Genomic DNA, 104,913 nt, shown 5'->3' with positions numbered 1-104,913 from the left:
TGGCTATTTTTTTCCTTATTGTAAGAATGGCAGAGTGGATTTGTTTCTTTCAGTCCCTAGGTTGTTCTTTCATTTCCTTTTAATAATAAATGCAGAAATTAAGAGGATGCAAGTGAAGAGGATACAGTGAAAAACTCTGTGCAGGGCTGAAATGCTTGCAGGTGATGCAGCTCAAATTGAAAAATACTAACAAGGAGATAATAACAAAATAGCAAATCTTATAACTTCAAACACACAGATAATATCCCAAGAAAAAAGTTTCTGTATTTCATATCCAGCTATTTGCTAAATAACTTAATAATAACCAGAACAACAACAACAAAAAAGTTACTTGACTTACACTCTCTGTTGTGATTAATTATAGAAAATACTGGGAAAAATTTGCTCCCTGTCAGTCTAGGGAGCAGCCCCAGTCAAAACCAAGCAGATTCCCAGTCAGTTCTGGCTTATGTACCATAGCTTGAGCTCAGGTTAAAGCTGGGTGCAACAGTGCTTATAAATTTACAATCTGCTGGTCACATAGGAGGTAGTGGCCCCTGCTCCACAGCTAGCCTGCCTTTGCTAGCAGGTTTCCAAACAGCATCCAGCACAGAATGGTCTATGGGTCAGCAGTTTGCTCCCTCGAGGGGCATCCTTGCAATTCATCACACTGTATTTTGGACAACTTTTCCTGTCTCCAAACAGTCAAATGATTCAACCACATGTCTTGTGAGGATCAGGAGAGAAATATGCCCAGGAAAAACAAAAGCCGCTTATGTTCAGGTCAGCCTGCAGCGTGTGGCTGCTAACCAGAAAGTAACTCCTTATGCTGTGCTATTAGGAGTACCATTAAAAAATTCATCTTAAACCAGAGTCCTAGTGACAAAGCTCATGCTGCCTCATGTAGAGTATCAAAACTCCCAATAAAAATTGAAGAGCCTATTCCAATTCTCAGAGCTACTCTCCCTATGTTAGATTTAGAAACTAAAATCTACATCCTCTCTTACAAGAATTATATTTAATAGGGAGATCAGGAAAACCTTAAGGTACCCACTGAGTAAAAATATCAGAGTAAAACAAAATAATTCTCCTTTGCAGAAATAATGGAAGTCTAAAACAAAAATATTCACTGATTCAGCTATAATACTCCACATGATTTTTTTTAGTGTTGTTTGTATAAAACGGCTAACAAATTACCACCTGATAGCTGTCAGCAGACCAAGCATTAGTATAAAGGTGTGAAGTATCTAATTTACCTTGTGGAGCACCTCTGAAGGCTTTAGTTGTGAAAACAGCTGAAAAATGTCCATGTTTTCAGATTTCATTGAACTGGCTGATGGGGGAGATTGAGCAGATGTGCTGTTTAATCTTCCTTTTTTAGTATTACATAGTGTAATATGGGCTAACTCAGCTGGTTCTCTGCTGATTTTTCCAAGTTTCTGGAATGGGGAAGGACACCAAAGTTTGGAGTTTCTTGTTTTGTTTTGTTCTGATTTTGTTTTATCTCCTCAATTTACTGTTCTCTGTGTGCATCTGGCAAAACATTGGAAGGACAAGATCTTTGAAAAAAATTAATGTCTACTTCAGTCTAAATATAAAGCTTATATATCCTTCATATCTATGTAATGATTCTCTCCAGAGACTTGCAAGGAAACAAAACAAAATAAAACAGAAGTAGCAAGGAGTGGAAGAGACCTTGAGAGGTCTGTAAGACCAACTTCCTGCTCCAAAGCAGGGTCAGAAATGAGATCAGAGGCATTCTCAAGGTTCTATCCAGCTAAGGTTTGGAAATCTCCAAGGATAGAGGTGGTTTCCCCTCCTCGTGCTGTACGTGTTGGGGAAAAAAGCTTATGCTTACCTCCAGCCTTGCTGGCCTGGCTCAGCTTGCTCCATGCCAGGGCACAGAACTGCCCCTGGCTCCAGTGCAGCCCCTGAGCACATTGACAGCTCTGTTCCCATTTGGGGTCATCTGCAGGTGACCAGTATTTGCAGTGAGTGATTTTTCTTTTTAAAACTATTTATTGTGACACAATCAAGACTAAGGAATGTCTTCAGAAATGTGAAATGAAAGGGAAAAAAAATTAAAAAGAAATCAACTGCCTTAAATAAGTAATTCAGAACTAACTGTCTGTTGACAACTGCGGCAGTAGACATCTGAAACTTCGTATGCTTTGGACAGAATCTAGGTAGATATTATTAAAAAAAAAAAAACAAACAAACAAACAAAAAAAAACCAGGAGACCATGCCTCTGACTTATAAATACATGCAAATAATCTAAAAGCAGCTGGGACATGTTGAATTTGTATATGCTGCAGAAATGGCCTCAAGAACTTTGTGAAATTCTGGACATTTTCTTCCTTCTCCCACACAAGAAAATCTGCTGCAAGATGGAGTTTCTAGTTTAAATCCATCATTCTTAACAAGCCTTTCTCACAGTCTGAGAGATGTCATGAGAGGAAGTATAAAAGCTACTCAGAACTTCAGGAGGGGAAAAAAGCAGAAACAGACAGGTATGGGCAGAAAGGGATCACTAAGAAACCTCATGTCCGGCTTCCTGTACAAGGCTGGGTTACCTTCAGCACCAGGTCAGGTTGATGAGGGCTTTATTCTGCCTGATTTTGAAAGCTCCTCAGGAGGAAAATTCCTCTTTCTTTCTTGGCACTGTGCTCCACTACTTCACCATCCTCAAGGCAAATTATTTTGCCTTTGTGTCTAGCCAGAATCTGCTTTACTGAAACTTTTTACAGTTACCTCTGCTGTACACTGCTGAAAAAGACAAGTTATGGTACTGTCTTCTTAATAATCTGCCTTTAGGATTAGCAGAGAAGATGGTAATCACTACCCCTCATACTCTGACTCTGTACAACTCTCATGCTACCTGAGAGTCAGGATGTATTCAAGGGAAAACTCAGCCCAAAGTCTGGATAGCAATGTGCAACCTTGGCTCCAAATACCTCTCTACATTTCTGCTTAGTACCAACCCTTCAGAGGGATAGAAAAAATGCCCATATGTCAAAGCAAAGCTGTACCTTGCTGTGAACAAATGCAAATCACACCTCTTTGGTCTCCTGTGTCAGTATCCCACTGTGCATGAGAGGCAGCACACCTGCAAGCAGGGAGAGCTCAGTGCTGGGTATATCACTTTAAACTTCAGAAAGGGTTTGTTCCTGGGACAGGATTGCAGCACGTGGCATTTGTTAGCTTTGTATGTCTGTTGTCAGCTAAAGGGACTCTGATTTCTGAGTAGCAAGAAGGACAGAAATTCATACATTGACATGCACTGATTTACACTGATTTGGAGTTTTCCTCAAAGTCTCAAGCAGAAACAACATCAAGAGACCTTTGTTTTCATTATCCCTTATATTTATGGCAGGCTTAGGAGTCAGTAGCTATCTGCTGTTGTTTATCAGCAGCTGAATGTCTGAGACCTCAGATATTTGCTTCTGCAATGTGTTATCTCTCCTATGCCATGACCCCCTGGGAAGATGTCCCATCTGTCACTGTTAGCCCCAGGCATGGAATCACATATCTTTTTAATAGCTTTAACCTTCCAGGTGTGGACATCCACTCAGCCTCTCTGATGTCTGTCTAAGGCCATGTCCTGTTCAGAAATGACAACTCAAACATGTACAAGTGGTGATCGATCCACTTGTAGATGGTCCTTCCCCATAGTAATCTGCTGGGCCCTGTGTCACAGACTGCCTGATTTCTGGATCACTGAACAATGGGGGTGGGAGGAGACAGCTCTCATGGAGAGATTTGGCGCTGTGGGTGTGGAATTTCTATATTGTCACCAAGGAAATTGCAGAGATTTTCAAATCACAGATAACTTTAAACACAAGCTTGACGTTCATTTTTCTGCTCCCTCAACAGGCAGGAAGAGGGGGTAGCTGAATGCAAGATTTTTACAAGCATAGTCAGCAATCTGCTAACAAGCCCAGCTCCTGCCTATGTGTGTACTGCCAGCCTGGTATTTTAGCTTTTTTCCCAGGTAAAAATATCACCTTTCAAATCCCACAGACTCCTTCAGCCCTTTTGCTACAGGAGCTTGGTTAATGAATTCTCTATGGACTTGTAAACATTTCTGCACCTCATTACTTGCTGCTTCTGGATAGAAATCTGCTTGGAACTTCATTAACAAAGATTATCATTGTGAACCATGACTAATTTGTCCCCAACCACTTCCAGCTTTCATGGTCATGTTTAGGTTTAAAAATAAATGCCAGCTGTCCCTCTTTGCTAGTGCTTGTGTAAAGTACAGTGGCAGCCTGATAAGATTATTGCTGGACTGATCACATGGTTGTGTCAGAGGTTCCAAAAGGGACTTAGAGATTAGAGAAGAATTTCTTGAAAGCTTTACAGGAAATAGGAAATAACAAGTTTGCCCTTATGCTGCCATGCCATCATGCTGGCCGAAATTAACTTTATACATTTGTAAAAAGGAGGGTCCAACAGTAAACAATTACTGATTCACCTGAAACAAGACAGAAGAAGCTGTGATTTGTTGGAGCTTGCAATAGTCGTTCTTAAGTTTCAGTTTGCAGTCATTATTATCCAAACCAATTTAGAAAATGAAAACAAAGCTGTTTTGCCTCCCCACCTGCAATGCCACACCCTTGGTCTTTGTTTTTTGCTGTTATTATTTAAAAGTGCTACCTACATGGCTGCATACAGAAGGTTAGGCCAAGCAGATTGTACAATGCTGGTTTAGGCACTGTTCTTTACTGCCTGTAATTCAAGGACCAATAAGTTTCGGTAGAAGGGTGACGGCTTAAGTTTTAGCTTTTATATTTTTCAGATCCTGTGCTGCACTAGTGTATAACTCTGAACTCCATATAGTGTGTTAGTAAGCTCTCTTCACTGTTGGGTCAGACAAACCAATCCTTCCAGGCCTGAGAACCAAGGTCACGGTCACTGTCTCAGGCCCTGAAAAGTATGAACAAAAGTGAATTGGGAGGGTGCAAACTGGGGGTATATGATTTCATTACCTGAAGCTGTAACTGGACAATTGACATATGATATGCAAAGATACCAAACTTTAATCTGTCTGGAAAACTCATGACGACCGCCCATATCTTGGATGTAGCCCCTCTTGTTGGCTTTTATGCTGCCCAAGGTGTATCAGTTGAAGGCCTTTAATAAATACCTACCTTATTCTTTTGGCTCTGTCTAGCTTCTGTTCTAGGTAGCAAGTCCAAGGCATCAAGGGATGCCCCACACTGTCTGCAGTAGACCAACTAATTCAGTTCTTCCTTCTTAAAGTCACCCTGACCAGGCAGACTGATACCAATAGGAAATAACAATCTCTGTTTTAAGATGCCCATGAACACATACTTCTAGTAAGTCTTGAGAAAAGCCCAAATGCTAGAAAAGATCTTCATATTCAGCTGATAACTCCAAAGAGAAGCATGAGGCTTGAGTGCATTCCTTACTGGCACCCATGGGAAGGGACACTTCCACTCCTGACGTAGGTGGTAGCGTGGCACTATGAAATCAAGCCTAGTGTTACTTGTAGCAACTTAGCAACTTGGTAGGAACAACTGTGATAAAGAAGAACCTTGAACTCTGAAGGAGGAAGCAATGAAAATGGAAAATTTGCGGGTTTGTTTTCAGGATATAGACAACTTCTGAATGTGTTTGTTTGTGCTGAAAGAACATGAAGCCACTGGGCATGGTTATAATTCATTGTCCTCCTACATTTATGATTAAAAAAATGAATATACTATAACTCTCATGCTGACCCAAGGCTGACTAATTATTTGCATTTTTCCACTGCAGCCAAGATAAATGTGGAGATCAGGGAACAATGCCCCTAAAGATATATTTCTTATGCCATTGACTGTTTTGTTATTTTTCAAATATTTCAGTGATTTCAGAGCGAAAAACAAAAACTTTGCATTTGCTGGGCATTGCTATTGGTTTGTTTTGTTTGGTTTTTTTTTGTTTGTTTGTTTTGGTGGGGCTTTCTTTTAGGCAATGTTGATACTTTGCACTTTCAGATACTTTGCATCATCGGACAACTGATTTCCTGACTTGACCACAGAAGAATGGTAATATGAGTTGACATGATTGAAACAAGATTCAGAAAAGTTTCTGTAGAGAATGGTAACACTGGAAAAAATATTTGCTATTTGGAGAACGGATTCATGGTTTCTCTCTCTCTATCCTTATCTGCCATCTCCTTCTGTTTTTAACTGATGTTGAGATGACCATATGGATTCACTGACAGCCTTGGTGTACATAGGGTTTACTGCAAGAAACTTGAACACCTCTGTCAATAATCTGTGATGCTTAATCTGAACTTTCTGATGTTTGCTGAGGTAGTTTTCCCAATTGCAAACATGACTAAAATAATAAAAATTGTTTTATCCAACTATTTCAATACGAACTACAAAAAGAAATCTAAATCCTTCTCTTAAAGTCTTCCTCTGAGATGGCCACTGGAAGACTTTCACCCTTCCAATGTACCCTTCACACATTTTCAAGGTGCAAAACTCATGCTGGGTATCAAGGCCTCCTGGTGCTGGATGGATACAGCAGAGCAACCCGTTCCTCTTGTTCCTTTCTTACAAACTCCAGCTACCACGTGCCACCCCCCAGCTCCTATATCTGCCCAAGCAAACTTGCCAGCCATCAAATGGGTTCTGTTATCAGATAACGAATCTGTAGCTCTGTAACATAAGCAGAGCCTCTCAAGTTTCGAGGGGGTCTCAGACTGCTTTTGTTCTCTCTTAAATTGCTCTTCATCGAGCTTTCCTACCCTTTTTTCCCCACTCTCATTTGATTGTTTCATTTGTTCACTTTCTCTGGAGTGAGCCTTTCTGCTGCAGTGCTGGAGTCTGCTGCTGAAAGTGAATATGATGCTCAAGCATGAGCAAATGATGAGCTGGCTTAGACTTCTGCAGCTGATATAATTGCAAACTTTTCTCCACTCTACCATATTACTCCCTCTTCACATAAAAAATAGTTAAAGGAAAATTTTTTTCAGACCACTTCTTTCTATCTCCCTTTCTCTGTGTCAGATCTCTTCTCTGCATTTCTTCTTCCTCTGAGATATCTCCTTTTCTGTGAGAGCATCTGGAAGGAGTTGTTTCCCCTTAGACCTTAGCATTTAGCTCTTGGTATTCTCAGAGACTGGCAGGCATCTCAGGAGAGGCTGTCACTTCTCAGAAAGGAAAGACCAGTCCCTCCAGTCCAAGTGTGCTCAAAGGCTTTGCTTCTCTGGCAAGCACGTGAGGCTTGGGGCTTCCACCTTGGTGGAGTGGGGCAGACTGTTTTCATGTACATATGCCATGTACATGAAAACAGTTTTCATGTTGGAGGCTTGTGAGGGACTTGAGCATCTCTTGAAACAGCAGTCTGGAGACAGGACAAGTGGAGACTGTTGGCTTGCACTGTGAAAACATGGGCAGTGCAGGCAAAGAGGCTCTGTGCACATGCCCTAGGAACCATATTACATACACATATGTACATAAAACAATAATAAAAGAAGTGATAGCAGGCAGTCAGAATAAGCCATGAAAACCAGCTCTTCATGAAGCCAAGGCAGGCTCTGCCTTTGTTATAGGTGTAAGCAGGATGAGCAAATCTTAAAAGCAGACAGATGAGCACCAAAATCACTTCTGCCATTCATTCTGCTTTCACTTGCATGGTAGGATTGAAAGTGTATTTTGGTATCTGTGGCAAAAAAAAAAAAAAAAAAAAAAATTGTGGTTACATTCTGAATATTTTCTGGTTTTACTACCTACTACTACTACAGTTTTACCCAGCTAAACCTTGCTTGTTAATCAAAGTTTTTACTAGCTTACACATCATTCTTGTTAAGTAGGTCAAAATCAATTTTCTTTCTTTCTTTCTTTCTTTCTTTCTTTCTTTCTTTCTTTCTTTCTTTCTTTCTTTCTTTCTTTCTTTCTTTCTTTCTTTCTTTCTTTCTTTCTTTCTTTCTTTCTTTCTTTCTTTCTTTCTTTCTTTCTTTCTTTCTTTCTTTCTTTCTTTCTTTCTTTCTTTCTTTCTTTCTTTCTTTCTTTCTCTTTCTTTCCTCTTTTCTTTTCTTCTTTTCTTTTCTTTTCTTTTCTTTTCTTTTCTTTTCTTTTCTTTTCTTTTCTTTTCTTTTCTTTTCTTTTCTTTTCTTTTCTTTTCTTTTCTTTTCTTTTCTTTTCTTTTCTTTTCTTTTCTTTTCTTTTTTTTCTTTTTTTTCTTGTTTAGGAGAGAACTCCTGGGGAATTGCTAGCTATTCATAAGGTTCCTTTCTCAGCTGCTCTGTGCTCCTTTCTGCCCATCCCCACCAGGGCAATTGCAGGCTGCTTGGATCCTCCAGCTCCTGTGGCACACACCGACACCTCTGACTCCAGTAATTGCAGTTGAGCTGAAAGATATGCACTGGGGGCAGCCACAAAAGCTCAGATTTTGGAAGTCATTACACTCAATCACCTTTCCCTTGCAACCAGTCCCTGAACCTGCTGGAAGGCTGTTTGTTCCTTTTTACCCAGAGAGTTAGCCACTTCCCGTGGATGAACAGTAGGAGACCTCAGACCTGTTATGTCTGTACCTGGACACTGGGCCAGGTAGATTGTGACACAGAAAGATTAAAAGCTCAGTTATCCCTAGTGCCTGGATTCATCTGTATGACAGCCCTCAGCTGATCCCAAGTTGCAGCTGAATGCAGGGGCTTTAGGTAGACACCTCCCCTCCACACTTCCTCCCCATAGGTCCTACAACCTCCCCAGCTACCTCTGGTGGCCAGAGCCCATGTGCTGTGCTACAATACAGAAAACTACCCACCTGTAGTGTCCTCCAGGGATACTTAGTAGGAAGAAATCAAACAGCTGCTCTGACAAGACCAGCTCTGGGGGAGGGATGCCTGTTTAGAAACATTCAGAAGCTTGCTTTTTCTTGAGTGGAGGACAATCACTTTTATTCTGGTAGTCTTAACTATTCCCCTGCTTTTCAAACAGAACATTTTGAGTCACTGGGAATACACCTTCTTTCAGTCTCTGTTTTGGGCTAACCTGACAGATGACATGCATTAAAGATCCAGTGATTTCAGTGAATATAGGATGGTCTGGGACTTCTCCCATTTTGAGCATTTTGAAATCCAAGAACCACAGAATGAGATATGGTTTCAGAACAAATTTTTTACAGGTCACAAGAGTGATGCATGCACAGTCAGTCATCTGCATGGGCTTCTGTCTGGGACAAGCAAGGGCAAGGAGATACAGATGGAAAAAAAGCCCTGGAAATGAGCTCGCTGTGATGGGGGCAAACTAGAGTGCCAACATATACTGCCAGTGCTCCCTGGCATCTTTTACCTATCATCCTTTACTAGGAGTCTCAGTGTCAGCTTGTGCCAATGACAGATACTGAACAATGGCCACTGAGTTCTGCTGTAATTATCTTTAAACCCATAATCTTGCCACTGAAACAGCATGTGTGGTGTTTGAATAGCCCTGCTATCCCTTAAAGAACAGCCTGGTACAATTCTTACATAAGTTGTAATTTTGCCCTCCTTCCAAGTTCTTGATTTCAAGTAACAGAACCCAGGTGGCAGCAGGACAGAAGTCTCTCTGGCTTCATAATAAATAGCAAGTTGAATCAGTGAAGCCTGTTTTGCCTTACTAATCTGCCTAGTGATTGGGCTAGTCTCTGAATGCTGTGATGACTAAAACAGGCCAAACACATTTTTTAGTGGAGAATGGTTGAGGAGAAAGACACTATTAAAGTGTATGTTTCAATGGAAAAGGTAAGAACTGATGTTACTTGGGATCATAGCCCCTTGGTCAAATGCAGTAAACACTGTCAAAATATGTTCAAAATAACAGAGTAATCAATGGATCTTTACCATTGTGTTCATTCAATGTTGGACAGTAAAATGAAAACTCTTCTTTTTCTTTCCCTTTCTCCTCATGAGATCCCAAAGGAATTATTTTCCTTTTCATGCTCTTATTTGGAGATTTGCTCACTGGTGTGAACCTCCTGCTGTGTCTAGAGACATTAGCAACACACATACCCCATACCACTCTCCATGAAAATCTGGTTGTTTTTTTGACATCTAACTGTAATAAAACTACATGCAGGATGATATTTCCCTCTGGGCTGGACTTCTCCCTAGTGCACTTAAGAAAACTGTGAGGAGTTGCTGAGCTACCTAGCCTGAGGACCCAGACTTCAGATCTTCATAAGAAAAAGCCAGTTTTGCCTTGAGGTAGAGATCTTCGAGGTGTTCTGGCTTCCAGAGAGGAAAGAATAGAATCAGTGCATGAATCAATCCTGACTTCACTTACTGTTGATGCAGCCTGAGAAGATCCAAATCAGACTATCTTCATTACGATTCTCAATCACTTCCTTCCACCTCCGCAGCACTACTTGGAAGTTTCTTTCTGCTAAAAAAATTGTTCCAGTTGTAAAGGCCTTTCTAACATACATCAAGAATGGAAAGAACCTGCATCTGAAAGTAGTTAATTCCTTAAGTAGTCAAAGCATTTCTTTAATGCAGTTTGGAATATGGCCTCCTTTTGAAAAAATCTTATCGAAGACGCAGCCAAAAGGTGCTGAATTGCAAATGTTCTCAAGAGATAAAAAGAAAAAGATAATCAGAAAAACTAATGTACAAGCACATAAATATTGATCTTTGTGCCAGTGTGCTTACATTAAATCAGTGGTTTGTGCAAAAGAAATGTAAAAAGCATATAGACATTCAGGTTCCACCATGCCATTTCTTTTGCTTTCGTTCTGTAGTGTAGCAGCTAGGGAGATAGTTGGGGTTTAGTGTCTGTGCATGACACTGTTGCAAGGGGCTGATAACTGTAGCTGCTTGTGAGGGAAGATTAGCTGGCAAAAACGGGAAGTGTATTCTGGGCTTTCCCCAGAGAGGTAGTCTCTACCTTCTTTGTTTTTTTCATTTACTTCCTTTTTCTCAATCCAAATAAAATATCTTTCAGATGGAGGGTCTTACCCGTTGGCTTGCTATGGTTTCTGGGCACCAGAGGAATTGTAGGTGTTTTGTGGTTTTGGGCTCCTTCCATGTGCTTCAGTGGTTTTGATTGCTGTGCTCTGTTTTGGCCCACGCACACCTGAGATGGTGTTACCTTGGCAGAGCAGCAGCCCTGTGGCAAGTGGAATGGGGGCTCTGCATTCAGCTGTTAACCTGGCCCCTCTTCTGGCCACATGGCATCGAACCTGCCACCTGTGAATGGAAACGTGAAACTGCTGAACGCCGCATGACTGCAGCACGGCTGCTGCCACAATCCTTCCTTCCAACAGGAAAAACAGAGTAGTGATAGATCTGAAGTATGCAGCTTGGACATCATCCTGACCATATTTGCGTCCCATCCAAATTTTCTTATGTTTTTTATCTGTTTGACATCTGATGAATGATGTGGAGATAGGTCACAGAGCACAAAATATCCTCACTGAGATCAGCTGGGGCATGGAAAAACAGACCCTGTCCAATTCTTGAACTCAGTGGTTCTTCCTGCCCTTGAGGATGAATAGTTCACATGTGGGTGGGTTTGCAGAACTGGAAGCCACCCTTCCAGGCAGGGAATCTCTGCACAGCCTGTCTTCATTTCTGTCTTAAACCCAGATCTCCTCTAGCTGCTGTCTGCAGAGAATGCATATGTAGTATAAAGCCAAACTGGTAATTTTTGATGCTGGTTAGAGCTGCAGAAAACACAGGACTTCTACAGATTGCCTGAGTGCATGTAGTGCAAGTGGAGAACAAGTCCATGCTTTGGCTTTCCCTTCCCAAATGCATTGCAAGACAAGCTCTTATCTTGGCCCAGGTGGGCAAGTGCTTATGATTTCAATAGGCTTTGTGGCCTGAGGTAATCCAGGTAATGCAACTAATCCAAGTAAACCTTGGGTTGCAGGAAGCATTTTCAACTTCTTAATGTCACAACAAATCCCAGTCAAAGTGCTGTGTGTTCTGTGACCTGCACAGGTGGAAAGTCCAAATGGTGTGAGAGCAGCAAACTTGAAATAGTAGTCTATATTCAGAGCAGGGCTTGTTAGTAACATCTCTGATGAAGGTAATAGGGTCATCTGGAGTTCTCTGGCCATTGCCAAGTGTCCCATGGGGTCTGACACTCGTTGTCATGTTGGGCCAAGCTATGATTTAGTCAATGCAAATCAGTATTGCCCCATCAATGAAGTGGAGATAAATGACCTGAGTCAGAAGGATAGTCAGGTTTGGAGGCAAAGATCTTGTGCTTTTCCCATAAACCAAAGGTTTGTCCAGCAGTGGACCAGCTCCCAGAAGACAGATGAGCAAGTCAAACCTGAATCTTAAGGCGCCCTTCATGTTTCAGCCTTTGCTCAATTTCCTCTCCAGGTGGTACACTGCACACACTGCTGCACAAAGTGAATGTATGTTACATGACACGTTCCAGTACAGAGATTTCTTTGAAAAAGGCAGATCAAAGCATCACACAGCAATTCAAGGAGATCTCCCTAGCACAGCTGTACTGTTCCTTCTCTCCTTGATAACTGAGCATAAACAGTTTCTGGTGTGAACCTGATGGTATCCTATTCCCAGGAGCACTGCAACCCAGTATCACACAAACACTTTTTGTGTAGTCTGTGCTAAACCAGAGCTGGACTGCACACAGGTATTGTGTGCAGATTTCCTGCTCTGTCAGATGCTCTTGTTCCCCAGATACTTACTAACAACTGCCCTTGCTCATGCTGTCAGAGTGGATCTGGATTTTCCAGAGCCCTGTCCACTTTCAGATATCACCTGATGAATTTCATAGCATGCTTAAGGTAGTGACACAGCAAAGGGTGTCAGGAGCCAGGCACGTGTCAGGCTTGTGCTCACTGAGCAGCAGTCAGGATAATGTATTTAATTGTTGCTGTTTATTTGCTTTTTCCCTGTTAAAAATTTTAAGAGCAGATGAATGATCTGGGTGGACTTCCAGACATGTCCACAGTCTGTCCCTTAGGCTCTTAGAAGTGCTCTTGTAAGTGCTACAGGAAACATAGGAAGTAAAATGTGCATTTGAAACTATCTGAAAGAGAAGAGGAAACTTTCCAAGGTGGTTCACAAATCTGCAGAGCCCCTTCCCCAGCTGGGTCTGTTGTTTCCAGAAAAATCAGGTTTGCAGGCCTCCATGGGTCACTTGGAATTGCTGCTCTGTTACAGCTGCCTGTGGCAGTAGCCACATCCAAAAATTAGTTTCCCAGCCCAGCAGAGAGGACCTCAGTGTTGAGACCTGGCTTGATCTAGGCTGGATGGGAATCCCTGATCTGGAAATGACAGGCCCATTCCCAGTTCTCTGAGCTGTGTGTCCCCCTCGAGTCCCTTAATCATCCAGCTGTGAGCTACCCCCTTAGAGTACAGCCCCATGGGAGTAAGAGGCCTGTGTTCTTGAAGTACTTTGCATTTGCCTTCATGCATCACTCTCTTTCAGCAATGAGCCAGCTGCAGAGAAGAAAACCCCAAACCTTTTTCTTTCATCACATTTATGTTTATTTCTGAAATTTTTAATTGTTTGAATTCAAGAGGATCACTAAGTTACTCGCACATTAATGCAGCTCTCATAAACTCCATTGTCTAATGCAGCTCTCATAAACTCCATTGTCCTTTGTAGGCTTCAAAACCTGAAATATTTAGTGTTAAAAGAAAAAGAAAAATAACTGCGACTAAGGTCTAAGGGCCAGAGTATCCTTTGTTTGTTTAAACTGTTCAGGCTTGCTAGTTGACAAGATGAATTGAGCCCACAGGTTGCATTCCAGATATTCTCACAAACACTTGCTGTATTTGGTGGGTCACTGCCATTATCCATCAACCCAAGCTTCAAAATTGCAAGCACATGATCCTCGAAGCAGTAGCTTTCCAGGGTAATTGGGTGGAAAACATTGCAAGCAAACGCCTGGGTGCTGAACTACTTTTCTCTGCTGGTGGAAGGTACCTGCTCTAGATGCAAGCATCTGAGTGAAATGTGTCTGTGTCCCTGGGTACTAGTGGGCTGGTAGAGGAAGCAGGCAGGACATCTCCCTATTGTGATCACTCTGCAGAAAGTCTTTGGAGGAACAGAAAAGCAGTAACAAAGCAACTAAAAGAAGCAGCCAAGTGAGAAAAGTGTTTAGGGAGGAAACCAGAGAAGCAAAGCAGTGACTGGAAAACTGTGGCCAGCACATGCTGGTGCTCACAACATCCTAAGTAAAGCTACTGACTCTGTTCCAAATGTTGGCTTTCAACAGCAAAATGAAAGATGTGTTTATTGGCACATTTAAATATAAGAGATCTCATGGTAATAGCAGCTGGCTTAGTAGAGTAATTTATGGGAACAATGTTGAGCCTGTGGTTAGCTGTTTTGCTGAACAGAGAACAGTCCTAACCTCTCTCTCTGCACAGAGATTGCTGTTTCTCCTAATGAGGTCTCAGCCACAGCAGCATAGCCAATTTGGAGATGACGGTTTGGTCCCTTCCTGTGATACATATTAATTTTGTAGCTAAAGTGGATTCCTTCTCTCTGCCGGGACAGCAGCTGCAACATGCAATAACACACATGTAACATGCATTAGCAGCTGCAAGTGTGAAAGAACACAAATCAAGGACCAAAAATTCTCTTGGTCACCCCTCTGCTTTCCTCAGCTTAACATAATTTGGCATAAAGTATTTGAAAAACTGTGTAAGGTAACCTGCTTACATAGACTAAATTTAGAAGGGGCAAGATCTGGAGTTTCCCTGAATTTGCATGCAACAGACAAAAGAAGTGAGTCGTGCTGAAAACCTGTTGATTAGAATGGTTCAGGAGGGAAAGATAAATTTTTTTGTTTTGTTTTTCAGCACTGAGAATGAAAATTGTTGTCTACTGTTTACAGGGTCTGGATTTATACAGCTAAAGCTGTTCTGACAGTGACACACGAGATACAGTAATATCTCTGGCAAAAGGCAAGCTGTGTGGAAATCTATAAGGCTTTTTTCACAGAGCTGGGATCCACCTGAAACTGACCTGCCTGAAGTGGGTCTAACCAATTGCAAAGTCATTGCCCTTGACAGACCTTGGTCTTTAACTGACCCCTGCATTGCAGGAGGATATCCTGATGGCTTGCAGGGACAGGGAAAAGGTGCGCTCTGTGAGAAATGTGTGCAGAGAAGGCAGAGGAAGGACGGCTGCTTTGCTGCGAGTAGGCATGGCCACCAGGGATGTGTCAGGTAGGCAGAGGGGCTGTTTGGAGCAAGCGTGCTCAGGGACCACACCGGGCACGTGCCCCCACCACGTGTATCCATGCTTGCTGGGTACCTCCTCAAGGACACAGCTATGGACAAGGCTGTATATGTTCTTTTGGTTCCCTACAACACTTTGCATACAGGCAAGAAAGAGCAATAACGATGTGTACCACATCTCTGCCTGAGAAAACAGCTGTGCTGCATAAATGCTCGAGCTAAACAGATGCTGGAGAGACAGAGGACTGTTCTCTCTACCTGGCAGCCTTGGGGCCTCTTACTGTGTGCTAGAGAACCTCTGGGGTCAGACTGGCATAGTTTTGCCTGTGTCATATTTGCTCTCCCATTAAACATTTGGTAGGGATAACTGTTGCACTCTGAAGACTTACCACCTCTGTTTCACACAACAGAGTCTGGACTGGTGTCCTCAGAAGGAAAATTAAAATATGTGGGCTAGTCCATGCCCTGTGGCAGAGAGGGTATCCTACCTCTCTGAAGATGAGGATACATGTGTGCTCTGAGATGCTGCATCCTCACTTCCACCTCTGTCACCCGAAAACTGTCCTCTTTATTGCCTTAGTCCTAGGACCATCAGTGAGGGGCAAGGCAGGGGTGCCAGGGAGTGCTGTCTTCCCAGTGGCAGTACAAAGGGACCTGAGGGACCTGGCATTGCTTCTACCACACCTTCCCCTTTTTCCTCCTTCCCAGGTTAGCAATTTCAGCCTTCCACACTACCCAGACTCTGCTCCCTGTTGTGCCCATCCAGGAAGTGGTGCAGAAGAGAAGTGATGGGGAAGAAGCCAGGGAACTCCAAAAAGCACAGAAATATTACATTAAATAGTTTGAGTAATCCTAAAGGGTTATTACACATTTTCTCCCAAGCCTTCGTGTTCTTTCAACTTCCCTCCTCACCAGGCTAAATCATGTGTTTTATGCTTGTATTTATGAAGAAAAAGCCTGTTCTTTTGCTCCCAACAGTCTTCAAGAACAACATAATACAAAAAAAAATCTCTTGGGGCTCATGTTTGTGAAAGGAGGTGTGTGTGGGAAGCAATCAAAGAAAATAAATGCAAAAGGAGAAAGAGGAGGAAATAGGCAAATGTGTGCTAAACTCTGTGGTGTATTCTCTTGGTTCACTCACGGTCCCTTTCTTTTTTCTTTTTCTGTCCCTTGCAATTTCAAAAATCTCTTCACAGTAATGAACTGAGGCTCAGTCAAGAGAAGGGGCCTTGTACAAACCAGTAAACCATTTTAGAAAGACCAGGTCGTTTCTGTCAACAAAATAATTCACATTTATTGGGCTAGCAAAATCTCAAACTTTTGGCCTTATAATCAGAAACATCTGACCTTATAAATAGGAAGTTAAAATCTGGCACATAACAATACTGAGAAAATACTGAGAAAAACCATATAGGTAGGAAAATCAGATATATTACAGGCAGAAACATTTTCTTGCCTGAGTTATTGCCAATAATCTGTGTTATTGACTTCTAAATATTTAGCCTGTTTAGACTGGTTGCTATAAAACATGTGTGCCTTAAAAGATGAGAGGACATTAGCTACCCCAAAGATTTTCTGCTGCAATCAGAAACCTGGTGCAAGCTAACCTCTGATTGAATAAGTCAGGAAAATGGCACTGTTGCTAAGCTTGTAAGCCTCTCCATCTTTTTGTCACCATTTCTGTTTCCTTTGAGTCATGCCCACAATTCACATGAAGCATCTTGTGAATCACAGCAATAAAAATATATAAACAAGAAGAAGAATACCGACAGAGCACATCCAGGTTTGTTATGGAAAATGGTCTGTTCTTCTAAAGGCAGAAGGCCTTTAAAATCTCTATGGATACACCAGAATACACCAGTGTATTCTGGTGTATCCATATACACTGTTTGACCCCTCAGCAAGAAATCTCTGCTCATGTGGCTGTGCCTGCCACGCACAGTGCACAGTGGGCTGAGGGGATGGGGTTGGCAGATGACAGACACAACCAGCGCCGTCATGGGTGCACCCTGACAGCTCACCCAGAACTCACTGCTCACTGGCTCTCAACCCCAAAATAATATCCTTCCGGAGCTTGGTTTTCAAAACACCAGCCACGGTCTCTCTACAGCCCAAATATGTATCTGAAAGACTATGTCATGTAATGTCATGTATCTGATGACTATGTCATCCCCTTGTGGGGATGTGGCATTGCTCCTGTGCATTTGTGAAATTCTACTTTACTGTTCAGCACTGGCAAAGGCAGCCTAACAACCACCCCATGGAGGTTCAGCCCACAGGGCTCTCCATACATGGGAACACATCTAATTTTCTAATTTCCTGCACTGAGGTGGTGTCTACGTACCACATCAGAGTTATTTAAGCAAGCCTCCTTGTATGTTTGAAAATCAGATAGTTTAATTAAATAAGATTTGCCATTTTATATATATAGAATTGATTACTGACTATTATTGCCTATTTCCCACCCCCACTGCCCCTCTATGGATGTTTTTCATCAAAGACATGAACAACTTAGTACCCCACAAACAACCTATCTGGCAGACAGGTGGTGTTAGTTTTTCAGCAGCCATCTGTCGGTTAAGTCCCATGCCTCACTTTGAAAAGCTGATGCACACAGTTGAGGCACCCTAGGAAATCAGTACTTCTAAATGGTGAGTATCACTGATGTGCCCAGTACACATGGCAAATCTGGAGTGGCAGGGCCCAAGGCTGTGCTCCTTGGTGTAAAGTATGAAGTCCCCAGGTTGGTGGCAACCTCAGGAGTGGACCAGGTGAAGTAGATGATGCTGCAGAGCTGTGAATACACATCTGTGTAAATAACCCCATGTAACTCCTTGCTGCCACCATCAAGCCAGGATGATCATTTCACCATGCTCCCCAGGGATCGGTTCCATTCTCATCCTGGAATAGTCAGGTCAATGTCAGGTGGCTTTGAGCAAGCTGGGAAAGATCATCCTTCCTCTCTCCCCCTGAAAGCTTTGATCTTTTAGGGACACTGACAAGGAGAAAGTGACAGAGCTTTCCCTCTTGAGATCTGCCTGTTTATCTCATACATCCTATCCCAAGACAGGCAGCCAACAGCAGAGCTGATCCAGAGGACAGGCTCTTGCTGGCACTTCATCAGCAACTCAGCTTTGCCTTTTTTTTACACAATTCTGAACACACATTCACTGAGATCCTTGTTGAAATTATTATTTGCCAGTGGAATACAACCATGACCATTTTGTCTTTTTCTGAAAAATATGGGCTGGGAGAGATTCATTTTTCCACGCACATTAATTGATTGTATACCAGCTTGCCCCTAAAAACACTGCTGGTAGCAAAGGGGGAAGAGGGGTAAGTGGTCTCCCATGTTTCTTTTCTCCAGCATCACTGAATGTGCGAGGACAAACAGTGGGTCGCAAGTTCAACGTAGTTAACACTGTGAAATTGCTAGGCATGCGAGTGCTGCATACTCTGATGTTATGTCAGCAAGCATTGATATTTCAGGCTGGCTGGACAGGCATTTTTAGTTTAGCTGCTTCTTTAAGATAAATTTTAAGCATTCTCATAGGTTTTGTGCTCATACAGAAAGCAGCTCTGAAAAGGGTTGGTACTCTGTAGAAGTAGCTAGAAGTTGGTGTTTCTGTGAAATGCCATGGAAGGGTAAAATAGCAGACCTTGAGCTGTTTATTAAAAACAAAAACCTCATTAAAAAAAAAAAAAAAGCCTGTTTGTTCTCTTTAGCTATCCATTGGACATCTCTTATGAACATGACATTTATGTATTTTTAAAAAGTCATTGAACAATGAGGCTAAAAAAAACTCTGCAAGTAATTGTTTTCTGAACACACCCATGAGGTTATTTCTCCCAACAACCTCATTTACAGTGAGGTGTCAGTGAGCTGCCTGTCCCTGAATCTAAACCTCACCTTACAACTGATATCAGAGGAGAAGGATACAATGCTGTTGTTCAAAGGTTTTAGAAATTACAAATATTATTGAGCTGTTTTCCTTCCTCTGTCTCTCCCTCCCTCCATTGTTCTCAACTTGCAAGAACCTGTTAGGTGAAAACAACCAAAACAACCAAAAATTTTAAACACTGCTGACAGAGGAACTTCTCCCAGTCTCCCTTATTGCCACAGCACATATCAGAGAGCTGAATTAGTCACTGAGAGTCCTCGGTGACTAATCAAAGAATTGACAGAAGTAATCACAGCTGGAATATCAGGCTCGGATGGGTGCTTCCAGCTCAAACCTCCACTAAAATAAGAAAGTGTCTTTTTTCTTTTTCTTTTTCTTTTTCTTTTTCTTTTTCTTTTTCTTTTTCTTTTTTTCTTTTTCTCTTTTTCTTTTTTCTTTTTCTTTTTCTTTTTCTTTTTCTTTTTCTTTTTCTTTTTCTTTTTCTTTTTCTTTTTCTTTTTTTTCTTTTTCTTTTTCTTTTTCTTTTTCTTTTTCTTTTTCTTTTTCTTTTTCTTTTTCTTTTTCTTTTTCTTTTTTCCTTTTTCTCTTTTTCTTTTTTCTTTTTTCTTTTTTCTTTTTTCTTTTTTATTTTTTCTTTTTTCTTTTTTCTTTTTTCTTTTTTCTTTTTTCTTTTTTCTTTTTTCTTTTTTCTTTTTTTTTTTCTTTTTCTTCCTCCACCACTACCAAACACTCTGAATCAAAGATAGGCTTAATATCTCTGCCTGTCAGAGAAGACAAAATAAATTTGTCTTCTGTTTTGTTTCAAGTTTCTGATTTTCAAGCCACAGTAACAAAAAGTGTTACTGTACAATAGGATCACATGCTCTAGTACTTATTTTTCCAAATGGTAGCTGCTGATACGTACTATGTTTCAGGCATTACTTCATGCATGAAGTCAACACCAAAGTTTCTGTTGGCCAAAGTTTCTGTCTTCAGCTGTGGTTTTAGTTCATCAATATCACAGCACTGAGTAGGGAGCCCAGCAATAGGATTCTGTCATTTGTTCAAAAGGCACTTGGGGGGTTAAAAGGTGTTTCCATAAAAAGTATTTGAACAAAGACAAGTGCAGAGCACGAGGCAAACTCTTGGTGCCATTGTGCTAGCAAAGAAGCAGAGTGTGAGAGGAGGCATAGGCATTCAGGGAGCACTCCACCTCCCTTTCTAGGATGTGTTTTATGGAAGCAAGCCATACTCACACATACAAACCTTCTGGTATCTCAGCCGGGAAAGAAGGGCAGCACCTCAGATCTGACTAATGGAAGCAGAATCAAATCTCCATCTGACCTTCCATCTGACTAAATTACCCCAAGCTCTGACTCCTCCCAACCTGATCACCAGCTGAGCATGTGTTGGAAGGCTGTGCTTCACAGAAATAAGGGAGCAGGCCAGGGGTCTTCTTACTGGCATGGAAGTAGCTATGTAAGTGATGAAATGCCAGTGCTCACCTGACACTGTTCCAGTGTGGTAACTATTGCACAGCCCTGACACAATGCCTGCCAGGGTGCTGATGTTTTGGGATTACTTGGAAAAAGACACTTTAGCTATAGTACAAAGTTTATACAGAAAACTGCTTCAATACACCTGCCAGCTGGAAGTTGGGATGAATAGTTGTCCTGGTTTGGACACCACCTGATTTGGACACCACCAGGACAATAGCCTACAAGGTAAGCACATCATAATAATCTTGGTGACTTTGCTGGAAAAACCACAGAAGTCCACTTTAAGTAAGGGACAAAACTACAATATTTGTACAACAGGAAAGGTGGAGAAAGAGTGAAACAGAGACAAAAATTCCCTTACTTGAACAAGAGTTTCAGTGTAACTGTTCTTTCTTATGTCTTTTTTTTTTTTCTCTCTCTCCGTCCCTCTGATATATGATCTTCCTGCTTCAGCAGAACTACTACTGACTGACTTCAGCTGCTGCCTTTGAGATTATTTTAATCACTAGGTCTTTAGCCACTAGCCTGCCAAAACTGTTCCACGGCTTTCATCCTTTTGCAGACCACAAGGGCCACAGCAACACAAAGCACAAGCAGGAACAGCCCTATGGTCACTCAAACTTGCACTGGTGAAGGCATCCCACTGAAGAACCACTGCACAGCTGGAGCACACAGCTCTATCTGGCTCCTGGATACAAACAGCAGGATGGTCAGGGAGAAGTGGCAGACAAGACATAATGATATCCCTGGAGCCATTGAGAATGCTGCAACACCAGCAAATTTCTGCCTTGCTGCTTAAAATCTCTTCCACGCACTTCCTTCCTGAACCACAGTGCTCTTAAGCCTCCCGTACATAAAAACACAAAAGGCAAAGTCCAACCAAAATGAAAAAAATCTGAAAAAAAAATTAACTTCAGTGTTTCCCAGTACACATTAAGAAATATTTGCCAGACAAAATAACTAAACTAAAGCATGATGGGGCCTTCAGGATTAGTTTAGGCAACATTTTTAATCAAATGATTTTTACTGACATCCCTACTCAGGCCCCTGAATCTGGGTCTGACACTTTTCATAAGAACTGCCTGTACAAGCTCAGAATGCTGAGCTTGTGAAAGTGAGAGGTTTCTGTCTTGGCATAGGACAGAACAGGAGCTGGCAGGTTGATGGAGGCAGGGAGCCCTGCAATGAGCAGACCCGAGGGAAACAGGCAACAAACTCCCAGGAGATTCAGGGCTGAAGGACTGGCATTGAGATACCATGCTTTAACACGGAAGCTTGCTCATGTTACTGCTTCTCAGATGGTTGGTGTTTTGGTAAGGATTGGATAAGGTGTATGGAGAAGGATACATGGGTGTTGTCCCCAGGAGAAATGTTGTTGCACAGGCCAGACACACAATGACTTCAGACCTTGCTGCAGAGGAGCTGCAGGGGTGAGTGCAGAAGGCTGCTAAAAGACAGTCTGCAACCACCTTTACCATGGTCAGTTGCAGCCCTGCAAACAGCCAAAAACCCCTTTGCAACCATCTGCTTTTCTCCCTTACCATCCTGCTTCTCTGTCTCCACATCACTGCAGTGACATGAGCTTCCCATGTGTGGACAGATCAGGTGGCCAAATTTGTTCTTGCACAGGGAACAAACCCAAGACTCACTAAAAATCGTTGCTGACATCCAGGGTCAGGTATGAAAACACTGATGTTTCCTACAGCTGAGTGCTCTGTGCCTTCAAACCATGGCATGGGTGTTTCCTGCTGCTTAGCCTCCTGCAGTCCAACAACCAGGGGAAATCATCTAAGCACTAGTGGTCTCCCAGAAGAGCTGAAATTAAGTCAGCCTGGGGCCTCTACGTTACTGTGGGCTGTTTCAGATGGGTGATGCTGCTTGAGCTGTGCCACCAGTAACAGTCCTGATCTCTTGATACTGAGAGAGACTCTGAGGACCTCCAGTCTTCCTCATCTAACAGATATACCAGGGCTCACCTGGAAATTTGTGCAACATCATGGCTAATGCAGAGATAAAAAAGGATTAGCTTTTGCTGCTTTTCTTGGAGAGACCTTCAAGCTGCTGGAAGCAAAACTGAGTATTTCTTTATCTGCAGATACACCAAGAACTGAAGATGGGTGACAGCACCTTCCCTAGTTCTGCCAGGCTGCATCATCCCACACCCATGGTACTGAGCCCTGCATTGAGTCATTCCAGGGAGGTGTCAAGCCAGTCCAGATGTATGTGCAAAATTCTGGTGCTGAGAAAAAAATAGAGTGAGAAGGAAGAGATGTTGTCAAAGTGCAGCAATTCCTTTTTCCATTAAGTCAACTAGACTGATTAAGGTAAATCCTTTTCCAGGTAGGTATTTCCTGCACTGTGTAAAGAAGTAATTGCTCATCCACTGAGTTGCATCATTTAAGCAAAGGGAACATGTATCCACAAAGGGTGCTACTGAATTAATGGAAAAAGGCATCTCTACCAGGAGTTGTAGGCAAATTCACTATCCATGCTGAGAAGCTAATCATCTGGAGAAGAGAAGAAATAGGATTTGCACATATTTTCAGACTGTTTAAAAATGTTTCACCTGCTTAAAAGGCTGCTGAATTTCCTATTTTCAACACTCTGCTGTGTTGACTGTTGCAGCTCTCTGTATGTCGACTTACCATCATCTATTTTTGTATTAAAGAATTATTTTTTTCCCTCACAACCAAATAAGATGCTGAAAGCACCCACTGTGGGAAAAACAAAGAGCAAAGCAGTGTTTTTCCAGATGTCCTATTTCATGACATGTTGGAGCAATATTTACAGAAAGACAGCCCAGCCATGAAAACCCCCAAACACCTAATTTTTCCCATGTTTCTTCCCATCTTCTGACCCTCAGATGTGGGTGAACAAGGCTCAGAAAACTAGTGGGAGGAAAAAAAGCTCATACAAGTATAATGGGAGCATTAGGTCTCCAGAGCACCCCCCCAAAAGAAATCCACACGAGTTTCAGGGTCCCTGTTCATCTCCCCACAGCACCGCTGCTGGATCTGCAGCCAGTCGGAAAACAGATGGTGGCATACATCAGGAAGAGGGACAGGGCAAAATCAACAGAACTTGCTCAGTCCCCTGAGCCATCCAGGGCTGGTGCAGAGGTTGGGTCTTGTCTGTGTGGTGTGTTTGGGGCCAGACACTCCTGTGCCTTCAAGAGCCTGGTACTACCAAGCACAAAGGCAGGCACAAATATCACTTGTATGTCTTGCAGCCTGAGCACTACTCTCGCAGCCCCCCAGCCCTGTTTCCCAAACAAGATGCAGAATCAGGTTGAAGAGAAAAAGAAAGTGACATTAAGGGAGTGGATGGATGAAGGGGTTCTGTGTGAGGTAAGAAAGGCAGAAAGAGGTGTGGAATGCAAGAAGAGCAGGGGGAGCAGTGATTCACAGCAGTGTCCTAATTTGTATGGAGATCAGCAGACGGAAGGTGAAGGTCTGTGTGCATGCATTTAGCTGATGGAAACATGAGATAACGTGTTATTAACTGGGCCTGTAATAAAAGGAGATTGCACAATGTTGCTCTTGTCACAGGCAGAGTGTGCTCTCTGACATTCACAGCAGTCTGGCTTATATTCACTGATTTCACACAAATGTTGGCAATTAACATCTTTCATTCCTGTGCTCAATGTCAGAAGCAATAAGGAGTCTTAATCAGGTCTTAATGTGTTGATGACTTGCACAGGGTTTAGGTTCATAATACTCAGCCTCCTGGTATGGCTTTTCTTATTAAAAATAGCATTACTTTAGTAAGGAAAATACTATTAAAAGAGAGCCAAAAGTTTCTAAGCGTGGTCCTGGTGATAGAGCCATGAAGAAACAGACATATGCTGCCTTCAAACAGCATCACATAAAAAAATTTAGCATGGAAATAGTGGAAGAGAAAATCAGCAGAATTAGGGATGCTGCTGTTTGCCCTGAAGTGGGAAAAATTAATCAATAAGAACTGAGGGCTAGAGAGGCACAGGAGAAAATAAATATTTCTCCAGAGTAAAACAAGGTTATTCTTGATGCTGATACAGTGAAGTCTATCCAGCTGGGCAAAAAAACAGGGATTGTTGCACAAGGAAGAGGGGTCTCAAGAAAAGCCTGTAGGAGATCCCAGAGGTCCAGAGTAGCCTGACAAGAAAGTTTTATACCATACACAGCCATTGCAGTCATCTGTCTCTCTGCCTTCTACATGCTGTCCACACACCCTTGTCCAGAGTTACCACAGCAGCAGATTTGGCTGCATTTTCACAATGGCTCCCATTTAACATTCAAGATTCTATAAAAATAGCCAATGGATGGATCAAGTTCATCTCAGGGACTGCCTTGGATCAAGTGTAGTTGTAAGTTGAGAAGTGGAAGAATAGTTGTGTAAATGTGTTGTCTGAGCAAATGTGGGTTTTGGAGGATGACTTCCCATAGTCCAAAAGAGAGGCTATGTGTCCTTAGGTGCAGAAAATGCTCAGACCAACATGGTGTTGGTCTGATATGACAATAATTTCACTTTGTGATGATTTCATATCATAGCAAGTGAGGTATAATTCTGCCTTGTTCAGGCTGATCTGTTCTCTTATAATTTCACCAAGAATTTACTCATGCAAGCTTTATAAATATTAGCTATTTTAGTCTCACTTCATTTCAGAAGATATTTCTTCAGCTTTATGTAGATTGGATCCATGAGAAGTATTTGCCTTGGATGTGTGAGGATTTTTCCTCTTTGCATTTTGTCCTCAAATAAAAATTTCTCCCTCCTGAAACTTCAGAGGGTCATGGGCAAAGAGCAAATATGCTCATACAAAATTCATCACACCTACATTTCTTCTGGTGTTCTCTAAGGGTTTTGCCTATTAGCTGTAACCAGAAACTTCTGTCACTTGGTGTTTAGACCAGACTGTAAAACCTGCTGGGCGGAAGAAACACACACAGAAATACTGTGCTACTTGATCTGCTGGGCCATCTGATCTTCCAAGGCCAGCGTTAGGTAAATAATAAATAATAAATAATAAATAATAAAATAATAAATAGTAGATAATAAATGCAGGTGTCCACTTCTGCAAGGGCTGAGGATTCTTCTGTCTGTGGAAGCATCTTCATGAAAACATCACCCTGCTTTTCTGCTCCCTGCACAGGTGAAGAGTGAGAGCACAAAGCAGTCTTGCAAAAGGCAGATATTAGCAGCTGGCAAAGTGGAGAGAGTAAAGACTCTCTCAGCTCACCATAAACAGAGGAGGGTAAAGGTGTCTGTAGCTAAAAATAACTTGCCTGTAAAAAAGGCTGCAGACTTCAGTTGTTAACACATCAGGTGTTGATCTTTTGTCACAACTAGAGGAACTGGCAAACCTCAGGGTGCAAAAGGACAGTTGCTGAATGAGATGTTTGTAAGGATATGATGGCAGGGTCGACTAAATGGTTCAGTAATGATAGTAAAGTCCACAGCCACATGAGAGATCCAGAAGCATGCACTAGCAGCTGCCTGTCCATGACAAGTCCTCTTGCAGGACTGTTCTCACTGTTGCTTGTATGTGAGTATCCCTCCCCTACTGTAGAGGAGGATGCAGCCAGGGCTGTGACACGCAGCAAGCTTAGTCTCTCAAAGTAGGCACCATGCTGTGGGACAGAAGTTTCTGGGAGAAACAGAGGTTGTGGGAAAAGGTAACTTGCAAGTCCAAAGCTTTCTCCCTTGGGCATCTGTCCTCATTTCATCTAGGATAAAGTTAATTTTTTCCTTAATAGCTGGTGCAGTGCTCTATTTTGGATTCAGAGTGAAAATGATGTTGAAACACACTGATGTCTTGTCTGCTGTTAAGCTTATCCTAAATGAAGGACTGTTCAGTGTTTTGATCATGGACTGATCTACAATAGTGGATCTACTGGCAGTTGATGTGATATACCTTTCTCAGAAGAGGAAAAGCCTTTTTTGCACACATTAGCAGTGCTGATTTTTAGACCTTTAAACTAGATTGGAAGGGGAATGGGGAAAAAAATCAGTCTTACCAGTGATATGCAGCAGGATGGTGCACCAAATTTGAGGGACATAGTGCTGGTGAGATGCTTCAATCAGCTCCACAAGGTGACAGCTGCAATGAACCATACCTGAAAACCTTCTATACCAATACACATAGCATGAGGAACAAGGAAGAGGAAGCAGGAGCTTTGGCCCAGTCCCAGAGATATGCCATCACTGGGATAAGCAAAACCTGGTGGGATGAGTCCTGTAACCCCTGTGCCAGGATGGATAGTTGTAGACTCTTCAGCAGGAACAGGCTGGGCAGGTGCGGTGGAGATGGTATAGCACTGTAAGTAATGGAGGGGCTGGAATGTGTATGAAGTTTGCAGTTGGCAAACTCTCCATACCTGAGAGCCTCTGGGTAAGGATTAAGGGATACATAAATAATGCAGATGTCATCGGGGGAGCCTGTTACAGGCCACACAACCAGGAAGCCAGGACAATGACATGAGGAACCATTCTTTGAGAAACAAAGGGACACCTCCAAATCCTTATGGGGGACTTCAACTTGCTAGATGTTAACTGGAAATATCACACAGCTGGCACAATCAGGTCAGGAAGAGTGCTAAAACACCTGGAATATAACCTCAAGATACAGGTACCAGATTTGTTACTTATTAACACAGGAGATCTCATGAAGCAAAGTGGAGATGAGTGGCCGCCTTGGCCACAGCAATCACAGAACAATTGCTGTCAGGAGGAAAAGTGCCAGCAAAACCTCAGCTCTGGACATGAGGAGAACAAACTTCAGGCTGCCCAGGGCACAAGTGAGCAAAGTCCCCTGGGAAAATGCTTTTGCTGGTGCTCAGGTCCATCAGTGCTGGTCACTTTTCAAACATCACTGCCTAAGCGCATAGGAGAGGCAATTCCCAAACGCTGGAAGTCAAGCAGAAAAGGCAGAAGGCCAACTTGCCTGAACAGGGATCTTCTTGTGAAGCTATGGCAAAACCAGCAGGTGTACGGCCAATGGAAGCAAGATCAGGTGACATGGGAGCAATACAGAGATTTTTTTTTTTTTTTCTACTGTAAGACTAAAATTCATGAAACCGAAGCTCAATTGAAGTTATAGCTAGCCAATACTGGGGGGAACAACAAAAAGAGTTTTAAAAAATCTATTAATTGGAAAAGGGAGTGCAGAAATTACATCAGCCCATTACAGGATGAGGATGGTCACCTCATAAACCTGGACACAGACAAGACAGTTTAATGATTTCTTTGCTTTGGTCTTCAACACCAGTGACAGAATGTGGGAACTGCAGTGGCCTGAGCTGGAGTACCACGGCCAAGAGAATGATGAACTCCTAGCCAATCTTGAACTAGTGTGGGATTTGCTGCTCTGGCTGAATCCCTATAAGTTTATGGTGCCTGATGGAGTTCATCCAATAGTACTCAAAGAACTGTCTGATGTCATTGCAAGGCCTCTCTCAGTGATTTTTGAACAGCTTTGGAAACTCAGAGAGGTCTGAGCTGATTGGAATCTGGTGAACATTGTCCAAATTGTCAAGAAGGGCAAGAAGGATGACCCTGGAAACTACAAGCTTGTCAGTCTCACTTCAGTGTTTGGTAAAAGTACAGAAAGATTATTCTGGGAAGTATTGGAAGAACACCTGAAGAGCAACACAATCACTGGTCACAGCCAGCATGGCTTCATGAGGGGAAAGTCCTGCTTATAAAACCTGATTTCCTTTCATGACAAGATAACCCAACTAGCTGATCAAGGGAAGCCAGTTGGTGTAATCTTTCTGGATTTCAGTAAAGCTATTGATGCTGTCTCTTACAGGATCCTTCTGCACAAACTGTCCAGTACGTGGCTGGATAAACAAATTATGTGATGGGTGAGCAACTGGCTCAGAAGTCAGGCACAAAGGGTTACAGTGACTGGGGTGACCTCAGACTGGTGACCTGTCACTGGAGGGTTCCACAGGGCTCCATCCTCAGCCCTGTGCTCTTTGTCTTCATAAATGGCTTGGACTCAGGACTGGAAGTGATACTAAGTTCACAGATGAGACAAAATGGGGAGGAGCAGTTTATTCCCTCAAAGGCAGGAAGGCCCTGCAGAGATATCTTGACAAATGAGAGGACTGTTGTTTAGGTTTTCTTGTTTAATAAACAGTTTTTTCCACTTTTCTCCAGGGAAGTATTTTTCCCCGAACCGGCTGGGAGGAAGGGCCAATTGAATCTGCTTTCTAGAGGAACCCCTTTGCCCTAAATTTGCCCTGAACCAGGACAAATACATTTATTGGTGCCCAACGCGTGGCTTGAGAAAGTGGAAAAAGCTTTATTGATTGCATTTTGGTTGTGCTTGCTCTGTAGTGGGTTACAGCAGTCAGTAACCATGTTGCTTGAATTTGTAATGTCTCTTGGGCTGGAGGCCTTCATGTGGCTCTGGTCTCTAGGGTTCTTTGAGGTTTTAGTACTTTTTTGGTCACTAAGATTATTGTCCCTTACACGTAGTTTTTACAGTAGAGGAGCACGGATTAAAATAGCTATTGTGCTGGCCTTGGTAACAGTGATTTATAGGGCATTTACAAAGATACTGGAGTCTGTTCAAGATACGTATGGTTTATGGTTTCTTCATCCTACCCTGCATCCTAGTTCCAGTAGTATGTTTTGGGGGTTTATTAGTAATTGCACCCCGTTTGTTAGAGGAAGAGCAGGGGATGAGGTTTTCGAGCCTCTCCTTTCCATCTTCTCCTGTTACGTCACTTTTTGAGACTGTTCAGTTTCCCCTGGATGTTAAAGAGACCATCTTTCTGGTATTTAATCTGGTAAACTTCCTTTATACAGTCTGCAGCTTCTCTAGAGTGAGGGCTGAGATGTCCAGAGGAGCTGATGAGACCCCTGACCCAGGTGTGGAAACTCCTGAGTGGTGTGGAGAATGGGAAAATATGGGCCAAATCTTGAAGGAATTTTCTGACCCTGTAGAGTGGGATTTTCCACATGAACAAATTCAGAACCCAGCTGAGGTGGGGAAATACCTGAAAGAGAAGTGCCATGATGACTCTAAGGAGAAAAAGTTCATTGCAATAAGCTGGGCCCTGGCCTATGCTTATTGCACCCTGCTAGATACTGTAGGGCGGCAGATAGAGACAGGGGGCAGGGAGATAAACCAGCAGCTACCCCAGTCATTCAGGCTGCAGCCAGCACCCCAGCTACTCAGGTTGTAGCTAAACCAGACAGTAATCCTAAGCCACTGGCAGTCACTGTGGGAAAGAAGCACACAAGCAAAACCAATCGGCCAGTGATCGATGATGATGATCCAGGGGAAGGACCCTCAAAGCCAATTACTGACACAAAAACTGGAGTTAAAGCAACTGATACAAGATCAGAAGCCACTATTGAGTCCTATTCCCTGAAGGACCTTTGTGGCCTAAGAAAGGATTACACTCGAAGACCTGATGAATCTATAGTTAGTTGGTTAGTCCGTCTTTGGGATGCTGCAGTCAAGGCTACAATGGATGTGTTTTTGGACGGTAGTGAACTGAGGCATTTAGGATCCCTGCCACATAATCCGGTTATTGACCAAGGAATGATGAGGGGGGCTGACTCTCAGAGTCTCTGGGCACAGGTCCTGGGAAGTGAGGCACAAAGATATCTGTGTGCAGACGATCTCTATATGCAGCAAACCCAGTGGAAGACTATAGAACAAGGAATTCAACACTTGAGGGAAATGGCAGTGGCAGAGATTGTCTTCTCAGATGATGTAACCGCTATAAGTCCAGACTAGGTACCATGTACATCTGTGATATGGCGAAAACTTGTACAACTTGGGCTACAAGAATACGCTTCTGCTTTATCAATAATGAAGCAGGATGATAATGAGGAGACCATGCTTGATATGGCCAAGAACCTCCGAGCATATGCAGATGCTGTACGTGGCCCAACACATGCCAGAATCGCAGTGGTGGAAACACATCTGCAGAAATTAGAAGATAGGATGGAGGAGAAACACAAGAAACTCGGGGAGCAGATTAAAGAGGGTTTTCTCCAAATCTCAGCAGTACAGATCAGAGGTTCTGGTACCCAATGCAGACATTCCCCAGATGGGGAAAGAAGGTACACCTCACGAGCTGAGCTGTGGTTCTTCCTGCGTGATTGTGGAGAAAACATGAAGAGATGGGACGGAAAATCTACTGCTGCTCTGGCACAACAGGTGCGTGAATTGAAGGAAGGCAAAACTCTGAGAGGAAGTTTCACCAAAAAGGAAGCAGTTCCAGTGGCCCATAACCGAACTGCCATGTATGATGATGACGATGATATTTTCGATCCCCTTGAAGGAACCTCCAAGACATATGCCCCAGGAAAGAAGAATAACCAGGCTTAGAGGGGCCCTGCCTCTAGCCAGGTAGAGGCTAGGAAAAACAGTGTTTTTTGGACTGTGTGGATTTGTTGGCCTGGCACATCTGAACCACAAGAATATAAAGCTTTGGTTGACACTGGTGCACAGTGCACATTAATCCCATCAAGACGTGGGGGCAGAATCTGTTCCTATTGCTGGTGTGACAAGGGGATCACAGGATTTTAGTTTGGTGGAAGCTGAGGTGAGCCTGACTGGAAATGAGTGGAAGAAGCACTCTATTGTGACTGGCCTAGAGGCCCCATGCATTTTAGGCATAATCTTCCTCCGAAGTGGGTATTTCAAAGACCCAAAGGGACTCAGGTGGGCATTTGGAATAGCTGCTGTAGAGACAGAGGGCATCAAGCAATTGAACAGCTTATCTGGACTATCAGAAAACCCATCTGCAGTAGGACTCCTGAAGGTGGAAGAGCAACAAGTACGAATTGCCACCTCAACAGTGTACTGCCGGCAGTACCGAACGAATCGGGATGCTGTGATCCCCATCCACAGAATGATCCGTGAGCTGGAGAGCCAAGGGGTGGTCAGCAAAACCCACTCTCCCTTCAACAGCCCCATCTGGCCTGTGTGTAAATCTGAAGGAGAATGGAGATTGACTGCAGACTACCGTGCATTGAACGAAGTGACTCCACCGCTGAGCGCTGCTGTGCCGGACATGCTGGAACTCCAGTACAAGCAGCAGTCCAAGGCAGCAAAGTGGTATGACACTACTGACATTGCTAATGCATTTTTCTCCATTCCTCTGGCAGCAGAATGCAGGCCTCAGTTTGCTTTCACCTGGAGGGGTGTGCAATATACCTGGAACTGACTGACCCAGGGTGGAAGCACAGTCCCACCATCTGCAATGGACTGATCCAGACTGCATTAGAAAAGGGTGAGGCTCCAGAACATCTGCAGTACATTGATGACATCATTGTGTGGGGGAAGACAGCAGCAGAAGTGTTTGAGAAAGGAGAGAAAATCATCCAGATTCTCCTGAAAGCTGGCTTTGCCATCAAGAAGGGCAAAGTCAAGGGACCTGCCCGAGAGATCCAGTTCCTGGGAGTGAAGTGGCAAGATGGACGGCATCAGATTCCCACCGATGTCATAAACAAGACCACAGCAATGCCTCCTCCAGCCAATAAGAAGGAAACACAAGCTTTCCTAGGTGCCATAGGTTTTTGGAGAATGCATATTCCTGAGTACAGCCAGATTGTGAGCCCCCTCTACCTGGTCACCCGCAAGAAGAACACTTTCCACTGGGGCCCTGAACAGCAACAAGCCTTTGCCCAGATCAAGCAGGAGATTGCTCATGTAGTAGCCCTTGGCCCAGTCAGGACAGGACCAGACGGGAAGAACGTGCTTTACTCTGCAGTCGGGAGCCATGGTTTGTCCTGGAGCCTTTGGCAGAAGGTGCCTGGGGAGACTTGAGGCCGACCATTAGGACTTTGGAGTCGAAGTTACAGAGGGTCTGAAGCCAACTATACATCCAACAGAGAAGGAAATTTTAGCAGCCTATGAAGGAGTCCAGGCCGTCTCACAGGTGATTGGCACTGAAGCACAACTCCTCCTGGCACCCTGATTACCGGTGCTGGGGTGGATGTTCAAAGGAAAGGTTCCCTCTACCCACCATAACACCAGTGCTACATGGAGCAAGTGGATTGTTCTTATCACACAGCACGCCTGGATTGGAAAACTGAATCGCCCTGGGATTTTGGAGATAATTACAAACTGGCCGGAAGGTGAAAACTTTGGTCTCGCTGATGAAGAGGAACAAGAAGTGACACGTGCTGAAGAAGCGTCACCATATAACCAACCGCCAGCAGCAGAAACACGTTACGCTCTTTTCACTGATGGTTCTTGCCGTATTGTGGGAATGAAATGGAAGTGAAAAGCAGCTGTATGGAGCCCCACATGGCAGGTTGCCAAAGCTACCAAAGGAGAAGGTGGATCAAGTCAACTCATTGAACTCAAAGCCGTTCAACTGGCCCTGAACATTGCAGAAAGAGAGAAGTGGCCAAAGCTCTACCTCTGCACTGATTCATGGGTGGTAGCCAATGCTCTGTGAGGATGGCTGGAGAGGTGGAAAAAAGACTAATTGGCAGCATAGAGGAAAACCAATTTGGGCTGCTGATGAGTGGAAAGACATTGCTACCAGGGAAGAGAAACTACCTGTGAAAGTTCGCCATGTAGGTGCTCATGTCCCCAAGAGCAGAGCCAGTGAGGAGCACCAAAACAATGAGCAGGTAGATCAGGCTGCAAAGATAGGGGTGTCAAAGATAGACTTGGATTGGCAACACAAGGGGGAGTTATTCCTAGCACGATGGGCCCATGATGCCTCAGGCCATCAGGGCAGAGATGCCAGTTTTAAGTGGGCACGAGACCGAGGGGTGGATTTAACCGTGGACAGTATTTCTCAGGTTATCCATAACTGTGAGACGTGTGCTGCCATCAAGCAGGCCAAGCGAGTGAAGCCCCTATGATATGGTGGGCCGTGGTCCAAGTATAAGTATGGGCAGGCCTGGCAGATTGACTACATCACACTGCCACAGACATGCCAAAGCAAACGCTACGTGTTCACAATGATAGAAGCCACCACGGGATGGTTGGAAACCTACCCTGTGCCTCATGCTACGGCCCGTAACACCATTCTGGCCCTTGAAAAGCACGTCCTTTGGAGGCATGGTACCCCTGAGAGGATTGAGTCAACCAATGGGACTCATTTCAAGAACAATCTAATCAATACCTGGGCTAGGGAACATGGCATCGAGTGGGTGTACCATATTCCCTATCATCTACCACTTGCAGGCAAAGTGGAGAGGTACAGTGGACTGTTAAAGACCACCTTGAAAGCACTGGGTGGGGGATCTTTCAAAAATTGGGAGCAGCATCTGGCAAAAGCCACCTGGTTAGTTAACACCCGAGGCTCTACCCTGCCCAGTCTGAGCCTTTGCATATAGTAGATGGAGACAAAGTCCCAGTAGGACATATGACAGGTTTGTTAGGGACGACAGTGTGGATCAATTCTGCCTCAAGTACAGACAAACCCATTCAAGGGGTTGTCTTTGCTTAGGGACCAGGTGGCACATGATGGATAACGCAGAAAGATGGAAGAACACAATGTGTACCTCACGGAGATCTGATTGTTGGGTGAGAACTATGTGTAAATATCACTGTTTGCTGGATGTTACTACCATTGTCTTTGTATAGCAGTATATTGGATATGTTTGTAGAGTTAGAATATATATATTAGTTTTAGTAGTAAGCTGACAATATGGGGATAAGGGGTGGAATGTCCTAGGTTGACTGTATGATGCTCTTATCCCCTGTTGTCCGTTCTGTTTATGCTAAATAATAAGTTTTGCACCTTTAAGACTTGTTCCAGGAGTGAAGTGGGGGGAGAAGAAGCGTGGAGTTTGCTTTCAGAAACGGCACTCACTCCTCCACATTCCTCCTCCTGGACTCTGTTGTCTGCAGACAGACAGACAGTGAGACAGAGCTCTCTTTTGATTTTTAGTTAGTTTTAGCTAGCTGAGGCAAAGAAGTTCCCTGGACTGTGGGGATTTTTTCCTTTTCTTTGGACCTGCTCAAACCTGCTCTGGACTGAACACCCAGAATAGCACCGGCAGCTCGCACCTGTGGCCCAGTGGGCTGGGCCTGGGCTGCGGCATTTCCAGTGCTGGAGGGACTGATAAGAGACTGAGTGAGCCGAGCTGCAGCCTGGGCAGGGGGTTATTTTTCTGAGTTTGTCTCTCTTTTGGAGTGGCAATAAGTTTTATTGTTTAATATTGTTTAGGTTTTCTTGTTTAATAAACAGTTTTTTCCACTTTTCTCCAAGGTGGTATTTTTTCCGAACCAGCTGGGGGGAAGGGCCAATTGAATCTGCCTTCTAGAGGAACCCCTTTTGGGATTCTCTCCCAAATTTACCCTGAACCAGGACAACTTGGGCCCTGGCCCCACTGAGCAGTGACTTCCAGCCATCCTGGTCACCTAGCCCCACAGCACAGAGGCCTCTGAACAGCCCTTTTTTCAGCATTTACCAGCAGAGCGCAATGACTCCTAGACAGGAGATCTGGAAGCTGGTAGTCAAAGGGATCAATGGTGTTTGCAACCTGGGTTTGAGGGTTATAGCCCACTTCTTCCTCTTCTTGGGAAAGCACAGTGCCAGCTGCACTGCGGGCAGTGCTTCCCATGCCAGTGCTTTCTCCCACTAGTTTTGCCCATTCTGCAAGATCCACCCTCTGCATATTACACCTAACTCTCATGCTGGTCAGCCTCAGCCACCGGCCATCAGATTTCCAAGGTGTTTCCAGAACTGCAATTTTCTGCACTTTGTTTAGTCAAAATTATATCTAGACCTTTCCAGATACACTTTGATAACTCCTCAAGGCCAGAAAGTTTTCCTTTGGTGCTTTGTCTTTACTTGGACTTTTGAAGGGAGGTGAGGAAAATTGGAAATTTCAGGACTTCTAGAAAATAGCAGCTTTACCAACTCCACTCCAAAATAGATACACTTTTGTTTCTCTTTTAAAGTGAAAACATTTGTTAAATTACTTACTGCATTGATTTTTATGCATGCTCATTATTTCACAGGAAGAAATCTTGGGAAGAAAAACTGCAAGGAGGCTAAAGTATTTCCTCTCTTACAAACCTGCGAAAACACAACTGTGATTTGACACGCAGGATAAAAATACTAATATTCCATTTCTATACTAAGGGTTCTCAGGTCACCAATATTAACGATGGTTGCACCATTGGAAAACTGTACCAGCTAGAGTTTTTTCCATAGCCATTTCCCACAAGCAAGCTATGACACATGAATATATGAAAGCAGTTTGCAAAGATGTGCTGACGCATAAAAGACAGGCTGGCAGCCTGCCCCCATACAGCTCATTTGATGACACAGAGGCCTTACTGCAAACAAAAACTAGGCTGTTTGAAGGAGCTTAGTTTTGTCTGTCTGAAGTGGTCTTGTCCAGGGTAGGGCATCAAGAGAAAATGACCCTTCCGTCACCATTTGCAGCACAAACTCAAGGCCCGGTTTTCGCATGGTGACAGCTAAAACTGCCAACAATGTCACTATCGTGGTAGAGTGCAGAAGACATATGAGCAAGATGTTCCAAGGTCTGCTTGCAATGTGCCCGATAGTATTTCATTTTCTGATAGAAAATGATGAACAAAATCCACAGTACAACCACAGCCAGAGATATTATGGCTTGGCACATGACTTCTCTCAAGGAGTTTTTATAATGAAAGGCCCCTCTATCACACAGAATTGTTAGGCCTTGTTCGACTGGCCTGTCCCAGGTCATTGTTATGCACCAGTATGTAAGAGTTTCCTTTTGGGCTGCAATCTGAAGTTTTTTGCCTGATTTCATGCAGAAGTTTCCAGGATTTAGAAGTTTTCTTTTTTTTTTTTTTCCTCTTTCCTTTCTGCCTTTTTTTTTTTTTTTCCAGTGCATAAGTAGAAACATTTATTTGAAACAATTTATTTCCAAAATTATCTCAGCTTGAGGAATCATGCTGCAGGTAGCTTCCATGCCTGCATATTCCACACATTTACTACTTTTATTCCTTGCACAAAGCTTTAATTTATGACTCATCACACTGTAAAGCTGTGGTAGAACGAGGCCAAGGACAGTTTCAAAACAAATAGCACTAAAGATATGCCTATGCAGGCTGCTTCTTTTCTCAGGAAGTCTATCTTACTGCTTTTCTCTCTTATTTTTCTTTCTGTTCTATTCAGCAAGGTGAAATCAATCAGTGCTGCTGGTGAAACAAAAATTCAACAGGCAACAGTGATGATCAACCACAGACTTACACCAGTACACATCAGTCAGGCTTACTGCTTAGAGAAATATTTTACTTTATACTGGAATCACAAATCTAACCTCCCACTCCTTTATCAGGCCTTACAATGGAGGGGACCTGAGCTTAGCCATTTTGCCTTGCTTTGCAGCTCAAACAGTCTACTGTTACATTAGAAAGCTCTGATATTGAGCAAATATTAGCCTGTTTGTCCTGGCTGACTGTTGTGGGGGTTGTAAAACCTGTTGTTAGAACCTGCGCATGTGAGTTTACTGGTCCTTAACCCTCTTCTGATAATCAGCAGTTTCCTGGGATGCTGCCCTCCAGGTGCCAGTCCCATTGGTATCTTGGGAGAACATACATGGGAAATATTTGCTTCATACAGCTACACCTAAGATCCAGTCTGTGGTTAAACACTGTCTCTCCTGGTGCTGATAATTTGCTATTTTCTCTGGTATTTGCAAACAGTTTTCATGCTCCAAAATGCAAGTCTAAAATTGCTGAGGAAACTTGCAAACTGGTCAGCAGCTCCAGAGAAGTGTGAACCTTCTCTCCAGCATGAGGGATTACAAGTTCTTGTCATTTCTCTGGAGACATACTGAGCTTTAGAGGGACTGGACTTGCACAAAACAGATGCGTTATCTGGCAGTGGGTTGGATTAAGCTGCTAAGTATTGCTATTTCCTATCCAGATGGCGAGGGGATGAGTAATGTGTACACAACAAGAGCAGCTGGGCAGAGGAGGTTTTTCATGTGCTTCTCCTAAGTGGCAGCACTGACAAGTCTTGGATTACTGCTACAAGAATAACTGTTCAGTATGCTTCAGAAAGCCCCACATTCTGGAAACTGCATTACCTTCATCATTTGTGGGGACAAAAAAAAAAAAAAAAGAACAAGAAAAACAGACCTCTATGGTATTCAGCATGTGCCGATTGAATAACCAGCACTGCTGTGCAATGCCACAGCAGCATTTTCTGTGAGTAGAGGTTGCTGCTTTTTCCCACCTAACCTCACAGCAGAGACTTCCAAGACCATGAAAAAGTAAAGGGAGCTTTCATAAGAGTCACCAACAGATTCACTCCCCTTGGTGGGAGAGGCCCATTCACCAAGGTGTCTGGAGAGTGGGTACCTGTTTTTGGGAGCATGCTGCACCACAAATGGGACCCTGGGCAGTGCAGCACCACTGGTAGTTATGAAGGCTGCAGAGGTCCCTGTTTCATGTCCCCAGATGATCAGAGCTAGCCATAAGGTAGCTCTGCACACAGAATAAGGAACAGGGTACTCTCTGATGAAAGGATACTAGTTGCTCCCAACCTTTACCCCCAGGGTCCTGCCCTCTGCGTAAATACAAGACAGTTGGCTCTGTCTGAACTCCAGATTCAGCAAAATTTTTAGGCAACAACTCATCTCACAAGTGTTGCCCACACCTCTTGCAGGCTGCCCCATATATCCTGAGCTGATGCTTGGACCCTGCAGGGACATGCAGGATCTCATGACGCACCTCAGAGTGCTGGTGCTGCACAGGCTGTGGGGACCTGGTACTGAATTGGCACCTCTTGGGTAGCAAAGAGACTTCAGCAGCATCAGTTCCTTGGAGAAATGGAAGCCTAATTATACAACCTTGACACTGGTTCCAAAGGACACAACAGGGCTGGCAGCACCTCTTTTACCACCAGCACCAGCTGCACATGGTGATTGTGCCAACTCTGCCACTTCTGCCTCCTCCAGGATGAGAACACAGTAGCAAAATCCACTCCATGGACCACAGCAGAGTCTCAACCTGTGCAGTGCCATGAGGGAAAATTGATTATGTCAACTACTTGTTTTCAGTGGCCTCACTGATGGAGAGGGATGCTGCAAGGAGCCACTTAACTCTCCTTCCCTTTGCAGGAAGCACAGCAGCCCTGATCCAGCAGGGTTGAACAAGGACTCATAAGAATATCCTTCCAAATTACTTCCTCCCAGACCCAGGAAGGGGAAGAGGAACACACATTTTCAGGAGTTAGAAAACAGTCCCCATTTGCCCTCCTTGTCTTTCTCTAAATTTGCCTTAAAGCTTGTTCCCCCAGCTTCTGCCCACAGAGGCGTCCTGGCTGCCAAAGTAGGAAGCTTGCAGCTGTGTATAATGTTGTTCTGTCCATCCTGGCTCAGTTAGAAGTGGTCCAAAGAGCTGTACTCCCTCTAAGTGAAAGAGTTATTTACCCAGCAGAGGTCTAATCCTGGTGCTGAGTCAAGGCTGTCTGTTGGCATCAGAAGGAACCACACTCTGGGACAGCCATCTCCTAGCAAAGGAAGTTGGGAAGGATGAGTAACTCAAAATCAGCTGAAGGTGTCCTCAGACCTCCCTCTGGCCCAGTATAATTGGCACTGATTACAGCCAATTACTGATTACTGTAGCCATGAGTTCTCATTTTTAGATTGCTCAAGGTTTACATGTAGTTAGTTAACATGGAAGCAGGACACCTGAGGAATGGCTGTTTGCCCTGGGCTGCCCAAAATACACTATCACCTGCTCAGCAACTCCCTTGCCCCCAGAACTACAGTGACAATAGCTGTAACCACATGTCCCACAGGCTCCACTTCCCAAAAGTGGAGCAAAAGCACATACACAGCATCAGAGCTGTGCCCTTGGCTGAATAGGGAAAGGGCTGCTAATGAGTAAAACAGCATGCAGTGATACTAGAGCAAGCTTTCCAAAAAGCTTACATAATAAGAGTTGTTCATCCACCAGAGAAGCAATGCAAGAAATAAGCAAGAGAACAGTGCTACCTACAAAGTACATCTAAGTCCAAAAGCTAATTCAAAATCCCTTTCACAGGTGATCATGGCTAAATACACAGAATAAAAATAATATTAAAAACAGCCTAGAAGAACAGCTTAGTACATGGCATGAGTTAAAAGCACTCACCTTCAGTCTGCATTGGCTCAGATTATGGTTCTGAGATTGGAGATTAGGAGGAAGTTCATGGGTTGTGATCATGCACAGCAGGGGCTCTGGGTCTTCACAGTATTTACTTAGACACCAACGAAACCTCAAGGTCCTGAGCCTGGTCCCTGCTCTTGCAGGGTGCTGCCACCTCCACAGGTACACAGCAAATACCACAGCAAGGTTTTCTCACTGCTGTTTGTCCCAGGGATGACTGCATAAGTTACTTTATATGCATTACTTTGTCAGGACAGACACAAAATTTTGTGCTCTTTCCTGAACAGGGAACATTGCCTGAGAGAGCAAGTCTAAGGTACATACACGGGGTGATGTAAATCTAGAGGACACATTTGCAAAAGAAGACACCCTAGAAAGGCAAGTCTCGATAAGATATCAGTTAGGAAAAAAGCAGTAATAGCCAAAAAAGACTAATTCCAAGTAACATTGCTGCAAATACCACTACAGCCATTCAAACAAGACACAAAAAGAACACATCCACTGCCTTATAAACCATCATGTCAGTCAAACCAAAATATAGAGGGTGGAAGGTACTAGATTTTAAAATGGCAGCATTTTATACTTTTTCCCTCTCTTTCACACTGGAACAAATGAAGACAATGAGGAATCCAACCCTGTAGCTGTCAGATAAAAAATAAAGCTTCTCAGGAAAAGGATGCATCACCTGGTGGAAAAATTCAAAGCTAAAAACTGGTTTGTTTATATTTTTTAATATCTGGTACCCAATTGAAAGAATACTGTGTTTGAGCAAAAGGTCTTTTTAGCAAGTAGGAATACAAACACACCCAGACAGCACTCAGATAAGCATGGAAATCTACAATTTTTTCATTTACTAACATAAAAATGTTATATCTTTAATAGAAAATAAAAGGGAAGAAATTAATCAAGACCACATTTTCTTTTTTTTAATATATATTTACAAGCAAAAACTATGGTACAGCAATCACATCTTATGTTTATTTAAATTTATTTGAAATATATCCCGCTAAAGAATACAAACTAATTATTAATATGAAAGTAAATATATTTAATTTGAAAGTGTATATATTGCGTATCAATGGAATATGCAGAGGGTTAATGTTGCTTAGCTAGCTTAAAGCTAAAACTAATCCAATATGCAACTCAAATTTTCACAGCTTAATAGATTTTATGACTAAGCTGCTGCTTTAATGGCCAGTCATAAAATCTAAATCACTTAACCCAACATGCAAAGCCCAGCATGTGCACTGAAATCTGTGCTAAGCCATTAAAGATATTGCTGTTTGAGGGTGTGAGCCTACTGCAGCTTATACTGGTGTTGATCGCTGCAGTGACTTCCTTCTGCCAGCCACCAGACCCTTAACTGAGGTCTTCCAACTTTAAAGCAACAAATAAATACACAAACAGAAAAATCAACCCCAAAACTCCCAAACCTAACTCCTTCCCTTCCTTTAAACTGGATTTAGTTTGCTGAAACAGACTTGCAAAGGGTTTATCAGTCCCTGCAGCCAACACAATGGAGGGGCATTCAGTAACTACGTGACTCCATGGCCTGTGCCCAAATGTACCTGTGTCTGGATGGTGGCAGATGCTCAAATTTCTGCTGTGAAGGACGTGCTTCAAGGCTTACAATTTGCAGTGCCTTGTTAAGCTCAAGAGCCGATGGCCACAGGACAACCAGCATGTTCTCTCCACCTTTGCTCTTCTCCTTTGCTAGGAGGTACCAGTTCATACAGAAGCCAACCGTATTCATGTTGCTGATGTGCACCCTCCTGGAGGACTTGCATGTGGCACAAACCTGCTCCCCACCAGAGGACATGCAGAGGCAGCCATGTTCCTTGATGGTCACCATCCTGCTGACCACCAGTCTGTCCCACCTGACCACCAGTCAGTCTGTCCCTGACCTAAGTCACAAGAGTTGCACTTCACAGGGGCACAGGTGCTGGACACACTGCATCTCCTTGCACCATATTTCTGGGTGCCAGGAGAGCCAGGCAAAAACACAACACAGAAGACAAACCTTTGTTTTATTCTCCATCTTGTCTCCATCACTGATTCAAAGCATCTCCGGAGCATCCAGGACTCCATTCCAGCAGTCCCTGACCATATTTACTAGGTTTTCAGCAATGGGTTCAATGAGCACAGAGGCTGGAGGCAGCCTAAGCTCAGCAGAAAGCCATGCTACACCCACCACAATTGCTGCCCATTCCCACTGTTTACCATCCCCCTAGGTGGGACAGACTGACTGGTGGTCAGCAGGATGGTGACCATCAAGGAACATGGCTGCCTCTGCATGTCCTCTGGTGGGGAGCAGGTTTGTGCCACATGCAAGCCCTCCAGGAGGGTGCACATCAGCAACATGAACATGGTTGGCTTCTGTGTGAACTGGTACCTCCTAGCAAAGGAGAAGAGCAAAGGTGGAGAGAACCATGTCAGGCTCTGCACCAGGCCCAGAGAAGAGGAAATTCACCTCAATTGCATGGACATGTGGTTGGACAGGGAGCGGAAGCCTGTACCCATATGTGACTGGCAGGGAAGAAATGGGAAGGAAGAGCAGAGAGAGCAAACCTAGAGGTAGAGGAAACAGCAATAGGAAACCTAGAAGTAAGATACTGGCCTTGGAAACATTGGGCAGGTGAAGAGGAAACCAAGCACAGGGACTGGAGGCATTGGGCAAAGAGGAATGGTTATTGTGAAGGACAAGATGTTGATTCCCTCACCCAGACAAGATGACTCATATCCAATATGCAATGAAGGCACTCAGAGTCTGTGCCATATATACCAAGGATTAACAAAAATAATTTATTCTCTTTTTTCATCCAGCTATTTCAGGAATTAGTGATGCAGCCAGTAGTCACAGCCAGTGATTACCATCAGTAATCCATTTACATTGTTTCCATTTAAGACTGAGGAGGATATATTTTGCTTTTGGTTTAGACTAATACATTTTTTTCCATATTTATACATATTTATATGAAGTAAAATAATTTCAGGTTCATGCTCCCTTTTTACACCATGCTGATGTACTTGTGACAGCCAGGAGGTCATGCTGTCATCCAGAGGGACATGGTCTGGCTGGAGAAATGGCCCAACAGGAACAACATGAAGTTCAGCAAGGAGGAGTTTAAAATCCTGAACCCAAGAAGGGAACAGGTAGAGCCTGGGGGCTGACAATCTGGAAAGCAGCTTGGTAGAAAAGGATATGAAGGTCTGGGTGGACACCAAGTGGAACTTTAGCCAGCAGTGTGCCCTTTCCACAGAGAAGGCAAATGGTGTCTTGGGCTGCACAGAAAGGAATGATGACAGCTGGTTGGGGAATGGGATCCTTTGCACTACTCAGCACTGCTGAGGTCACAACTCAAGCAAATCCATAAGAATGCCACAAGCATAATGAAGGATTTGAAGAATCTGACATATGAGGAGAAGCTGAGAAAGCTAGGACTGCTCAGTGTGGAGAAGAGAAAGCTTGAGAACATCTTATCTGCATGTACAAATACCTGATGAGGGTGAAGGAGAAGGAGACAGGCTTTTTTCTCAGTGGTGCACAGTGCCAGGATGAGAGACAATGGGCACAAACTGAAACACAGATTGCTTTTGAAATTTCTGAAACACTTTTGCTGTGAGAGTGGATGCACAGGATGGCCAGAGAGTTTTTTGTCTGCATGCTCAAAACCCACCTGGACCCAGACCTGAGCAACCAGACCTTACACATCCAGTCTTGAATGGACTGAGGGGCAAAAAGTTCCTGTGCTGCAAAAATGCTTATAGTGTGCTGTTTGTTGCTATTTGAAGCAGCAGTGATTACCAATCTTCTACTGACAATCCAATACCCATTTTTACTGAGGAGATCCTTGTGGTAGCACAGACACTCTTTGGCTGGAAGCAGAAATTTCTTTGTCACACAGTTTTCTTAGAGTAGTGTCTTCTGATTTGTTGCCTGTGGACTTGTGGATATCTGTAAAGTACTTCTAAAGAACACAAGAGATCATAACTAAACAAAGTGAGCTCATCACAAAAAGACTTAAGCATACCATACAGGAAAAAATCCTTAAGGATCTATCAGCTGGGCATATAAAGGAATATGGACGTTTGTGTCAATCTGATCAAACTCAAGTGGGTAGTGATGCACCTTCCTCTCTGCAAAACAGGTTTTAGCTAAGTATGGAGAACAGCCCAGAAAATGGGATCAAGTTTTAGGAGATGTGTAACAAGGGCTGTTTTTTCACAGGAATACTACAGCAAGACTTTTCAAACAATGTCTTTTTCTCTAAATAAATGCTAAGCAAATACCATTTTCCCCCTCTTTTATTATCACCTTGACAGGAACCACTTCCCAAAAAGCAACTGCCAAGCATCAGTGTATCAGACTTACACCATCTGCACACTGTCATACATGGAGATAAGGCTCTCCAGCCTGGAACTTAGATGTCCTTTAGTGCTCTCTGATTTTCACACATTGCTAACAGCGGGGAGGAGATGGTAAAATTCCCTTGACAGGAGGAAACACATTTATCCACTAATTGCAGTATTGCGATGGGAGCAAATGGCTCTCACAGGTTCAGCAGACATCTGAAGTGGCTGCAGTGCAAACCAGATGAAAGCAGTAGAGCACTGATACAGGAGAGTTTCAGTCCCTTCAGACACTTTCCATCTCCCACCTAGAAAAACAAAGAAAACTATGTCCAGCCTATTTATGACAACATCAGCTTCCTGGGGACTGAGAAGCTCAAAACATTTCACAGCCTACAAGGGGAAAAATACCCCATGATGTTAGGAATTATAAATGAGACAAAGTCCATGGGGTTTTTTTTAGAGGGAAATCTACTGGATTTTGGAGGAGGAAACAATCTTTAATAAAAAGGGCTCCCTTATTCTCTTCAATATTTTCCTTTAGGATATAATCTGTGTTTAGGTTTGAAACAACAGCAGGAAATGCTACCTGCTCATGCAATGCAAAATAGCATAATTTTGTGGCTAGAAACCTGGCTTCTGTGATCCTGCAAAACAGCTATCACCACCCATTTGAAGGACTTCAAGGGCAATTTCCTCTGGATACCTGTGGCATTTTGACATTGAAAACCCAGTTGGGTACATGGCCTCCTGGCATAAGTCAACTGCTGGCCACAGGCTACTTTGCTGTGACCCCAGAAAAACCATCCTTGAGACAGACTGTGTGGGCAAGTGCAGTCCTTCCTGCTGTATAGATTTGGCTTATGACTTCATATGTTCATAAAGAATGAGTCCACTGTTCGACAGTAACGTACTGCCTGAGGCAGAATTGCACCAGATTCTCTGTTAATCACTGGACAGAGAGCTGGAAATGCCAAATTTTACTTCTGATGTTCATTTCAGCTATGTTTTTAAACTAAACAATCTCTTTAGTCATCACCTGCTGCATACAAAAGCAATCTGTTCGAAAGGCAAAGCACGAAAATATTATGCAGTTATATTCTGGCTGCAGAAAGATTGTTTTTATGTACACACATAAAAATATGAATGCCAAATATGACTGTTGACTCCTACCAGAGCTAGTGCATTCCTGACGCACTGTGATGAGCTCATTGTTTGTGTCAGTCTGCATACAGACAAGATATGCTCCACGTTCACATGCACTTATCACTGCAGGAGGATGTCTGAAACACACCATTTTAAACCTGAGATTTTAAGCTCTAGTAAGAGGGTTCCTAGTTCATATCACCAGTGTAGTACTCACAGAACTACATTCCTTCCAACATCTGCCTTCTCCCTACTAGACACACTATCTGCTTTTAGACATTTCAGTCCCACAGCATCAGCAGAGACCTTTCACGGTTCAGTCATCACCATACCATAAAGTTAACATTCTCATCTCAAATAAAGTCCGTGGCTGCAGACATTCCCAAACGTGGGGAAAGTCCAAACCTGCCTGCTCCAGCTGGAGCTCCCTTCCCATTCAGCCAATGGCCCAACAGTGACACGTTGTCCCTATCCTCCCTGCAAATCATCTGCAGGAAGGCAAGCTGAATGCCTCAATTCATGGGAAGCCAAAATAAGGCAGCCTTTGAGAGGTCTGTAATCCAGAGACAACAGGTGCAAGTTGTCATGTCTTGCAGAGTGAGCTGCAATCCCCACTGAAATGCTTTCCTCCTTTTCCAGCTATACAACATAACCCTTAAACAGGCTGAAAGCCCCTTAAAATTCATGGAAGCAGGCTTATTCTAGATATCTAGCCTTCAGGAATATCTCAGAGGTCTCCAGCCTCTCTCTGAGCAACAACTCTTAAAGAGTCTTTCTAAAATTTCGCCTCCTTTATTCTTCCTTGTTACTCAGTATGTTGCAAAGGTGGCCAGATTTGCCCATACTTCATTCTGGAGCATTAGTCACAAGCAAGTTTAACAATGCTTTCACCAGTTCCATTGCTGTTATTTCTCCTTCCCACATTTCTCTCCTTGGGAAAACTCTTTTTTAAAGACCCTCAGGAACAACAGTTGCCCCAAAAGGGAGGAGCAGAAGCCAATGAAACTGAACAGAAAGGAGGCAAATGACAAAAGTATATGCCTTGCCTTGCTCAGATTTGCGAGGCTGCCAGCTGAGGAAGCAGAGTTTCTGAATTTTTAGTGGAAGATGCAAAAGCCTAGATGGATAAAACATTGTTCAACCTTATAAGTAAAAAGTCCAGGAAGAAAATTACAGGTTTTGAGCTTTCCTCTGTCTGCTTACTGAGACGTGAAAAACTAGATAGTAGACCAGTGGCTCATGATTTATTTAACTTTGTGCTGCTGACCTTTTATACTAGCAAATTACTAATTTATCTGTGTGGTCCACTTACAGAAAGAACAGGTTTATCAAATTCAAGGCTTCTTACAAGGTTTTATTTTGGCATTAGTATATATATATATATATATATATATATATATATACACACAAAAATGTATGCACATATACCTTTATCTATGTAGCGTGTGTACATGCAATAGAAAAACAAAAATTATAGGTACAGATTCCCCCAAAGACTTCACAGTTTCTATTTTCTCATTTCTGTAGGGTTAGAGAGTCACGTTTGAATGTGTTACTGCATTTTACATGTCTACTCTACAGGCTTGCTGTTGTCTCATCACCTCTTCCAGTGTTTTGGTATCAGAGAAAAGGCAAAGTTATTGCCACCAAAAATAAGTTACTGTTCAACATGTAAAAATACACTCTTCCAGGCATCGGGCAAGCCTTAAAAGAAGAAAAGCTATTCACCAAACAGTAAAGGCAGGGGGAGAGCTAGAAGAGCTTTAAATTGGCTTGAGCTCACTTCCACCCTGTGAGCAGATCAAAGTTTAACACAGGCCCAGAGGATTCAAAGACAAAGTCAAGAATAATAATTCACTTAATGTCAAAGCCCAGTGAAGAGATTTCTTTTGACAGCTCCTGCTTTGTGCTCCCTGTGAATTTACTGGCTTCCTGCACAGGCACATGAGCCTGACCTCTCCCATTCACCCACAAACTGGCAACCTATAAAATGGCTGTTAACTCCAGCCGGCACATGGGCTTTTGGCTGAGGCCCTTCCTTCCTGTCTGGAACTGGGAAAAAGTGTTGGGGGATGTTGGGAGAATGTATGGAGGGATGAGACAGAAAAAAACAGCAATCCATAAACTTCCAGTACAGGGCTCCCTGGTCTGCATTTCTTAATTGAGCATCTGCAGTCACACCAACAATTAGGTAAAAATCATTAGATCTGATTCAGATCAAGAAGAAGCATATTCTCCCCAGAAGCACAAACCACACATAAGCAGCAGTCCACTCTTGATCTGATGAGAATTCAATAAATAAAGCATTGCAAATGCTGTGTTGGATAGCATTGAAAATACTTTACTTTTTACAGTCTCTTAGGTTACAGGATTAAGCTGGCTAGTTATTTTAACCTCAGCCAAATGTAAAGATGGACAGCACAAACATCTTCCACTTAAAAGGGTTGTTAGACACTTGTCCTTTCAGATGGACCCTGCAGAGCTTCAGCATAGTTAGAACATTTGCAAGACAGTAACCTAGAACTGCCATTGAAAAGGAAACCCACTGTTTACAACCCTGCAAGGTTATAGCTGAACATCAGCAAAGCCTTAGGATCCACAAGACTGGTTGGTACACTTACACTTAATGTTGAACTTGTAGGGAGAACTGGACACTGATTACAGGTAGGACTTAAAACTGAAGTAACAGCCACCTGTCCTTAGAAACTGCTACAAAGAAGCATTTAGGGACCTGCCAAATACACAAAAGCAGAATGTGGTGAATGTAACCATAAGAATTATTACTTATTCTCAAATGTCTGATAGCTGGCAATTGAAATTGGTTTGTACAGTGCAGAATAGCTAACAACCTTCTAAACAGTCCAACTCTAAAGGCTCAGAATCAACAGGATGCACAAAGTCACGCACAAAGCAGGGTTTGGCTCTGTGGTTGGTGGTTTCATTGGTTGTGGTGGTTTTTGGTTTGGTTTTGTTTGTTTGGTGGGGGTTTCTTGTTTGTCTGTTGCTTTTTGGGCTGGTTTGTTATGATTTTTTTTTTTTTTTTTAAAAGCACATCCCAGGATCCTGATTTCAATTACAGTGCAGTTTTACAACACTAACATAAGAATCTTTCATATATTCTCCAAAGCCAACATAAAAGCAGAGATGACTTTGTGGAGGGAAATTCTCATCTGCTCAGGTAACCGCATTATAACACTAAGTACTGCCTGTGACACAGATTTTAGTTTAGGAGATAAGAAAAAAACTTAGGCAAACCTGTGCATTCAATCTGAACATCCAAGTAGTAAACCATTTAGTATAATCTGATCATTAGTTCAAAACTAAAACATTCTCAGACCCAAAAGATGGATTAAATTTGAAATTATTGCTATTCTCTACAGTGCCATTCTCTCTTCTAAGTGCTATTTATGCAAGTATAGACACTACAGAAGCAGAAATCTTTTTGTGTAACTTTTAAAACACTATTAATAAAGTATATCTATTGCCATATTATATTTTAGTTTTCTTGAACCTCTTAGACATCATCAGTATCAGAGCTGTTGAGGAAGCAGTTGAATGCAAGAACAGCTGGAGCTCAAACCCACCCTAAAATTAGATGATGAGAAATTAGCTGTGAGACTTAAAAGCTTTTAAGATGAATGAAACAGCTTCCAGAATTGATTTGTGAAAACAGGTGGTTAGAGACAAGCTTTTCCAGCTGTCAAAACAGACTTGAGAGGAAATGTAGGTAGCCAGCACTCAGCAGGAAACAGGAGAGTGGCAAAAGGAATTCAAGGGAGAAAGACTTAAACTGAAAGGGCAGAATAAAATGACAATATTATTTTAACAGTAGGCAGGAAAGTAATAAAAGGACTGAAGAAAGACGATTTAAGTATTGTGGTGTGGCTGCAAATGTAATGAGCAAAAAATACACTCGAGAATATTTAAGTTTCTATAAATAGTTTTTGAGTGATTCCAGTGGTGTTTGTTTATGCCATGTATGCAGGATTCCAACAACCCTTTCATAAACACAGTCTCTTACTAAGTTTCACATGATCTTTATAAATGGTAGGGAAGACACAAAAAAAAGCCAAGTTAGATGGCAGAGCAAGTTCAGAGTGCTTTTGAGTTAGTATACCTGAAAGCAAAGGATCAACATTATTTCTCAATGTCAGCATGTTTTGTGGCAAAAGGTATCACCTCTAAAATCTGAATCTAGGCTAGTTACAATAGATATGGAACTATGCTGTTCACTTGTAAAATTTTTGCACACTAAAGTTATTCTAAAAAATTAAGAATAACTCAAAATCAGATTAGCACATTTGAGTTAATTTCAGTCGAATATAAAATCCAAAAGAGATGGTGTAGATGTAAAAAAAAAAAAACTTTAAAGGCACATCCCTTTACCGCTGTGAAGATTAATTAGAAATATAATCTAACAAAACTGCCATAAACACTTAAATCTGTCACATTACAGCATCACTGAAGAAAAGAAAAAACTACTCCAAACAGATTGTATTAAAAATTTATTTTTAAATAAAGGAAAAAACAATACAATTATTTTAAATAAACAAGGTGTATTCTACACATCTGTAAATCAACATAACTTTTTACATAAGCTGTTTATAACTTTTAAAACTTCTGTTGCAGCATTGTCTACAACATTTGACATGTTGGTTTCCATTTCATCATCAACCAAACAATACCCAAATGAAACCATTTGCTTAAGTGAAGCTTTATTTTTCACAGCCAAAGATGGCTCTACTAATACCAAAGCACCTGTTAAACAATTATCCCCACCTAGTTTTTTAAACGGAAGTCTGTTCAGCCTTTTTTTTGGTTCTGTTCCATTGCCTGCATAGAAATCAGCATAAAGCTAAGTAGCAAGCTAAGCTTCACTTCAGTAGTGCAATGAGTGGCAACAAACTTCATGAAACAAATGAAGACACAAACATTGTCAGCAAAATTCAACTATGTCAAAAACTATATTTAAAAAAGAATGCTTTTGTGGGTCACAACTAGACTAGGTTTCAGTGTAAAGCTTTCCTCAGGAAAAGCTTCTTCCTGATTCACATGAAAAGAATGAAGCATGCATCACAAGCCTTTGTTCATACAGAAATGCCCATTAAAAAAGTTCCATGTTACCATAAGGTAAAAGAGATATTAAGGTGGATGAAGCATCTTGGCCCAGAGTATGTTTTACAACAAATACTTACACATTACACTTGTGTAGCATATGATGGGTAAGGGATTGGCTCAGTAAGGTAAAAAGTCAATTTTTATAAATACATATCATTATTGCTAATATGCTACACATCATCATCCAATTTTTAAAGCTGCTTTGTTGACATAACCTTGTAGGTCACATTCATGGTGACAATATGCTATTCCATATGAAGAAAATTAAAGCAGCATAAATACAATTATGAAAACAAAAGGCTTATGCAACAGTCTTCTCTAGCTTGCTATGTTTTTTCTAATTAAAAAGTGTTCAAAGAAAACAAGCCCAGTTCACCACAAATTAGGAAATTTCACAATGAGGTTGAAAACCAAGTTACAGGGAACAGAGAGAGGAAAACCATGGCATGCATTATAACCTAGTCCTTTTAGTCATACCACTGGAATACAGAAGCCCAATTTAAAGGCTACACTAACAGGCAAACAGCCAAGAGTAAACTTAGTTTGATATCTAAATTAAGACTACAGTTTTAATCAGTAACAGCAAACTCACCTGGCCCTTTAATATATTCACAATATCTACTGCAATTGAATACTTAATTATGACTAGTATAGGTATGTTCACTTTACAAAGGTATTAAATACCTGCATCATGAAATTACATTCTTAAGACATTGTGTAAGAAAGTAGCTCATGTGTGTGAAATGTTTCTGAAATGTATTTCTGCTCCCTACTATGTCCCATACACACACCTAACACCCCCCACCATGAAAGCAATCACTCACAGGGAAAAACAAACACCCCTTAAAAAAGGATGGAAGTACTGAGGGGATCACCTTGGTTAGTTACAGCACAGTGCTTAACAAGGTTCAAGAGACAGAACCAGATCGGACTTGGCCAAAAGATGCCCATAATACATGCCTGACCAGTAAATCCTTCCAACTCATTCTTATTAAACTCAGTCCACTTTTGGTTACTGCAATGATTAAAATATTCCCTATATACATATAAACACAAGACTACAGGTTTACTTTAGTTTGTTTTTGCAAAGCAGTTTAGTCTTTCTATTCATATTGTTCTGCAGCAACTACAAGAGGTAGGCATAAAATATTTCAGAGCTTCTTTCCCAAGGTCCCATTAGTATCTCAATTTAGTGGGATAAAACAAAAATCAGCTGTACCTCTGTGCAATCCAGCTGGAAAATAGTTATGTGACCCTAGATTCACTAGCCTAGCACACCAAGGAGTAAGAAGCTGTTCATATCCCAGAGGATATTTTTTTTTTTTAAAGTCTACTGCAGAGCATTTAAATAGAAAGCAGATATCAGGACCAATTCTCCCTATTTTTATTTGTACATAGGAGGAAGGTACCATTTGGCCAAGACTACAGATGTATTTTCACAGATGCAAGTGCCATGCAAAAATAAATTGAAGAACAGATACCAAACATACAAGTAATAAAACTACTGAAGGTAGATTTTCTTGGAAGTATATAAACAACTTATAATACTTTTCTTTCCCCCTTCACTTTCTGACATTCACAGCTATAAATGTGTGGCTATACATCAATAATTTCTTCTGCAGTGCCTCCACAACGTAATCTGTAGCGCCCTGTCCTCCAGCTAATAGTGGGGTCCCACAAAGCAGACAGGAAAATATAAATTGTCATGGATTCTCTGATGAACCAAGCTACTGCATAATCAAGTTTTGAAAAACACAGAGCACCACCCTAGAAATAATAAAAAGCAAGGTATTTAATCATACTGATAATTCAAGAGAAATTTTAAAGTAACTTAAAACCTTTTAAAAATGTTTTATAAGCTTACTAGGCAGATTTACATATCAATAGCATCCTTCATTAAAGTCCAATAATATTTTCTTGTTCAAGATACAATTACCCATATTAAATATTTTCTACAGCATTAGAAGAACAAATGCTGTTCACATTTGTGGCACTTTTCTACATTAAAAGTTTTATGAAGCCTTGGAAGTAGGTTACAGCTGTTCTTCTTGCCCATTATTAAAAAAAATTAAGTGAAAAATATATGTATGAGTACACATACACCTCAACAAATATAAGACAAAGTGACAACTAAAGTAAAATAATAATCCCCCCCTCCCCGAAAATGAAATCCCACAAAGCTTCTGCTCTTGTACTGTCAAAAGAGCTTAAAATTTCTGCATATGCCCATGTAGAGCAGATTTGAAACATGAATATTAGTTAAGGGGACAGACAAACTTTCAGAGCCTAGTCAGAGGCAAGTGCAGAATTTTGTAGAATATAAAATTACGACCAAAACTACTTCTTCCCTTTCATGATACTGTAAGTGAAGCTGGAAGACTGAGAAGTAACAGATTGGATCTGTTATTTCCTGCATGTCAACAGAATTATTTATGGTATTAATTAAGCTTAACTTTTTGCTGAAATCAATGGCAATAAGTAGTTTTAGTAACCTCCTGGAAAATAAAATTACATACCTGAACACCTTTTAGTTGAATGTAGTCAAATATAAACCAAGCCAAGCAGTGACACATGAAAAATACCATTATATCCCATCTAAACACATGATGAGCTGCCCATCCAATAACTAGACTGGCAACAAAGCACTCTGAGATTGGCTCACAAATTATTGTGGCAGGCAACATATTAATTCTTAGTTTGGCCCACCTAGAAAAGAAAAACAAATCAGTTTTGACTTTGCATTATTCATTACCTCCTCCTCCCCGCCTCACCAAATGAGCCACCATGGTATTTTCTAAAATGCTAATCTCATTTAATCAACACCTCCAAATAAAATACTGCAAAAATCCTCCCTTTCAAAGATGCCATGGATACCATTTAAAAGGTACTAAGGGCAGGGGTGTATTCATTTTTTTTAATACTTGTAACAGTCTTTCTGTGGAAAGTCAGTGCCTCTCTCCCAGCACTAACGAAGAAGCATGCATCAAACTGTGCAATGAACTTTAGCACACTTGGCATTAGATCAAACTAGCTTGGAAAATTTATTCTCTCTAATTATCAGGCCATCCCCATCAGAAGAAGGGGGCAGGGATGGGTGGGAGAGGAAGTAAAGATCAAAATCTTACCTGATCATTCTGGACTGAAACTGAGAAATAGAATATGAACCAGAGTTTTGCATTGCAACTTGTGTGGCCATTGCAAATTTCCAGCCCCTGTAAAAGGAATTTGTTATAATAAAAATGTGCAAATAAGACATGAAAAACCAGCTAGATAAACCCAAGAATTTTATTAGGCTTGAGAAGTTTCTTTGACATACGTGTCCTATTATTACAATGGGTGTAGGCAAAAAAAAAAAAAAAAAAAAAAAAGAAGACTTCTTTGGGAAAAAACAAATACTTAAACCAAGTTCTGAAACTTTTCTCTAAAGGAATTGACAATGATATAGCTTAATTATTTCTAAAAGCCTTATACTGATAGGACAAAACACATGTCATTGACATGTTTGCTATATGTATGTGAAGCTGACCTATACTTACAGTATGTGCCATGTGTTTAAAAAAATCCAAAAAGCAAAGAAAAAGGAAGAGTTAAACCACACCTAAAGCAATAAGCTTACTTCAGAGTCATCTTACCGGTCAGCTATAGCTTTGGCCATAAAGTAATCTTCAGCAATATACTGCGCAAAAGCTATCAGTCCTCCAGCTTGGTCCAAGACATCCTTCCTCATCAAGCATGACATTCCTGTTACGCACTTAAAGCCAGTTAAGTTGGCTGAAATATATGACCTTGGATGCGAGGTTCCAAAATAGACCTGTCAAAAGAACAAAAGGCATTTAAAACTCTGTATGTAAGTACTACACTGACAACTTTTTCCTCTGGAAACATATGGAGGTTAAAAAAACACTAGGTGTGGCCAATTATGATGGTGTATTTGGAAAGACCTTTAGTACCATTTTAAAAAAACCTAGTGTATCACCAGATCTGAGAAATCTATTGGTCATATTTTTGCAAATCTATAAGCAGGTTTTAAATCCACATATTGAACTACTGCACTTCATTTCGTACTTGATTTCTAATTTACTGAGGTTTTTCTCAGGGAAATATATGTATTAAAAATCCATTAAGTAACAGACTAATCACTAAAATTAATATATTATGTGGCAATAGCTGACAGCCACGTTTTCTCCTTCCCCTTGTGAAAATTAACTGCATTCCTGCATACATGTTTTTAGAAACTTAATATATGATTCTACGGAAGCATGGGAAATTTGTTTACTGAGCACGCTTGCAAACAAAACAGTGAAAAAAACACTCAGATTGTGAGCAAACCTTTTTACAAGATTTAGTAGGAATGACCTACAAAACAACAGAGGGAATGAGTGTTAGTGCCTCTCACTATTATTTAGACTGCCTTCACACTGGTACAGTAACTCATTCAAGAAAAGGCATGCTCATCTTGCAGTATACTGGATCAGCAGGCAAAAAGCTCTTCCAGGAATACAGGAGCAGGAGTTGTAATTCTTGCTTTAACAAATAGCAGTACTAGGAAATTTGTACTACAGGTCTCTGCTTTCCTCTTGAAAGAGAAAATACAGACTTTGTAGCATTAAAAAAAAAAAAAAAAAAAAAAAAAGGAAAACAAGGGAGAAAAAAAATCAGCACAAAAACATCTCTTATTTAGAGCAATGATGGAGTACTGAATTTCACCGCACTTTCATCTCTCACATTTCTGTCTTTCATCCCTATCAGTTAGCCTTGGGGCCAAAATGTCTTATACATGCCAGCTCTAAATAAAAATATATTAGATTACATGCCTTGAGAAAAAAGCAAACTGAACCTCTTCATTCTACCAAAGAGAACTTACTGAGAAAGAGGAGAGGGGAGAATAGGCCAGAATGAGTAATATGAAGATGGTGGATAGGAATCAACTTTTTACTTTCTCTTTCACTGCAGTTATTATGAGATGTGAAATAGCACTACAGAACAAGAGTCAGACTAAACCAGATACAGATCCTGTAACAAACAGATCTATGCAACTTCCTGGTATAAAATTAAAGGTGTTAAAAATTTATATGTACTCAAAAAAATAATAGAAAAGTTTATTTTATAAATCTGCTCTTACTAAAATACTATTACATTAAGGATTGGTAAATATACGAGTCTGATTCCTGCTCAGGTCGTCTCTCAAGTGAAAATTACAGAACACTGAGGCAGTACTACAGGAAAATAGGATATAAGCCTTGCTTTTGTTCTACTTTCCATAAAGGCTCTGCTTGTAAATCCTGCTGGAAGTAAGACACTGTGAACTAGACTTAGCTTAGACTTGTCTTGACCATTTTTTGTGTGCTTTTTCAGATATCAAAACAGAATTAATCAGTCCTTTCTGACTAAGCACTAGAAAACATTTATCAATTCTTCAGTTTTTAAATTATTTTAAATATAAACTCCAAAATGTGTATCTTTTAATCTTTACTGCTCATATTGTAAACTTAAATATTGAATCAACAGACAGAGCACCACGGAGGAATTTTGGAACACTTAGAAGTTGTCCTAGTTACCCTGAGTTGAAAGTGTGACTGCAGCTAAAAATAATATTTCCTCCCTCACAAAGTGTAAGAGGCACAGTACAGCTTTCACTCAGCAAGGTTTTGCAAATAAAAAATAATAAAACAAGATCCCCCACCCCAACACTGCACTCACCTGCTCAAGGGTAGCAGCAAAACCCTGTCTGTCTGCAACATAGGGGAGCCCATGGACCAAGCCCACTTTTTCAGTCATTTGATTGGCCATATCTGTCAGTGTGTCTGGTGTAACTAAGTGACAAATGAAAAACGACACTTGATGGAGCAATTCTGTCATTAGCAGAATACTGCAGCGAGACACTAATTCTCATTTTATTACCAGTGTCAACAGTGCATATGCTTTACATATGCTATCTTATAAAAACAGTTTCAGAAAAATAAAATAATATTAGTGATTAACAATTATTAAGATCAACAACAAATAAAATGGAAACAGTCTGAATAATATTTTAAAGGTATTTTCTCCTTTAATTAGAGGCTAATCTTTTATTTCAAGAAAACACTTTTTTCAGACTTTTAACTTTAAATTCTGCTTATATCCTCAGTTAAAATAGTCTCCAAAATCTGCTTGCTTACAGTGAATAAGCACAGTTCAACAGTTAGCATATACACACCTACCTCTGATTCCACTATCACAAATCCATATGAGATCATATTTGGCAACTTCATACCCAGGCATTAAGTTATTAATCTTGGGGTTGATGCCAACCTTCTTGCCACCTAAAAAATACAAACATCATACAAAATTAATGTATGAGGAGTTTTTGGAATTCAGATTCAATACCCAAAGTATTTAAATTATACCTTCACTTCTATATTTTGTAATTGAAAGATAAAAGGAAAAAATATTCAAATGCTTCTTTAAAATGGCAGAGTAGCAAGATTAATGTAATTAAAGGAGCAGTATAACTATAAAGCTTATTACTACATTCTTGTAAGGTAAACATTATTTGTCTCTTATTCTTTGAGACTATGATTATGAAGATTGTATTCTACAGTAATTTCAGCAGAAAAATAAAAAAGGAGCAGAATAAAGTGAGACACACTCCTTTACATCCAGCTGACAGACATGGTCAATATTTTTTTATATTAGAGAAAAAAAAAAACCAGTTACATTTTACTACCTTGTTCTAATAACCCTTTCCTCTGCTAACTCAAATATAAAGTGAAGAAAGAGCCATACAGCCTAAGCAGATGAAAAAGGATTGTTACAGGACCTCAAGCTCAAATATAGCCACAATTCTGGATCACTTCCTGCACATTTAAGTTCAGTGCAAAGACAGCATTTAAACTGTTGTTTTAAAATTAGGAGGAAAAATTGCAGGGAGTTACCCAAACCATTCCTCCTAAAGTTTTCTTGGACTGATGTCGAAGACTGACTACAAACTTACTTTTTACCACAGACTAGTGACTAGAGAAGCAACATGGGCTGAACAAGACAACTATTTATTTATATAGAGTACTCTATATGGGGTTGAAGACCTACCACTTTACAAGTCAGAGTCCCACCTTCAAGTTGCACTGCTTACCTATAAACAGTCTAGCATCAACATTTGGGTATTTGCCAAGGAGTTTTTTGCACACATCAATAGCTGGATCATCATGATCTTGTACACAGAGTAGTACTTCATACTAGTAAAAACAAAAATGTATACACTCACATATATATTTACATACATACAGCTAATATCCATATGGTCTATGAAATAAAGCTTAATAGTGTAGTAAGCTAAAAAAAAGTGCTATTATAGAATTAAAAACAAAGGGGTTGTTTTACAGCTAAATGAGTCTAGTTTTTTAATGCACAGTCAAGTACTTGTGAAAAAAGAACTAAGGCTGTGTCTCAATGAACACTTTTATTGATGAACATTACTTCTGCTGCTATTGAATGGTTTCTATTACTCATTACATAAGATGTTCTGGTGTACAAGGTAAAATTTTTGTTTCCGCTTCCATTTTTGCTCATATATGAATCTTAAATCCAATATTATATTCAATGAAATGACAGCACCTGAAATATGAAAGAATGAGGTTATAATACACCATGACCGCATACCTCTGAACTAGATCTTCCATCCCTTTACTTTAGAGATACATATGCAGAACAGATTTGGAAGACAACCCACAGAGACCAGTATATGTATGTAAGTATGTACACTTAATTGTACAACAAAGCTCAGGAATATGTATATGTAACATATCTGTCTTTTCTTTCTAATAGAGTAGTGGTTGAAAAAACAATTGGTAAGGGAAAACTGTAGCTGCTACATGCTTACACAAGCTAGTGATAGTGGGTGAAGAAATATGAATCACTTAACACTGAGGCAGCTCTGGTAAAGGTACTTCTGCTTTTGCAATAATAGCAAATCTGTTAAATAGTTCTTACTTGGTATCATTTTTCTTCTTACCCCATTGAAATTACAGCATTAAAGCTCCAATACAAAGACTAAAATACAGAAAATGCAAATTTCTGATGAAGATACCCAGAAGCCATTTTTACAGTCCAAGGTTATCACCTCATTAAACTTTATTTTCACTAAACTTCTTGTCGTGGTTTGACATGGAAGTGAATTTTTTCTAGGAAGTTGAGTCAAACCAATCAGTGGTCAGGTTTAGATATTGGCACTTAGAGTGACTACTGAAAGTATAGACACGCCTCTGAGAACACAGGGGGTTAAAAGCAAGAACTCTTAGGAGAACTGTCTCTTTTGGTTCTGGTTGTCAGAGAGTGCAGACCTCCCCTGCCCGGCCTCAGGCTGGGTGGGGGAGGGGAAGCCACGCGGCCTTGTCTGGGTAGGCCGAGGGGCTGAGGGACTAGAACTAAGCTAGCTCTTGTAGACAGAAAGGTAGAGAGAAGCAGAGATGCCTTTACCCCCCCTCCCCCCCTAAGAGGGAAAGAAACAGAGAGCCTGGCGGCACCTGGAAATCTGCCGGCAGAGGAGAAGGAGAAGGCGGGGGGGGGGGGACGGCCAGCGTGGGAGGTGGAACACCGGACTGAGATATTAGCCGTCCAGGGAGTCTGAACTTTTAACCTTTTCCAGGAAATGAAGGCTTTTTAAAAGTATTACTCCTCCTTAATTTGTAGTAGAAGAGAGATAATCTAGGAACTGAGATGTTAGAAGAAGAAATATTTAGGTAGGAAGAGATGATGAAGTAGCTTTGGCTAGACTTTTCTTATTAGCCATAGACTGAACTAAAATCTCCTGCAATGGAGACTGCATTTTAGGGGGATGCAGTGGTGACCCAGGGAGACCTGTTTCAGCTTCGAACAGCACAAGAATAGCGAGAAACAAAGAAAGCTGAAGAGAGAATGGTGATACCCTCTGTCTTCAGGAAGAAGATGAGTCCTGTTTTTAGACCCCTCAGCCCCAGGGGAAAATGAGAGGGACTGTAGTCCCAGGATGAGAAACTGAACTGTTATATCTTTGAGTCTGTAGCAAAGCATCCTTAAAAGAGCCCTATGAGCAGTCTGTTCATGCACGGTGGTGAAAGCACTGTGACATGGAATAGAGAGTGTCACACTGGCAGATTTTTTCCAGGCGGTTGCCATGTGTGACAGGGAAACACAGGGGGGCAGCTGTGTTTCCTGGGGGTCTGTGGTACAAGAGAGACTTCTCTCTCCCTTGATAGTTTGAGTATAGATTACCTGAAGGGTGGTAATTTGATCAAGAATCTCAGGTGATGTTTCATAGCTAGGTGTTTTTAGAATTAGGAGAAAGAGGGGTGGTTTAAAAGGTCTTCATCCTGAATTTAGTTTATGTGTTTTCTGTATTAGTAGTAGTTTAATAAAGTTTTTTTTTTCCTTTGTTATTAAGCTTAGGCCTGCTCTGCTCTATTCCTGATAACATCTCACAGCATTTATTTAGAAAAGGTGCATTTTCATGGGGACGCTGGCATTGCGCCAGTGTCCAACCATGACATTTTTGGTTCCCTGACCGGGAATCAAATTCTGGGCAAGATAAGATGAAGATAAGATAAGAACTGTGAGATGGGATCAAAAGGAATAAGAGCAAAGCATGTATTAGGTTATGGTGCCAATATAGAGGTAGAGGGTTAGTGTAGGTTATTGTTTTATGTAGAAGTGTGTTGAATGTAATTTTGATAATAATTTTAGAAATGTGTGTTCTCAGAGGCGAAGGGTGGAGTGTCGTGGTTTGACATGGAAGTGAATTTTTTCCAGGAAGCTGAGTCAAACCAATCAGTGGTCAGGTTTAGATATTGGCACCTAGAGTGACCACTGAAAGTATAGACACGCCTCTGAGAACACAGGGGGTTAAAAGCAAGAACTCCCAGGAGAACTGTCTCTTTTGGTTCCGGTCGTCAGAGAGTGCAGACCTCCCCTGCCCGGCCTCAGGCTGGGTGGGGGAGGGGAAGCCACGCGGCCTTGTCCGGGTAGGCCGAGGGGCTGAGGGTCTAGAACCAAGCCAGCTCCTGTAGACAGAAAGGTAGAGAGAAGCAGAGATGCCTTTACCCCCCCTCCCCCCCCCCCCAAGAGGGAAAGAAACAGAGAGCCTCGCGGCACCTGGAAATCTGCCGGCAGAGGAGAAGGAGAAGGCGGGGGGGGGGACGGCCAGCGTGGGAGGTGGAACACCGGACTGAGATATCAGCCGTCCAGGGAGTCTGAACTTTTAACCCTTTCCAGGAAATGAAGGCTTTTTAAAAGTATTACTCCTCCTTAATTTGTAGTAGAAGAGAGATAATCCAGGAACTGAGATGTTAGAAGAAGAAATATTTAGGTAGGAAGAGATGATGAAGTAGCTTTGGCTAGACTTTTCTTATTAGCCATAGACTGAACCAAAATCTCGTGCAATGGAGACTGCATTTTAGGGGGATGCAGTGGTGACCCAGGGAGACCTGTTTCAGCTTCAAACAGCACAAGAATAGCGAGAAACAAAGAAAGCTGAAGAGAGAATGGTGATACCCTCTGTCTTCAGGAAGAAGATGAGTCCTGTTTTTAGACCCCTCAGCCCCAGGGGAAAATGAGAGGGACTGTAGTCCCAGGATGAGAAACTGAACTGTTATATCTTTGAGTCTGTAGCAAAGCATCCTTAAAAGAGCCCTATGAGCAGTCTGTCCATGCACGGTGGTGAAAGCACTGTGACATGGAATAGAGAGTGTCACACTGGCAGATTTTTTCCAGGCGGTTGCCATGTGTGACAGGGAAACACAGGGGGGCAGCTGTGTTTCCTGGGGGTCTGTGGTACAAGAGAGACTTCTCTCTCCCTTGATAGTTTGAGTATAGATTACCTGAAGGGTGGTAATTTGATCAAGAATCCCAGGTGATGTTTCATAGCTAGGTGTTTTTAGAATTAGGAGAAAGAGGGGTAGTTTAAAAGGTCTTCATCCTGAATTTAGTTTATGTGTTTTCTGTATTAGTAGTAGTTTAATAAAGTTTTTTTTTTCCTTTGTTATTAAGCTTAGGCCTGCTCTGCTCTATTCCTGATAACATCTCACAGCATTTATTTAGAAAAAGTGCATTTTCATGGGGACGCTGGCATTGCGCCGGTGTCCAACCATGACACTTCTTAAGCAAAAACTATCTAAATTTTGAAAGCTGCCTATTGGCTCTATGGTGAAAATGTCTGATGTTCTTGTTCAGTAAGGGGTATTACATACAACAGCAGATATTAAGATAAATATATATATACTTCCAATTAAAAAAATAGTATTGTTATACACAAAAGCCTGAACTACTCTAACTCCATTCAGAATATTGAGGAAATTTCAAATCATTTAAATGGGAGTTAAGACTTGTTCTAGCACTACAAACTATTAGACAAATATCTCTACCTCTCAGAATACAAACTTAAAAGTCAGTTTGGCTAACGAGCAGACAGTGTTTGATTTCTACCATCTTACAGCATGGAGAATGGATTTTAAAAAGTTGTCTCATTAAGCATACAGGTCCTCTCATCACAACAGAATCTTGACTGACAATCAGCATGAATGCCATAGAAATAAATAACTGAATAAATTAGTTTTTTACTGCACATTAAATTTGTAAAATAAAACTGTTCTTCCAAGTCATTATATAACCAATCTCCATTCCACAGCAGTAATGACACTTCTATATCCATATTCTCCAAGAAATTCAACCAGAAGCAAAGCAGATATTTCAGACTCCAAAAACAGAAAAGAGAAAAATTCAAAACAAATGGCCTTTGTACACAGTAGCAAAGTAAAACATGCTTATCTACACAAACATTACCATCAGGTTCATCTGAAGTTAACATGAATAGAAAAACTTTTGCAAAATTACAGTATGTACAGTAGGTGAGAACTCTTCACTTAAAAAAATATTATGTGTAAGTCCTGCAGTTTTTAGATGGCATAGCTGGATTCCATCCAAAAGAAGAGTATTTTACACATGGAGCATCACAGAAGAGAATCATTATCACTGCCGGTTGAATTCAGCTTCACTGGAAAAAGTTGCAGATTAATCTTTCACAATAATTTTTCACTGCACAGCTGAACTTTGAATATCAGGCAATACTCTTGTTCTAATTTTTGCAGTCAATCTCTTAAAGTAGTTCTGCACAGTAACTATAAAAAGTTTTTTTCAGACAGTTTTGGGACCTTGCTCATACTGTCTAATCTGTGCTGCAATAAACTGAAGCATTCACACATGCATTTTCACTCTCCCTGGAAAAAATATGATCATCTACTATTATCTGAAACTCAGATTTGTGTGGAGTAGCAACATTTTAAGATTATCATCCATGTGTTTTCAGAACTAAGGACCAAGACTACTTCTTGTAAAGCAAGAACCAATATAACTTTTTTTTTTTTAATTAGTAAACAAGTTTTATTTGTAGCCAAATGTTTCAGCTGCATAATGTTTGGATGCTCATTATAGATCATATAACAGCTTATGATATTGCTTTAGATTCTTCGCATTGTTGGCAATATTGGCATATGCAGCTTACCTCAAGTACACTTCAAAATGTGCTTGGCCACACTTTATTGCACTTTGTTGAGTTGAAAGAATTCATATGTTCATGTCTAAAGCTTTTCAGAAGGCTCAAAGCTTCATTACAGAAAAAATTTCCAATTTCTGATTAGTTCCAAGTGCTAGGGATTTTTATTTATTTTACCCTGCCTACTTAGGTGTCAGTTTAAGGCTCTCAGAATACACAACGCACTTACTGTACAGCTTACACAAACCTTCAGCCTTTTATAAAGGGAGAAGCAGCGTCAGGTGTAGTTTTAAGAAGAATTGTGAAAAGAGGAGTTTTATATTAAAGCTACATTTCAAATTTCAGAATTCAGCAGATACAAATGCAGTAAAAAATGTGTTCTTTTTCCCATCCACAGGAACATACCTCAAATATTGAATGATACAGCAAACATTTACAGACTTCTTTTAAGCTCTTTAGAGCAAGAACCATCTGACACACTTATCAACTACATTGCTTATCGCTTATATTACACATTCAAACACTGCCCAATAGCAAATGTGAGCTTTTATGAACTATTTGCTTCCCAACACTAACACATGGCTTAGAGCCTACCTTACCTACCAACAACTGGTGAGGTACACTATGTCATCACTGAGCAACTCTTCATTAGATGAGCCACCAGTAAGAACCACCAAAATGTTTCACGCCATCAGTTAAAGTATTCTCCACTGGAGGATGTCTTACAGAGAAGTAGTCAGCTGAGGAGAATTTCTTGCCTCTCAAGTGATCTCTTAGAGCAGTATGAAACACTTAAATCTATAAACACCACAATACAGGCATATTGATTAAGCAAATCTTAGTGGAGTGTAGAGTATGTTTCACCCCTAAGCCTTGGACATGTTCCTCAATAGAGAACTTTTTAAAAAGGTATAAGTTTTGTTTGCAACATGTAATATATGTAATTATACATTTTCTGCAGAAGGAATAACAATCCAAGACAACCAAGCAGCACAGCTCCCAAGCTTGTCATGTGACTTTTTGAGGCATAGGAGGAAAAAAACTACACTAAATAATATACATACTTTAGGATAATCCAGCTCAAAGAAAGTTTCTAGGTTGTTGATCAGGTTAGGATCCACGCCTTTTAATGGCTTTAGAAGTGAAACACCAGGAAGTTTGCTATATGGCTGTTTGTCCGTGGCTTTCTTATTGAGGTGGAGACGTCTGTAATGAGAAATAGCATATAACTAATAAGCATACTTAAGAAAATATGCTAGAGAAAGCCAATCAAAATACAGTCAGAACTAAGAAAGCTTTGGAGTTAAAATTGCTGCAAAAAGGATTAAATCTAGCTGTTGAAGAAACAGCTATTTTTCTATCCAATAGTTGATGTCAAAGGTGATGTCAACAGCTGATGTCAAAGGCAATGCCTAAAAAAACCTTAGCAGGGCATGTAGTTTACATTCAGCTTTACTTCACTTAATAGATATTTCATATTAATGCATTATACACAATGCGTTTTGAGCAACAGGAATATGACCTTTTTTCAAACTGCAGCAGAGATTTTTCTGCCTTCCTCCACACCATTAAAACCCACAGTATGTGAAAAACAAAGTTCGCACTTGAGAATTTTTTGAAGTTTAATACAAAATTAAAGAAAAGGACAAATATCCAGCACATAACACACCGGTTATACTGTTATATTACAGGAGTACATACATATTCATCAATTTCATTCATTATTCAAACATTATTGTGATTTTAGATGTTTCAGGGATTTTCCTGCTTGGTTTTTAACCTTTGACTTGTCTGCATGCCATCCTGTTGATTAGATCAATGTATTTTATTTCTCCTTGTGGTTTTATTCCTTGATAACCAGGGTCAATAAATTCTTATTTTCTTGGTGTTCTAGTTTTTGCCTCTATTACCTTGTCCTTCAGATAAAATAGTCCCTGAATGTGGGAAATTAATTACTTTATACCCTTCTCTGAGTTAGTTACATGAAAAAGCATTTTAACATCCCACAGTCTTTATTAGGTTATGGTCCAAAATATAATATATATATTACACTACTATTTATAGAAGCTACTACTATTCATAGAGCCTACATAAACTGAGAGATTATACTACACCAAAAGCAGTTAAAAGTAAGTATATATTGTACCATATCAAAATACCTGTGATTAATAACAGCATGCAAAAGCTAATACATAAATGCAAAAGCCAGTATTATATTGTCATTTATAACACAATATTATAACAAAATAATAATAAAAACCAATTTACTGTAAATAAGGCAAAAAAAGTAAAAGTCTCAGGTGTTTTTTCCTGCATCAAGTTATGCAAAATTTAGAACAAACTGAAACCACAGGGGAAACAGTTGATCCTACTGATGAATTTGTTAACAACTTCAAGAAAATATTAAGGATCAATTAACTGTAGTATAAAAATCCTGACACCAGGCTGGGTCAGAACCACAAATAAACTTTTACACACAATTTCAAACAGTTTCTGGTATTTCAGTAATGAATCTGAATTGTTTAGGTCTTGAAAAAGTCATTTAAGATCATCAAGTCACACTTTTAACCCAGCACTACCAAGTCCACAACTAAACCATGTCCCTAACTGCCACAACGAATATATAAAATGTTTTGGTAATAACATCACAACTCACTAAAATGAATGTTTAATCCCACACTCCTGTGTAAATGAACACAAAATTGAATTCTGAAAGACTGATGGGTATTGGAGACTTAAAATTTATGGCTTAAACATCTTCATGAAGGGCTTTTGCTTACATAGTAAAACAGTGTTACAAAAGGTGCAGAGAAGACCCCCACACCCTGAACAGACCTTCGGACTGAAGCCCTGAACTGCTCGCTGGTGGAGATAAGACCCATTGAACTCAGTCTTCGGAGAGAATACATTCACACAGGAATCAAGCCTAACACCTTCGGAGTGGAGACTGCAGCCCCAGGGCTATCACCTGCCAAGTCCACACAGACCCTCGCACCAAAGGGCGGGGGAGGAGAGGTTTTGGGTGTGTGTTGGAAAGCCTCTGGTGAGAGGCAGTGACTGCCATCCTCCGCTGGGCAGAGGAGCTCACCTGAGGGGCCCCTTCACCCCGGGAAAAGCTTGTCCCCAGCAGAGGGGGTGTCATGGCCCACCAAAGGCCCCCCCAAATGGGTCCCCAGACCCTGCACCAGAGCACTGCAGATGATGCAACAGACCCTCAGGCTTGCAAGGGACGGTGTCAAACTGGACCCCTGCAAGGGGGGCACCCGGGCTTTCCCGCCTGCCCAAAGCATGGATTAACCCATGGAATTCTGAACTCTTGGGCGTGTGGCGGCAGCCACGGGGACCCTCACCACCAAGACCAGATGGAGGGGAGCAAGGAGATGTCATTGGGACCCTCGGATGGGTGACATGCTTCCACCTTCCCCTGTCACACTCTCCCCCTGTCCCCTCACCCCCCCTGCGCACCTCTTTTTCTATTTCTTTCTTTCCTCTTCCTTTCTCTTTACCCCTTTTACTATTACATAAAATACATCAATTTTTTGGTACCAACATCTAACCTCCTTTGGTTTTAATCACATTTTTTGGGAATATTATTCACAGAGGCTTTGTTTCCTTTGGTTTTCTGTGGTAAACCACATTGTAACAATGGGCCAGTATACAACTGAATTTACAGAAAGAAAATACCTATACACAAGTAACTGAAGGAGAAGTATCTGCAGAAACATAAAATTTGCAAATTAACATATGTACCACATACTGCAATTCTCTACCATGAAGACTAGTCAGATTGAAAGATTATTTTCTTGCAATGTGTTTCTAATGATATCAATTCTCATCTTCACCAAGTAAAATTACAGAACTATGAAGAAGCTCCAGTAAGAAAAGAGATTCCAGTAGATCTCTAGACTTTTTTTTTTTCCCTGAAGTGGGACAGTGCCATTTGATACCTCATCAGCCCCAGCCAGCATGTTTGCCTTTAGGCAGGTTAGCAGGGAGACATCCATGAGCATGTTACAGAAAATAAACAATGGGTTGCCCAGAAAGACAGAAGAACAAATCGGATTATGTCCTAGTGCTGTTTTTGAGTTCAGGCCTGGGCTCTTCAGAGGAAAATTGAAATAGTCTTGCTGACCATTTAACTGCCAAGGGATGGTCAGACCAAAGGAAAACAAAAAAAAAAAAAAAAAAAAAAAAAAAAAAAACAAACAAAAAAAAACAGTAATTCAGATAGCTAGCCCAGGCAGAAATTTTCCTAGCAATGTTCAAAAACAAAACAGGAAATAAGGCCTTTAGTGCCAATAAAAAGGGAGAGTGTCAAGAATGCAACTTTGACCAGGAGGGTCAAAAGTAGACAATGCAAAGGAGAAAAAAAAAAAGAAGTGTAGCAATGTATAGAGCTTTGCACAGCAACAAAAGCCTTGACAAACAGGAAATACTATAAGGAAATGTCAGCGTACTAAGTTGTGAAGACAGCTCTGAGGCAAGATTGTCGTGAATAAAGTGAAAAAACTGCAACTTCTTTCAAGGCAACATGCTGACGCAGTATTATGAGGGTGATTGAATTACAGTAAGAGAAGCCTACAGACTGTGCAAGAGAGAGAAACCTTGCAAAACACACAAATAAGATATGCAGCATTATCGCAATCTATTCAGCTCTAAAGCACCATACAGTTTTGACAGCAAGTCACAAGACTGTCCCTAACATTCTATCTTAACTAAGACTTCAGTTCATGCGCTGTTCATAACACTGCACAAAAGTGGCAGGTTGCCCTTTTGAAAGCACTGAGGTAAAGTAACTATGGTGCTCTTTTAGAGTCCATGTACCAAACAGCAAATTAACAGTAAACCAGATCATTTTACACTGGGGACTATTTGTGAAGTGGCATATTCTGAGAAAGAATTAAATTGAAAACCTACCAGAGAAACAGACCAACCATTAAAAAAAGTTACAGTATTGAAATTCAGGTTAACATGTAACATGCAAGTCAAAATAAGAGACTAAATTAAAGGATCATTAACACTACTGATGCAAGTACATTTTAAGCAAATCTGCTACAGTATATGTACCAAAGTCTCCAAAGAGAGGTAAGATGAAGCTGGTGTTTTTGAGTACTAACTTGTGCTTATGTTGGTTCAGTTTACTCAGACATATGTTGTGATCACAACCGTCTTAATTTCTGTATTACTCTGCATGCCTAACACATACAGTTCAAAATTATAAAGTTAAGCAATCTTTTCTCAAAGGTTCATACTGTGTATAGGCTAATATATGTTATTTTGCGTTGCTATTCAAAGCAGTCAAAACCACCAACCTTTGAACTCTGAGACAGATGCTGGCAGAACAGTGTTTGTACGCACTTTCAGATAACATGTGTGAACGTAGCCAGGTTATATTTAAGCAGTTTGGCACTCACATTTATTAAATTAATCAGCCTGCAGTTCCTAGGTAGTGAAACTCAATTTTTTTTTATTGCAGTCTGGTACTGGCATACATAGATGAGGAAAAAAAAAGAAAAAGCAGGTATATGGGAATCATGTCAAGAGCTGTAGTTTCACTATCCAGCATCATGGAAAAAACATCTGAAAAATCTTCTCTAACTTGGTTGCTTATCATGATAATAAGTAACCCACAGAAGCACCTGTACCCTAGGTTTCCTCTCAGCAGAGGGGAAAAAAGTCTCCAAAGACAAAATCCCAACAAGTTACCACTGTTCAGAAGGCATTCTTGCTAATCTGTACCAAATTATGAAACAAAAAAAAAAAAAAAGAAAAAAAAAAAAAAAGGCCAAGAAAACACTTCCTCATTAAGTGCAGAAGCGTATTATCATAGAGTGACTTGGGTTGTAAAGGACCTTAGAGGCCATCTAGTTCCAATGCTCTGTCATGGATAGGGACACTTTCCACTAGATTAGGTGGCCCACAGCCCTGCTCAACCTGGCCTTGAACATTTCCAGCAATGGGGCATCCACAGCTTCTCTGGGCAACCTGTTCCAGTGTCTCACCACCCTCACAGTAAAGAATGACTTCCCAATATCTCATCTAACCTACTCTACCAGTTTGAAGCCACTCCCTCTTATCACTACATGACCTTGTAAAAAGTCCCTCGCTATCTCTCTTCTAGCACAACCAAAAACCTTGCTACAGTAGACAAGCTGCTGGGTCTCTCAGACATACACATTTTAAACACAGCTGAAAAAACCTTAACAATTCTTATTCTCTCATGTCAACCTTCCCTCAGTAGACAGTTTAACTAAAGAACTATCCTGTTAGAGGGAGGTAAGTAAATCTTGATGAGAAATTTCTAACAGATACTTAAATATTGCCAGACAGCAAAACAAGATGCAGAAAGCACTCATGACATTCCTTGAAGACTGTGGTTTCACAGACCATCAAGATAAGGTAGCAGATCACTACTTCTGAAAGGGACTTATTTTCCTGCTTCTGCTTCTGAATTTTTAGTGATCTGAAACATCTCACTCAGGTCTTTGTGGAGTGTTGGTCTTCTATGGAATACAGGGCATAAGGTCTCATCCTAAACAGGAATAAGAAAATGTGAGATTATTCTCCTTTTGGTAACAGAAAGGTAAAAAGGATGAGCTCCTCATATCTTCTTCACTTCACACATTATATATATAATGAAATATACCTATCTATATAACTATATATTTAACCATGTAAATATAATTAAAACACTCCCAAAAGTTGGTACCTTTATCCACAAAAAAAAAAAAAAAAATTCTACTGGTATACCACTATACCACACTAGTCAGTACATTAAATACAAATGAAGAAGACTGGAGGATTTCAAAAAGTATTACAGACAACCCCTAAATTCATGAAAGTGTTAACAGCATCATTGCTTCACCAAGACCAATACTAGCAGACATAAAATCCTACCCTTAATGTAATAGTACAATGTAATAGTATAAACTTCCACATAAGAACTCATAGCTAACAAAAAAGTTCCAGTACCTCACAGCAGTAACTTTTTATACAATCATCTGATCCTTTTAAAATTAAGTAGCCAAGAATCCTTTTTATACAGAAATAGGACTTCTATATGTAAAATAATGTACACAGAATAATGTCCTTGGGACAACTGGTTATAGGATCAGAACACAAATAGTTTCTCCTATATCCTTCCAGTTGCAAAGAATGATAAGAGAAGAAACATGACAGGAAGATCAAGCAGAATATAATATCTAGCTCTGTAACTGGTGTCATCAGCAGAAATTTGAGTTTCTTGATCCATGGTTGGTTTACGTGATACTACAGATGGGGTATACCTGTCTCAAAGAGGGGGAAAGGATTTTTGTATAGGTATTATCACAGCTCATTGTAGGAGCTTTAAACTAATTTAAAGGGGAAGGGATAAATATTAGGCATTATGTCAGTGTTTAAGGGACAGATTGCTAGTGAGGTCCATCAGCTGGCCATCTCAGTGGAGGCAGGTGATTGAGATCTACATTGCAGCAAAGACAAGAGAGTTACTGATGTCCTAGAAACAATGGAAGTGTTTGAAAACTGCCACAACCCTCCAAAAAAAGGTGGCAGGATTAATTGTCCAGCTGAAGTGTATCTACACCAATGCATGCAGCATAGGCCACAAACAGGAGGAGCTGGAAGCCATTGTGCAGCTGGAAAACTGTGACATAGTTATCACCACGGAAGCACGGTGCAACAACTCAAAGTGCTACAATGGATGGCTATAACCCCTTCACAAGGGATACACGGGGAAAGAGAGATGGTGGGGTAGCCAGTATGTTAAGGACTGCTTTGGTTGTCTAGAGTTTAATGATGGTGATGATAGGGTTAAGTGTTTATGGGCATCAATCAAGGTAATAGGCCAAAAAGGCAGAAACCCTGGTGGGAGTTAGTTATAGACCACCCAACCAGGAAAAAGACAGATAAAATGTTCTACAAGCAGCTGGGAGAAGTCTCATAATCATTAGCCCTTTTTCTCATGGGGACTTCAATTTAACAGATGTCTGCTGGGAATACAATACAGCAAAGAAGAAACAGTCTAGGAGGTTCCTGGAGTGTGTAGAAGATACCAACGGCATCAGGAAGTTGAGTGAGCCTGTTAGGGGGGGCCCCCACTGGACTTTTGTTTGTGATCTGAGGACTGGTGGATGCTGGATGATTGGAGGCTGTCTGCGGCTCAGCAATCAGAAAATGATGGGAGTTTCTAATTCTTGGAAAAGTAGGAAGGATCAGCAGAGATGCCACCTAGGACTTCCAGCAGGCAGACGTTGGCCTGTTTAGGATTGTTCAACAGAGTACCTTGGGAGGCTAGCCTCCTTCCTTCACATTCAAGAAGGAAATCCTAAAGGCACAGCCAGCAGGCTATCCCCATGTGACAAAAGACAAGGCAGAGAAGAGGAGTGATCTGGCTAAAGGAGGAGCTTTGAGTGGAACTCAGGATGAAAAGGAGAGTTTATGACTTTTGAAAGACAATGCGGGTAGCTCTGGTGTCACTAAGTTATGGAAAGAGAAAACTAGATGGGCCAAAACACAACTAGAACTTGATCTTGCTATGGCCAAAGAAGACAATAAAAACATATACACAAACACATTAGCAACAAGAGGAGAGCTGAGGAGAACCTCCATCCTTTACTGGATGCAGAGGGAAACACTGAGAAATTATATGGAAAGGCTCAGATACTATCTTCTTTGTTTCAGTCTCTAATAGTGAGACCAGTTGTGCTTCAGGTAACAAGGTCCCTGAGTGGAAAGAATGGAACAGGGAGCAGAATGAAGGCCCCATAACTTGGGACAAATGGGACCTGCTACACCACTTAGACATAGAAGTGTCTGGGGCCAGATGGAATCCACACAAGGTTACTGAGGGAGCTCACAGAAGTGCACACCAAGCCTCTTTCGACCACCTGCGGTCCTGGCTAATGAGTGAAGCTCCAGTTTACTGGAGGGTACCCCACATGACAACCATCTGCAAGACTGATTGGAAGGAACTAACTACATGCCTGTCTCAGTGCTGGGGAAGGTTCTGATGCAGATCATCTTGAGTGTCATATGGAATGTACAGAACAACCTCGGGATCAGCATAGGTTTAGGAAAGGCAGGTCCTGTTTGACCAACCTGATCACCTTCTGTGACAAGGTGACCCACTTCTTAGATGAGGGAAGGGCAATAGGTGTTGTCTACCTTGACTCAGTAAGGCCACTGACACCATCTCCCACAGCATTCTCCTGGAAAAAAACTGGCTTCCCATGTCTTGGACAAATGCACTCTTTGCTGGGTAAACAACTGGTTGGATGGCCAGGCCAGAGAATGGTGGGGAATGCAGTTAAGTCCAATTAGTGTCCAGTCAGCAGTGGTATGTGGTAAACACATTTCTCTCTCTCTCAGAATTTTTCATAGAGGTGCACAGAGAGAAAGAAAGAGAAAACAATTTCTATTTCTGCTTCTTGTTTTTCCTATGTGGAATGTGCTTGGAGAATTGTTTACCTGGGGTGATTGCTTGATTGGATTGTTTGAGCCTGGTGGCCAATCAGATCCACCTGTGTCTGGACTCTTGAGAACAGGGTCACAAGCTGTTAGTTGGTCAGATATGGTAGTTAGAAAAGTAGGTATATAGTTTTAGTATCATCCTTGATATAGCATATTAATATATTATAGCATAGTTATAATAAAGAAATCATTCAGCCTTCTGAACTGATGTTGGACATCATCATTTCTTCTCACTGGGTTCGCCTGCATTTTACAATAGTGGTGTTCCCCAGGAGTCAGTATTGGATCCAGTCCTGTTTAATATCTCTACCAATGGTCAGGATGAGGGGATTGAGTGTCCTGTCAGTAAATTTGCAGATGACACCAAGCTGATATGCTGCAGGGCTCTGCAGAGGGATCTGGACAGCCTGGATTGATTGGCCAAAGACAACTGTATGAGGTTAAACAAGGCCAAGTGCCAGGTCCTGCACCTGGGTCACAACAACCCTGTGCAGAGCTGCAGGCTAGAAATCAGCCCAGAGGTAAAGGACCTGGGACTGCTGGTTGACAGTGGCTGAACATGAGCCAGCAGTGTGTCCATGGTGGCCAAGAAGGCCAGTGGCATCCTGGCCCATACCAGCAGTAGTGTGGCCAACAGGACCCAGGACAGTGATTGTCCTCCTGTACAGCGGTGAGGCTGTGCCATGAGTGCTGTATTCAGTTTTGGGTCCTTCACTACAAGAAGAACACTGAGGTGCTGGAGTGTGTCCAGAGAAGGGCAAAGCAGCAGGGAAGGACTTGGAACACAAGTCTGATGAGAAGAGACTGAGGGAGCTGAGGGTGCTCATCTTGGAGAAAAGGAGACTTAGAGGTGACTTTATCATTCTCTACAACTCCCTGAAAGGAGATCATAGTGACATGAGGGTCAGTCTCTGGTCCCAGTAACAAGCGACAAGACAAGAGGAAGGGCCTCAAGTTGCAGCACTGGGGGAAGTTTAGGTTGAATATTAGGAAAAATTTTGTCACCAAAAGGCTTAGCAAGTATTGGAACAGGCCGTCCAAGGAAGTGGCGGAGTTACCAAACCTAGAGATAGTTAAAAGGTGTGTAGATATTGCACTTATGGACACAGTTTAGTGGTGAATATGGCAGTGTTCGGTTAACAGCTGGACTTGATGATCTTGGAGAGCTTTTCCAACCTAAACTATTCTATGACTCTATATGTTGCTATGTTTCCTATGTGAATAGTATTTTTATATGTATAATATTATGTAATAAATATATATGCATATAATTACATTTTGTATAATAAATATATATGTGCAGGTTTTTGTCTGCATGTGAAGGTGGGAGGGATGGGGCAAAAGCAACCATTGTCATAGCTCTAGTAGATCCCATCAGGAAGCAAAACCTGGAGGCAGAGAAACACAAGAGGACTCTGCAATGATACAAGTAAGGCTGAATAACATACTATTACCAAGTATCTACTTCTTATACTTCTCTGTACAGATTTAAGCCCACAGAAATACTACTGCTGCATTACTGTGGAGGCCTACTACACTATTACTTTTATGGACCTCATACACATCAGAAAGCTTTGAAATCTGAAAGACCGACCAAACAGAAAACCCAGAATCACCTGTGGCCACTGGTCTCTTAGTAAACTGAAAGAATTATTCTTAAAGCAAGAATTAAACACCTTGGTCTTGTTTTAAACTTTTCTTCCCCTTGAGAGGAGCTTTATAATATAGCTGAATCTGTTTAACTGCAAGCTACTGCTCAGAGGCACTCCCGCTTTCCCTCTTTCTCTTCTTTTTTTGGGATGTCCTGTGGTGACGTTTGTCTGATCCCACAGTGAACTAGCTGAGATTCATAAACCACCACACAACTACTACTCAACATATAATGTTAGAATATCATCAGTTCAACCTAGCAAGCTTGAAAGGAGGCAGGAAGATAATCATGCAGCTTCACTGGCAGCAAAGGTCCCCCAGTAATCCTTCTGCTGTGCTGCCATCAATACCAGCCAAGCAAGACATCATGCCAGTATTGATGCACATACAATCCTGTTTCAAATCACTCACCCAACTGAAAGTTAAATATAGATTTTGTTTTCTTCCACTTCAGATTGTCTTCTGCCAAATTAGAGTTCAGGCATCTTATGGAAGGCTGCACAAGGCTCCAGAGTATGTTCAAGAAGGCTCTGAATGTGCTGTCAAGATCACAGGAGAAGAGCAGGAATAGGGTCTCCTTCCACCTCATGCTTCAGCCGGATTCCAGAAGACCTGAGCTGACCATAGATTTGGGACAAGTCCCTAAAAACTGTCCCACAACCAACTCCACATCACAGTTTTCCCTCACAGCATTCACTCCCTTATGTGAATAAGGGAGTGAATGCTCCTTATCTGACAGAAAAAGCCAACTTGAGTTAATTAGTAACAGAAAACAATGCCAGTGGTTCAAAAGTGACTCTTGAAGTAATACTTCAGGCATACCCCTCTTCTACCTTTCTTGACTGAAAGGAAGACATCAGCCTATAGAAATATGCTAGTGCAGGCACCCTTGCTTAGCTGCTGGCCTGGGTCAAGCCATTGCACCAGACAGTCAATGCTCTCAGAGAGGCACTCTTTCCCATCCTCACTTTTGTCACCTGCTCACATCCAATTCAACAGCCATATGGACACATGGCAAGTCAATCCACGCACTCACCAGCCTAATAGTTACACAACCCTCAGATCCAACAATAGGGAGGAGCAGAAACAGCTGTGGACAACATGGAAAGGACTTAAGGGCCCTAATGTAATTAAAAACATTTAACAAGTCACTTGGCCTTGATAAAATGTTCAGGGATAGGGGGAAATAGGTGAGTCTGAAAAAAGAACACGGCAGGTATGATTCAGGTATGCACTTTGTAGCAGAGACTTCTTGTGGCTGTCTGCCAGCAGTCACAGGTTTGTGCATGCCTGTAAAACCACTGAAAAAAAATGCAATCCTGCCTTTTGTATACTAGGGGTTTATGTTGAAAAGCATGTTACAATTGAGCTTCATCACATGCCAGCTAAGTGTACAAGACAAATAAAACACTTCATTCAATTTCAATGCGTATTTTCTCCTGTCCTACACGTAACCTCAACAGACAAAATGAAAAGGACCTTACACTGAAATCACAATGGGTAGTGGAGAGGAAGAGAAATTATTTTTTTAAGAAAAAGTTAAGCTAAAAGAAGCTCAAGAGTCAAAACTTTAAAAAAAAAAAAAGGAAAGAGTCAAATTAGAGGTCTTGAACAGCAATTGATCAAGAAAGAACCTAGATTGTGATCATTGTTGTTTTTTAGAAACTGAATGTTCTCAAAAACCAAACACCAATTTGCTTTTTCAATTTTGGAAAGGAGTCATTCAGTAAGTGGCTAAAAATAAGGACAAAAATCATGTAATGTAGAACAGTTGAAGTCCTAGCTAGTGCTATTTGCCATTTCAAATTTAAAACCTCCATGCATTACTGAAATTCTTTAACCAGTATTTTCCAAGTATTACCATTAAGTCACACTCAGTACATGCAATCCATAACTTGATACAGTATTTTCTAAAACAGGGGGGAATTGAATGGGGAGAACTGAAAATGCTTTCAAATCTGTTTTACAGTTTCAAGTAGAAAAAAACCCGACCTTATCTTTTAGGAGTAAGAAAGAGCAAACACTAGAGATCTCAGCTTAAAGCCAGCAAACACACTTCCTCTCCTACTCCCTCCCACTCCCTCAGGATAAAGGGAGAAACAAACAGCCATACAATAGGCTGTGGCTGTAGGCTGGAAGCAATAGGAACCCTTTTACTGACCAAATCTTTGATAGTTCACAATTCAGCAAGTTGAATGGAGTTAACAATGACATAGCAAGATGCCTACAACACATCTATTACTGCATCACGCTAAACATTAAAATAAACACACTGTTTTTCCTTGTAGTCTATCTGCAGTCTGCCATCAAAATAGCAGTTTATTCCCTGATTCTGCTTTCCCTCAGCCCACTTGTGCCTATTAAACAGTCAGCACCACAAGACAAATCAGATCAGCCTGCTGATCAAACAGGGAACTACCCCACAGAAAAAACTTGCTTGCTGATCTGAGTCACCACAGAGCCACATGCTCACTAAAGGCCGATTAGAACGGCAGAAATGTTTGGAAAGGTATAGCAGTAGGAAGGGATTTGGATTATCCCCTTGAGCATCAAATCAAGATTCACTAAGGCATAGAAACAGAAATGTTTTTGGACCTCCTTGCAACAAATACTGTGCAAGTTTAGAGAACTGCTGCATCCAACACAATTTGTGTTTTGTTTATGAAAGTCTCCAGGGGATGGCCATAACTCTGGGCCAGATAAACCAACCACAGCAGACACCTTTTAGTAGAGGATCAACCCATCAATGTTTCGGAGCTTCTAAAACACAAAGCTTTAGAACAATTCTATTTTGACACTATTCAATTCGGTTTTCTGACTTTTATTTTAAAAATCTGTTAAGATTACACTAGCTCAGCCTCAACTATTTCATAATGCACAAGTTTAAATGACAACACGATTTGCTAAACATTACATAACGTGCATCCTTCAGACCCCAAGCTGCTCCTTTTGTGCAGCTTTTTCCAGTTTCTTCCCCCTCATAACTTCCAAAACAATTAACTGCCAGTAGCAGAATTATGTTAATGGCTCATCAGAAACTATATTAACAACCATACAGCAGGTACTATGCCAACATTTTTTCTTTATTTTCAGTATATGACAGTCTGATTTTTATTTCATTAACTCAGCAACAAGTGTTTCCAGAGTACAAAACAGCATACTGCTGAAAAAGAGACTAAAACACCAATTCACACAAGTTTGAACACACAATCTGGGACCATATTACACACAGCTGGAGTAATAAAAAAGCTGTAAACCTTGTCTGAACTACACAATTGTCAGTGAGAGGATCACTGCCTTCATGCTGCACATGCCTTGGAAAGCTTGAATAAGTCTCCTGTATGAAACATCAGAAACTAAAGGAAGCAATTACATAAAAACAAAAATGCTTTGAAAGAAAATGTTAAGCTAAAATAACACTTCTACACTCAACATCATGTTTGACTGCATTTCAGAAGTGTAGTTTTGGGGTTTTTTTTTGACATTTCTAACAGGTACAAACCAGAAAAACTAACTCAGCAAATTTTATCTGTCTTAGGTCTACAAAAACCCCACAATACTTGGTTTGCGCTGTCAAAAAAATTTACGTGTGCTGCCCTCACCACTACACAATCTGCACAAGAAAAATCTTCTTGGAAATGCAGGTATAAAACAGGTATTATCTCTGTTAAAAATGCACAAAAGGAAGTGAGAAGTAACAATTTTGAACTAAGTTTTGACCCAATTTTTAATTCAAAGTATTTCAATAAAAAACACTTGGGATATTTGCTCCATAACAGCTCAGTACATTGACCAATATTTGGTTTTCATCAGCTTGAATATTATAACAATGTGTGCATATGACCAGACAAGTGATACTTGCGCTTCATAAAATAAGGTTTAGCATACTACCCATTATTAAACCAAAGCAGCAGTCATCTGGGAAATCACTACAACATGGGCAAATTGAATCAAGATCAAGTCAAGTGCTTAATAAAAATAGGACAGCTGTAAACAACATAAAAGTGAATGGTAAACTTCATTTACAGATTCCTCCTCATGGACTATATTGTTAACAAATCCAAGATGAGCCCTATCAACAGAGGGGGAAGAAAACAAAACAATCTTTAGTTTACAAAAAGTTATTTCTAAGAGCGGAACTCAAGTGGTCAAAACCTGATGAAATCAGCTACCAGCACAAATGAGCAAAGATGGGTTAGTTATCCTGCTACTTTAATGAAAAAAGATTAGTCCACTAGAAGCACCCAGCAAGTGTTCAAAAAACTGCTGTCAGAAATAAAACAATTCCTCAGGAAAGTGTTCCAAGTAGTATTGGCAAGAAAGTCCTAATCTTTCACTTAGTACAATGCATCCCATCAGCTTTCTATCTTACAAGCTTACACTTGTAAGAATGTTTTTTAACTTGGTTGTCCAAAGGACAGTGTAAGACTTTCTTTATACATGCTGAAACTGAAATAATTTGATTCAGGGTATGAATTCACCCAGGCTACTTATGAGAAGATGTAGTCATCAATATGTCCTCATCACCTACTATTAAAAGTAATGTATATAAGAAAATGCAAAACAAATCACCTTGCAATTAGTAAAACTAAAATCTTTTTTTAGTCCATAGGAAACATCTCTCACAATAAAGTAATCAGTAATTTATTTTAAACAGTAGTCTTCAGCAAAATGTAAAACCAATATTAAGTGTGTCAAAATGATGGTATTTTATTTCAGTTAAAAAGCAATTTAGAAGTCCTAATGAACTCTGACAGCACTATTTAGCATTCTCAGGGAGCGATGGACAGAAATACTGAAGGGTGCTCTAGTAAACCAGTAAAACTAGTTATATGCTCAGCATTTCATGGAACAGCTCGGACAGTAATTTCAGATTCCAATTTTCAGAGTCATGTATCATCTACCATTCTACTCATCCACCTTAATCAAAATTTATTCTTTTATGGAAACAGTTAATGTAAATCATCAACTTCTTTACATGTCTTTGAAATCCTCATATCCTGACATAATCTGACAGAAAGATTATATTTTTCCCTGTCCCACTACTCAGCTTCTTCCACTCCAGCTCACATTCAAAGCTGGATGCTTTTTTGCCCTAAAAAAGCTCCACTAACCCAAGTGTTTGATTTCCATATTACATACTCCAAATCTTACAGCCTTCTATCTTCCCCTTCCACACAAACCACTCCAAGAGATGTGACAAATAGGCTTTAAAATCAAAATGCATTTATTGTACTGTCTTCCCTCTTCTCAACATAAGTACACCATCTACCACTGCCATGATTCCTCTCCTTTAAATAAACACTAGACAGTCTTTAATCTAGGTTAGGATTCTTGCATTCTGTTAAATCATTCAGGGTTACTAATACCTTAATGTTTACCCCAAATTTTATAGTCTGTGTCTCATCCTCCTGACTCCCCTATTAAAAAATTGGCCTGCCCTAATTGCCTTCAACATTATTGGTTTTCTCCCACACTGTTACCACTCTCAGTTTTCTAGTCCTGCACTGTTTTGCTGTCCCCATTTATCAAGCCTGTAATACAGAAACTCATTCAACCACAATCTTATATAAAAAAAATCACCTCCTGTTTTTTTCAGATATGTCTTCCCCTAAGGATTATCTAAATTCAAGCCTTATGATTACATGGTGTCAGGTAAACTTCAGCTTGTTTAAAACAAGCAACACACAAAACTTACAGCCTCCACACAACCTTTCTTAGTTTATTGCTCTGTAATAGTCCAAAGAGCTGCCTCAGTGTCATCTATCACACAAAAAAATCACCATACAGTAGAGAGAGGTTGGAAGGCACCCCTGGAGGTCAGCTACTCCAAATGCCTGGCTCACAGGGAAGTAACTACATTAGGTTGCTAAGGTCCAGCCAGTTTTTCCTGTCTCCAAGGACAGAGCCTCCAAGAACTCTACAGAAAGCCTGTTTCAATGTTCAGCCATGAGTGTCCTCTTTGCTTTAAAATTACAGTCTTTCACTGGAATTTGTCCTTGCTGCTTTTCCTTTTGTCATACAGCACCACTGAGATGAGTCTTGAACCTCACACCCTTCACTCCCCCAGTCAATCAGGTACTCTCACACATTAATGGGATCCCTCCGAGCCTTCTCCAGGCAGAGTTCCAGCTCTCAGTGCCTCCTTGAGTGAAGGATGCTGCAGTCCCACCATCATCCCTGTAGCCCTAAGCCTTGCTCCAGCATACCCATGACTCATACTGGGGAGACCAAAACTGTGCTCTGCACACCAGCCAGCCTTTCTGGTGCTGTGTAGAACAGAAGGATCACCTTCCGCAACCTGCTAACAATGCAGCAATGGCTTTCTCTGCCAAAACTATGTCACTGTTCATAATCAAACTGATGTTCGGTTGGCTGATTGGCACCAATCAGCACTCCCATGTCCTTCTCTGCCAAGCTGTTTTCAAGCCTCTCAGTCCCTAGCCTGTGTTGATGCATGGAGTTAATTCTGCCAGGTGCAGGACATGGCATTTTCCTGGGTTGAGCTTCATAAGCTTCCCATCAGACCATTTCTCCAGCCAGTCTGTGTCTCTCTGAACTCATCTGGTGTATTAGCCACTCTCTCCAGGTCTGTACCAACAGCAAACTTGATGACCGTGTCACACAGTCCACGTCATTAATGAAGATGTCAAATAGCCCTAGCAATCATTGAAACCTGATAATTTTGTGCATCTCAAGCTTAACGTTTCTTGAATAGTTTCCATCTTCTACCACAAGCCATTATTTTCATATCAATGCAATCAGTGCATTCAGCAAACTATGAAAATTTGTTTCAGCTTCAAGCAGGAGATGGAACTTAACTTTCAGCTGGCATTTCCCACCTAAAGCACTTCACTTTCCTTCACAGTGTTGAAAAAAATGTCTTTCACCTCTAAATTGTTAGAGATTGTCCCACTCTGTTCTGCACTGGTGCAGCCTCCCCTCAAGTCCTGTGTGCAGTTTTGGGCACAAGGATACAAAAGAAAAAAAAAAGAAAAAAAAAATATATAAAGCTATTAGAGATCATCCAAAGGAGGGCAACAAAAATGAAGGGTCTGGAGGGGAAGCCTTATGAGGAATGGCTGAAGTCACTTGGTCTGTTCAGCCTGGAAGAGACTGAGGGAAGATTTCACTGCAGTTACAACTTCCTCATGAGAGGAAGATGAGGGGCAGGCACTGATCTCTTCTCTGTGGTGACCAGTGACAGGGCCCAAGGGAATGGCCTGAAGGTCAGGGAAAATTTAGGCTGGGTACTAGAAAAAGATTCCCCTGTAAGGATGTGGTCAAAGCATCAAGTCTGCCAGAGCTAAAGAAGTGTTCGCACAACAGTCTCAGGTATGTGGTGTGACTCTCAAGGCTGGTCCTGTGCAGGAAGAGCTGGACTTCTGAGTTGGAAGGGACCCACAGGATCATAGAACATTCTGTTTATTCTGACTTCTGTGTTCCCACACCCTATCAATTTCTTGTCTTCCTCCCCAGTAACTGTACTTGACTTCCAATCTTTGCATTGCTGTCTTTCAGATTTGCCTCGCTACAATGTTGTTATCCACTTGCTGAAAACCCATACAACATGAAGTTTTATGGATGTAATACTTACAGCAAACACCTTGGGATTTCTGCATAGGGTCCATCATCAATGCACAGATTATGGGAGATAAGAGTTACTCAGGGAAAAAGCAGGACGATGAAATGTAACCTCAGATCAAACATAAGCCGCAGATAACTTTCCAACTTTTCCTGCCTCTCCAATGTCCCAGTTTATGGTCAAACACTTAAGTATTTCTTTTGCTTGCTTTTAAGCCTCAAAGAATTTTTGCAAAGAGACACTGCTAATCAGATCATGAATTTGCTTCGTTCCCTGTTCCACACATACAAGATCACAGACAACAATCTGTTGTTAGAGTCACCAACACTACATCATCCTTGTCACCAGCTATGTAACTGGAAAAACTCCTTACCTTGAGGAAGATAACCTGCATAAGACATTTAAGTGAAAGTTGTTCAACTTGAATAAAAATTCATTTAAGTCAGATACCCAAAAATAGACGTGGCATTCTGTATGTGCTAGACACATTCCAGCCACTTTCTGGAGAAGCTCCAGTACAACCACACTTTGCAGTTTTCCGAGTTTGGTTATCAACAGGAGGCAAGGGTACCTCCCACCTCATAAAGGAGTAGCTGGATTATCTCCATCAGAGTCTATCAAAGTGTTTGTTCATTTACGTCTGGTAACACTTGATAGTAACAGAAGAGTTTTCTGAACATTGCCTTTTAAATTAGATTTACTCTGCAACATACCTAGCTCCTATCTGCAACAAGATGTGTCTGCAGCAGTTCCACAAATCAAAGAAAATGCAACTCGATAATGGCTAATTGCATAACTAGTGCTGTTCTTAAAAGCTATCTTACCCAATCTATTGCCAGACACTGGAAAATATAAGAAAGTTTAAAAGAGGAGACCCACCAACACACAAAAAGGTGAAAATGAGATGACAATGAGAAGCAGAGATTAGAGCAGGATGAACCTGGACACAAATTACAGACTGAGCAGCAAGAGATGGTCAAAGAGTAAAAAGAAAGGGTTGACAAGACAAACAGGCCCAAGAGAAATAAAATTTTTATTTTCTTAAGAATTAAGTATCATGATTACTATGCAATTAGGAATTATTACCAAAGTATTAACTTCACAATAAAAAAAATGAAGACGTTAAACATCAGCTATGTGGAGGTTTTTGCTTCAGTTTAGAAGCCATGTTTAAGAAGTCTTTCAATGTTGCAGAAGCACCTCAGGAAACTTGAGTTTTATGCATCTGTGCAAACTGAATTTCCTCCTCGTGTCCATACACACAATAAGGCTACTAATTAGTTTTAGTTACATCTGGATTTTTTATTACCTGTATATGTTTCTGAAAAGTCTTGATTTTCACTCAGCAGACAAAGCCCAGTTACACCCAAATGCCACATAAACACAGAATTCATTATATCTTCACTGACTACTGTAACTAAAAGCTTTTAAAAATAATTTGTCTAAAACCAGCAGTATGTTTATCAATTAAGTGTCATGCACTACCCTTCCCACTTACACCTGGGAACCAAGAAGATGAGCAACCTCAATTGACTGTGGCTGCCAAAAAGTGATTTCCATTAAGTGCTGTGATTAGAATTGCCACTGACAAGAACAATGAAGACTCAAAGCCAGAACATGCCTTCATATGAGTTCAGGTTTTTTGACCAGATAAATAAAGACAAAAATATAAATAAATAGCTTAAGAGTTGACAAACATTATCTAATGTCTTTAATATCATAACTGAGGACTCAGACAATGGGATCAAGTGCACACTATGTTCACAATGACACTGAATTGGTCAGGAGCATTGGTTTGCTGGAGGGTAGGAAGACTCTGGAGAGGGATCTGGATCGATAGGCCAGGATCAATTGTGAGGTGGTATTCCACTAAGGTGGAAGTAGTGTGGGGGGTGTGAATGAGCTGCTATGGGTGCTTAATTTCTATCCGGACTTAAGCCACAACAGTGGTTCAAAAAGGTGAAGTGCTGGGTCCTGCTTGGGAGTTAAAAAATGCCATGCAGTGCTACACAGTGAGGGCAGAGTAGCTGGGAAGCTACCCAGTAGAAAGGGACATGGAGGTCCTGATCAATACCTGCCTGCACAGGAGTCAACCTTGTGTCCTGGAGGCCAAGAAGGCCAGTGGAATCCTGGCTTATATCAGAAATATAAGCTGTGGCCAGCAGGACCAGGGCAGTGAAGTGATTGTCCTGCTTTACTTGGCACTGGTGAGGCCACACCTCGAATCCTGTGTTCAGTTTTGGGCCTCTCACAACAAGGAAGATATTGAGGTGCTGGAGCTTGTCTAGAGATGGTCAAGAAAGCCGAAGAGTAAGTCCTGTGAGAAGCGGCTGAGGGAGCTGGGGTTGTTCAGACTGGAGAAGAAAGAGGAGGCTCACAGAGATCTTATTGCTCTCTACAACTCTGAAAGGAGTGTGTAGTCAGATGGGGGTGGGTATCTTCTAGGCAACTGTTGACAGGACAAGTGGACATGGCCTCAAGCTCTATCAGAGGAAGTTCAGGTTGGATATCAGAAGAATTTCTTCATGGAAAGGGTTGTCAAGCATTGGAATGGACTGCCCAGGGAGGTTGCAGAGTCACCTTTCCCAGGGAGATTCAAGAAATGGACACAGCACTTGGTGCTAAGGCTTACTTGACAAGATGGTGATCAGTCAAAGGTCGGGATCAATGATCTTGAAGGTCTTTTCCAACCTAGATGTTTCTGTGTTTCAAGGAAAGAGGCGGCAAGAACCAGATTTTGCAGATACAGAATGGAAGAACAGTACGTTAGATATCCAAACCCTACAACTTTGAATGCAAGTATAGCATGAACCAATGCAAAAGAAATATTGTCTTGATCTTAATCTCAACAACTGCTGAACGCATTTCAAAACAAAAAAAGCTTGCTTTTTTGAATAACTCCACTTACCTACTTAATTCACACATTCTAAGTGTTTCGCTAAATCCAACTTCTTAAATACCAATGGGAAACCACAGAAGGATGACTGTCTAGTCCACAACAGCTTTACTGACATGTTACAACATTATCTTAATACTCCAGTGGCACAGATGGGACCTTCCAACTCACCAATACAGCATGGCTAGACACAGTGCAGACTGAAGTCAATGACTTCAGAAAAATTAAACCAAAAATACTGTCTGTAAGGAGAAAACAGGAAGACAAATTACTTTCATCCTTCTTCTTTACTGCCTATAATAGGAACAATGTGTTATTCTGTAGATGCCAAATATCATCTAATTCTAGTATAATACTGCATCCTCTGATATAAAAAGCAGTTTCTGTCCATAAGTGAAGATCCTTTCCTACCTCAGGGGTCTCAGAAAGGGTGCAGTGTGCAGTGTCTGCCATCCAGAATAAAACTAGTCTCTATGAGATGAAGGGCATTAATAACAGTGTCCAGCCAACAACATTTTCAGCCATAACACCAGCAACCATCTTTTATCTGGAGCCCTTTCCCCATAAACAAGCTCCAGCATTCAAAGCAAATACCACTGATCACCTCCTTCACTTTCCCTTCACAAAACTATCTTGCTTGCAGGACCAAGCCATTCCTCTATGTACAGCTCCATTAGACAACAGCGCAGCCATCCTCCCTCACACAGGGCAATGATAACAAGTGGCACAGGCTCCAAGTGCACCAGCCCTCTCCAGCCATCAGCTACATCCCATCAGCTGTTTCCCAGCACTTCCACAGATGCTGCAAGGACAGTTACTTGGGTCAGACAAGTAATAAAGACAGTCCCCTATGTCTTTATTTTCACTTCAAACGGCAATTGTGTGGTCACACTACGGGGAGCTGTGGTCCTTTTTCCTCAGATCTGCCGAATCACTGTAACCAGGGCAGCTCCTCCACAACCGCCTGGGAACCCAGAACAGTTTGCACTTTGGTCACCTCAGTGCTACCAGCTGCTCACCTCCAACTATGGGGCACTGTTTTGCACTGAGCACTGAATACCCCCATTGCCATTAGCCCATTACTCTGTCAAAGACAGCTCCTGACTCTGGCCCTACTGAGATGGCAATTCCAGAGCCCTGCTGGAAGCAGACCAGGGGCCTCAGAGGCTGAGACTAGATCACCCCAGTTCTTACTCACTCCATCCACAACTTTTTTTTGGACAGGTTTTCCACCTGTTAACACACAATTTATACATGCACTTATAATTCCCATTAACAAAAAATACAACTCCTTCCAGATTTCACACCACTGCAAATACTCTAGATGCAGGCCATACCCGATCCAGCTGCTGCCTGCATTCCCCACCAATTACCGTCACAGGCAAAACTGCCTCAACTAAGGCAATTCAATTTAAACTACTGGCAATCATCAGGCAACTAATTATCAATTTGGGTATTGAGGAAAAAAAAAAAAACCAACCTAACTTTCAGGGAAGTACCTTTTGTCCTCCTTCCCCAGACTCTGCTTCAGCAAGAAACATTTCCCCCTTACCCTTCTATCTGAACTGCTCATTTGCGTGGTTCCTTACACTCAGTCCCTCCCCAGCCCTTCAGCAAGATGATACAGGAGGCAAGGGTCAGCACATAATGGTTTTTCTGCCATGCCTTACTTCTTACTAATTTTATTCCACTACTGGTTGTGTCTTAAACTGTTACTCTGCTCTAGCAGGTGTAACTGTTCAGGAGTGACTGATGTACAGGTTGCAATACCTTTGGCAGAGTCTGTGCTCCGGTGTGGGCCTGCCGTTTCCTCAGGGGAGAGTCAACCATGGGGCTGCAGTCCCTCAGGGCATCTCTGCGCCAGCATGGGTTGCCCACAGGTTACAGTCCCTTCAGGAATGCCTTACCTGCAGCCCAGAGTGCACTCAGGAGTGTCCCTGCTCCAGTTCTGCCTCCACAGGAGGCAGCTCCTTCGAGGGGATAGCTCCTGTGGCATTGACTGCCCAGAAGTGTACTCTTCCCTCTAGCTCTTCCCTGTTCTTTCCTCTCACATCTTAGCATATCTCATCATTCTGCCTCCTCTTCATCCTCTTGCACATCTTCCCCATTTGTGTCTCCTGCCCATTTCAGTTGTTACTTATTCGTAAAAGAGTTATGAGCAGTAGCACCACACATGCTCACTTGACAGGTTGAGATTTAAGCATGCAATAGATAGTTTTAATCATCTTTACAGCCAGCCAAAATCAGCCATGCCCAAAGTAGTCTCTTCCCCCACTAAGCACCCTTTCTGCCCCCCAGTACTGAAATCCTGCCATTCGTGTCCAAGGTAACCCATACAGGTAGTTTTCAAGAAAGAAGTTAATTATCCAAGTGAATATAAGATCTAAGGATAACTGAACTATAGCAAAACAAAATAAAAACTATTAGAGCTTATTAGTGACTTTGCATTTTAAAAAACAAACACCCCCCCAAAAAATCCAACAACAAAACCACCAAAAAATCACAAAAAAAACCCAAAAAACAACAACAAGAAAAAAAAAATAAGGTATTCATAAGTTCAATTTGGAAAGTGTTAGTGGGCCCAGTCTTGTTTAATTTATCCATCAATGACTTGGATGAAGGGGCAAAGGCCTCCTCAGCAATTTCACTGACAACACAAAGCTGGGAGGACTGGCCGATACCCCAGAGGGCTGTGCAGCTCTTCAGAAGGACCTCAATAGCCTGGGGAGATGGGCACAGAGGAGCCTTCTGAAATTCAGCAAAGACAAATTCAGAGTCCTGCACGTGGGGAGGAACAACCCCAGGCACCTGCACAGGCTGGGGGTGACCTGCTGGGAAGCAGCTCTGCGGAGAAAAGCTGGGGGTCCTGGTGGACAACAAGCTCTCCATGAGCCAGCAGTGCCCTGGTGGCCAAGAAGGTCAGTGGTATCCTGGGCTGCATTATGAAGAGCATTGCCAGCAGGTTGAGGGAGATGAATCCTGCCCCTCATCTCAGCCTTGGCTCCTCACCTGGAATGCTGTGTCCAGTTCTGGGCTCCTCAGTAAAAGAGAGACAATAAAGAGTGTCCAGCAGAGAGCTCTGAAAATGATTAAGGGACTGGAGCATCCCTCATGAGGAAAGGCTGAGGGAGCTGGGCCTGTTCAATGTTGAAAATAGATGACTGAGAGGCGACCCCGTAAGTGTCTATGAGCATCTGAAGGGAGGGTGCCAAGAGGATGGAGCCAGGCCCTTCTCAGCGGTGCCAAGCAATAGGACAAAAGAACTGAAGGACAGAAACTGATGCACAGGAAGTTCCACCTAAATATGAGGAAGGACTTCTTTACTGTGCAGGGGACTGAGCAGGAACAGGTTGCTCAGAGAGCCTGGGGAGTCTCCTTCACCAGAGATATTCAAGAACTGTCTTGAACTGGACACAGTCTTGTGCTATGCACTTTAGGATTAACAAGAATGGCTGGACCAGATGATCAACTATGGTCCTTTCCAACCTGACCCATTCTGCAAGCTTTGCTTCAGTCAGGGCTGAGGTTTATCACAGGTACCTATCAGATGCAGTAGAGCAGCAAGAAAGGAGAACAGATAAGCACAAGGAAAGCAAACAGAAATTCAGGTATTTTCTAATCTTAGGAGTGATGCAAGAGTGGCCTTTTACTTAAGAAAGCAAAACGACTATCTAAAAAGAGATGCATTCTTAATTCTTTCCCCACTTACCCATAGAAAATTCCTCTGTCGGTTCTATCTAAATGCAAACACTGCTCACAAACTCTAAAGGCATTTTTACTTGGACTTATCCAAGAAGGATCTGACTCACTACATATACTTGTTTTACTAGTACTATCATTATTTCTCAATACAAAAAAGAAGTGTGCTTATGGCTGGCACAAAGTACTGTGCTCTTTCAGTTGTTCTGCCGTACAGCCTTTGCAGTCAAACATCATACATTTTCTAAGTCGTGTGCACCCTGGTCTCTCACTACCACCGGGAAAGTCACACTTTACAATGTATACCAGTACACAACAAACACCAAGACTTCCCCAGCAGCGCTAAGGGCAACGGAGCAAAGATCACCTGGCAGAGCAGGAGGCAGAAAACCAGAGGACGGTTTTTTACCCGAAGACCGACGGCAGGGACAGAGCCGTGCCTTAAGCACGGCCAGCCCGACCCCCGGGTCTCTCGGCGGGGTCTGCGGGAACCCCCGGCAGGCAGGCAGGCGAGTCCCCGGGCTGACACACGGGGCAGGGGAGCCGCCGGCCAGGAGCGGAGGCAGCGCGGCCCGCTGCCCGGGCGCTCCGGGCGCGATGGCGGGTGGGTGACGGAACAACGCCGGCGCCATGCCCCCGCACCCCATCGCTTACGTGTAGATGATGGACATGAAGTGCATGAGCCAGAGCACGACGAAGAGGATGAGCCCGAAGATGGCGAGTCCCTCCGAGGCCAGGGCCAGCACCGCCATCCCCGAAGGTCACGGCGGCCCGGGCAGAAGCCGGCGGCGGAGCGGAGCGGAGAGAGACGGGGGCGCGGACGGCGGGGCGGCGGTTGCTGCGGGCGGACTCTGGGGCGGCTCCGGAGGCACCGCTGCTGCTCCGCACCGGCCTGCGCGCGGCAGCCGCTCGCGCGCCGAGAGCCGTCACCGCCGCCTTTCTGTCAGCGCAGGAGGCGGGGCGGGCGGGCACATCCGTTACCGGCCCGGCCCCCGCCCGCCGCCGCCGCCGCCGCCGCCGCCGCCGCCTGCTGACCTTGGGTCCGTCTCCCTCGGGCCGCCGAGGGAGGTGTGGGGCCGCGGCGGCAGGCGAAGGGCGGGTGTACCCCACCACGCCAGCTTCGACCGCCGGGGAGGGGTGCGAGTGCGGCAGAGGCGCTGGTTCCGTATCATCCGACTTTGGTGTTGGCCGCTGAGGAGACCGCAGTTTTTTATACACGGAGGCGGGGATCGGGGGCAGTCGGATATTGCCGGTGTTGCCGAGCATCTCTGAGGAGAGGCTGTGGCAGCTGGAGCAATTTAGTCTGGAAAAGAGAAGACTGAGAGGGGCTCTCATTAATGCACATAAATAGCTCAAAAGCAGGTGCCAAGACTCAAGGTGCCAGAGTCTTTTCGGCAAGGCCCAGCGACAGGACGGGGAACAGTGGCCATAAACTAAATCAGAAGTTCCTCTCAACGTGAGAAAGAACTTCTCTACACAGGTAGAGCACTGGAACAGGCTATGCAAGGAGGTCATGGAGTCTCCTTGTCCCGAGACATTCCAAACCCACCTGCACTTGTTCCTGGTTCACCTGTTCTAGGTGACCCGGCCTTGGCAGGGGTTGTGGACGGGATGATCTCCAGAGGTGTCTTCCAACACTAACTGTTCTCTGGTTCTGAGATCTAGTACGAGGGGCTGATACTTTTCTTTATTGCTTTTGAGTCCAAACACTTTCTTGGTGATGTTGAATACTGCAGGATGGGATAGCTGTATCTAGCATAGGTGTGCACCTGTGAGTTGCTGGCAGCGCAGAACTCTGTGAGTCAGAGAGCTGCTCCAAGGACTGGGATCTCCAGCATTCATACTGCCATCTGTGGAGCCCAAGCAGTGCTAAAGCAACCTGGTGACTACCAGCCTTGGCTACATTTGAGTTAGTGTCCAGTTAATGAAAGAGTCAGTTGCTCATTACTAATCCTCTGAGCCAGCTCTTCTTGCCTTTATTTCATTACAGTGTTTATGGCAATTCCTATTACTGTGATGCGGCTCCATTTATTTTTGAGGGGTTTCATATGCAGAAACCTCCGAACACTTCAACACTTCTGCTTTCTTTTACAGTTCAGCATTTTTGATCTGGGGTCAGAAATATCAATTTATCTTTTTTTTTTTTTCTTATTGTGTAATAGGCAAACATGCATTGCATTAACTGTTTTAAATTTAGCTCCATTAATCTGGGGTATGCTGTGGGAGGACAAAATGACTTGACTGGCTCTGCCTTGATTATACTGAGCTTGCCAGAATAAGCACAGTTTTACATAAAAGACTATGTTTACCTGTCCATGAGACGGTATACTTTTTCTCAGGAGTCTTCACCAATTACACAAGCTGAACATTGCAGTGTATGCATGTTCTCTAATACTTGTTGTTTTTTTGTTTTTTTTTTCCTTCACAGCTCTCTTATTAATGTAGGTACAGGAGTGTTCATAAATTCTGCTAAGAACTCAGTTGTGATTTTGAAAAGTATCCTAGTCACCACAATAACTGTAGAAAGAATTGGGTTTCAAGTTAGCTCTAGCTGTATGTGAGAAGTTAAGATATAGTAATTTAAAGGCATCTTAAAAAGGGATCTCACCTGGTGTGGAATTGACCAAATTAAAAGTATAATTTAAAACTAAAAGTGAAAAGCTACAAATAACTGGTAAGAACAGGTGAGGTATCAGTCCATTCTACTGCAAACACTGCCTGTATAGTCTGTTAGTTCCTGGTTAATGTTAGTTTCCACATAAATAAATCATGGGGCCAGCAACATGCCTTTTCACTGGCTTCAGTGATTTCTTATTATAACTTCCTTAAAAATAACTTTTCAAGTAAAACAAATTACCTTAATTTTCAAATTCCCCTATTGTGTTTGTATGTCATTTGTAACTGAAAGTGGCAGGTTTTTTTCTATTTGTTCCTTCATTTAGGGTCTAATGATCACATTTATATTGATTTAAGATTGCCTCAATGAGCTTTATAGGCATTTTTTAGCCATGATTTGAATTGCCATGCTCAATGTTGGCACAGTCACAAGACTAGTTGAGTCAGAGAATTCAGAGCTGATACGTATTAATTGTTGGAATATAGCTCATATAACCTTTACCTGCATCTTGCTTGCATCTCCCTTCTAAGGCAGAAACAGCCTATGCAGAAGAGTATCTTGGCTTAAAATATGACAGTACAGGGAATTGAGGAAGATTGAGGGCCTGTCGCCAGTAATCAGTAAAGCAAATAATCAGTTTATTAAACTGAAGCAGTAAAGCTTATTTTTTGTCCTTGAAGATGTTTGCCTGGGAGATTAGATTAAGATGCTGCTTCTTGTGCAACAGGTAGGGTCAATGACTCCATGCAAACAAACTTTGCTGAGACTTCTTCATAAATAAGATGAACAGAGGTACTGACTCCTGTACTTCAGCCAGTCATACTGATGAGTGAGCCGTCCTCAAGCAGTGTTTCACGGGGAAACACCAAGCTAGTACAAATAACTTTGGCTAGAAAAGGTTCCACCTTTCTGTCATCCTCTCTGGGATGTCATTCTTCCCTCTGGTTGTATGGGGAGAAAGAACTCTCTCATGAGGTTTTTAAGGTAAAAAGTTGCAGCACTCAGTGTGCAAGTTGATGTAAGGTTTAAAGCCAGAATCTTCAGTATACTTCTAGGATTGTAATGGAGGAAAATCAGGGATGGTATAGCCTTCAACCTGAGCAACTTCTCTAGTAAAAGAGTCTAGTAAAATTTGCTGCCACATGGATTCTTTTAGCAGGTATATTAAAATTAGTGGGGGAGCAAAGAGTAAAGGTTGCCTGAAACATGGGGCTGCCTGGCGTTGTGACAATTCAGTAGTATGGGACGTACACTTGGTCTCCCCTCTGTAAGTGTGGAGTGTAACAATTCACAGAGAGCAGTGTTCTTCAAGCAGAGCAAATCTGCTACTGAAAGGTGCCTCATTATGCCTTGGGGCATGATACACCCTGGTGTTTTAATCAAGTGCTTGGGACTTAATGCAAATGTGTACTATTTTTAAATTGAAAACAAAATTAGCCATCCCATGCGCTATAAAGCTGCTGTTCTTGGTTCATTCATCATTTTGCCAAAATATTGATTAATTTTAACAGTGTTTGAGTGTAGTTTGTTGCAAGTTGAAAAAGATTTATTTAATACAAATCTTCATCATAAAGGCCCGAGGTGACCTAGATATGAGACTTGTTCCAACAACAAAAATGATGCAATAGAAGCACTCATGTAAATTTGAACTGATAAAAAGGGATAAATATAATTATTTAACAAAGGAACAATAGTGGATTAACCTGTAGTGATACTGGTATTAATGCTGAGAAGGTTGTGGAAACCAAAACCACTAAAGTTTCTCTTACTGGTATACCTATGAAAGGTTTGAACCCTATACAGACCTCCCAGTTTTCTTCTCAACCATCAGTTTCTGTTGAAAACCATTGCTTACGTAAGCTTTGGAGAGAGAAAATTGACCTAAGTCTCCATCCTCAGCTGACAAGACAGTTTATCACCTAGATTTCAGTTAAAATTGTATTTAAAATCTGCTGAAATGCTATTTCAGAATTTGTATTAGTGTTCCCAAGTACATTTTCTCCAGTTCACTTTACTATTACTGTTTCTGTTTAGAATGGTATCACTGAAGTTCTGGGCAAATAGAAGGCAAGAATAAATTTGCTTTCTCTTGCTTATGTGTCATTTTCCTTATGAAAATATAAGGGAACAGACAGTGGAAGTTTTCGCTTTGCTCAATGATTAGATCCATTAATGCATCTGCACTCTGAAACTGCTTTGTAAAATATTTTATTATTGGTAAGGATTGTGTGTCTTCAAAACTTGATTCTAGTTATTTAAACTCTGAGATGTCTGTCTTCTTTTATTAAAAATCCACTTTTGTTCATTTTATTTAAATCAAAGAAATGTGTGTATTACAGCTCTCCATGTTTGTTACTATATAAATACTCTGCCTTGCATCTTCCTCTTTAAATATTTAGATTATAAATAAAGTTGCAGTTATTAGTTGGATTTGATACAGAAATCTATGCAATTGCTTGTTAGCCTCCATGCCTGAGTTCAGAACTTATATTTATAAGTCCTAGAGCACTTGTGTATATAAAAGCCTGTCTAGTAGGGGCAAGAGAGAGAGACTAAAAAAGAGACAGTTCTGCCAGTATCCTCTTTGTTTGGCAGTAACAAGCAATCAGATCTGCATGTGTGAAGTGGCTTGTGAAGTTTAACAAATGCAGTTCTAGTCTAGCCCATAATACTGTCTTTGTCTTGTCTGTTACTGTGTCTCAAAAAATTGAACACCAGAAAAATTAGAGACCAGAGCTCTTATGCCCAAGGGTTGAAAAAGTTAAAGCTACAGGTTGCAGTGAAACCTCAAAGTACAAATCTGAAAGGAATAAAGCCTCGGTACTTTTGATCTTCAGAAATAATTTTGTAATAGAACAGGAAAGCAGTATTTAAAAATGAACTCAGATGTTTCAGGTACATGTATTTTTCTTGACAAGTTGATCCAGGCTGATTAACCTATAAACCTCCCAAATATTGCTGTTGGAAATAACTAGGCTTATTCACTCAGCATTAAATTGTGGAATACTTGGAGAATAGTTACATGTAGATAACCAAGGTAAATAATTTTGCAGAGTCACAGAATAGTTTGGTTTGGAATAGACCTCTGGAGATAATTTATTCCAACTTACTGCTTGAGCAGGGTCATTGAGAGTAATTTGCTGAGTTGGGAGTCAGTCTCCATCTTCATTACTCCACCCAACCAGGTATTTCTGCACTTTGGTAATATTCCCCCAGGGCCTTCTGCAAGTTGAACAATCCTGACTCTTTTGTCACTCCTCATATGTCAGATGCTTTAGTGTCTGTCATCTTTGTGACCCTCAGCTGGTCTATTTCCATGCTGCTACATGCAGTGGCAATGCACATAACAATGAAAGCCAGGATAATGTTGGCCTTCTTTGTCTAAAGGGTGCATTGCTGCTTATGGTCAGCTTTGTGTCCACCAGCACCCCAGGTCCTTCTCTGCAAAGCTGCTTTCCCAACAGTTTGCCCTCAGTGTGTACTGCTGCCTTAGGTTGTTCCTCCCCAGATGCAGGACTTGTAATGTTCTTCCTTGAATTCTACATGAATTCCATGTAGTTTTTGTCAGCCCATCCATCCAGACTGTCAAAATCCCTCTGAATTTCAATCCACCCATGTATGTTATCAGCCACACTTCCCAGTTTTGTAGCATTTGCAAACTTTCTGAGGGTTCAAACAGCACTGGCCCCTCTATTGACACTTGATGCATTCCAATAGTGACTGGCCTCCAGCTGGAGTTCTTGCCACTGATCACAAGGCTTGGAGCCTGGCTGCCCAAGCCAGTTTTCAGGTTACTTCACCACATGCTTATCTGGTTTATTCCTTGTCATTTTGTCCAGGAAGATATTGTGGGAGACAGTGGTAAAAGCCTTCTTGAAGTTCAGATTCACAACTTCCAGTTACCACCCCTTATCCACAAAACTAGTCATCTGGTCATAGAAGGCTACATAGAAGGTTGATTCTCACTGCATAAGTCCATGTCAACTACTCCCAATCACTTTATTGTTCCTTGTTTGTTTAGAAACGGTTTCCAGGATAGTTGATCCATCACCTTCCCAGGGATTGAGGTGAGGCCAATCAGCCTGTAGTTTCATGGCTGTAGCTTGTGGCCCTGCTGAAAAACAGGAGGGACATTTGCTTTCTCCTAGTCCTCAGGAACCTCCCATGTTCTGCTGATGTGTCAAAGACAATCAGAAAAGTCCCGCTGCTTCAGCACTCATGTGCATCTGTCAGGTGGAATGGTCTCCTGATCTTCCTCCACTGAAGGTAGGCACTGAGTATTTCAGTCATATCCACGTCCTTTGTCACCAAGTATCCTCCCTGCTTAAGCAGTGGTCCTACATTTTCTATGATCTTTTTTTTTCCTACAGGTTATTTCACTGTCCTTCACATTCTTCATCAGATTCAACTCCAGATGGACTGTGGCTTTCCCTCTGTGCTCAGAAAGACTGTCTGTATTCCTTCAGAGCTGCCAGTCCCACCTCTTCTAAGATTCCATTTTATACTTGATTTTGATAAGGAGACCTTGCTTATTCATACAGGTCTTTTCAACCTTTTTCCTGTATATGCTCTGAATATCTTCCATTTCTTTACTGCTCTTTCCTGACTGTCCTTCAAAGTTCTTATTCTTCACTTCAGCAGCCACATTTTGTAAGGGTTTGTTCTCCGAGGCCCACCTCCAAATGTTTGCTCTGTCTTGTCCTCTGTTATGTACTCCAGAGTCTCTCCTTTTGATTTACAATTATCAGTGAGCAAGAACAATGGGGCTTTGTTATAAGTAAGTGTTAACAGGTAATTTTTTCGATTTTTATCTGCTGCCTTTTTATTTCTTTACCTCCTCTTTTCTCCATTTTTATTTTGAAATTTTCAGAACAAGGATTATCCCTCTGAGATGAAAAGACATTATTTTTCAATATACAGACTGTCATAAAATTCTCGTATTTAAACACCAGTGTATTTTTATTTTTTAAAAAATTTCCTATAAACAAATTACATGCTCCTTCTAGGGCATGTAATGCTATCCTTACCTCCTGGAAAACAAAACCATCTGGCCACAGTATTTTGATTATTGTGGAGCCACAGGCCATGGAGGATGGCCAGGAATCTCTCCCTGTGTGGTCGTATGAGAAAAAGAGGGTGGTGATCAGGGTGAGAGCATCTGATTGAAAAAGAGTGATAGTTGTGATATTTTTCATATCTGAAGTTCAAAAGGAAAACAGTGAATCTATCTATGTCTATGTCTATATCTATATATCCCACAGAATCACAGAATCAGCTAGGTTGGAAAAGATCTTTGAGACCACTGAGTCCAGCCTCTGACCTAACACCACCTTGTCAACTAGACCATGGCACTGAGTGCCACATCCAGTGTTTCCTTAAACACCTCCAGGGACAGTGAGTCCACCAGGTCCAGTGTTTTAAAAGTCATATCTCTAAGGAATATTAAGCAAACAGGTTCCTTTTAAGAACAAAATCTGTTGCAGGTATTATTACCAAAAATACCAGTAAAATAAAGCTCCTTATTACCAATGTGGCATTAAGAAGCAGGCATTCTTTATTACGGCACTAAATGCACACATGATATTTCCACCAGTTGAGTTAAGCATAGAAAAGCTCTTGCTTTTATACTGAATCTTACATAACATTAATTGATTTTCCTGGAATAAACATACATGTGATAATTATTTCCCTGAAATTATTATTATCAAATGTTCCCTCCCCTTTGCACATGTGTTCATATGTCCTGGGGTTTTCTCTGGTGGTTGTAAACCCTGAAGTTACAGCTGACTGCAGTATAAACTGGTGTTACTACCCAAACATGGAAGTAACTTCATTATTTTGCACCTCTTCTTGGTTAGCATTTAACATGATCCTGCAGAATAAGCATTGTGTGGTTCCATTGGCTACTGGTTTTGCAGCATAAGCATTGTATTTTTCCACCAGCTGAGCAAATACTTCTTCATCTGACAACAGTATGTACATGGAATTTCACATGCTAAGCAGAATATATATCAAAATATAATTGTTGTTTTTAACCAAGAAACATGTTAGAGAAATATTGAGTATAAGCATAGAAAGGGAAGAAGAAGGTAATTTGCATTTACATTTTTATTTATTTAGGTAATGTTTTAAATTTACATTTTTCATTAATAGTTTTGAGAATAAAATCAGATTTTTTCACAAGTATCTTTAAAAAATACTTACTGTTAATTGTCCAGTTGGATACACACTATGCATGGACTTTTCACTTGGACTATAATTTATTGTTTTATTCATGGAACTCAATTGGCTATTGACATCACCTCATAATGGCCAATATCTTCTATGGATATCTCAGTTTTATAAAGATAAGAAAAAAAAAAAAAAGCAAAATTGCTTGAATTGATTAGCTAGCTACATTATTTCATGATTTTCAGAAAAGTAAGCATTCATTCTTCAGGAGAGTTTCTGAGTTTGCATCAATGCAAACCTTCTTGGAAATTAAAAATGCAGAGTGCAAATTAAAAGTATACTACTACTATTAGAAACATGTAATTAAGTTTCTTTTTCCACCTGCTAGACCCAAGCAGACACTCAGGGTTCTTTGCATCTCTCAACCCTTTTTACTGCAAAACTGTTGCATTCTTGTTAACCCAATCAAGGTTAGCCAAGAGCACATTCCCAAGTTTTCGTGAATTCAATGAAGGGCAGGTTCTTCAGGGACTTAGGAACCAAAGACATACATCCAGGGCTTGAATTGGGGGAAAGAATTTGGTCAGGGAGCAACACAACAGACATTGTGGTCAGAGAGCCCCCTTGGGAATCAAAAACGTGAGTTTTTTTGTAAAAGCCAAAAAGGGTGAAATCCAGGGAACAGAATCTAGCCACAGAAGGGAGCTAAATAGTGATGTTTCATGACTGAATGGGACACTATATCTAAAGGTAATGTTTGTTGCTTACAAGAACAAGTATTTGATACTCCAAGAATACATATAGACACAAACAATAAATTTAAATGGAACTATGGATACTGACACTGAGATTAGTCCTTAAGAAACTCCTGGGCTCCAACACTGGCACCACAGTCAAAAATGGTGGCTAGGGTAGGAGCTGGTTCCTGAGCTCAGTCAAAGCAGATCCAGGAGCAGCTGGAAAGCTCATAGTCCTTTCTCACTACTACAGCTATGACTGCCTGGAAGCAAAACTGCCTTAGCCAGATACATGAGCAAAATTATAAAGATGTTTTGGTCATTACTTATCAAACTTAGAGGGTGGAGGGAATAAGTGCTTTAGAAAGATACTTGTCTTAGAAATCAGGATTAGTCCTGCCTTGAAGCTGAGTGCCCAGCAATTTCTCAAGTCAACATTAACACACTGACGACAAGATAACTTGTGATTGAATACAGTTCAAGATACCTCACAGGGTTTCTTACTCATGTCTCAAGGGCTAGAATTACAGCATACACCATTAGCTTTGTCGGAGGCATTCCTAAGGAATGCCTTTTTCCCAAATGGCTGCAAAGAGATGATTTGTATTTGAATCTTTCCCAACCACTACAGAATTGTCAAGCATCCAGGAATCACTCTGCACTCATTTATGAAGTGCTGGGATCTGCTTTCTGATATCTGTGAGTATTTGCATACAGTTTCCCACAATGAGTGGAGGTACAGGCTGAAGATGGACAGAAAGGTTATGTGTAAGTAGCCAGAATGCACTGAGACATCTGCTCTGGCCATGTACTTGGTTCTCATCACAAAGAGTCACAGATTCATAGCACTGTTTGAAAGGGACATCTTGACTTCAATTTCTGCCTGGGTGCTTCTGAAAGAATCTGATGTCAGTGTAACCTAAAGACAAAAATATACAGCTAAAGATGTCAAGAGGAAAATTTGTCTGGCATTTTAAGAATAGTGTTTTAAAAAGCTATTTTAAACACTATTCCTGAAGTGGTTTATAAACAGCTGTTTCTAATATTTCAATCAGATATGAATGATTCCAGAGTTGCTCATTTAGTTGTTATTGCTGCTCCTCCATATTACCACAATGCTTTCTGATATTCCAGTTCCATTATTTTGTAAAACTAAGCTAAATAATAGAGGTCACAGGAACATGATAAAAGCAGCTGTGCAAATATATTTCACAACCACATTGAGCAAGTTTTTCCAACTCTTTTTTGGGAACATCTCTTATTTACCATGTCTAATACAGGTATACATCCTGCAAAAGATGTACTTGCATTTCTTTAAAGGAGTTGCAAGTAACAGGCTCCTGTACCTGAGAAGCTCTGCTGTTCCAAATTGTGTTATGTGTTTATAGTATAGTCCAGGCCCACTATTTCAAACAAAGAAATGTTTTTTCCAGAACAAAAGAACGGTTCTGCTTAGGACTTGCAGTAGCAGAGCCATTTTCCCAGTTGTGTGCTGAACAGGGCTGATAGGTCACAACTTCAGCGGCTACTCCTGCACGTCTGGGAGGTGCACAGGGTGTGGTGAGCCGAGGCTGGCTGAAACAGTGCAGTCCTTCTTGTAGAGTGTTTGTGATTGGTGCCTCGGATGTTCCCCCATCCTCACAGGGATCATCTATTCTGACCTATGACCACAGCAGTTACAGGCTCTTGCACAGGGACGTGCATCCAGTTAGAAGCAATCAGGGTGACCTGAGATGTATGATCTGCCAAGTTTCCTGTGTTGTCGGTCATTTGTATTTCTGCTGTTGTTATTTAATTACCACTTTCACAGAGAAGCAGCTGTTAAGTGGCTCAGAAAACTAATATACATTGAGTTTAGACAGTTTGAAACATGAGTTTTCAGTTTCTCTCTAAATAACCAATATAAATGATGCTATCTGAGTTTCTGTTTCTAAAAAACATTCAGTATTTCCATAGCATTTTCCTGTTCTTTGCAAAGGAAAGATCATCCTTAGTTGTGCTGTTACATTGTCCTTGACAGGCCTTATTCCTTAAAAATGTGGGGAAAACTGCTGAGAAATTATCAAGTTTCTGTTACTATTTAAGCCCATTACAAAAGCACTACAGTTTAATGTTCTTCTAAATTTCTTTGCAAAGGAATATTCTTATAATCAGGTGCACAACAGGTGAGCGAGAAGGCTGAACTTTGATTTTTTACAATGGAGTCACCTCTGAAAAAAAGAACTCTATTTTTTAAATAGTTAACAAATTAACAAATTCTATGTACACTTTCACTAAGCAGAACGTGTCTTAGTTTGTTGTAAATACTAAGTTGTTAGGTGTTGTGTGAACTGGTTTCATACTGGGGACTGCTCAGCAGTAGAAGAGATAGCTAGAGCTCTTAGCATCATGGTCTTTTCAGGTAGTGACTTCTGTTTTACTCAGGAGCTCTCTTCATTTCGGTTTTCATGTTGACTCAGAGAGTGACTGAAATATAAAGATGTACGGATCAGAATTAACGTGATTTGGTGTGGATAAATGGTAGAATGCTCTCCAAAAGGATGCCCCTGAAATGGAATATCCACTCACCTACTTCTGGAATCAACTGATCTTAGCAACCACCAGTGTCTGTCATCAGCCTTGAGTACATTTGTAAGAGCAGAGTCTTGCCAGGAACAGAAGTATAAGCAGTTGGTTGTTTTTGTGTTAAGGTTAGTGATATCAATCTGGAAATCAAGGAAGAAAAGTGGGAACAGCTGCAGGATCCATAAAAATTTCACCCCAAATTTCCTCCCACTTTTGCCCTAAACCAGGACAACCTTGTTCAGGAGTGTGATCTGTTTCAGATACTGACAAAAGTGAATAAACAAATGATTGGGTAATTTGCCCCAGTTTCATTTAAGATTGAGACCTCAGCCCAGAGTGTGAAAGTGAAAGCCACGGGGTTTTTGATCTGTCTTGTTTGTCTGCAAGCCTTCTACTTGTCTGTCGTGCCAAAAATCCCTGTGGTATAAAAAACCTGCTCTTGGATCAGTCTTATCTTGAGTGCACTTGAAGATGTCATGAAAGCATTGGCACTGTGTCTGGGAGACACAGCTGCTGTGCCCTTTTACCTCAGGACAAAAAGTTCGGTCTTTTACCAGTGAATCATAACTGGGTGGATCAGCTGTAATACAGGGAACAGGTTAATTCTGCATGCTCATCATCATGAGCCGTTGTTGCATTGTATCATGTATTCCAAACCCATGGTGTCAGTGTAAGGTGTGACAGTTGATTTGGATAAGTAGGAAGCAAGAGTCTACAAATTACTGCATCCTCCACAGACTCCAAAGGACTATTACAAGATTATATCTTCTCATCCATTTCTTTGTGACTTGTTCTGTTTTTTATTACAGTTAAAGGTTCTTTTCAGGCATATAATTTTTGTAAGTTTGAATATGGAAAGGCTATATTCTGTTTCTGTGTATCACAACCATAAGGTCCTGGGCAGTTGTGAAAAACCAGTAGGCATTTTGTCTTCAGCTGACTTCATCACAATTGAATCAGAAATATTTTATGCATCCCCTCCTAGTAACCTGTCCTTTGCCCTTGCATTCATTTTCCCTCTCAAGCAAATAGAAATCCTATTCAAGCACCAAATGCTTTGTGTGTGTGAGAGAGTACAAATATTTGATATGGTTAAATGGGCAATGTTTCTCTGCAGTCTAAAGCCATTTCCTTGCTTGCATATATGTTTGTGTGCTTAATATGGCCTTACCTTGCTTTTCATTGGGCTGTGACATTCTGTTTCTCAGTGCCATGAGAGAGCAGGCAGCTCACCTAAGAGGCTTGTATCACATGAACAGGCGTGGCTTTGAAAGAAACTCCAAACTATTTCCTGCAGGAACTTATTCACCACTGAGTCTTTTCACAGTTAGCTACTTGTGAGAGTGGGGCTGATAAACAAACTCTCATTGGGCAATACAGCTATGCTTGGCATGAAGTAATCAGCTTTTCCAAAGGCTGGAAGAAAAACTCTGGCTGATTCACACATTTACACAGCAAACTACTCTTTGGTCAGAGGGCTGTGTGGCCAAAGAAATTGGGATGTATTGACTGCAATGCTTTTCTCCATCCCTAGGGAATAAGGAGCAGGTTTCAGACCTTTCATGGGGGGCAGAGGGTCACAAAGGGTCTGAATGCAACCTCTTTGAGAAACTTTAGGGAAACTTAAAGGGGGAAGAGCACAGGCCACTGGAGTCCTACAGGCAGAGTTTGGCACAGTGGTACAAGTCTAAACTTAGGTACCTAAAGGTTGTAGCTGTGTTGGTTTTAAGGCTCCAGCAAAAGTACTCTCAAATATTCTTCTGTACCGTTGCCTACAGGTATTCTACCTTGTATGGAGACAGTTAAATATCAAGGAAATGTGAAAATGATGTGACAGACAAAGCCAATTAATTAAAGAATGTTAAATTATGATTGTGAATACTTCCACAACATTTATCTTATTCTGGGAAATGCAAAATAAATTACTTCACTATGTTTTACCACATTTGTAAATGACCTCTTATTTAAAGGATAGATATCAGCACTTGGGTTAAGGGGTGGATAGATTGGTAATATATGTTCATACATGCTATTATGCATTAAATATGTAGCCTGTGACAAAGTATTGCTAGAGCGAAAGAGTAAGCAACATGTCAGCAACTGTCATAATTTGTGTCCCAAAGCTGACTCCACACTGATGCAATGCACTGACAGTTCACACGACCACAGAATGCGTCAGGTTGGAAGGGACCACAGTTCATAATTTGTTCCAAGCTCCCTGCTCAAGCAGGGTCATACGAAGCACATGGCATATGATTATGTCCAGATAGTTCTTGAAAATGTCCAGTGGGGGAGACTTCACAATCTCTTCTGGGCAACGTGTTGCAGTGCAAGATCACCCACACAGTGAAGAAGTCCTTCCTCATATTCCTCATTTATTCCCACTGCCCCTTGTCCTATTGCTTGGCACCAACAAGAAGGACCTGTATTCAGCTTCTTTACAGCTTCCCTTCAAATACTTGATGAGGTCCCCTCTCAGTCATCTCTTCTTGAGACTGAACATGCCCAGCTCTCCCAGCCTTTCCTCATAAGAGAGATGCTCCAGTCCCTTAATCACCTTCATAGTCCTCTGCTGGACCTGCTCCAGGAGTTCCATGTCTTTCTCATACTGAGGAGCCCAGAACTGGACACAGCATTCCAGGTGAGGCCTTGCCAGGGCTGAGAAGGGCAGGGCCACCTCCCTCAACCTGCAGGCAATGTTCTTCATAATGCATCTCAGGATGTATTTTTTTGATATCCTAGTATTTTACCCTGACTGCAATGGAGCTATATTTACCTATACCAGCATAAAGCCTGGCCCAACATTAAAAAGACCCACTTCCAGATATTAAAGTAAGTCCATGCTGCATGTCCAAAAAATTATTGAAATGTTCATTATAGGTCCAAGAAATGTTCTGAAGTTTTAAAGAAACCTCAGTGCACACACTTTTGCAAAGACTGAAACAGAACAAATCAAATTTTTGCTCTCCCAAATCACACTGTGGTATCTGAAATATATTGTGCTGATATATTTATGATAATATTTATATTTATCTTTTCTGACTTTGTCTATACTTATGAAATTGAATTTTTGCTAAGAGATTATTTCCTTTGACACACTGAATACCAACATTCTTATATATATGTTTGTAATTTTTACCCACATTTCTGAGAACTAGGGAAATCATTCCCAATTTCCAATTAATGCAATTTTAAAATGTTTACTGTGATAAAATCATGGGTACTTACATACAAAATCTTCTAGATTTTTTTAGTATAATTTCATTTCACTTCTGCTCTAAGTATGCTGCATAGTCTGTGGTACTACAAAGAGACGAGACTGTTCCTCAGGCAGCTTCTTGTCAGATTTTAGTCATGATATTACAAAGGCAATAAGCAAAGATGGGGCAATAAATAAGGGAAATTAAGATTACACCTAAAACATTTAATTGTAATACCGTGGAGTATAGAGATGTTCATTTCACATATAGAAATCCAATTTATAGTCCCTCTAGAGCAATATAACAAATAGAAAATACTAGAGCATAAAGCATATATTTAAGCACAATAGCTGAATCAATTTTGCTGTGATAATTTTGGCAAATAAGAATGCAAGTAGTTGCCATGCACCCAGAAATACAAATGATTTAAAAATTACAAAATTATTTTTCTATTTAAGGTACAAAGTCATTTTCTCAGATGCCTCCAAATTAAGGCTTAATTTTACATCATGCTCTCCTTAAGAAAGTAACCTCTGTGTCCCTTTTCATTGGGCACATTACCAAGTTCTTCTGTTTGTTACCAACTTAGAAGTAAAGGCAGTTTCAGTGGATGCATTGGTAGAACAGTGAAATGATCCTCAGCAACTTTATAGAGCTTTGTAAACAGCAAAAAATGGCTTCAGGACATGGGGAATACTAAATATTTATTACAACAGTCTTAATCTGCTTTCTGATTCTGAAGGTTACTGAAGTGTTTTGCGAAATGTTTTCATTGCCAGAGAATCTTTGTCATACTTTCTAAGAAAGTTGGTAATATTAGAGTGGTTCCTATCTGTCAGCTCCAATGAATTAAGGCTTGTTTTTCAAGACACTAAAAAAGAATGAATATGAAGAATAAATAAATTATGAAGAATAATTTTATTCTAGTATATACTCCACAAGTCTGTAGGAGACTTGGTATAATTTATTTGCTGTGTTTGATGTAAATGCCTGGAACAGAGATATAGGAATGAAGAGCCAGGTGTGCAAAGAGCTATCTTGATCTTCAGAGTCTGGAGAACCTCAAGAACTACATCTTCTCAGTGATCCTGCTGTTCGAGCACTTCCCTTGTTCCAATGCTCACTTTTAGAGACCTATATGTGCATTTACTGACACAGCACATAGATTCTTGTGCTCTCACTACTCACTATAGCATTTTGCTAAAATTTCCAGCAATCCAGTTGCTCTGTGCTGTCTGTGTGTTCAATAGTCAGGAGCCTACACTGGCTAAACTTTGTTTCATGAGTAATTTCTTCATTTCAGTCCAACCTCATCTCTCTTACTAGCTATTTGAGATGCCTTTTCAGACCCTTAACTTCTAAAGAGAGCTATTAAGGTACTCCAGCCTTAGTGATACAAATGACCATAAAATGAAGTACATGGTAAGGCATACTTAAGATACAGGTTTGAGATTATCTACCATATATGTAGGCCAGGCAAAAAGAAGATCATGGTAGCTGTAAACTCTCTAGGTACTTAGTCCTGGAGGACTGGCTGAAGTCCAGAAAGCCTTCTGGCATGTTTTTACAGGCTACACATCTGCTTAGACCCTTCTCAGCACACGC

General features: G+C 41.4%; 1 protein-coding gene across 5 annotated transcripts; it reads right to left on the bottom strand.

The window, feature by feature from the left end:
- Positions 1 to 41,911: 41,911 nt before the first annotated feature.
- UGCG (UDP-glucose ceramide glucosyltransferase) lies at positions 41,912 to 88,940 on the bottom strand. Of its 5 annotated transcripts, none has more exons than XR_008441283.1 (10): positions 88,673 to 88,940; positions 63,782 to 63,923; positions 57,330 to 57,432; positions 56,419 to 56,520; positions 55,919 to 56,031; positions 53,851 to 54,029; positions 53,344 to 53,430; positions 52,735 to 52,924; positions 43,977 to 44,262; positions 41,917 to 43,572 (listed from the first exon to the last, which is right to left on the bottom strand). XR_008441283.1 is itself a non-coding variant. In XM_054003360.1 (9 exons), the coding sequence occupies exons 1-9, from the start codon at positions 88,768 to 88,770 to the stop codon at positions 44,155 to 44,157; spliced, it is 1,122 nt and encodes a 373-aa protein (XP_053859335.1). In that variant the 5' UTR covers positions 88,771 to 88,940; the 3' UTR covers positions 41,912 to 44,154. The 5 variants fall into 5 exon arrangements, 3 of the variants coding, with proteins under 3 accessions (XP_053859335.1, XP_053859336.1, XP_053859334.1); XR_008441284.1 differs by lacking the exon at positions 41,917 to 43,572 and adding an exon at positions 47,722 to 47,831 and having other exon boundaries at positions 44,187 to 44,262; positions 88,673 to 88,939; XM_054003360.1 differs by having other exon boundaries at positions 41,912 to 44,262.
- Positions 88,941 to 104,913: the final 15,973 nt, after the last annotated feature.

Source organism: Vidua macroura, chromosome Z, assembly GCF_024509145.1.
Source record: "Vidua macroura isolate BioBank_ID:100142 chromosome Z, ASM2450914v1, whole genome shotgun sequence".
NCBI classification, from domain to species: Eukaryota; Metazoa; Chordata; class Aves; order Passeriformes; family Viduidae; genus Vidua; species Vidua macroura.
Note: the sequence above shows the minus strand (reverse complement) of the source record. Positions and strands in the feature narration are given on the sequence as shown.

Coding starts and splice junctions, on each gene's coding strand:
- UGCG (XM_054003359.1), bottom strand. CDS start 88,770: ATGGCGGTGCTGGCCCTGGCCTCGGAGGGACTCGCCATCTTCGGGCTC. Junction 54,030..55,918: donor TTGCTGCTACCCTTGAGCAG/GTGAGTGCAGTG, acceptor TTCTTTTGACAG/GTCTATTTTGGAACCTCGCA. Junction 51,986..52,734: donor TTCAACTAAAAGGTGTTCAG/GTATGTAATTTT, acceptor TATTATTTCTAG/GGTGGTGCTCTGTGTTTTTC.